Source organism: Lithobates pipiens, unplaced genomic scaffold, assembly GCF_037356315.1.
Source record: "Lithobates pipiens isolate NorthernLeopardFrog02 unplaced genomic scaffold, aLitPip1_a1.2 Scaffold_30, whole genome shotgun sequence".
Taxonomy (NCBI): Eukaryota; Metazoa; Chordata; class Amphibia; order Anura; family Ranidae; genus Lithobates; species Lithobates pipiens.
This window is the reverse complement of record NW_027507791.1, coordinates 176568815-176712993: the sequence shown is the minus strand read 5'-3', so window position 1 is coordinate 176712993 and position 144179 is coordinate 176568815. Positions and strand designations below refer to the sequence as shown.

The 144179-nt window shown below is 44.3% G+C and overlaps 1 protein-coding gene across 1 annotated transcript; it reads left to right on the top strand.

Annotated features, from left to right (window-relative positions):
* The first annotated feature begins 48742 nt into the window (after nt 1-48742).
* LOC143943357 (extracellular calcium-sensing receptor-like) lies at nt 48743-91165 on the top strand. The gene is made up of 5 exons (XM_077465084.1): nt 48743-49031; nt 64503-65345; nt 68405-68629; nt 88126-88249; nt 88419-91165. Exons 1-5 carry the CDS (start codon nt 48774-48776, stop codon nt 89324-89326), a joined length of 2358 nt encoding a protein of 785 aa, XP_077321210.1. The 5' UTR covers nt 48743-48773; the 3' UTR covers nt 89327-91165.
* Nucleotides 91166-144179: the final 53014 nt, after the last annotated feature.

The following is a 144179-nucleotide window of genomic DNA, read 5'->3' as shown; positions in this document are numbered from 1 at the left end:
GCCAGCTCCTATCTATCCACAGTTACTCAGCTGTTGATGATATTCTGCTCATCAGTCCTGCCTACTTAAGCCATCTAGTCCAGAGGATTTCTGCCTTCCCTTGGTCAACATCACAGAAACTATGTTCAAGACTTACTTTGCTGACATCCCTTTTGGCTCCAGATCCTGCTTGCTGTTCCACTACATTGATCCCTGACTTCTGGCTTGGTTGACTATCCGTTCCGGTTACTGAACTTTGGCTATGTTTTGGCTATGTTTGTTCTTTTTACTTTTATTATTAAACAAGTGTGATTTAACTGTACTTCTTTCTTGGCCTGATTTCATGGTTTTGATGATATTCAAAGGAATATTTTATTTTTATTGTTTTACTTTAAGTATTATTAAAATCATTGCTCCCTAAAAAAAGCAGTTTTTTAAAACTTTTTTTTTTGCATTGATACATGTCCCCTGGGGCAGGACCCGGGTCCCCAAACACTTTTTATGGCAATAACTTACATATATGCCTTTAAAATTAGCACTTTTGATTTTTCACGTTTGTGTCCCATAGACTTTAATGGTGTTCGCGTGTTCAAACTAATTTTTAGCATTTTCATCCCTACTGGTGAGTAGGGATGTGCCGAACACCCCCCCCGGTTCGGTTCGCACCAGAACCTGCGAACGGACTGAAAGTTTGCACGAACGTTAGAACCTTATTAATTACAATGGACACGAACGTTTGAAATCTAAAGTGCTAATTATAATGGCCAATATGCATGTTATTGTCCTAAAAAGGGTTTGGGGACCTGGGACCTGCCCCAGAGGACATGTATCAATGCAAAAAAAAGTTTTAAAAACTGACGTTTTTTCTGGAGCAGTCATTTTAATGAGGCATAAAGTGTAAAAAAAAAAAGTGAAATATTCCTTTAAATATCGTACCTGGGGGGGGGGGGTGTCTAAAGTATGCCTGTGAAGTAGCATGTGTTTCCCATGTTTAGAACAGTCCCTGCACAAAATTACATTTGTAAAGGAAAAAAAAAGCTATTTAAAACTGCTTGCGGCTATTAAAGCATTAGTTAAGTAATTATTAAGTAATGTATTGTTCTGGCAATATGGAGGAAAATCTTTGAGAAAAATGGCATGGCTACCCCATCACCCCCTTACCCCAGCCCATTACCAGCCCCTTTCGGTCTTGTATGGATATTAAGGGGAACCCTGCACCCAAAATATGTTACGTTAATGTTAAGCAGATGCCTGTGTTGCACAAATGAACTACACAACACCAGCAACGAGGGGGTAGATTCAGGTGTATGCTGTGCAGGAGGCACACTACACTGACTGAATATTAGGCAGATGCTTGTGTTGCACAAATGAACTACACAACACCAGCAATGAGGGGGGGGGGGGTAGATTCAGGTGTATGCTGTGCAGGAGGCACACTTCACCCACTGTAACAGCGCTAGGTTAGGAAGCAAAGCAAAGCTGACACTGTCCCTGCCTATCCTTCTCTCTATGAATGCCACAACACACTACACAAGGCCGCCGCGCTGGCAGCCTTATATAGTGTGGGGCGTGTACTAAACCCCCTGAGCTATAATTGGCCACAGGCATCCAACATGTGGCCAATTATGGCTCTCCTCGCTGCCGGCGCTGTGTTTGGCCAAGCATGCGGGGTCACAGTGCATGCTTGGCCAATCATCAGCCAGCAATGCACTACGACTGTCGCAGTGCATTGTGGGCCGTTCGTATCACACGAATTTGATGCGAACGGCCCACAAAGTTCTGTTTTTGACGAACGAACGAACAGCCATTGACGATTTGAACATGGGTTCAAATCAAACACCGGGTTCATCCCTACTGGTGAGTGTGGAAAAATCATCCCTGGAACAGGGTCAGGTCCAAACCTACCTAGGCTATCCGGTTAATTCATGTGCCCAAAAGGTGGAGAAACTAGTCACAGCCATCAGAAGGCTGATAGGCACCCCCACGTGTTCCAGGAGAGATATTCTCAGGCTTCTGGGACTCATGTCAGCCAGCATCCCAGCAGTTGTTTGAGTGTAACTGCATTCCAGAGACCTTCAATTTTTCCACTTTTCCTCTTGGGACAAAAGGAACAAATCCCTAGATGAAAGTTTAGTCATAACCCCACAGGTAAGATCTTCCCTGGAGTGGTGGTTAGTCACAGAAATTTTGGAAAAAAGGTAGACCATAGGGTCAGTGGTATCCACTGAAGCTCACCATGGTCGCAAGTGCCTGGGGTTGGGGAGCCCACCTAGAAAAAGCCAAGGCACAGGGCACCTGGGACAAGGGAGTAGCCAGATTCTCCTTCAATCTCAGGTATCTCAGAGCAGTGGGCAAAGCCATAAAGGCCTTCAAAGGCAGAGTCTTAGGCAAAAAAATCCAGATTTTCTCATGCAATGCCCGGCGGTAGCCTACCTAAACCACCAGGAGGGAACCAGGTCCAAAGCCCTTATAGACCTAGCAAGATATTTTAAGCTGAGTACAGGGTACTCTCGGTGTCAGCAGTCTACATAAAGGGGTCGGACAATAAGGAAGAAGACTTCCTCAGCTGCCAACCTGTCAGACAGGGAGACAGGGAACTGAACCCCAAGGTATTCCAGGAATTGGTCCAAAAATTTGGCTGCCCAGGAAGACCTCTTTGCCAGTTTCAAGAGCAGGAAGATAAAGAAGTCCTTCTCCCTCTCTCAGGAAAGAGTAAGTATCTGCCCAAAGTGTCATCAGCCTTCCATAGGATGCAGGTAATAAACCTACCATCCTTTTTGCGACAACCCTAAAAATGAGGGGGGAAAAAGATTCCATTGCTTAGATGTAAGGAGATAACCCTTTCTAGATAAGAGAGGAGGTAAGGCTTTTAGGAGATCCAATCACCTCTTAATCCTCTTCTCTGGACCAAGGAAGGGACTTCAGGCCTCAAAACCCTCAGTCTCTCAGGGGCATGGCCGGAAGCCGAGGAGGACGGACGTGCTGGAGAGGAGCTCTGTCAATTCCCCTCTCCATCCACCTCCATCTGCGCCAAGGGCTGCCACAAAGTGCCCCAAAAAGAGCCATCCTGACCGCTACTTCGGGCCGGTTCATGCCTGACCGCACAGCGGGAGACTTGTCGCCGCAACCTTCGGCCTACCTTCATCCTCCGGCCCTGCAAGCTCGGGGCTCCAGTTAGGCGGCCGTTGCTGCCCCATCCATCCACCGCACGTCCCGGAGGCTACCCCACATGGGGCAGGGAGACCACAGCCTATTTACAGTCGGCAAGGAGGCGCCCAAACCCCTAAGATCACAGGTGAACTCTGGCGGCCATCTTGCTACACCCAAGGCCTACTGTGAGGATCCACCCTGGGTGATCATTAGCCTCTGTAGCCCCACTATCTTTGAGAGGCTCAGAACCCAACTATCATGGGTGGGGCAACATATACCCCTGGGGCAGATATATGACTTTTTCCTGCCACCACTCCTCCTACAGATTAAGGCCTCGGCCTAACTGGCGGCCATCTTGAGACCCCCAGGGCCCTCTTCCATTCATCCACACAAGCCTCTTCTTTCTGCTCCCTCTCCCTGCCGGCTCCTCAGATCCTCCCTATCTGGCAGTGCTCCTGCCCCCGGAGTCCTCCTACATAGCTAATTACTTTACATCAACCCCCCTTGTTGTCCTACGATCCACATGTTGCAGTTTCTACTATTGGGCCCACACATCGGGTCCCCTAGGATGAGAGCCATGTAATTATTCTACGTTGACCCTTGTCACCTTCCTACGCCCCTCTAAAACGCACCTTTACAACGGGGGGCAACGTAACTGACTAATACCTAGTCCCAGCGCCTCGTGGTGAAATACGGGCCAAAGCACCCTACTCAGTCTCTGTCACTGGATCTGCGGCCCTCACAGACACTTGACCACTTCCTGAGCAGACCTGCATCCCCATCCCTATCTTTGGCTACCACCACGTCCACACAGGTGACCTCCCAAGCCACGGTGCAGAACACCTCAAAGACCCTATCAGACACCCCTTCAGAAATAATGGCTGCTCCTGTAACGGTAGAAGTCCTAGACGACAAACTGCGGGCCCTCCTGCAAGACCTGACCAGCAATGTCTCTAAGGAGATGGGAAAACTTGCACACGAACTGCGGGGGGAGCTTGCCCAAATTGGTGAACGTACTGATGTCCTGGAAACTAAATTTGATGATTTGATACATTACGTTCATGTTTTGGAGGAGGACAATGCCGGCCTGAAACAATCTATTTCCCAGCTTAAGTTCCAACAGGAGGACTTGGAAAACAGGGAACGCCGTCAAAATTTAAGTATCATGGGGTGTTCCTGAAACCGTCGGCGAGGGGGAGATCAGACCACACCTACTCAGCCTCTTTAATGTGGTAGCCCCTCAGATTCCAGACATAGACTGGAGATTAGATAGAGCCCACAGGTCCCTGGCCCCAAAACCTCCAATAGGAGCTAATCCCAGAGACATTATAGTACGCTTCCATTATTACGACAGTAAAGAAGCTTTAACTGTGGCCACTGGCAACAAGTCTCGCTTAGAATTTAAGGGGGCAAAGATACAGATCTTCAGTGACTTGTCTCCAATCACCCTTGCTAAATGTCGCAGCTTCCGCCCTGTGACCATGCATCTGCAGAATCAGCAATTTCCATATCGATTGGGGTTCCCCTTCCGCCTGTCGGCCACAAAAGACGGGATCCAATACTCCATGAGGGACCTACAGGAAAGTGAAGCATTCATCCGCAACCTTGGCCTTCCACCGTTACCAGACAAAGATCCCACACCTCTTCCTACGACGCCTAAACCCGGGTCCATCCCAGATCGGATTTGGACCCCTGCTCGTCAAAAGTCACAGAAAACCTTCTCCACCCCTCAGAGCAATCCATTTCCCAGACTCCCACCCTGAGGGGAACCCAACCCCAATACCTGGCTGGATTTGGCTTCGGCCCCTGTATCGCCATGTTTCCCCTGTTTTTGGGGCGTTCACACCCATACTTATGGGTTTTCATCATCCTTCTGGACTAGAGAAAAGTTCAGTTTTTAATACCTTCAGATGCTGACGGAAGGTGGCGAGGGTCGCTCCAGATGAGCTGGAACCCCTTGTGTGCCTCCTTTTGTTCCACGGCCTTGGCTGTGGACTCCTGGGTGGTTTTTACCCCCCAGGCTTTTTTTCTACAGTTTTTTTTTTTTTCCTTTTTATAGGCTCCTTTTTTGGCCTATTTTCCATTTTTGACTTGCCTAACTCAGTTTTATATATCTTAATTTCTTATTGTTTATGTTGTATTTTTACTTTACTTTACTTGCTTTGCTTCCACAGAATACACCATGGTACATATTGCTTAGTTAATCCGTACGGGTATTTCTGGCCAGTATGTGTTTCTTATGGTTACATTAAGCTAATGCCAATCCATAACGATGGCTTTACGGGTCCTTACCTATAATGTTAAAGGCTTGAACTCTATTAACAAGCGCTGGTTAGCTTTGAAGGAGTTCAAATCTTTGGCTGCGGACGTAGTCCTGGTTCAGGAGACTCATTTCCGCCCTGGGGGTTCCCTTATATTTGCTGCTAAACACTTTCCAAATTCCTTCATGGCTTCCGATCCCTCTGGCTGTCACGACCGTCCTGGCATTCCGGTCGCACTCGGGAGATTTACCCGCAGAAGCCTGTTGTCGAGAACCTGTCGTTCCCCTTTGGCGCGTGTTAACGCGAACGGACGCACGCGGGTGCGCGTCGGCACGAACGAGTGCACGCGTGTGCGCGGGGTCACGAACGGGCGCACGGCCACTCGCGGGTGCACGCTGACTCGTCGTGCGACCGTTTTGGCGCCCTAAAGGCTTCTTAAGGACTCTGCTCCGTTCCCCTCTTGCTGTCCAGTCTACAGCGTGTTCGGAGATTCTGCTACCTGCTATCTGTTACCTGTTGCCTTGATTCCTGTGACCCAGCTTGTTCTTGACCACGATTCGTTGCTGCCTGCCACCGACTACCTGCCTGTCTGACCACGTCTCTGCCTCTTCCCTTGTACTGTGTTGACTGCCTGCTGCCGACCCGGCCTGTACCCGACTCTGCTGTTCCTGCCAATCCGTTCGGATCTCCTGTGCCTGCTGTCTCTGCTGACGATTGTCTGCCTTGCCAGTCCATCCACTTGTGCCTGCTGCCACCTGCCGATTGTCATCAGCCGTATCTACCTGCTGCCTGTGTTGCTGCTGACTATCCGGACCTGCCTCTACCTGCCAGGCACTTGTGCCCTCTCAACTTTTGAATCCCTGTTACCACCTCCAGGGGTTCTCGAGCCAGGGGATACGAGAGGCCGCTCCCTGCATTCCGGGCTCGCCTACTAGGTACGTAACAGTACTGGACAGCCATGTCCGAGCCTGCGCAGGGAGCCTCCCCTATGGACGAGCTCTGCCGCCACCTTGCCGGCCTTACCCAGGCGGTTAGGAGTCTACAGGAAGGTTATGGCAGACTAGAAGAACAAGTCCAAGCGCTATCTGCTACCTCGCCAGCTGCCCCTGGGTCCCATGCCCTGCCATCAGTGGTGATGATGCCACCTGAACCCAGGGTCCCTACTCCGGAACGATTTGCGGGCGACTGGAATAAGTTCAGAGCCTTCCGCAATTCCTGTGAGCTCTTTTTTGCCTTGCAACCAAGGACTTTCTCCCTCGAGGCAACCAAAGTGGGGTTCGTCATTTCCCTATTGACGAACGAACCGCAGGCCTGGGCGCACCGTCTACTGGAACGAAAGGATCCATCTTTGGACACTCTAAACACCTTTTTCCTGGCGATGTCTAGACTTTATGAAGACCCCCAACTTGCTGCGACCGCAGAGGCAGCCTTACACGCCCTGCAACAAGGTCGCAGGCCTGTGGAGGATTACGTGTCGGAATTCCGACGCTGGAGCTCTGACATGGACTGTTACAACGCAGCCCTTCGATACCAATTCCGTATGGGTCTGTCTGAGCCTCTGAAGGACGAACTGGCACGTGTAGGCATTCCTGAGACTTTGGAAGCCCTGATAGACATTTCGGTCCAAATTGACAGACGTTTGAGAGAGCGTCGTCAGGAGCGTTCCACCGCAGCTACCCGCCCCGTCTGGATGTTGCCACATGTGCCTAGCTCCACTCATTCAGCTCCTTCTGCTCCTGCCACAGCCACACTGGATCTTCCGGAACCTATGCAGCTTGGGCTACTCCGTCCATCCCTGACTTCTGAGGAACGTCAACGTCGCCGGTCCGGTAACCTTTGTCTTTATTGCGGAGAACCAGGACACTTTGTTCGCACTTGCCCAGCTAAGATGCGTAAGTGCCTCTTCATCCCATCTGTTCCCTCACCTGTGCTGTCTAATAACACCTCTCACCTGGCTGTCCCTGTTCTTTTGCAGCTTCCAGGAAGGACTATCCAAACCCACGCAGTTATTGACTCCGGGGCGTGTAGTGGCTTTGTGTACTCGTCCTTCGCTCTGAAGAACAAGATTCCTCTTCGACCTAGAGAGAAGGGGCTTTCCGTATTTCTGGCGGATGGTTCTACCCTGGAATCCGGACCAGTGACCCAGGAGACTACCCCCTTATCTGCTACCATTGCCGGGACTCACCAGGAATTCTTATGTCTAGATGTCATTAAGTCTCCATTGTTCCCCATCATTCTAGGCATGCCTTGGTTGAGAGCACACAACCCACGCATCGACTGGGCCACTGGAAAAATTGAGTTCCCTTCGGTCTATTGCCTCCAGCATTGTTGCCCAGCTGTTAACAGGGACTCTTCTACCCTCCTCTGTTTGGAAACAGACGCTGAAACCCGGCAAGCTGTACCCAAGGACTATCATTTTTTTTTTTTTTTGCATCAGTATACAGCACGCCATAATCTTTCTTCAACAAATTGTGGCTAACTTTGCACCCTTGTTACTTTAGTTCCCTTCTACTTATCGCCACCATTTTGCCTGTTGGCAGTGCTATTTTCACATCACATGCAAACCTTTTTAACATTTTCCTCTATTTAATTCTTTATTTATTTTGTTAAAGTTTCAAAGAAGAAATATATTACAAAAAGTATGCTTCCCATTCCATTTCCATATCTATCCCCGACCCCCCCCCCCAATCCCTCGCCCCCTCCCTCCCCTCTCTCTCTCTCCATCTCTCTCTCCCGCTCTCTCCCTCATTTCCCCTCGAATCCACTCATTCTGAGATATTCCCTTGTTTTCTTGAACTCCAGCCATTTTCCCCACTTACTAAAGTAAGTTTCCACTTGGTCTCCTCTTCTAGATATTGATTCCTCCATTGATCTTACCCACTCTATTTTACCTAACCATTCCCTCATAGATGGGGGTTCGGGAGTGCCCCATCTCTTTGGGATCAGGCTTTTTGCTGCAATCAATAAGTGAGGAATCAATGAGTTTTTGTATTCCCCCAGTGTTTTGTCAGTGTCGTGAAACAGACATGTCCATGGTTCCTTCTTTACCTCTTCCCCTGTTATTCGGAAAATATTTTCTATTATTTTCTCCCAGTATGGGCCAATCTTTCCACACTCCCACCATATATGTGCAAAGGTTCCCACCTTGTCGCAGCCCCGCCAGCATAGTGCTGATATACCTGCTCTACTCTTATGCGCTCTTTGTGGGACAACATACCATCTTGCCATTAATTTAAATGACATCTCTAATGACATATTGTCCCTAGATATTGTACCTGCTATTCTTAAGATCTTCTTTCTACGTTCCTTATCCCCCACGGTGCCCAGCTCTTCTTCCCATTTTTTCAGGATTAGTGGTTCCCCTGGTTCCTCTTCCTCCTGTAGGATTTTATAAATTTTGGACATACTTTTTTTCTTGCAGCTCGGATCTGAGAGCATTCTCTCCATCGGTCTGAGATCTCCTGCCCCTCGGAGTGGCCGAGGCAGAGTCTGAACAAAATGTTTAATTTGTGCATATCTCCAGCTATCTAAGTTCCTACATCCCCATCTTTGTCTTATTTCTCCTAAAGTGCAAAATCTGTCCCCATTCATCACATCTTTCAGCAAAATATCATCCTTTTTTGCCCATCTGGGGAAATAAACAAATTCCTCCTTCCCTGGTTTAAAAAAACTTGTGTCTAATAAAGAAATTAAAGGTGAATTATACTGCCAGTGATTTGATTCTCCCACTTTATCCCATGTTTTAAACAAATTAATAGTTAGTGGGTTAGTGCTACTCCCCAAGTCGCGAAAATCCCGTGGTATCCAAATCCTTTTTCCTAGATTAACTCCGCTTTGTGTTTTCTCTATATTCACCCACCCTTTATCCCCTTTGTCATACACCCAATCCACCGCTCGTGAAATTACTGCTGCCTGGTAGTATCTTCTAAAGTTTGGGGCTGCTAATCCCCCTCCTACTTTCCCCCTTTCTAGAGTCGCATAAGAAATCCTGGGGTTCCTACATCCCCATATGTATTTTAAAGTTAGAGTTTTAAGTTTCGTGAAGAACTCCTGCGGAACTTTTATTGGGATCATTTGGAACATATATGTCAATTTTGGTAAAATGAACATTTTTAACACATTTACTCGCCCTATTAGTGACAAGGGTTTATATCTCATACTTTTAATACATTCTTTGACCTTATTTAATACATATGTATAATTGGCCGCGTATATGGATGACAATGTGGGCGTAATTCTTACCCCCAAGTAACTCAGCTCCTCCCTACACCAAATAAAGGGAAAAGAGCTCTGGAGTTCCTCTTGTTCTTTTTTAGGTACTGTTATGTTCAGAATTTCAGTTTTTGACATATTGATCTTAAAATTTGTCAACATCCCATATCTATGGATCTCCTTAATTATATTTGGGAGAGTCACCCTGAGTTCTGAAACATAGAATAATATGTCATCTGCATACGCAGACACCTTATACTCTTCTCTACCAATTCTCTCTCCCCTTATATCTTCATTTTTCCTGATCGAGGCCAACAAGGGTTCCAAGGCCAGAACAAACAGCATTGGGGACAGAGGACACCCCTGTCTGGTTCCATTATATAACTTTACTACCGGGGAAAGGTTACCGTTAATTTTTATTTTTGCCGTCGGGTGGGAGTAAAATGCTTTTATCCATCGCAATGTTTTTTCTTTTAATCCCAGATATCCTAAGGTCTCAAACATGAAGCCCCAATCTACCCTGTCAAATGCTTTTTCAGCATCCACAGATAACAGGGCGACCGGGGATCCGCTGCTTTCCACTCCATGAATCAACATGAGGGTTTTAAGGCAGTTATCCCTACCCTCCCTTCCCATGACAAACCCCGTTTGGTCACTATGGACCCATTGGGGTAGTAATGGTTTTAGCTTTCTGCTATCACTTTTGAAAATATCTTCACGTCCGTATTCAGAAGAGAGATCGGTCTATAACTCCCCGGGGTTGTTGGATCCTTCCCCTCCTTTAATATCAAAGTTATGTAAGCCATCAATGCTTCTTCCCTCAGTTCTTCCCCTTCTGCGACTGCGTTCATATACTCGCATAATTTGGGCGCCAGTATTTTTTCAAACTTTTTATAATAAAGGATTGGGAACCCATCCGGGCCTGGACTCTTCCCGATTGCCATCCCCCTTATTGCCCGCACCACCTCGTCTACCGTTACCGGGGCATCTAACCTCTCTAACTCATCCTCTGGGACTGTAGGGAACTCTGTTCCTGTTAGGTACTCGATAGTATCTTTTTTATTCCTACTTTTCTCCTTTCCCTGTCCTACCTTATATAACTGGCTATAATAACCATGAAAGACCGTTGCGATTTCAGGAGTGGAGTGCTTCAATTCCCCCTTTTCATTTTTTATTTTTGATATGAAGGACACATTTCTTCTCTCCTGCACTACTCTCGCTAACCATTTCCCAGATTTATTCCCCTCCTGGTATCTTATACTCTCTACCCAGTGGTTGACTCGCACCCTTTCCTTCTCCATGAGTCCTTCTAATTCTAGCTTCTTATCTTTTAGTTCTACTCTCTCTGGGATCCCCTTTGGTCTTGTTTGTTGCTCCAATTCCCAAATCTCCTTATTTAACTCTTGTAACCTTTTCCCTGTTTCCTTTTTTTTCCCTGTCCCAATGCTTATTAAAATTCCTCTTATAAATGCTTTGTGGGTCTCCCATATCGTACTCCTCGTAACCTCTGGGGAGTCATTTCTTATAAAGAACTCTTCCAGCTCTGTTTCGATCCTACTTCTAGTCTCTGGGTCCTGTATTAGCGCTTCATTTAATCTCCATGTCTCTCTTTTGGCCTGGTCTGTTGCTAGCTCCAGCTGTACCATAACTGGGGCATGGTCAGACAGGGAGATAGGTTTTATTACTGTATCTTTGAGTGCTGGGAGCATTTGATGTTCAATCAGTACATAGTCAATTCGTGTAAATGTCCCATGTACCGATGAGTAGAAAGTATAGTCTCTGCTATTTGGATGTTTAATCCTCCAAGCATCGACTAACTGAAATTCTAAAAGCATAGCCTTTATCTTTTTATATCTGAGCCCCGTCCATCGGGGGGACCCCGCTGAGGAGTCCACCCGAGGGTCGACGCACATATTCAGGTCCCCCGCCACTATCAATTTACCTTTTCTGAACTCTGCCAATAAATCCAGGACCTTCCTTAAGAATTTATCTGGGTCCCTATTTGGGGAATATATGTTCGCAAAAGTGTATACTCCATCCGAGATTCTTCCCCTTATGAACAGAAATCTCCCTTCCGGGTCGGCCATTTGTTTCTCAACTTCGAACCTGACACTTCTCTCGAATCCTATTGCTACCCCCCTAGCGTAGCATGTAGTAGAGTCACCATAGAACCATGTAGGGAACTTCCAAGATGTCAATCTCCCTCTAGCCTCGTGTGACATATGCGTTTCCTGCAGACAGATCACATTCGCCCCACATAATTCTAGCTCCTTATTTACTCTGAACTTTTTTTGGGGAGTACTTATACCCCTCACATTGTATGTTATCAAATTCAACCTTGTCATATCTCACTCATCCTCATCCCCTCCCCTCTCCCCCCGCCCCCCGCCGGGGGTCAACGTGGGGAGCGAGAGGAGGGGGAGACGAGAGAGCGTGAGAGAGAGTATATACCCCCTGTTTGAGAGAGAGATTGCCCCCCATCCCACCCCCCCTTCCTCCCTCCCCCTTCCCGGCCCCCTCCCTCCCCAACCCTCCCCCTCCCCCCCCCCCCTCCTCCCTTCAGAGGAGTGAACAATTTCCGTTTTTGTTCCTCGCATAGGTGTCCCGGTGACCCACAGGTCACCTTTTGCCCGCCTAGCCTTCTTTGGGAGGACCGCCTCATTCACAGCCTATCAAAGCACCCGCGCCCCCCACATCCCGCCCCCCAGTGATGGTGATTATACCCCATCTCCCCCCCCCCTATCCCCGACCCGAGACCACTGCATAGCCCCACTGCTTCCTTTATTCCCCATCCCCTCCTCCCATCCTGGTATTGCTGGTGGGGGGATTTCTAACCTATTACAGAAGTCCGTTAAGTCCTCTGGGAACCTTAATACTGCAGTGCGGCCATCTCTCCTTCCCCTAAGACATGCTGGAAATCCCCATTGATAGGGAACATTTAATGACCTCATCAGATCTGTCAGGGGTTTAAGATGCCTTCTTCTCCTCAATGTTTCCCCCGCCAGATCTGAGAATATCTGTAACTCCGATTCCTGAAACATAATCTTGTCCTTCCTTCGGATATTCTCCAGTACTAGCGCCTTTTCCTCGTAAAAATGAAATCTGATTATTACATCTCTTGGTTTTTCTGTGGCTTGGGGCCGATATCCCAAGACTCGGTGCACTCTATCTATTTTTAGTATTTCATCCTCCGCCCTTCCTAGAATGGGATTAAACAGGTCCTGCATCACCTTAGGGAGATCTTCATTTTTAAATTTTTCTTCCAAACCTTTTATCCTTAAATTTTTCCTTCTTCCGCGATTTTCCTGATCCTCGATTTTATATAGGAACGCTCTATTTATTTTTTGGGCTGATTTCACTTGTTCTCTTAGGTCCCTCAGATTCTGTTCATACCCATTCATTCTTTCCTCCATTTCTTCCACCCTACCTAGTACTAGACCAATATCCGCCCTTATCCCAGCTATATCGGATTTAAGTGAAGTTTCCACTTTAGTCAATGCCTCTGTAAATATCTCTTTCAACATGCCCAGGGTCGCTTGTGGCTCCGCCAACACTGGGTCTCCTTCTAATTCGGATTGAATTTCGGGTTGAGTTTCGGGTTGGGGAGGGGCCTCTCCTTTTCTCCCCGATTCTTCCCTTCTTTTAACCTTGTCATCTTCTCGGGAGCTAACCCCCCCATCCTAGTGCGAGTTGGGCATAAGTCCTTAGGCTTTTCCGCTCCCCGCCCTTCTCCCGTCTCCATAGTTTTACTGATGCCCGCACCTGATTTTCTTAATGTCTTCTGGCTGGGGGTTTCCTGGCTGTTTTCCATCGTGCTTGTCTCCCCCACCAGATATCGTTGTATCCCCCCAGGACTAGTAGGTCCCGCTCCCCCCCTTTTATTCGTTTTCCCCCGCATACTCCTTTTGTAGTGGGTCAGCTCCAAAACTCAAGACCTTTTTCCAAGCTAAAGTCCTTTTTCTTTTCCTATAACTCTTGTGGGGTACAGGTTGCTTCCGTCACTTTCTGGGAGCGGGGCACTTCTATCAATTAGGGAGGGATGCTGAAGAGATTTATTTTGCATGGGAGATTTTCCTTTCTTTCTTTCTTTTTTCTTTTTCCCCTTCCTCCACCTTCTCTCCCCTTCCCCGTTCCTTCTTTCACAGAGTAAAGCAGCGCACAATGGTGTAGTTCTTCCCCCTTATGCCAGTATGCCAACGGGCGACAGCCATGCTGTTGACGAGCAGTGGGCACCAGTCTGACTCTCCACCCAGGTAACGCACTAGGATTCACCCTCTTTTTCCTTTTTCTTTTCCTGTCCCCCTTTTTTTTTCTTTTTTTTTTTTTTTTTTAGTCACAGGTACAAGCCGTAATTCAACTCCCGCATCAACTCCAGCATTTACCACCTGTGTCTACCTGCCGATCCGCTGTCGAATAGGCAAAAGGGCAGATAGTCGCAAGCGAGCGCTAACCGACCCCACTACTTTGTACCTCTGTATGAGAGATGTATGTAAAAGAAAAAGAAAACTCCACACTGCATAGCTGTTTGTCTGCCCTTCATATATCCATCCACCTCACACAACTTCTCGTCCTGCAGGGTTTATATCCGACTGATCAGACAACATTAATAACAATCCGGTGGTCTGGTAGTGAGCGTCACATTGATAGCAGTCATTAGGAGGATTATAACTATACGCCTTATCACTTTAAAAAAAAAAAACATTTCATCGATAATTTTAGTCAGTTTTAGTGAGTAGCGATAAACAGGTGATCAGCTGTCCGTCCCCCCTTCTTTCATCCACATTACTTGGTCACCTCACCGCTCCGCTGCTCCTCTGCTCTGTCACTGTTATCTGATCCGTGACCTTACCTACGCATGAGGGGGTAGAGATGTCCGTGCAGTCAGGTCGGCTCAGTGGAGAGGGGGGGGGGTGCAGGGCTCCGCACATAGCTGCCGTCCTACCGTTGTGTCCCTGCTTCACAAGGGAACGCTCTCTCTGCCCGCTCTCTCTGCGCTGTCTTCACCTGGAGCGTCCGCTCTGTCTCGTGCAGGCGAACAGCTGATGGCGGGCAGGCGGTGCGGTCGACACGGAAGGCGGGAGGCGGGGACGGCGAGGGAAGAGGACGCACGCCGCTCCGGCGGCTGCTACGTGTCAGCGGCTCCTCCCATCCCCCCTACCCAAGGACTATCATGATTTCCTGGATGTATTCAGTAAAAAGGGGGCCGAAACCCTACCACCCCATAGGCCATACGACTGCCCTATTGAACTACTACCCGGGGCAGAGATCCCTTTCGGAAGAATCTTCCCTCTATCTGAGTCTGAGCTGAGTACCCTGAGATCCTACTTGGATGACAACCTTGAGAAGGGATTTATCCGACCTTCCACCTCCCCGGCAGGTGCAGGGATTTTCTTTGTTGAAAAGAAGGACCATTCCCTACGCCCATGTGTGGACTATCGGGCATTGAATAAGATTACCATTAAGAATCGTTACCCCCTGCCATTGGTACCCGAACTTTTTCAGAGACTAGGTTCTGCTAAGATATTCTCCAAGCTGGATCTTCGGGGTGCCTACAACCTCGTCCGCATTCGGAGGGGTGACGAGTGGAAGACTGCCTTCCGTACCCGCTTTGGGCACTTCGAATATCTTGTGATGCCGTTTGGGTTGTGTAATGCCCCAGCCACATTTCAACACTTTGTCAATGATATTTTTAGAGACTACCTTGACCTATTTGTAATTATTTATCTTGATGACATCCTGATTTTTTCCCCCACTTTAGCCGACCACCGAGAACACGTCAAGAAGGTCCTGACTCGTCTCCGTCTTCACGGCCTGTATGCTAAACCCGAAAAATGTGTATTCAAACGGCAGAGCATCCAGTTTCTCGGTCTGGTCATTTCCGTAAGAGGGGTTGAGATGGATCCCCAGAAGGTCTCTGCGATCCAGGACTGGCCTGCCCCTTCCGAAAAAAAGGTGGTTCAGCGGTTTGTGGGGTTCGCTAATTTTTACCGGAAATTTATTAAGGGATTCTCTTCTATCATTTCTCCCATCACCTGATTGACCAAACAGGGTCAAAAGTTCCGATGGACCCCTGAGGCGCAAGAGGCCTTCAAGATCCTGAAGGATTTGTTTGTATCGGCTTCCATCCTAAAGCATCCCGATTCCGCTCTGCCATACATCCTTGAAGTGGATGCTTCAGAAATAGCAGTTGGGGCAATACTTTCCCAGAGGCAGGAGCCCAAGTCTTTGCTACACCCGGTCGCCTTCTTCTCCCGCAAACTGTCTGAGGCGGAAAAGAACTACGACGTCGGTGATCGCGAGTTACTGGCAATAAAGGCAGCACTCGAGGAATGGCGCTATCTTCTTGAGGGTGCCACCCACCCGATCCTGGTTTATACAGACCATAAGAACTTGGAGTATCTTAAGACAGCAAAGAGATTGAAACCACGTCAGGCCAGGTGGGCACTCTTCTTCTCCAGGTTTTCATTCCATATTACCTACCGTCCAGGATCCAAGAATACCAAGCCTGACGCCCTGTCTCGCATGTACAGTCAACCGGAGAGTCTGCCGTCCACGGATACCATCCTCTCCACAGGGAACTTTCTTCTGCTCCAGGGGGATTTAGTGTCTCAAGTTAAGCAGGCTTTCATAGGCACAACACCTCCATCCGGCATCCCATTGTCATCCAGTAATGACCTTCTTTGGCATGAGGACAAGATCTTTGTTCCCCAGGAAGTACGGACTCTGGTTCAGGCGTCCTGTCACGACCATCCGTTGGCCGGCCATTTTGGGGTATTCAAGACCTTGGAGTTACTCCGACGTACATTCTGGTGGCCACGAATGAAAGGCGACTGCAAGAAATATGTGGAGGCTTGTGTCACCTGCATCCGGAGCAAGGGCAGTAAGTCAAGAGCCTGGGGTCTGCTGAAGCCACTGCCTGTTCCTGATAGACCATGGAGGATGATCTCCATGGATTTCATCGTCGAGCTACCCCCTTCAGAGAACTATTCAACGATTTTTGTCATAGTAGATAGGCTCACCAAGATGGCCCACTTCCTGCCTATGAAAGGCACCCCCTCAGCCACAGAGACAGCCAAGACCTTCATTAAGGAGATTGTGAGACTCCATGGCATCCCCGCCAACATCACATCTGATAGGGGGGTGCAGTTCACTTCAAGGTTCTGGAGAGCACTCTGCGTAGCTCTGAAAATTGAACTTTGCCTGTCCTCAGCATACCATCCGCAGACCAACGGCCAGACCGAAAGGATGAACCAGACGCTGGAGCAGTATCTACGCTGCTTCTCGTCCTTCTCTCAAGATGACTGGGTCTCGCTTCTGCCCTTGGCTGAGTTCGCCTACAATAATACAGTCCACTCTGCCACCAAGCAATCCCCATTCTTTGCGAACTTTGGCTTCCACCCACTATTTCTGTCTGGCAATCTCCCCGAGTGTTCGGTACCAGCGGTGCAGGAGAACTTTAACTTCTTTGAAGTAAATAACAAGCTTCTGCAAGAAACCCTGACCAAGTCACAGGAGTACAACAAAGAAGTGTTTGACAGAAAGAGAAGGGGGGAACTGGATCTCAAGGTTGGGGATCAGGTCTGGTTGTCCACCTTGAATCTTAAACTGTCTTGCCCCTCCAAGAAGTTGGGCCCGAAATTTGTGGGTCCCTTTCCGATCATGAGGAAATTTAATAATGTGGCATTCGAGCTAAAGCTTCCAGAATCTTTCCGGATTCACCCAGTTTTCCACGCATCACTACTCAAGCCTGCAGTTCCGGATCCTTTTGCTGACAGAATTACCAGTCCTCCAGAACCCGTGATGGTCGATGGGGAGATTGAATTCGAGATTGAATCCATACTGGACTGCAGGAAGAGACGGAACCAGATTCAATTCTTAGTTAAGTGGAAGGGGTACGGACCTGAGGAGAACTCCTGGGAGCCAGAATCCAACATCCACGCGAAGAGACTAATCCGTGCCTTTAAGAATTCCCACCCAGGTAAGATGGCACAATTGGGCATCCGGAGGCTGCCCCTTGAGGGGGGGCAATGTCACGACCGTCCTGGCGTTCCGGTCGCACACGGGAGATTTACCCGCAGAAGCCTGTTGTCGAGAACCTGTCGTTCCCCTTTGGCGCGTGTTAACGCGAACGGACGCACGCGGGTGCGCGTCGGCATGAACGAGCGCACACGTGTGCGCGGGGTCACGAACTGGCGCAGGCCACTCGCGGGTGCACGCTGACTCGTCGTGCGACCGTTTTGGTGCCCTAAAGGCTTCTTAAGGACTCTGCTACGTTCCCCTCTTGCTGTCCAGTCTACAGCGTGTTCGGAGATTCTGCTACCTGCTATCTGTTACCTGTTGCCTTGATTCCTGTGACCCGGCTTGTTCTTGACCACGATTCGTTGCTGCCTGCCACCGACTACCTGCCTGTCTGACCACGTCTCTGCCTCTTCCCTTGTACTGTGTTGACTGCCTGCTGCCGACCCGGCCTGTACCCGACTCTGCTGTTCCTGCCAATCCGTTCGGATCTCCTGTGCCTGCTGTCTCCGCTGACGATCGTCTGCCTTGCCAGTCCATCCACTTGTGCCTGCTGCCACCTGCCGATTGTCATCAGCCGTATCTACCTGCTGCCTGTGTTGCTGCTGACTATCCGGACCTGCCTCTACCTGCCAGGCACTTGTGCCCTCTCAACTTTTGAATCCCTGTTACCACCTCCAGGGGTTCTCGAGCCAGGGGATACGAGAGGCCGCTCCCTGCATTCCGGGCTCGCCTACTAGGTACGTGACACTGGCAAAGTGGGGGTCACAATCCAGGAAAACATGCCCGTTGAGGGTAAAATCCTCATTCATAGACCCCCATGGTAGGTACACTCTCCTGGACTGCAACTATCTCTCACGCTCTCTTACTGTGATTAATGTTTATGCCCCTAACTTGGGTCAAATTCAATTTCTCTCTGACTTATTGAGCAACTTGGGCAAATACGTTCAACCCTTTATGATTATAGGGGGTGATTTCAATATGACCATGTCTCCCAGAAGGGACAGACAAACGCTCTTCTCCTCCACTCCCTCACCTAAAGTAGAACGCCAATCCACTGCATTCCGCAAACTCATTAGATCTCACAACCTGTTGGATATCTGGAGAATTAAACACTCTACCCACAGGCAATTTTCTTTCTTCCCCCCCCACATAAAATGTACTCCAGACTAGCTTACCTCCTTGTAACAGCACCCTTACTGACATTGGTGGTAGCGTCAGAATTGAACCCCATAACGTGGTCAGATCATGCTTCTGTCCAACTTGATCTTGCACTTTCCTCCTCCATGCCTAGAACCTGCCACTGGAGACTTAATGATTTTCTTCTCCGCAACCCCATTGTTGAGGCACAATTGTCCCAAAATGTATCAGAATTTTTCCAACTAAACGAGGGTTCTGTAGCGGACGTGTCCACCCTATGGGAGGCTCACAATTCATTCTTTAGAGGCCTGTGTATCTCAGCCGGCTCTCGCCTGAAGCGGGACTTGGCAGCTCAGAGACAGGATATCCTCTCGCAACTACGAAAAGCAGAAACTTCACTTATGGCCTCCCCTACGGTGACACGTCTGCACAAGGTTACCTCTTTACGTGAACGTTTAAAGTCCCTTGACATGCAAAAATGCTCCAAGGCCCTAATCTGGGCAAAACAGATATTTTACGAGTTCACCAATAAGCCCCATAGGACGTTGGTGAACAAGCTTAAACCACGTCCATTCCACTCTTATCCTGAGTTCCTCCTTCAGGTTGATGGTACCCCGACCCATTGCCCACTAACAATGTCCAAAGTTTTTGGAATGTTTTCGATAAATTGTACAACTGTTTGGCCTCCGACCCTAAGCACCTATTTTCCCAAGAGGAATTTGACTTTTTTTGTTCCCCTTTAAAGCTGCCCAAATTGTCATCGTCTCAGGTGGCTTCCCTCAACGCGGCGGTTACGCCAGAAGAATTAGCGGCAGTCGTGAAAGAATTGCCCTCACACAAATCCCCTGGACCGACGGCTTACCCTATATATATTATAAAACTTTCCTCCCAATATCTACTAAACCTCTTCTCCTCCTTACAGAAGGGGAATATTCTGCATCCACAGTTTTTACACGCCCATATCACAGTCCTTCCGAAACCCCCATCTGTACACAACAATTACAGACCCATAGCCCTACTCAATTCAGATTATAAAATCTTTACTAAAATCTTAGCCAACAGACTTTCCTCTATGATTCCCACCCTCGTTCATAACGACCAGGTGGGCTTTGTTTTAGGTAGGCGAGCTGATGACAACACCTGACGTACCATTGATTTAATTGACCTGCTCGATAAAACCTCTCGCTCCGCCCTTATCCTCAGCTTAGATGCGCAAAAAGCATTTGACAGGCTCGGTTGGCCCTACATGTTTCCCACACTTACGCGTTATGTTTTTTTTAGGCTCTTTTGTATCGGCCCTTCAGGCCCTGTATTCGCGTCCCACATCACAAGTTCAATTGCCATCCTTTATATCTCCAATGTTTACAACAGCAATGGCACTAGACAGGGCTGCCCCCTTTCCCCCCTGTTATTCATTCTGTGCATTGAACCCCTAGCTGCAGTTATCCGAGAGAGCCCGGATGTAAGCGGGGTCTCTTTGCGAAGGAGGGAATATAAGCTGTCTTTATTCGTGGACGGCATACTTCTCACTCTAACGGAACCACACATTTCACTCCCCAACCTACACGCCATATTAGATACGTTCGGCAAACTCTCGGGTTATAAAGTTAATACAGCTAAGACTGAAGCCCTCCCCATTCATATCCCTCCTACACTTCTTGCTTCCTTACAAAACAACTTCCCTTATCATTGGTGCCCTGTGTCACTCAAATATCTAGGCATACACTTAACGGCATCCTACCGCACATTGTACCAAGCTAACTTCCTCTCCTTAATCTCGGAAACACAAATGGATGGATTGTCCTTTGTCTCTCCTGGGTAGGATAAACGTTCTCAAATTGGCTATACTCTCAAAGTTTCTGTATCTTTTCAAAACCTTGCCAATTGCACTCCCTATGCCTCAGCTTCAGAATATTCAACGGGCCTTCACTAAATTCACATGGGGAAACAAATCACCTAGAATTGCCCACACAGTTGTTTTCGCCCCGTGCTCACATGGAGTTCTAGGAGCACCCGATATTGTAAAGTATTATTATGCCGTCCACCTATCAGCGACTGTCTCCTGGTCACCATGCTTTGCAACAAGTAGATGGGCAGAGTTGGAGATGAGCGTCACCAGTCCCGTTCATCCTTGTTCTATGCTATGGTCTGATTTATCTTCTTCCATGACACAACTTAAACGCATAAGCCTAGAACCAATGCTACTTTATTTACTTTATCCATTTGGAAAAAATGCCACAAGAGGTTCTCTCTCTCTTCCCCATGCCCACCCCTTTTAAATGTTATTTGCAATCCAGACATACCTGACAGCCTTTCTTCTGTGGCTATGGCTCCATGGTCTCAAGCGGGCATTTTTCAACTCCGCCATTTGGTCCATTTAGTGACCCACAAACTGATGTCCTTCTCAGACCTCCAAAACAAATTTGAAATTCCACAACAGTCTTTTTTTACCTATCTCCAATTTAAACATTATTTCTGCTCCATATTTCCTGCCATGGCCTTAGAAAAACCTAATGTCTTTGAGGTTCTGTGTACCCAGGGTCCTTATCAGAGAGGTCTCATATCCTCTATATACAGTATCCTTCATGACTCATCACCACCAACATTGAAATTTCACCTCTATATGCAGAGATGGGCCAAGATTCTACCCACTCCTATATCTCTCCATCAATGGCAGGGGATCTGGACTTCCATTTCCAAAGTCTCTAGATGCGTGGAGCAGAGAGAGACAGCCTACAAGGTTTTGATGTTCTGGTACAAAACCCCTGAAGTTTTGCATAAATATGATCCCACACTATCCCGACTATGCTGGAGATGCCTACAGGATGTGGGCACGCATTACCATATCTTTTGGGATTGCCCATTGATCACACCTTTCTGGTCCATGGTTCAATCCCTGCTCCAATCAGTATTAGGGAGAGATATCCCGCTGAACCCAACACACTACTTACTGGGCCTTCCGATCCCGGTTATCCCTAAATATGCTAAAAAACCGATGGCCTTTATACTTCTAGCTGCCAAAAGAGTAATACCTACCCACTGGCTGTCTCCTGTACCTCCAACACAAGCTCAAGCAGTCTCAACCATTGCACAGATGGATGGAACATATGACGGCAGTAGTTCAGGACTCCCTGCCTCAATTTTCTAAGATATGGGATCCCTGGGATAACTCCCTATTCAATCCAGAATCCACTTCTGGCCCCATTGCCAATCCCCCCTAGGGCGACCTACTGGGGTATCACATTAGTGCCCTCACCTCCTACTCCCATAACATGTTTTTTCATTATACAGTCATTATATACAGATACATGGTGTACCTCCCTCCTTCTCCCGTATGGTACTTGTATATGTTTTTCTTTTTCCACTTTGTAATTTGAAAGATGATTCCAACGCTGTGTTTTGTCGATATTAACTACTATTGTTTTCAAATCTTCTTTTTATTATTATTTTTAAAAAATTAACCATAATACATACTGGTTCATTTACATCATCATACATAAAACCCTCTCAATATATACCACATTTACTAACATCCAACATACCGCCATACACACAGAAAAGAGAAAAAAAAACAAAAAAAAACCCTTTGCTTCTTATTATCTTTCTTACTTTTCCCCCTTCCTCACCTATCTCCCCTCCCCCCTAATATCCCTATTACACCTCTCTAATCTTCTCTCTCTTCTTCACTCTCCCCCTCTTTTAAATTATAAATATTCCTTCAATCCATTAGAGAACCTAAATTCTTCCCATTGTTTCCATACAATTGGTAGTTGATTATTTATATATCCTTCTTCTCTTATTTGTTTTTCCATGAAGCATATTTCGTTAATTTCACATATCCATTCCCATATTGTTGGGCTCGCTATTTCTTTCCATTTACGTGCTATTATTGTTCTAGCTGCTGTTGTCATATGTTGTATTATCCCCTTTTTCATACTATCCACTGTAGCTGACGTAAGAGAGAATAATGCTACCTTCACATCTGGAGCCAGTTTTTTTCCAGTCACTTTTTGATATATCTCAAAAACACTTAACCAAAAGTTTTTTATTTTCTTACAACTGAACCAGATATGCTCCATTGTCCCTTTTTCTATCCCACACCTCCAACATTTATCTGTGTTTCCTTTATTAATTATTTTTAATGCCACTGGACTCCAGTACCACCTCATTGTTACTTTGTAGTTTTGTTCTTGATGTTTTAACGCCGTTGAGGTTTTGTGTATTATTCCTAAAAAAAAATTCCATTCTTCTTCTGCAATTATCTCTCCTAGTTCTTCTTCCCACTTTCTTCAGTCTCTAGGTGGCTAAGGCAAGCCATTTCTGTAGCATACGGAATCTCAAGTATTCCTGCACAAGCAAAGTTGAAAGCATACTCAACTAGAGCCCGGGCAACCTCCTGGCTGAAAAAGCAGGAGCCTTCTGGGAGAAAATTCTTAACTCAGCCACCTGGTCCAGTCAAGACACCTTCTTGAAGCACTACATAGGCCTTCGGTCGAAAAGATGCTACAGGCAGTGGTCCCACCCTAAGGTAGACCTGCGGATTACTTGATTATCCTCTCATGTGTTGCTGTCCTGGAAGGGGAGGTGAGAAAACCAATGGTTACTTACCGATAACGGTGTTTCTACGAGCCTTCCAGGAGGGCGGGCCTACTTCCCACTTTGTTATGGGTGGAGGAAAAAAGTGTGTACAATAGGTAGTAATTGCCTAAGTGTCTAAAGACCCCTTGTGATTCGGTTGGAGAATTACGTTACAACAACTGAGGGACAAGGGGGAAGGTGGGGCCTTTTAACAGCTGTGAACTGATTGTGTTTCCTGGAGGGAGGAGCCTGTCAACTCTCATGTTTTGCTGTCCTTGAAGGCCTGTAGAAACACTGTTATCGGTAAGTAACCGTCCTTTTTTTTCTTGGTCCTGCCCTTTTTTGTTTTCTTGCTAGTTTTAAGCCATTCGTAGGCTGACATGATTAGCCCCAGGAATATGGAAAATTGTTACCGTATTTACTGTAATTTTCCTTTCATGGGAGCTCATCGGGGGTTTCCCGTCCTGGTGTTCTGTCGCAAGGTGGTGTTAAGAACGCTGGGGTATGGGAATCCCTCCTTTTATTTGAGCAGGGGGTTGTCCTGTGTGGTCAGAGGGGTGGAGCTGACCCATTCGTAGGCTGACATGATGAGCTCCCAGGAAAGGTAACAATTTTCCATATTTGTTACATCTATGTATTGCACTTTAAAACACTGAGCAATTGCGTACTTAAAACAATTAATTTATTTATTAGCATATGTATTAGACACAGCATTTAGCTATGTATTTCTTTATTTTTTTGTTCTGCCTTTTTTCTATTTTCTTGATTTGTAAGTGTTTTATATTGACGCTGGTCTAGGCTAGCAGCTGAAGAGGGTTTTTTTACATAAAGATAATGCTAACACATCCACGCTTAACTTTTCTGATTAATCTATGTTAATATTTAACACACATTGTTTCCATGTATAATTTTCAATTATATATGCATTTAGTGGCTTGGCTTATATGTTCATTCAATATGGAAGCTTTGATTCCTAATAAGTAAAATTGTACAGGGATTATACCTTTCTGGTTATCTCTCTTGAGGCCAGTAATAAATGTGTAACTCCCTGCAGGACTTGTCTCAGCAATTATTCAGCAAGGTTTATAATAGACTGCCCAATGCACATAGGTCCTTTTGAGCAAGAAACTGCAAATCTTTGTAATAAATACACAAAACGCCAAACGTGGAAAAAAAAGTCATACGTTAAGAAAAATATTACACTAAAGTTGGTCATCCTGAATGATGTTGATGTATTATTTTTTATAAAGTTCTTGTGAAAAACAGTGCCAGTGTATTTGTTTATTTATTTCACTTTTGGTAAATGAGTCGGGTGATATGTACCTCTTACTTATTTATACAGGCAAGAGTGATATCTGGGAGACCCTCTCATCTTTAAAGATTCTGATTAGGGATGAGCCGAACACCCCCCTGTTCGGTTCGCACCAGAACCTGCGAACAGACCTAAACTTCGTGTGAACTTTAGAACCATATTAAAGTCTATGGGACTCGAACGTTCACAATCTAAAGTGCTCATTTTAAAAGGTAATATGCAGGTTACTGTCCTAAAAAGTGTTTGGGGACCTGGGTCCTGCCCCAGGGGACATGGATCAATGCAAAAAAAAGTTTTAAAAACGGACGTTTTTTCAGGAGCAGTGATTTTAATAATGATTAAAGTGAAACAATAAAAGTGTAATATTCCTTTAAATTTCGTAGCTGGGGGGTATCTATAGTATGCCTGTGAAGGGGCGCATGTTTCTGGTGCTTAGAACTGTCCCTGCACAAAGTGTCATTTGTGCAGGAAAAAGTCTTTTAAAATCACTTGCGGCTAAATTGTCGGATCCCCGTAATACAGAGAACACTCAATGAGTGTTCTCTGTATTAGCCGACAATTCATTCATTCATTGATAAAAAAAAAAAAAAGTGTGGGGGTTCCCCTAAATTCAATAACCAGGCCCTTCAGGTCTGACATGGATATTAAGGGGAACCCCGTGTCAAATTAAAAAAAAAATTGACGTGGGGGTCCCCCTAAATATCCATACCAGACCCTTCAAGTCTGATATGGATATTAAGGGGAAACCCGCATCAAATTTTAAAAAAAATTGACGTGGGGGTCCCCCTAAAAATCCATACCAGACCCTTTATCCGAGCACGCAACCTGGCAGGCCGCAGCAAAAGAGGGGGGGACGAGAGAGCGGCCCCCCTCCCTCCTGAACCGTACCAGGCCACATACCCTTAACATTGGGAGGATGCTTTGGGGGTCTGTGACCCCTCAAAGCACCTTGTCCCCATGTTGATGAGGACAAGGGCCTCATCCTCACAACCCTGACACTTTGTGCAGGGACAGTTCTAAGCACCAGAAACATGCGCCCCTTCATAGGCATACTATAGATACCCCCCAGCTACGAAATTTAAAGGAATATTACACTTTTATTGTTTCACTTTAATCATTATTAAAATCACTGCTCCTGAAAAAACGGCCATTTTTAAAACTTTTTTTGCATCCATGTCCCCTGGGGCAGGACCCGGGTCCCCAAACACTTTTTAGGACAGTAACTTGCATATTACCCTTTAAAATGAGCACTTTAGATTTCTCCCATAGACTTGTATAGGGTGTTCCGGCTTTTTGAATTTGCTGCGAACAGCCCAAATTGTTCACTGTTCGCTGAACAGGCGAACAGGCAATGTTCGAGTAGAACATGAGTTTGACTCGAACTCGAAGCTCATCCCTAATTCTGATAAACCCCTGTCTGCAGACCCTCACAATCACTGGGTTTATCCCCCATGTTGAGGGCATATGGCCTGGTATGTTTCAGGAGGGGGGTGCATGTAGTGGAAGCACACAGAGGGGTCAGTCATATAGTGGGCGTACATCCATGTATCCATGTAGAGTGGGGTGAAATCCTAACAAGAGTTGTCGCAGGAGGGCCCTCCTCACACAGGACACATGGTAGGCAGGGCGGTGAGGTTGGCACACTCAGGGTGATCAGGTTCTTGTTCTTAGGGGAGATGGGGTCCTGGTCCCCAGGGAAGTTGGGGTCCCTGTCTGTAGGCAAGATGGGTTCCCCATCCCTAGGAAAGATAGTGTCCCTGTCCCCAGGAGAGAAGGGTGCCCCTGTCCCCCGGGGAAGAAGGGTATTCCTGTTCTCAGGGAGAGAGGGTATCACCCTCTCCTCCTCCAACCACCCAAGGACCAGCTCTTCCAATTTTGGCCAACCCTAGGACCATCTCCTTTTCCACCAAACAGCCAGGGGCCTCCTCCTTCTCTGACAACCACTCTGGGGACCCTTTCCTTTGCTTCTTCAAACACCCAGGTGCCCTCTCCTTCTCCGCCAGCCACCCAGGTGCCCTCTCCTTCTCTGCCAGTCACCCAGGGGTTCTCTCCTTCTCCACTGGCCACCCAGGGCCTCTCTCCTCCTCCACTGGCCCCCCAAGGTCTCTCTCCTTCTCTATTGGCCACCCAGGGGCCCTCTCCTTCTCTTGCATCCACCCAGGAGCCCCCTTCTTCTCCCACGTTCACCCAGGGGTCCTCTCCTTTTCTCTAAGCCACCAGTGACCCTAAAGCGGGTCACACATGCGCTCTGCCCTCAGGGGACCTGGTATCCACCGTCCTGGGATGCCATGATGATGGTGTACAATCTCCAGTGTGAGGGCTACAGGTAAACTCGCACTCAGCTTCTTTGGCCCCTGATAAAAGCAGTGGAGGTAATCCAGCCCCAAGCACTTGACAGCGATCACAGACCAGTGGTGGCCCGTGCATTGTGGGTGCACGGGCGCCACCCCTGACACCTCTTCCGCCCTCCCTATTCATGTGCCTGGCCCCTATCAGGATGCCGGACACATAAAATATTGTGGCGGGGATATGTGTCTATTTTGAAGCACATGATTAGAGCCAGAGGCTCTAATAGGTTTAAAAATAGGGTGGGCTTGGGGCACAAAGCACTGCGCCCCGATCCCACCCTGTTGTGTGGCATAGCGAACACATTTTTGAAATTTTCACACTAACGCTCCTCCCTGCCAATCAGCAGGCAGGTCAGTGAGACCTGTCTCCCGATTGGCCAAAGCATTAGGCGATCCTATTGGATGCCTAACACTTTGGCAGAAGAGAAGACACGGTGGAAGCCTGAGGAGCCGAGCGGATACAGGAGCCACAGCCACCGCTACAGAAGAGGAGGAGGAAGCCCCGTCACTCAGTAAGTGCTGCCAGACTAGGGGGGTTAATGAAGTGACAGACGAGCCACGTGACACGCTTGGCTGCATATGATGGGCACAAGTGGCTGCATTTGCTTGGCACAAATGGCTGCATATGATGGGCAAAGTGAGGCTGCAATTGATGGGGTGGTGAAGCTCTATGTTTTTCCTCAACCTCCCATAAACACACACACAATGCTTTATGCACGGAGCCCACTCCCTTCTCCAGAGCAGGCCAGGGGCGTGTTAGGGGCAGGGTGGGGTGAGTAATAGACTTGAGCGGGTGGGCAGAGGCGGTGTGAGTTGCTCAATTACATCATCATTACCTCCACCTGCCTGCTCGAGTCTATAATTTTCTTGACCAAAAATAGCGTCTGCGAATGTGCAATATAGTTGCGGTGAGCATTTGCTAAAGATGCAGAAGGTGCCAGCACCCACCTTTTCCTTAACAATCATTGAAGACCAGTAGCAGCTTCAATATATGATGTTTGGAAACATTTTTGCCTGCTCAGCCCCCTGTTCAGGAGGATCCAAACATAAGAACAACTAAAGTTGGGTTCAAACCTAGTCTCAGACCAAATCGTTGGCTAGTCTGTATTGATGAAGATCTATCATGAGATAAATCTGCCTGCTTCTAGAAACGGTAGCTGCCTGGCTTTTTCTGCCAACATTCCTGGATACTCATTCAGAACAATTTTATAGATCAATAATTTTGCAACTAGCAATTTTAGAAGAGGATGGAGATGATCAATGAAAGTCTATTTATATCTCTTGCATGACATCTTTCCTTCAAGCTCTGTCCAGTAATCTGAAAGAGGCAGTGAACCAATTTGCTAAGCTAAGAAGAGAGTATTCTGGGAAATCTCAAAATAAAATAGTGCTGCTGTGATGGTAAGGAATAGATATTTGATTTTATTTAGCATCAATGGAAAATAACTTTACAACCTAGAGTTTACCTTTAATTCCTGCATTGACTGTGGCCTTGAGGAATTAGATAGGACTTCCCTTGAGGATACTTTAAGCTTCCTCCTGCAACGTGTAATTATCTGCAAAAAACACAGAGCTTACGCAGCTCTGTGAATACACCACAACCAAAATCAACAACATCAAAGTCATGCATCCTCTGTAGATCTTCCCAAAATTACAACCTACTGTAGTGATAATTATAATGATTTTGCATAATAACATGGTCATACCTATTATTTTAATGAAACTTATGATTTAGAAAAATCAGGTGCACTGAAATGTACCTTATATAAATAGACTGCCAAGGATTTATTTAATGGCACTGTAAAAGTAGGTACAGTGCACTTCAACATAGATCACAGAACATTGTAATTAATCTTTTATTATTTTGAATCAAATGTTTTTATAAGCTGTATGAAGAAGAAGGTATTACCTGTCGTGTTTATTGTCTTCCAATAACAAATTGTTGACCACACAGTATTAAACCTTTGCAGCATTTTTTTTTATTTTTTATTTTGTTGGACGTACATCATGCATATTTTTCTTGAATGATTCCACTCCGCTATAAGGTAAGAATTGATTGCTAAAGCTTGGTACACAGTATTAGTTGCATGCGAGGTTAGTTCAGCGCCAATCCGATCAGCGCCCTCTGCCATTGGCTGAGAGCGCTGATCGGGAGTCGTTCGGATGCTGGTTTTTGGAGAGACCGTCATATACACATGTTTCCGAACATCAGCCGTTTTATTTTTGAACTGACCGCTGTCTCCTGACATTCGGCCCATGTGTATGTAAACATTCCTAACCTGTTCACCTTATCTTGCTTTCTATATCCCATTCGTTCTGTATCTTTCACCTTGTTCATACATGTACATCGAATCTGTCCATCCTATAACTTTTCTTAGTACTATACCCTCAGTGGGATTGATTTACTAACGACGAGTATGCTATTCAGTATGCAAGGGATTTTTTGTTAGCTTATGAAATCAGGTGAAGCTCTGCTGACTTCCATCATCCAATCAGATGCAAGCAAAAGTTTTGTTTTTTTTACTTACTATTTTTCACCCCATTTACTAAACTAAGAGAAAATACCCTTAAAAAGTGGAAATTCCCTTGCAAAGTCTGTCCTTTAATAAATGCACCCCTAATTTATCTAATCTGTCCGTCTTATCCATCTTCTTATTTCCCATCCTCTTCGTAGATTTTAGCTTGTTTATACATGTACATCTAATATGTCCATCTTAGATCTCATCCTACATACTATACCTTCTGTTGCACTAATTTATTACAGGAAAATAGCCTATTAACCTTGCAAAGAATTGGCTCTTAGCTCAGTGAATGAGACGAACCTCTGTCGACTTTCATCATCCAATCATATGCCAGAAATAATACTGGTATTTTTAGATTTCCTATCATATTGATTATTCTTGCTCAGTGAAGTTTCACCACATTTTCTAAACTAAGGAAAAGTTCCCTTACAAATGAAACAGCCTGTTTACCCTTAAAAAATTAACTCCTGTATCTCCATGCACCCTACCATATCTAATCTGTCCATTTTATCTCTCTCACAACTCTGACTTTTAATATCATAATTGATTTTTAATCACAGAATTGACTTTGAAACTCAGAATTCTGAGTTTCAAAGTTATAATTGTGAGAGGAAAAAAGTTAGAATTGTAACAGTAAAAATAAGGATTCTGACTTAAGCAAAATTCTAAGATTTAAATACATTTTCCTACTTCCCATCCACTCTGTATTTTTTTCTACTCTTCTATGCACAAACCCCCACCACACATAATCTGTTCATTTTATCATAATATACTATTATGGGGATTGTGTATCAAGTATGTGTGTTATTTTTATATATACACACACACACACACACACACACACACACAATGCCTTGAACAAGTATTCATACCCCTTGAAATTGTCCACATTTTGTCATATTACAAAATGTTATATTATATATTACATATTATTGGGAATTTATGTGATAGACTAACATGAACTGGAAGTAAAATGATAAATGGTTTTCCATTTTTGTTTACAAATAAATATGTGGAAAGTGTGGCATGTATTTGTAGTTAGCCCTCTTTACTCTGATACTAACTAAAATCTAGTGGAACCTATTGCCTTCAGAAGTCACCTAATTAGTAAATAGAGTCCACCTGTGTGTAATTTAATCTCAGTATAAAGACAGCTGTTCTATGAAGCCCTCCAAGGTTTGTTAGAGAACTTTAGTGAACAAACTGCATCATGAAGGCCAAGAAACACAGCAGACATGTCAGCGATAAAGTTGTGGAGAAGTTTAAAGCAGGATTAGGTTATTAAAAAAAATTCCACGCTTGGAACATCTTGTGGAACACTGTTAAATCCATCATCCAAAAATGGAAATCGTATGGCACAACTGCAAACCTACCAAGACATGGCTGTCCACCTAAACCGACAGGCCAGACAAGGAGAGCATTAATCAGAGAAGCAGCCAAGAGGGCCATGGTAACTTTGGAGGAGCTGCAGAGATCCACTGCTCAGGTGGGAAAATCTGTCCACAGGACAACTATTAGTCATGCACTCCACAAATCTGTCCTTTATGGAAGAGTGAGAAGAAGAAAGCCATTGTTGAAAGAAAGCCATAAGAAGTCCCATTTGCAGTTTGCAAGAAGCCATGTGGGGGACACAGCAAACATGTGGAAGAAGGTGCTCTGGTCAGATGAGACCAAAATTGAACTTTTGGCCTAAAAGTGTGTGGTGGAAAACTAGAACTGCGCATCACCCTGAACACACCATCACCACTGTGAAACATGGTGGTGGTAGCATCATGTTGTCGGGATGCTTTTCTTCAGCATGGGCAGGAAAGCTGGTCAGAGTTGATGGTAAGATGGAGCCAAATACAGGGCAATCTTAGAAGGAAAAGCTGTTATGCCACGTGCACATGACCGGACTTTCCGGCAGACTAGGTCCAACGATCTTCCCGACTGACTTTTCAGCGGAGTTCCGATGGACTTTCCGAATGAACGGACTTGGCCACACACAATCACACCAAAGTCCAACAGATTAGAACATGATGACGTACGACCAGGCAAAATAAGGAAGTTCATAGCCAGTAGGCAATAGCTGCCCTAGCTTCGGTTTTCGTCCGCCGAACCAACATACAGACAAACTGATTTTTTGTCTACACTCGAGTCCGTTGGAAAGATTTGAAACATGTTCTAAATCTAAAGTCCATCTGATTTTTATACAGCAAAGGTCCGAAGAAGCCCACACACAATCGAATTGTCCAGCGGATTCGTTCCGTCGGACCTTTGCTGTCGAAAAGTACGGTCGTGTATACATGGCATTAGAGTCTGCAAAAGACTTGAGACTAGGGCAGAGGCTCACCTTCCAACAGGACAATGACCCTAAACATAAAGTCAGAGCTACAATGGAATGGTTTAGATCAAAGCATATTCATGTGTTTGAATGGTCCAGTCAAAGTCCAGACCTAAATCCAATTGAGAATATGTGGCAAGACTTGAAACTTGCTGTTCACAGACACTCTTCGTCCAAACTGACAGAGCGCAAACTATTTTGTAAAGAAGAATGGGCAAAAATGTCACTCTCCAGATGTGCAAAGCTGGTAGAAACACCAAGACTTGCAGATGCAATTGTAGCGAAAGGTGGTTCTACAAAGTATTGACTCGGGGGGGCTGAATACAAATGCATGCCAAACTTTTTAGATACTTATTTGTAAAAAAATAAATGTATAACTATTTGTCATTTTCCTTCCACTTCACAATTATGTGCCACTTTGTGTTGGTCTATCACATAAAATCCCAATAAAATACATTTACATTTTTTACACTTTTTAATCAGAGTATAGCATTAAGTTATGCTGCCTGTAATATCGTTCAGCATGACTGGTTTGGTGGTGGATCAGTGGTGGTCTGGGGAGGCATATCCATGGAGGGATGCATAGACCTCTACAGGCTAGACAATGGTATCCTGACTGGAATCGGGATGAAATCCTTGGACCCATTGTCAGACTATGCACTGGTGCAGTGAGTCCTGGGTTCCTCCTGGTGCACCACAATGCCGGCCTCAAGTGGCGAGAGTATTCAGCCAATTCCTGGAGGATGAAGGAATTGATACGACGGAATGGCCCACACGCTCACCTGACCCAAATCCAATAGAACACATCTGGGACATTATGTTTTGGTCCATCTGATGCTGCCAGGTTGCACCTCAGTCTGTTCAGGAGCTTAGTGATGCTCTGGTCCAGATCTGGGAGGAAATACCCCAGGACACCATCCATGGTCTCATTAGGAGCATGACCAATAATTGTCAGGCATGCATACAAGCATGTGGGGGCCATACAAACTACTGGGTACCATTGGACTAGCCTGCTGCATAATTTTTTCTTAGATTTTTGGGGTGTTTTTAAATTCAGCATTCTGTAGGGTGATCATTTTCATTTCCATCAGACGATGTGGCATCCTTTTGTTCCTAACACATTACCCAGTCCATATCAGTATAGCTATCCAGCATGATATTTTTCCCCGTTGAGATACAATGTATTTTTTTTTATATCTTTTTTAACTTATCTAGTACATATCAAGTACACAAGCTTATCTAGTAATACAACCTTATAATAAAGTTTATAGCATAACAGTGTAGCACCAGGTCCAATTCTAGAAGTCATGGTGCAATGAGCACATATGATGTTTTTTTTTTTTTTTTATACAGTATATATGCCTTTAGTCAGCAACCATTTTACAAAGCTGTAATCGCACAAAGCAAACTGAACTGCTGCTTGCAGCATACAGTCTGCTTTATGTGCAAATCTGTGGACTACTTTCTAATCTTTTTAAGGCTTGTTCTCAACATAATGCAGAGTAATGTACTCAAGCTGTGAGATGTCATTGAGTTCAAGGTATAGAAAAATGAATAAAATAAATAGAAGCCGTCCATATCTGGAACTTTATACCCACAATTGATCCAGCAGAAGGCAAAGGCAAATCAGATATTCCTTGGATCAATCTCTGTGCATATTACTTTTAAGACCCCTTTCACACCGCCGAGCCTATAGCGTGTTAGAAACAAGCAGTGAACGATAGTTGCGGTCTTGTGCATTGCTCCATGCAAGCAACAAATCCCATAGACCTAAATCTATCTTGTGAGCGGGCAAAAGAGAGAGTACATTCCTACAAACAGTAGGATCCTGGAGAATAAGCATAGCCACCCTCTTTTACATTTTTGAACAGAATTTCCATTTTTTTAAGAAACGTTTATTACCAATTTAAAGCTGTGGCATTAGCTAGCTTCTAGCTAGACAGAAGAATGCTTCTTATTTATTCAAATAGGAGAACATATTCTAATGCATTAGGAAGTTGGCAAGTATGAATATGAACATTTATGTTGATCATTTATCTCTGTACCCTAGTAGTCCATGTTAACAGACTTTCAAAGTTTCTTTATTTCCCCAATGGTGTATGATTATTCATTAATGGCATGAAGACTACAAATGCAACTTGTAAAAAACCCATGGCATGTTTTATATGTGTATATATGCATAATGTACTCCTATTTTCATTTTTTTTTCAAGACAGGATGAAATTAAGGCTCTATTTGGCCTTTGTTTACTGCATAAACGTCTTTGTTTGCCTATTAGAAATTTATGATACCACATCACCCAACGGTTGCAGTCTGGCTTATGAAGACCTCACTGGTTACTCATCAAATGGAGACCTCATTCTTGGTGGGCTCTTTGCTGTCCATTTAGATGTATATTATCCAAAGGTAACATTCCAGGAAAAGCCACCACCTATTCAATGCACTACGTAAGTTTTAAATTAGAGTTCTTTACATATGAAAGGAATGGACAACACCGGTGCCATTGGAACAGCAATCACTGTAAATACAAATGTAACTTTCCTATAAAGTACACTAAGCAACTTGGTGGAAATTTCTTATTTAAGACAATCATTGTAACTGTAACACGAAAGAGGAGTTGGATTACTGAAGGCCAGAACACAGTATGGGCTAAGAAGGGATGGTATATTAATAATTGGATAGTGTACTCACCCCTGGTAGAGTAATAATTGCTAGCTATACTTATTCCCGTTAGCGGTCCAACGAAGGCAAGTTAACGATTCTCTTCAGTGAAGAGCCTCCTGTTACATATTCTTGCTCCTCTTTTACTGTTTTTCCTACTTTTCTTCCATCCCCTTTCTACTTACCTCCGTCTAGAGAATATTTCCTCCCCCCCCCACCCTCCTACCAACTACCCAACCCACATGTATAATGCCAGCTTCACTTGTATGTTGGTTTCTGTGTTGATCGATTTAGGTTTGTTACGCAATGACCTTGCAGGTCGCCAAAGCCAACAACATAGTGGAAAAAAGCCTAGTTGGGCTAAAGTTAGATGCGTGACTAAATTGTTTCATCTCTGAAATTTGGAGTTTGACAGATGGTGAGGATGGATAATGCCACCTAATCACCAGTGTTGCTTGCACCAACACGTCACAACATCATACTGCTTGCCAAGCACAAGGGAAATCATTTATGCTGTGGGCACATAGCAAAGAAATGCCACCCCGGCATGTGAACGTTCCCGTCCTCTGCCTTCACAGCTTAAGAGGTATGCAGTTAGGGGGTGCCAAAAACACAGCTCAATCAAATTTTTTTAACTCCTCCCAACTGTAATGCCACCCATATAGGGATAAAAATTTGGTCAGTCTCTTCTGAACCGTCCATATTTCTTTCATGTATCTGCACCCTGGATGATTTGGTTGATTGAACCAAGGTGCCCATATATGGCAGAACACAATAGCGCTGTGGGAGGGATTCCCCCATCAACCCTAAAGCCCCACACACGGGCCAAATATCGGGAGACATCGGACAGTTAAATGCAAAAAAAGTCCGACATTCGACCTGTGTGTATGCCAGCCGGTCTGAAAGAATCCAACTGTTCAGCCATGCATGTGGGAAAACCAGCAGCTGACCAGCTGAGAGCACTGATTGGAGTGTTCTGGGAGGGGGCTGTCTGAACACAACAGCTCAGCGGGGAGATCACTGTACTAACATTGGATTGTTAGTGCAGTGGCTTTGACCAGAGCTAACAGGTTTTTTTTTTTTCTTTGTTCTACCCGTTGAGTTAAATGTAAAACAACTCATAGTGTGCACCAGGCTGAACTGTGATAGGGCAATCAAGCAATTATCTTACATTCCACCTATGGTAGAAGGAAATAAAACTGCATAATCTATCTCCTACCTTAAGCCTACCTTACCTTAAGCCTACCATAGATGATGTGATTTTCTTTCTTTCTTTCAATCATGGGTTACAGGAAAGAAAATTGCTCAATTGCCCCCTCAATGCAGTCAGTAGTGATGGGGAATGTTTTCCGAAAAACTACTGTGTTCTCCTGTGTGTTTGGGTTGGGGCCCAGCCGGGAGAACATGGTGATTCAAAAAAAAATTGCATGCAAAAAATTTGACATGCTCATTGTACCCAAGTCAGTTCATCGATAGACTTGGGTACAATCAGCCTGCCTATATATGATTCGAATCAGAGATTCAAGCCATTTATGGCAAGCTTTGGCTTAATCGAGTACTAAAAGAGCCATTATTACACACTATCAAATGATATATTCACTGAAAAATCCTCTATATATTAATAGTGTTAGCCCTTGTACACACGGTCAGAGATTCCGACGGAATGTGTCCGATCAGACCGTTTTGTCGGATATTCCGACTGTGTGTGGTCTCCATCGGACTGTTTCCGTCGGAGTATCCGACGGACCAAGTTTTCCAACTTGTTCGTAAAATTTTACGACAAAATGCTCCGATCGGACATACTCCGATCATGTGTAGAGAATTCCGATCAGACAAAGTGCCACGCATGCTCAGATCAAATTCCTACACCAAAGCTATTGGCTACTAGCCTGAACGTAGTCCCGTCGTAACGAAATAACGTCATCATGTTCTGAACGATCGGATTTTCCGACAACTTTGTCCGACCGTGTGTATGCAACAGTTTTGGACAAAATCCGATGGATTTGGTTGTCGGAATGTCCGACCATGTGTACAAGGGCTTAGTCTTCACATCTCAATTCTCCAGTGGAATATTGCATGTTGAACTGTTCATAGATCTGTTAATGCAATAACTTTATTGACACAATGCTCATTTCTTTGTAGATTGCATGAAGTTATATGAAAATATATGTATATATTACAATTTTGTTTATGCCAAAAATAAAAAAATGGCCACACATCATACAGTCTGTCACTAGCATTGACACAGCAGTCTATTTTTCTGAACTGCCTGTAACATAGTTTTATTATCTGGTGATCCAGCCAGTAAATCTGTTTTTTTTTTTTCTTTTTTTTTTTTTCTTTTTTTCCACAAAATTTTATTAAGATAAGGTAAACATATAAGAAAATACAGGCAACGGATAAGACATCGCATCAAATTGAACATGACGTAATAAGTCATTAGTGCTTAAATAAACAAATAATAGTTCAGTAGCTGATTACAGAGCTTAACCAAATTCCAAACGTGGAAAGAAACACATCAATGATCTTAGTTACTTGCACAGTTGTGTCTTAAAACGGTCTAAAGGGTGCCTTAACTAGGAAGGAGGGAAATCTAAAGCATTCTGAATATACGTTATGAGGGGAAGGAGGGGGGGGGGGTAATGGTAAAATTAGGGGAGAGGGGGGATAATGAGAAAGGTATAATCTAGTGTATGAGAGTCATTTAGCCAGTTTGTGAGGAGTACGCGTCAGTAAGTTTGAAACGACACCAGTCCTGCCATGTTGCTGAAAATTTTGAGACTGTGTCATTGGAGATACTGATTAATTCTTCAAAGGTTTCGGTATTGTTTAATCTACGGAACCATTCCGCTAAAGTTGGTACTGTAGAGGATCGCCAATGACATGGGATGCACTGTTGAGCTGTGTTAATCATGATCATATTGAGGGATTTAAAGTAGCGTGTCTTGGGGATTTTGGTTTAGTGAAGGAAATAGGAAGCTGGGGAAAAATTATTGCTTTGGGATGTTACTGCAAGAATGGTGTCATGGACTGACCTCCAGAAATTCTGAAGGGCAGGACACGACCACCAAATGTGGAGCATGGTCCCTTCCGCCTTGCCACATCGCCAGCATAGGTTGGAGATGGTATCTGAGATTTTGTGAAGCAGGGAGGAGGTTCTGTACCATTTGGAGAGGATTTTGTATCCTCCCTCTTGAACCGCTACATTAAGGGAACCTTTGAGAACATAAGTACAAATGGTTTCCCACTCTGAGTCAGATAGTTTGATAGCTAGATCTTGCTCCCATGAGGAATAGGGTTTGCTGGAGAACGCTGATTTGTCCCCGAAGAGATATGTGTAGAGAATAGAGATGAGATGTCTTTGTGGTTCGTGTTGTGTACATAGACTTTCTAGGGTGTTCAGATCTCTGGTCCAATAGTCCGTATTGTGTCGGCTAGTCAAGAAGTGGTGGATTTGTCTATACGTCCAGTCTGAGATGTGGGTAGGGGAAGCCGTGGAATTCAGATCGACCAGTGTTCTGAAAGTCCTTCTCCTATTGAAAAATTGTCTAGCAGTAAGTTCTGTGTGGGGCCAGGAGTTGGCCAGATAGTTAGAGCTCTCGCCTGGTGGGAAATCAGGGTTTTCCCTCAGTGGAGTAAGTGGACTCAACCACGGGTGCGGATATATTGTTTTCAATGCCTTGTGGATAACCGATAGCGTGGGCCCAATCAGCGGGTGTTGCTTGTGTTGTATCGGTATATGGCGTGGATTTATCCAGGGCATTAATCGAAGAGATTGTGTAGAGATAGAGTGCTCTAATGGTACCCAGTCCTTAACATTTTGGTGGACATTCCAGTCCACAATCCTGGCTAAGTGTGTGGCCCAGTAGTATCGACGTAGGTCAGGAAGAGCAATTCCTCCTTTGGTTTTTGGTAGGGTAAGACGTGTGAATTGTATTCTTGGCCTTTTGTTTTGCCATATAAAGGCAGAGCAGGCTTGTCGGAAAGAATGGAAAAAGGACGAAGGAATGCTGATCGGAATTGATTGCATTAAATAAAGGAAACGTGGTAAAATTGTCATTTTAAGGAGCGCGGCTCTACCGAACCAAGACACATGTAAAGATCTCCAGTTTTTAAGGTCTGATTTGGTGCTTAGCAATGCTGGAAGAAAGTTTTCCTTGAAAAGATTTGAGAGGGACGTCGGTATTTTAATTCCCAAGTAAGTGATTGAATGTTCGGCCCAATTGAAGGGGAAATTCGCTTGACATTGCGCTACCATCTCTGCAGGGAGAGTTACATTCAGGGCAATGGATTTGGAATAGTTTATTTTAAGATTTGAGATGGATTGGAACATTTCCAAGTCGGAAAGAAGATTGGGGATAGAGATATGCGGATTGGTTAAGAAAAGGAGGAGGTCATCCGCAAAAGCTGCTATTTTGTAGATGCGTGTATTGATTGTAATGCCATTAATATCTGGATTAAGTTTTAGTTTATTGAGAAGGGGTTCGAGAGTGAGAACAAAGAGTAGAGGTGAAAGGGGGCATCCCTGTCTGGTGCCATTGTGAAGCCGGAAGGCGCTTGACAGGTGACCATTGACCCGCACTCTGGCGGTCGGTTGGGAGTACAGGGCTCGGATATATGAGAGAAGCAAATCCGGTAACCCTATTGCTTTGAGTACCGTGTCCATGTAGTCCCAGGCCACCCTGTCAAACGCCCTCTCGGCATCCAGGGAAAGAAAAAATCCTTGTTTATTGGTAGAGGTCAGCCAGTGGTGGATGTTTAGTGCTTTAATAGTGTTATCCCTACCTTCCCGTCCCGGGATAAATCCTACCTGATCTAAAGAGATTAAAGACGGGAGAAGCGGCAATAAGCGATTCGCAAGGATTTTAGCATAAATCTTGACATCCACATTAATGAGTGATATGGGGCGGTAATTCGTTACCAGGGAAGGATCCTTGTCCTCCTTCGGTATTACCGTGATGTGTGCTTCAAGCATATGAGGGGGGGCATGAGAGGTAGAAGCAAAGGATCGATAAGCTAAGAGAAAGCGGGGTCTAAGTATGTCTGTAAACGTTTTGTAATATGTCAAAGGGAGGCCATCTGGGCCTGGTGCTTTCCCGACCTTCATTTCCTTGACTGCCTTATCGAATTCTTCTTCGGATAAGGGAATATTTAGCTGTTGGGCTTTTTCTTGAGAAATACGTTTTGGGCCAAATTTGGAGAGGAATTCGTTAATAACATGCTGTCTCATATCCAAACTATTGGGTTTAGTTGGTCTAGAAGGAATGTTGTAAAGTGTTTGGTAATATTCTTCAAATTTTTGGGCTATAGCTTCATTTGATGTGTGAGCCTTACCATGTTTGTCAGTAATATGATGTACAGTTGAGTTAAGTTTCTTGCTTTGCACAGCTCTAGCCAGGAGAGAGCCTACTTTATTACCCTTTTCATAAAAGAGTTTATTTCTTAGGACATATTGTCTCCTGGTTTTCAGGTTGAGTTCTTCTAATAGCTGTTTCCTGGCTTGGGTCAAGGCTTGGTAGGTCTGTAGCGCCAGAGTCTGTTTGTGTGTGGCTTCCAACCCACGAATTTGGGACATAAGTGTTGCTATTTTGGTCTGGCGTTCTTTTTTAAGAAGAGAGGATAATTTTATAAATTCCCCTCGAATTACAGCTTTATGGGCTTCCCATTGTAATAGTGTGGAGGTGTCGGGGATTTCATTAAGTCTGAAATAATCTGTAAGACAAGTGCTTATTCTGGCTACATTAAGTGGGTCTTTGAGCAAAGAGGGATTGAGTCTCCACGTTTTAGACTTGGTTACAGTTTCGGGAAATTCTAGAAGGATGGTGATCGGATGGTGGTCCGAAAAAGTCATCGGTTCTATCGTGGCCCTAGTCAAGAGGGGGAGGTCAGGTTGTGAAATAAAAAAATAGTCAATTCGGGAGTATTTTCGGTGAATAGGGGAGAAGTATGTGTAGTCTTTTCCCTGTGGGTTCAGCGTTCTCCAAGTATCATGTAGCAAGATGTTTTGAAGTTGCAATTTGATTTGTTTCAAGGCTTTATATGGCAAGGCTGAGAAACCAGAGGAGGAATCTAAGATAGGGTTCAGGGGGACGTTAAAGTCTCCTCCGAGAATGAGAATGCCCGATGAGAAAGAAGATAAAAGGTCACAGACAGAGCGGAAAAAGGTAACTTGTTTTGTGTTGGGAGAGTATATATTAGCAATTGTGATTGGTTTGGAGTGAATGGTCCCTTTAAGAAATAAGTATCTCCCTTCAGTATCACTTAGTGAATCTATTAGTTGAAAGGGTGTGTTTTTGGAAATAAGGGTCGACACACCTTTTGTTTTGGAGTGGCGATTCGTCGAATGAAAAACCATGGGGAAATTTTTATCTGACATTTTAGGAGTTTTGTCTGTCAAAAAATGTGTTTCTTGTGCAAATATTATATTCGCTTTCAATTTATGGCACTCCCGCAGAAGCCGGGATCTCTTTTCTGGTAAGTTAAGGCCTTTAGCATTAATGGAGACCAACTTCAGCGAGAGAGCCATGGAGTGTGATTTGCAGGAAGGGGAGGTCATTCTATCTTTGGTTTTGTGAGAGATGCAATAGAGCTCCCTGGGTATGTGACGACTGGGTTCGGCAAGACGAGTATCTATATGGGTTTGTATTACGTAGCGTAGAAGTAACACTAGAGGAGAAAGGGGATAGAGGAAGTAGGGTAGGAATGGGGTAGGTGGGGGAGGAGACCTAGTCTCGAAGGAACTTACACTCATGAATTATAGAGAAGTGCAATCGAAACTAGCATAGTAATCAACTCTTCGAAGGTTTGCCGCGAGAACCAGCTCGCTATGTCCTATGCAGTAAATACAGTGCACAGGACTAAACCTTGACGAATTTGAGATAGTCCAATACCTAATGGTAGTTAAATTGGAGGGGTTGAACGGAATATCTCTGTGTGAGACGTCGTCCGGATTATTGAGGAGTAAAAATAGAAGATCAGTATATGCTAGCAGCTGAACGGAGGGAAGGATATAAAAGCTAATGAAGGAGGAGAGAGAAATGAAAGCTGCCTAAAGACAGTCTAGAATGTTGGCAAACTAGTTAAAAGAATCAAGAAAGAAGGATTGAGCATTGGCAAATGTACCTAACTGATATAAAAGGCACTCCATCTGCAGGTACGAGTAGGAGAGGCATAACAGGATTGAGGACAAGGGGTGCGAAATTGACGGCAATTAATATTTATCTGGAAACTCTAGTTGGTACAATCATGCAGAGAACATTGTTAAGGAGAAGAGACATTGAAGGGTAGAAATAGAGACCAGAAAGTGTAACTTAACATGAAAGATGGGTTATACCCCATCAAAAGTAAACAGATAATGAACTTTAAAAACAAACTAAAGCACGGTTGTCAGACTAAGCAGGTACCATGTGGCAATACAACAAGACTAGCTCTTTCCTGAACTAAATTAATATAGGCTCGAGGACGGGTCAAGGATTCATCACTAGCAACCCCCCCCCAAAAATTGTAGTAGCGGAGTTGTTGTGGAAATGAAAAAGTGGGCTTATAGATGTATCTGACCTGTGTTGGTGCAATAAGGTAATGAAATAAGGGATGAGATCCCCTAGATACCGTATAATACCTAAGTTACATATTGGTGGTCCCCCTATTAAGAAGAAGGGTAGAGCATGAGATTGGCCACATCATAGTGGGGAATTGAGGAGGTGCCTTAGCCCAAGTCCCTTGAGGTAGTGATTATTACCCGGGATGTCAATAATCTAGGATAAATCCCAGATGAAACTGAGTGCGCTCGTTAAGTCTCCCCATTTCCCTGGGATCTGATGAACAACTGGGTGGTTATCAGAAGTTAGGTGACACCTTATTCATGTTAGTAGTAGGGGTCCCAGTAGAGGAAGGGGTCTATGAGATCATCCCATATCTTGTAAACAGGAATCAGAGTTTCCCTCATGTTTGGTAGCAATGAAAAGCTGGGGGGAGGGGCAATCCACATGGACCACATTGCAGAGTTGTGAAGGGAAAGGAATGGAAACGAATGGAAAACTCTCAATTGTACAACCCATGAGTACATAAGACATGTCTGGGGAATCATACGATACCTAAGTGGGAAATTGCATGCATTCTCTATATAAGGAAGTCGCCCGTGGGTCGCTGCATTGGGTCCATGTGGAGTACACCTATGAGAGGAATAACAAACATTACGGAAGAGAAACAATGCTCTAACATATAGGCTTATAATGCCGAAGAAAAAAAAACCTGGATTATTCTCAGAGATCAGTCCCAGTGCAGTCTGAACGTTATAGCAGAAGGGATAAAAAAAAAAAAAAAAAAAAAAAAAAAATTTTGCCAGTGACAAGTCCCTGAGTCATATTGTAACCAGAAAAAATCGAGCCAAAAATAAGATGGGAAAGAGGTGATAAGAAACTAACTGAAGAGTCCCGGTTAGCTGCTTCGTGGAAGGATTAAGACGCCCGTGTCTGCTCAACGATCCCGTCGAGCTCTTCTCGTTTGCGGCGCCTTCGTCGGGCTGGTGTGAAGATTAGGGTCGTTGCGGGAACCGTGAAGTTGATCAGCGGAAGGCGAACGTTGTCTGCGATTACTCTGTTCCTGAGCTTCCATCGGTTCGTGATCGGGTCGGTGACGTCTTCCGGTTTGTGGACGAAATTCCGCGTACCAATCCGGTACGTCCGTGAAGGGGATCTCCAGGGTGGCACAGAAGCGGCGGAGGTCCTCCGGAACTCTAAGCAAAGCCGAACGTCCTTGCGCGGAAGCAGACAATGCAAATGGGTACTTCCAGCGGTATTGTATGTCCCTGGCGCGTAGAACCTCCAAAAGTGGGCGGAGCTCCTTGCGACGTTGAAGCGTAATAGAGGAAAGGTCCTGGAACAAACGAACTTCCGTGTCGTTATACATCAGCGGGTGTTTCTCCCGCGCTTGTCTGAGTATGTCCTCCTTAAGCTGGTAGTCAATCACACAACAGACCACATCCCTGGGGGGGTCCGTCTCCTTGCCTCGTGGGCGTAGGGCGCGATGAATGCGCTCCAATCCTATAGGGGTGAGGGGATCACGATCCAGGATAGAGTTGAACAGGCCCGTTACCTCCAGTTTCAAACGATCGGCTTCGATCGATTCGGGGAGACCACGGAGACGAAGGTTATGTCGTCTGCCGCGGTTGTCAAGGTCCTCCATGTGACGGTTCAGATCTCTGAGTTGCAGGGTATGAGTATCTATGACCTGACAGGACCGACGAAGTACCGTTGAATGTTGTGCCATTTTATGTTCAACCTCTTGTACTCTGCTCGCTATCGTTTGAATGTCGATGCGGAGCTCCGATATAGCCGCTGTTAGTGTTTGCTTTATATCATCCGCCACTGATCGAAGATCGGTAAGGCTGGGGTATTGTTGCGGTTCAAGTACAATCTCGCCGTTAGCAGAGGTTGGTCGTGAGGATCGTGTGGTGATTTGAGATGATGGCGGGCCTCGTGAGGACGCCATATTGCCGGCCTGGGAGCGGAACATCTCGGGGATGTTTTGGCTCGTTCCGTGAGACATATCACGAGGAGACCTGGATCGGGACGTGGAGGACCCACGGGAGGACGTTCCCATGTCGGTTTGTAAGCCGTGCGATCGAGTTTACCTCCGGTATCTGCTGTTTTCCCTCCGTTTCAGCGGGAGCACTCTAGTTAGGCTGCCATTCTCCTCAGCGTCCAAGCCACGCCCCTTCTGTTTTTTGTTTTTTATGCTAAAAAATAAAACAGAGCAAAAGAAAAAAAAAAAAGCTTTATATATTGCAGCTTACCAATCATTGGCTGTGGTGGCTGCATTCATTTTTTTCTTTCTAGGGTGGCTACATTTACTCCTCCACTGTATGTTTGGATAAGCGACATAATCACCCAGACAGTGTTGTCAATCAGTGGAGAGGGTATTGTTAAATGGAATAGTAGATTTAGATGGAATTTACATAAGTGACTAGCAATTTAAAGTCCAACCCTATCTAACACTTCTTGAGCTTCAACAGACCAATCTGTAGCTTAATAACAACTTGGTTGAGTTTCTGCACTTATTGTTTGAGAAAAAAAGGCCTAGCCATAATACTATCTTAACAGACCAAGCTGCCCAGCTAAAGTGGCACTAATAGGTTAGAGGGTTTAGACAAACTATTGAACACTGTCAGAGGTGCTTACAACATTCTACTTTTATTTATTCATGTAACCCCCCCCCCCCCCCCAAAAAAAAAACTATTGCTGTAACTGCTGAATAAGTCCAATGGCTATGTTGCTCCTCAATAAATGCAGTAGAGGAGTGAATGTAGCCACCCTAAGCCCTTGTACACACGGTCGGAGAATCCGTCGGAATGTGTCCTATCGGACCGTGTTGTCGGATAATCCGACTGTGTGTGGTATGCATCGGACTGATTCCGTCGGAATATCTGTTGGACCCAATTTTCCAACTTGTTGGAAATATTTCCTGACAAACTGGTCCGATCGGACATACTCCGATCATGTGTAGAGAATTTTGATCGGACCAAGTGCCCCGCATGCTCAGATCAAATTCCTACATCAAAGCTATTGGCTACTAGCCTGAATATAGTCCCATCGTAACGAAATTACGTCATCACGTTCTGAAAGATCGTATTTTTCGACAACTTTGTCCGACCGTGTGTATGCAACAGTTTCGGACAAGATCCGTCAGACAAAATCTGATGGATTTGGTTGTCGGAATGTCCGACCATGTGTACAAGGGCTAAGATGTGCTTTGTTGAAGATCCACACAGCAGTCATTTTCCTGTATCTCTGCGCGGGAGTGACATCATCGTGGCTTCGCGGAATGACAGCGGCGGAGCAGCGAGACCCACCGAGAAGATGGATGCGCCGGACTACAGGGGACAGCGGTGACTTCGCTGGCTCCTGTGTCAGGTAAGTGACACATAATGGACTACTATGCGATGCATAGTAGTCCATTATGCTTTACCTTTGCAAGGAATGAAAGAGGAAGTACACCCATCAGGGTTTACTTCCTCTTTAAAGGGACCACAATCCAAATAATGGGGATAACTGTTGTTCTGGACCCAACCTTGGCATCCTGTATACTGGATATAAATGTTTGCAGTAGCCTGGCCTGGTTCTGTGTTTATATCTAATTTTGTTGTGAACAGGCTACTCCTGTGTTGAGATTCCTGAGCAATATATCTCCATGCAGCAGATTTTTGAAAGCAAAGCAGGTGTGCTCGGATCCAGAAGGCACGCCCTATTCTTGGTGCCTACCAGTTTTATAAAAAAAAGGATTATACACTTGGTCTTTGAATTACTCATCATGCATTGTGATTTTTTTCTTCTCTATTTTTCTGTATTTGCATGTAATATTATTCCTTTCTTTTAGAGTAACTGATACATTTTCTGCAGTATAGTCTGTAATTTTACAGCAGTCATGTTCCTAAAGTTCTGTTCTTTGATAACTAGCTGCATGTCTGAAATTGTGCAGTGGCCATTTTCTTGTAGTCTTTTCCCTTGTACACATGGTCGGACATTCCGACGGAAAATGTCCGATCGGACCGTGTTGTCGGATAATCCGACCATGTGTGGGCTCCATCGGACTGTTTCCATCGGAATATCCGACAGACCAAGTTTTCCAGCTTGGCTATAAAACTTTCCGACAACATGATCCGATCGGACCTTGTCCGATCGTGTGTAGAGAATTCCGATCGGACAAAGTGCCACGCATGCTCAGATCACATTCCTACACCAAAGCTATTGGCTACTAGCCTGAACGTAGTCCCGTCATAACGAAATAACGTCATCATGTTCTGAACGATCAGATTTTCCGACAACTTTGTCCGATCGTGTTTATGCAACAGTTTCGGACAAAATCAGTCGGACAAAATCCGACGGATTTGGTTGTCGGAATGTCCGACCGTGTGTACAAGGGCTAAGATGTGCTTTGTTGAAGATCCACACAGCAGTCATTTTCCTGTAGCTCTGTAGTAATTGGTGATGGCCCACCCTCCACCTATATAAACAGACAATTTTCATAGATAGACATGTTTCACAAAGGGCCACACCCCAGAATGTTTTATTAAATGCAACACTTAGGTAGTAGTGCTTTTCTTTCTTCCTTTTTGAACTTGCATACATGAGGCCATAAGGCATTATTGCTGGGAAGCAGTTTTTAGTCTATTATGTCTCTGCTAAAATAGATCCAAATAAGTGTAATGCTACCCCCAATAGAGCTGTTGGTTAAGATAGGTCCTCTGTTCATTGTCCCGACCTTCTCAGCGACCGTTGCCCCTTTGACACACCAGATTGAGTGCAAAACTGCAAGCAGATTTGACAGCGAAACACTTGTAGTAATTCCTAATATGGGATATTAGTGCTATATCAAAGACCAGGCACCAAACCTACTAGCAAGGTAATCTTATTGTATTGTCACTCATTAAGATTGATAACAGAACAAATGCACTTAAACTGACAATTGTGGTAAAATAGTTTAGCATACAAGATGGCTACCAATAGAGGCAAAGCATAAAATAGCATGTAGCATCCAAATAAGCATAAGCAGTAGCAACACCACCCAAAAGGCAACAATGAGCAGTAATAAGACTTAATCTACCAAATCCAGGAACTATACTGCCATTGTTCATTAACCACTTAAGCACTGGACCAATTTGCAGCCAAAGGACCAAGCCCCTTTTTGCGATTCAGCACTGACAATTGCTCGGTCGTGCGACGTGGCTCCCAAACAAAATTGGCTTCCTTTTTTTCACACAAATAGAGCTTTCTTTTGGTGGTATTTTATCACCTCTGCGGTTTTTATTTTTTGCGCTATAAACCAAAATAACTTAAAAAGCAACATACAGGTACGTGCTTGTGCCCAGCCGTGCTATTCTGCCGACGTACATCAGCGTGGGGCGTTCCTTAAGTGGTTAATCACGCCTATGCTAGACCTAAACTAATTGGGCAGGTACTGTCAGGGATTAAATGACCTGAAAGGGTAAAGGGGATGGAGGTAATTTGCAAGATGGATTGTGGGAGGCGCAGTCCTTGGGGTTGATCTTCTGCCTGCTATTGTTGGGGCCCTTTACCAAGCATTGGTGCCCTTAAGAAATAACTTTCCTTTTTTGTTGTCTGTGCCCCCGTTAAGGAGATTCACCATCTCTATTTGTCCTGTTTGCTGTTATCATTGAAAGAAAAAGAAAATGAATACTTTTTTGGGAGAAATCCAGATTTTTGTAGCGGGTGATCTTCCAATGGGGACACTAGGTCTGGTGACTTGGGAGTCTTCTGAACCAGCATGCAGTGAGATGTGAAGAGGTGCAATACCGTTTTAACACTGGAGGGCAAGGACCAGAGGTGGTGAAAGTTCAGTGTAACCACAGTTGGTAATGATGCCATATAAATTTTGCAGAAGTATGGTACAGGTTTGTTATAGGAGTGGTGTGGATTTGGTACAGTAAAGTGCCTACTCTCAGAGGCTCAGTTTCTACTAACAGTGTAAAGATGCCACTGATTTCTAGGCAATGGTAGTAGGCTCTAGCAGGGGAAGGGGCCCTTCTGTCTTGCCTGGCGATTTTGAAGTTCAGCTGTCTGAATCAGATGAATGCTCCTGTCTCCCTGTAGCAACCGAGCTAAGGACAACAGGTGAATGATGCTGTTGAATCTTTGGTGACTCCACAACCAACCTCTGGGTCATAACCAATTAGTTTGGCTTCATGCTCACAGCAAAGTGTACTGGAAACTGTGTATGCATGGACTTCCACAGGTTTTTCCTGAGCACACAATAAAAACCCCCTCCTGGCTCCTCCTGTTGCCCAGAGTCTATTGGAGCCTGTAGTTCAGAAAGTCAGTCATTCCATTACATGGCTGCTATCCTGGACTACGACTCCCAGGATTCCAAGCACTCTACAATAATAGTCTATGGGCTTGCCTGACTTTAGCTTTCCCCTGCTGACCGGAGGAGACTGGTGCAGCCCAATAATATCATCACAGTAGAGAGAGAAGGAGGCAGATAGAGGACAATATCGCCTCCAGCATGTTGAGTACAGAAGGGACAATTACCAAGTCTTGAGTTTGTTGCATTTATCATGGTTAGCATTAGCAAGACACAATAAGTTTGCATCTGAGTAACCCACACATTTGTCTTGAAATACTTTAACATTTTAAATAGTTATATTTCTAGAACTTGTTGATTATGTCTTTTAAAACGAAATAAAATATTTAATTTCTAACAGAAATATTTGTCCTTTTTAGATTTCATATAAGGTATTATCGTTATCTCCTAGCTATGGTGTATGCTATCTGGGAAATAAACAATTCGCCAAATATTTTGCCAAATATTACACTGGGTTTTGACCTGTATGATTCCTGCTATAACCAAGTTCTATCATTAAGGGAAACAACAAGGATATTATCAGGAAAAAACACTGCTGCACTAAATTTTAACTGTCACGCAAAGCGCATCCCAAGTGCTATAGTTGGTGACATGCCTTCTAAGGCCTCCATACCAATAGCCAGGATTCTTGGCCTATATAGATATCCTCAGGTAAGTCCATGCATAAACTTTACAAGCAGAAATGAAAAAAATACATGAAAAAATAAATGAATACAAGAAACCAAAAAGGAAAAGAGTGAGGCTAGCAAACAAAGTGTATACGAAATAACTAAAGAGATAAAAAACAATATACCAAAATAAATGGCTCACATTTTAACAGCACTCTACAATATGCACCTAATAGAATGTGACCATACCCCAGATATATAAACTGTGAAAGCTAATTTTGCAAAAATACCACTATACAGTAAAACCTTGGATGTATCCAAGGGGTCCTGGTGAGATACGTTACTCCAAAGTTCTGATGTTATATTTTGTAATCTGAACCAGGCTCCTTTATATATCTGAATACTTGAGAATTGTATGTTCTGTATTGTTTGACAAAATCTTTAATACATTCTTTATGGGGAAAAAAAATTATTTAGTTCCAGAAACAAGCTTGTAATCCAAAGCACTTGTATATCAAAGCGAATATCCTCATAAGAAATAGAAACTCAAATGATTTGTTCCACAACCATTTATTCATAGGTCCTTTAGTTTATAGTCCATATAAAAAGATTATAGCAATAGGTTGTGTAACCATAAAAATGTCCATCCACAAATAGCAGCCTCCACAAGGGTATTAGAAGCAGGAGCTACAAAGCACAAAAGAGAAGAGAGGCGCCTCTAAGTGTAGCTAAATGTTGTACTTTCATTAAATCTAACCATATTACTACACTTAGAGACGCCTCTCTTCTCTTTTATACTAAGTTGTGACATAACGCTACTTGTATATCAAGCCATCGCTTGTATATTAAGAAATGTATTAAAAAATGTTGCTTGTCTTGCAAAACGCTCTCTAACCAAGGTTTTACTGTACAGTAGTGCAAACAATAGTAAAAAATGTAACAAAGAATACAATTGAATGTTGTGTGTGATAAGACCCAATTCAATACATCCACTAAGTAACAAAACAAAGATGAATCAATTCCTTATGCAATGTATTCACAAAGATCAACTCAGCCGAAATGTGCCAGAAGAACTTTTCCTCCAATACTGAGCACACGGTGAGCTTCACCACATCCAAAAAACAGAGTTACAAAAACAGCTTCTTATAAAGCTTAACATGGTTTAATATTGATCATCTACTCTCGCCAATCACATTGACACAAAAGAAGTAGAAGAGTGGTGCCCATAGTATAGATTAAAGTAGATGTAAACCCTCACATATACCCAGATGATACACAGGGATGAAACAAATCTCCCTACATAATTTTTACATGTAAATCTGCTGTCTTCAGCTTTATATATCCTTTAGAAGGTGCACATCGTGTTACAGATTTTCTCTTCCTGTTCAGCACTGAAAGTGGATTATTGGCATACAGCCAAGGCAGCTAATTGGAGGAAAGCCCCCCTTCCCACATAGGCAAAGGAAGGAAGTAATGTGCAGAGCTCTGCTGTGAGGTAGCAAGCTGCCTGCTAATCTTTTTCAAATGTTTTTATTGAGATTTTTAGCAGAGTTAGTTACAACAAGGGTTACAAAAAAAATAATATATAGTAACAAAAGTAACATAACACAGTATAATGTAGTGACAAGGTTTTCTCAGCACAATATAGCATAGTAACAAATAGTCCACAATAAAGAATAAATTAGTATTCCCAAGTATCTAATAATCATAGTCATAAAGGGACTCGAACAAGAGTAAGTCTCTTAGAACTTGTATAAAAAAGTCTGTAATATAATTATTGTAAGATTTATAAATAGCGATATGGATAACGGCCACTTCTGGACCCCAAGACACCCCTCACAGGGATCTATCTGTGTCCTGGAGTACCTAGGCCAACATCCTAAAGGAAATTCAAACACAGTAGTTATCTTTTATGAAGGAAAATAAAGAACTATTCTTACTCCGCAGCTCAATTCAGATAAACAGACATGTAAGAAGGCCAGTATGGTGGCCTGAATTTATGGGAGGAGCCTGGGGGGTATTTAACCAGCCCACTCGCCTGTGGTCTTTGTCGGTTTCCTGTGCGCAATACTACGTCACTAGGCCGACTGCTCGAGTTTCGTTGCCATTTGGATAACTTCTCTCTACTAGAAGTCTCGTGGTTTTCGTTCCCGTTCGTGTTTTGTACAACGTCTCTGGCTCGACTGCCACAGGTAAGGGTCTCGATTGACCTTCCTTTACTAGAAACATTTCTATTTTTTGAGTATCATTAAACCCTGAAAATCTCGAGTCATTTGTTACGAAACCGGGTTGTTATCACTCAAAACGCACCATTTTCGCAGCGCCCTTCATTTCACGGGCCTCATTTCAGTAGAAATTGCTTGAACAAAAAACTGCACTATTTTCGTAACTTGTTATGTTGTCTGCCTCATCACCGTGTTCCACAGACAAATCGTTGCCAGTCGCATCACACGGCACAACGATTCGTACCTCTGCCACAGCTGGCTCACGTAGGTCATTTCATCATTTCACTCATTTCTGTCACACACTGCGCTCCGATTAGAATCCAGTCGCATCCGCTAAATGCGCCGATTCGTTCCGGTGTGCCCCTAGTTGCTCGGCCTCATTTCGGTACATGCTCCAGAGCCCACTCGTTGCTAATTGATCCGGGTCTCTGTCATGGGAATCATTTCACTGTCACCTATTACGTTCCGAATCGAAACCGGTCGCATTCTCAACGCACAGGTTCGATCGACGTGTCCCAGTTGCGTTGGCCTCATTTCAGTACATGCTCTAGAGCCTGCTCATTGATGGTCACAGGCTGCGTCCTCTCCGATTCGTAGCTCTATCATGGGAAACATTTCATTGTCACGTAGTGCGTTCAGTTCGAATCCGGTTGCATCCGTGTGCATCGATTCGTCTGGACGGCCCCAGGTATTTTTTCAGCCTCATTTCAGCGCATGCTCCAGAGACCGGTTCGGTTCCAGTCTCAGTTCGCGGCCGGCCGATCCAGGCCTCTGTCATGACAGAAGTTGTTCATTTCATTTCACTGTCACGCTCCGCGCTCCGGTTCGAATCCAGTCGCACCTTCACATGCACCGATTCATTCCGGTTCGCCCCAGGTTATTTTCCACATTTCAGTACATGCTCCAGAGTCCGCTTTGTTGTCAGTCGCACTTGCGACACGACCATTTCGTGCCTCTGTCATGGCAAATCATACTTCATTTCACTGTCACTTACAGCGCTCCGACTCGAATCCAGTAGCATCCATGATGCAGCGATTCGGTTCGGTGTGCCCCAGAGGGAACGGCCACATTTCACTTTCTCCACAGGTTGCCTTATTGTACGGTCACAATTACAGCACTTATTTACGCTCCCGCATTGGACACAGGTCATCCCACACTTTATCCTTTAAGCAAATGATACGTCGGATTGGGACAGCAAAAAAAAAAAAAAAAAAAAAGAAAATGATGAATAAATGGTGGTGATAATGAAAGGAATTATGACAAAACTGTCTACTCACCGGTGCACCTCGCTCGTATTAGCCAACCGTTTACGTCACTCTTCAGTTTACTTGTTAGGCTCCTCACCAGTTTGTCATCTGTTATTTCTCTCTCCAGGTCAGTCAAGTTCAGTAGGTCCACCCTGCACCAGCTTGGACGTTATCTTCTCAGGTAAAAAAAAAAAAAAAAGAGAGAGAGAGGGGAAGGCGTAAAAAATGCGACAGCAACCATGCTGCCATACATATATATATATATATATGTGAAGGCTCGTGACAATATATATATATATATGTATACACGTTCGCTCCCGCCTTGGCACTCAGCAACAGGTGGATTCGCTTGGTAAAATAGAGAAACAGTCTTGACTTATGTCACCCTCTATAGGTTTCGGTCGTCCATCCTTCGTCCCCAGAGAGATAGGACATCACTCCTAGGGCACGATTCACCTGGAGCCATGTCCCAAGTCGGCAGCGAAGACCTTACCGCCCCCTTGTCTCCTCGCCCGCCTTCAGTGAGCGACAGCATACAGTCCTACAGGGGTTGGACTATATCCAGGCTGACAGCAGAGCTGAGACGCAAGGGCATTCCCTTCCCCGCTACCGCTAGGAAGGCAGAGCTTTTCAGGCTCCTCTCTACGCCGCCAGCTACAGCCGGGCCCAGTACCCCACCTCAGGCTTCTCTCCAGTCAATCTCAGCGGCTATTTCTCAACTGCACTCAATGGTGTCGTCCTTAAACAACACGGTCACGGACGTCCAGACCAGAGTGACGCTTCTAGAGGCTCACCCAGCCACAACCACCCCTGTTCCAGTTTTAGTCCTGCTACCACTGCCGACAGGTAACGCAGGGACATGTCCTGTTGTCCACCCAGCACATCTGGTGCCGGCCGGCATAAGGAAGGACATCTTGGACGGCAAGGATATCAACCTTGCCTCCCTGCTTATCTCAGTCCACGACCTTGCAGAAAACAAGGCCTACACATGGGGGATACGTCTCCGTAGTCCTCAAAGCCAAGGATCCTAGGCTGAACCGCAAACCCTCCATCCCAGAGTTTGCCCTAGCCTTTGGGATGCTTAGAGACGTCATTTGTTCAGCATCCCCCGCCAGAAGGGAAGAGCTGGACTTGTACCTCCACACAGTGGTGGACCTAGGTTACAAATACGGAGGCTTCGCCTTCTACGATTACCATCGTTCCTTCTCCGCCAAAGTAGCCGCTAAACTGGCACAGTTCCAATCACTCACGGACTGGAGCCTTATGGACACCGAATTGTTCTGCCGGCATTTTGCTGGCCTTCGTTCACCTCTGTGTGCCATCTGCCAGTCCTCCACCCATACCGCCTCCTGGTGCGCCAACGTCACGGCTAGCCGCCCAGTAGAATTCCCCTCCACCTCCGGCACAGGCCAAGGCTCATCAGGCCCTACACCAAAGGCTCAAGTTTGGACGTTCGGGCCGAACCATGGGGGGTGCGGCCATTTGCAATAATTACAACTAGGGCTCATGTAATTTTAGCCAGTGCCGCCTATTGCACGTCTGTGTCGTATGTCACAGAGCACACCCCAGGAACCTGTGTGAGGTTAAAGCTCGCAAGGGCTCATGACTGAGCCGCATAGACGTCCTATGCTTGGGCTTCTACCTCACCATGCACCCCACTCCTTCACTAGCCACCGAGTGCGGAAACCTCCGCTCAGCAGCTTCCGACGACCAGGCCATTAACCAGTTGCTGCAAACCAAGGTGGAACAAGGCTTTGTCATAGGCCCCTTCACACAGCCCCCCTTCAATATGTGGAGAGTTAGCCCTATTGGGCTTGTCAAGGGCAAGTTTTCAAATAAAAATCGTTTGGTGTACGACCTGTCTGCGCCTCATTCTTCCCACATTCCCAGCCTAAATTCCCTGATTGCTTCAGAAGAATTTTCATTAGAATACGCCTCTGTGGACATGGCGATTCAGGCCATCCTTGAAGTAGGCACAGGTGCGTGGCTGTCCAAAGCCGACACATCCGATGCCTTTAAACTGTTGCCTATTCACCCATCCCTCTGGTGCTGGCACGGCATTAAATGGAGAGACCAATATTATTTTGCCACTAAATTAGCATTTGGCTCCAAGAGCAGCCCCTGGCTGTTCGACACGTTCGCACAGTCGCTTGGATCCTTCGGCACAAGGCCTGTTGTCAGCAAGTTATCCATTACCTGGATGACTTTCTATTGATTGAACAGCCGGGCATACCTCCAAGGGACCTTGGTAAGTTAAGGACCGTCTTTGGGAATCTCAACGTCCCCATCGCCGAACATAAGGTTGACGGGCCCGCACAATTTATCACCTTCCTCGGAGTCAATCTCGACACCAGCACCATGCAGGCCAGCCTGCCCCTCGACAAACTGACCCGCATCAGGGCAGTCCTCCACGAATTCACCTGCACCAGGGGATGTACAAAGAGGCAGCTACAGGCGCTATTAGGCATGCTCAACTTTGCCATGCGAATAATTCCACAAGGTCGCTCCTTTATCTCACGCCTGTTGGTCTGCCTTTCTCAGGCACAAGACCCGGATCAAGTCCTTAGCCTGGACATCGCAGCCATAGCAGACTTATCAATGTGGGACGAGTTCCTGTCCACCTGGAACGGTATCTCCCTGTTCATCCCGTCCATCTCACCTCTCTCGCCACAGGTAGTAACAGATGCCGCAGCCTCCACAGGATTTACGGCTATTTTTGGCCACCATTGGTTCGCCGGACCCTGGCCTTCTCAAATACTCTTGATCCCTGGGTTTAGTCAGTCTTCATCCCTTTTCGAGCTCTACCCCATTGTAGCAGCCGCCCAGCTCTGGGGTCATACCTGGACAGGACAAACCGTAGGTTTTACCACTGATAACCAGGCCACAGCCGAAATTATCAACAAAGGCAGGTCTAAGTCTCTCTCCGTGATGTCCTTCCTTCGCAGGCTGGTGCACCTGTCTCTGCGACATCAGTTTAATGTATACTGCTCGTTTATCCCAGGAAAGTACAACCTTGCAGCTGATGCACTGTCTCGTTTTAATCTCCTGTCCTTCTTCCGGCAGGTTCCCGGAGCAGATACGGTGTCAGCTCCTATCCCACATTGGTCTCAGTTGACCCTGGACTAGAGCCGCATCTACATGGAGCCACTCGGCTCATCAACCGATCACTCGCAGACAACACTCTGAAAGCCTACCAGGTAGCCTGGAAAGCGTTCAATACATTTCTGGTTGCCTCCTCAGTAGGCACCCCAACAGATGCCAGGCATATACTAGCCTTCACCTCGTACTGCCATAGTCAACTGGCCTTGTCCTTCAACACCATCCAGTTATACTTAGCTGGCATACAGCACTACCTCTCATTACAGGATCCTACCAAACCATCCATCTTCTCGTCTCACGCTATCCGAGCCGTCCTGCGCGGCATTCAGAAACAACAACCACCAGACAAGGTCAAACGGCTCCCCATCACCAGTTCCATCTTCAGAGACATGTCCACCATGCTTATCAGCTACCCCTTCGGTGTTCTCCCCAGTCTGGTCATACAGGCGGCCATTTATCTAGCCTACTATGGCTTTCTACGGCCCAGCGAGTTCACCCATAACAGCACACACAGTCCAGTCCTTCGCAGACGTCATCTGATCCGTCACCAGGACCACTTCATTCTCCACCTCTCGGTAACCAAGACTCAGCAGGCAGGCACCGGCGTAGATATCCACCTCTACAAAACCAACAATGCCTGGTGCCCGGTCGCTGTACTTTCGCAGTTACTCTCTCTACTACCCGAGCTCCCGGACTCTAGTCCTCTGTTGCCCTTCCCGGTCAAACCATTAACGAACCGCCAGTTCATTAAGCATGTAAGGATTCTCCTCCGCAATTTGCTCCTCAATCCCGGTGAGTACTCCGGCCATTCCTTCCGCATCGGAGCAGCTTCATCCGCTTCCCTGCATGGGGTCCCGGACCACGTCATCAAAAGATTGGGCAGGTGGAAATCGGCCTGCTTCGCTCGATGCATCCCTAACCCACAGGTAGAAATGTCTTGGGCATTCACCCAACTGGCTCAATAAAGATAAAGCTGAAAACAATAAAAATCTCTTACCCCTACCTAAGTGTTTTTGCCCCCTTATTTTGGTATACCATCCATTAGACCAGGGCACACTTTCAGGTCCATTTCATATAGGGTATCTTATGATAAACTAGTATTGTTCAGATACGTATCGGCCATAGGGCTTCGGCCATAAGTAAGAAGGTCAGTATGGTGGCCTGAATTTATGGGAGGAGCCCGGGGGGTATTTAACCAGCCCACTCGCCTGTGGTCTTTGTCGGTTTCCTGTGCGCAATACCCACCCTCCCATCCCCTTTTTAGGGCATTTCTCAAAACATTTCTCTTCAAACTCATTCATTTCTAATCATTGGGTATGCCCCCTTATTTTGGTATACCGTCCATTAGACCAAGGCACACTTTCAGGTCCATTTCATATAGGGTATCTTATGATAAACTAGTATTGTTCAGATACGTATCGGCCATAGGGCTTCGGCCATAAGTGATATATTTGTCATTTTGCTACGAAATAATTTTTAAAGCCATCCAAAAAATATTAAAATGCACAGGAGTTCTTTCTTCAATCTGATTAAAGAATCAGCATTATCTAAATTGTGGAAGTATAATTTTTGTACCATGTACTCCAAGGTTCCCATAGTTGTTGTTCCTTAATATATAGGGATTTGTCATTAGGAAATAACAATTCGTAGGAGTGGTGGAGTTGGGTTAATTCTATAACTTCTGTCATAGTAGGAAGAGAGTCAGTTTTCCATTTTCTAGTTATGGATAGTCTCGCAGCTAAAAGTATATGTGTTACTACTTTACGATATTGTTTGGGAATCGTATGTAAATTCATATTCAGAATGGCTAGTTCTGGTGAAAGTTGAAGGACAATACCTGTTACGGAAGTGAGTAAATGGGAGATTGCCTGCCAGTAGTTATGTAAGCTTGGGCAGTCCCACATAATATGAAATAGGGTCCCCAATTGGGTACAATTTCTCCAGCAATTAGGTGACGAGTTCCCCTTGAATTTTGCTAGGATTTCCCCTAGGATTTTTGCTTTGGAGTCAGGTATTGTCTTTGAACATTTTTTTGTGCCAATTTCCATAGTGTAAAACATGCAGTGGCCCTATATACCTATGCTTCGTAGGGAAGCCATCCATTGTTTAATTGAAAAGTCTTGCCCCAAATCTTGTTCCCATTTAAGGAAGGAAGGTAGTTTGCTGGGTATGTTTTTTCCCCTAGAATTGGGTATATTGTAGCTACTCCTTTCTGTGAGGTGGCATGGTTATTGAGGAAAGACCATATTTTAACCAGGATTGAAGCTCTGAGTTGTGGATTGTGTAGCAGACACTTTTCTATTTAAATATATGTAGATCGCTCAGATTTTGGAAGCTGTAATTCATTACTTAACTGAGAAAAATAATTTAATTAGCCCTGTTGGAAGAAGGAACCAAGTTTGATATCCCGACCCAAATTCCAGTCGTGTATTTGTACGCCAGGAATTAATGTTGGTATGATTGTTAGAGGAGGGTTTAACACCGTGATTGGAGTTTTTTCCCATTTGTATGTGATGATTCTCTGCCAAGAGTGTAGCGTCGCTTTCACCGTTGGTGGGTATTGAGCTGTAATTGTGGACTTAATTTTCCTACTAAGTAACCAGAATTGCATATTAGGCTGTCGCGTGATGTCTTTCTCAATTTGTCCCCATAAAGTTTTAGGAGTAGGCAAGAACCATTCTTGCAATTGGGTCAAAAGAGTTGCGTCATAATAATCCTGTAGATCAGGTACGGCCGCACCACCTATATTTCTATGTTTAATTAGTATATGGTATGCGCAGCAGGATTTTTTGCCATTCCATAGATATTTTCCCAAACTGCTTTGTAAGGATTTAAAGTAATATTTAGGGATACATATTAGAAGGGACCTGAGTTGATATAATAATTTTGGTAAGGTCATCATTTTGAAAGCTGCCAGGCGACCAGCCCATGTAAATTCGAATTTACTAAGTGTTGTCAGATCTGTTTCAAAATGTTTCTTAAATGGTAAAAAGTTTGTTTTAAATAACTGTTTTGTTTTGTTAGTGAGAGTGATTCCTAAGTAAGAAATCCCCTCGTCTTTCCAGTGGTAGGGGTATTTATTAGACAATAACTGCCTGGTTGTGTTATCTAATCCTAGGTCTAAAATATGGGACTTGGTTTCATTGATTTTATAATATGATGCTGCTCCAAATGTCGTTAGTATATTTTGGAGATTTGGGAGAGATGAAATAGGATCAGACACTATAAGCACTATGTCATCTGCGAACAGACTTATTTTATTATCTATTTGCCCAATTTTTATACCAGATAGTTTTGTGTCAGATCGTATACGTTCTGCTAGAGGTTCGATGGCTAAATTAAATATTAAAGGAGATAAGGGGCAACCTTGTCGTGTTCCATTTGAGATGCCAAAGGGCCTAGACATCATATCATTTGTGTATACTCTCGCTGAGGGGTTTTTATACAGTGCAAAAATTGCCGATAAAATATTTCTATGAAAGCCGAATTTTAAAAGCACTGACTGTAAATAGCCCCAATGGACCCTATCAAACGCCTTCTCTGCATCCAAATAAAGGAGCAGAGAAGGCGTTTGATGTCTCTCAGTGAAGTGTATAATATCAATCAGACGTCTTGTTGCATCTGAAGATTGTCGACCTTTAGTAAAGCCAGATTGATCTTTGTGAATGAGGTATGGTATGTAGTTCATCAGTCGATTCGCTATTGCTTTGGTGTATATTTTGATGTCAATGTTCAATAATGAAATCGGTCTGAAATTTTGGGGAGCGTTGGGATCTTTGCCTGGTTTTGGCAGTGTTATGATCAAGGCCTGAAGCATCTCAGCCGGAAATTCTGATTTGGATGCCGCTTCGTTAAAAAGTGAGCATAAGTGGGGAGTCAGTATATCTCAAAGTAATTTATAGTATTCTCCTATCATTCCATCTGGGCCCGGAGATTTATTGTTGGGCAGGGAGTCTATAGTTCTAGCAATTTCTTCCACTGAAAATGGGACATTAAGATCAGAGATTTGATCAGTAGTTAATGATGGGAGACTAATAGTATCTAAGAAATCACTTATTATCTTTGGGGTAGGTGTGGGAGTTTGAGAATCATCTTTAAGATTGTAAAGGGAGCTATAATAACAGCTAAATGCATTCGCTATGTCTTGGGGGTCTTGCAATTTTTCTCTAGTAATAGGGTGGTATAGATATGGAATCTTTGATTTGGAATATCTGCCTTTGATCCGAAGTGCCATGTTTTTTTCCTGCTTTGTTGCTAGTATGGTAATATTTAGCTTTAAGTTTTCTAGTATGTTTTTCAAATGTATCCAATAAAGTCGTTCTGAGTTCCTGTCGTAATATTTGTAGTTTAGTTTTCAGTTGTTGTGATGGGTGAGATTGGTTTTGGGAATCTAATGTTTTAATGTCAGCAGTAAGTTTCTCAATAAGTTTCGTTTTATTTTTCCTGAATTGAGCATTCAGTTGCATTAGGATTCCCCTACTAAATGCTTTATGAGCACCCCATAGGGTGGCGGAGTCTGACACCGATCCCACATTATATTTAAAGAATTCAGTTATCTGGTTTTGTATAGCTGTAGCATATGTAGAAAATGGGTTGTTTGAGAGTGTTTAGGTAGAATAGTCATACTAATTGGGGCATGATCAGTCCAAGTGATGGGTGCAATGTCAGACTCCCTCACCCGCTGTAATAACCACTTATCCGTAAAAATATAATCGATACGAGTATAGGTATTATGTACCAGGGAATGATATGTGTATTCACAATCTCCAGGATGATGGCATCTCCATACATCACAGAGATCGCTTTTATTCAAAAAAAATTTAAGTGCACAGTTGGTTCTGGTTTTGGGATTAGAAGTGTCTAGTTCTTGTTCATGTATTGTGTTGAAGTCTCCACAAATTAAGGCACCTTTTCGGCATTTACCTATTTTTCTCATCAGGCCATTCAGAAAATGGGATTGCCTTTTATTAGGCGCATACACATTTACCAATGTAGTAAGTGTATTATCAATGGTACATATTAATATGAGGTATCGTCCATTGGTATCTACAATGGATTCATGTAATTGAAAATTAACTGAATGATGTATGGCAATAAGTACTCCTCTTTTTTTCTGTTGGCCTGAGGCTGTAAATATGTGAGGAAAGTTCTTATGGGTGCAAGTGGGAATAGCGCCTGTTTTGAAATGGGTTTCTTGTATACACAATATTTGACATCGCTGGGTGTTAGCCATTTGCCACATCGACGATCTTTTTGCTGGATGGTTAAGACCATTAGTATTTAAAGATATTAACTTTATACTCATAAAAGGATATTAATAAGATAGAAAAAGTAAGTACATACTAGCCTGATAATAGCTTTTAACTCTACTTCCATGTGAACAATCTGTAGTCTGAAATGACTATGAATGTCCAAAAATTTAGTGACTGAAAAGTTTTGATTCAAATTTTGTAGGTTCACAACATACCTGTCTCTTTGAACGCTATGAGTTGTGTATAGGATACTGTGAGGAAAAAAATAAAAGTAAAAACACAAACAAAAATATAACCAAACATTAAACTTAACTTGCAGTGGTAAACATTTCAATGCATACTGCAACATTAGAATGGGGAATTAGTTCAAAGGTCAGCTGTTCCAAAGATTTAGTATCGCACGGCACGGCGGGCAAGCTGATAGATCGGTTTCCTATAGATAGGATTGTATTTTAACCGGATCTAGTCAATCAAAGCTAATTCCATTGTTGCGTAAGTTTCTCCAGATTCTTCTTAGCTCCGATAGGTGGAGTTGGTTCGGGGATAATACCCCATGTGTGAAGTAACTTAATGCCTTGTTCCACAGAAGTGATTGTATGGTAGGTGTCGTTCTTCTGTATCAGTAGTTTAGATGGTTGTTTCCAACGGTATTCAATTTTATGATTACGCAGAGCTTTTGTAATCGTGGAAAGTTGTCTTCTCATATCTAGAGTATGTTTAGACAAGTCAGCATAAATCTGGATTGTATTATATGGTTGTGGAAGTTGTCCTAGATGTCACACTTTATATAGGATTTGTTCTTTAACATGGTAGAAGTGTACTCTAAGTAGTACATCACGTGGTATCTGTGGAGGGAGAAATGACGGTTTCGGAATCCGATGGATACGATCAATTGTGAGCTCTAAGGCTGGTATAGCTGGCAGCAAGTTGGAAAATAAGTCAGTGGCATATTTTTTAAGATCAGACTGCTGTATATTTTCAGGGATACCCCTGATTTTGAGATTGTTCTTCCTTGAGCGGTCTTCTAAATCTGCGATTTTAAATTTAAGCCACTCTTTTTCAGCTTTATTTTCTTCATGAGCATCTATTAATTCATTAATAGTATTGGTCATGTCTCCCATAGAGTTCTCAATAGTGTGTACTCTTTCACCTAAGGAGTTAGCTGCCTGCTAATATATTTGTAGCAACCTCCCACGACACAAACTTCAGACTGCTTTTATCTCCCGTCTCTGAGAACTTGTCCAAATTTACCAGGCTGATAACAGAACTACGGGACAAAAGAAACACACGGGACTCAGTGCTTCGGAAGGAAATCAGAAAACACTACAGATATATGTGCCCAGTTCAAATTTCATGAATCGGGTTTACATCCACTTTAAGTTATTTAAAATCAACATTTAAAAACAAAATGTGTACTTACTTTACACATGTGCTTTAACCACTTGAGGTCATAGCCATAGCCGAATGACAGCTACAGCGCGAACCTCAATTTCCAGGAGGCCATCATAGGATGTCCTCCTATGTACACACTCCCTGATCACCGAGTCACTGAGACTTGGCTGATCACCGATCCGGTCCCGGCCCCTTACCATGTGATCAGCTGTCAGCCAATGACAGCTGATCACATGATGTAAACAAAAGTTTGGTGATCGTGATCGTTTTTTTTCTCCTCACGCTGTCAGACAATCAACGGCCTATGTTAAAGGGACATCTGCCTCCTCTGTGCCATTCAGTACCCCCTGCCAGTGCCACCTGTCATTGTCTCCTGCCAGTGCCCACCAGTGCCACCTATAAATGCCCACAAGTGCCACCTATCAATGCCAACCAGTGGTGCTAATCAGTGCAACCTAGCAGTGCTGCCTATCAGTGTAAGTAATCAGTGCCCATCACTGACACCCATCGGTGCCCATCACTGCCGTCTCATTAGTGTACATCAATGAAGGAGAAAAATTACCTGTTTGCAAAATGTTATAACAAAAAAAATAAAAAAAATATAAAACATTTTTTTTTTAATTTGGTTCTTTTTAAAAAAAAATGTAACAAAAAAATAAAAATACCACCAAAAGAAAGCTCTATTTGTGGGAAAAAAATGATAAAAATTTAATTTGGGTACAGTGTAGCATGACCGCGCAATTGTCATTCAAAGTATGACAGCGCTGAAAGCTGAAAATTGGTCTGGACAGGAGAGGGGTTCAAGTGCCCAGTAAGCAAGTGGTTAAGCATTATGTGTGACCGCATGTGAAACTGACCCCCTGCCAACTCCCTTGCTCGTGCCCCAACTAGCATCACAAAAAGTGTAACTTTTTCGGTCGCAGGATCTGCTTCACAAGCTGTCAGGCACGCCATGGTTATGCATCTGTGTTGAGGGAGGGCTGAATATCTGATGAAACAGCACTTCCCAGAACCAGGCTTCAACCATATAAAAAGGTACCAGAGTGCCCCACTTCTACGTCTTACACAAGATGGGTGAACAAATGTGCTTTGCTTAGAGAAAGACAAAATACTTTACTTTCAATCTATTCTGATGCCTTATGCAGCAATTTAGCCCCTTAGGTACAGTATATACAGGAGACAGGATAATGTAATTCAAAAAGATCAACACATATTACTCACAATTGTAGCTCTTTTTATTCCAAAGCTTGCAATAATTACAATTACAAGCAACAGAACATTTCCCAGCATTTACCAGCTAGCCTGCAAAAAAAGAAAAACCCTGTCTAACAATTCACGTTAAAAACAGACAACGCATTTCTGCATATTGCAATTCAAACTCTATATTTGAGAGTATATATGGCATATATAGCAGAGGATAAATTAAGGGCAAGTTTTCCTGGAGGGAAACCATTCCTCCTTAAAGGCACAGGGACACTTTGATTACCCAGCTAAAGACATCTACTGTGTCCCCACACCAAATCCAGCAAACAAGCTGTACAGATAAATTGCAACCACCCCCATCTATAACTAGTCATTGCAGTAAGGTGCACATGGAAGGGCTTTGCACATCACAAACAATAGAAATGTTCCCAGCACCCTTACCAGCAAGCGTGCAAAAAAACAAACAAATGGACCTGTCTAAGCCCCGTACACATGGTCGGACATTCTGACAACAAAATCCGTCGGATGTTTTCTGACGGATTTTGTCCAAAACTGGTGTTGCATACACACGGTAGGACAAAGTTGTCGGAAAATCCGATGACGTGATGACGTCATTCGTTAGGACGGGACTACGTTCGGCTAGTAGCCAATAGCTTTGGTCTCGTAATTTGATCTGAGCATGCGTGGCACTTTGTCCGATCGGAATTCTCTAGAGACGATCAGACAAGGTCCGATCAGATCATGTTGTCGGAAAATATTATAGCCAAGCTCTCAAACTTTGTCCATCGGATATTCCTACAGAAACACTCCGATGGAGCCCATACACTGTTGGATTATCCGACAACACGGTCCGATCGGACATTTTCCATCGGAATATCTGACCGTGTGTACAAGGGCTTATAATTCTGTTAAATAATATTAACAACACATATCCGTGCAATAGCAACTTTGCTCTTTAAATCATTGCAACGTTTCAGGTCTGACCCTTTATCAAGCCAAAGCATGAGTCAGCTATTACACAAAAACTTTGCGAAGCTTTATTTTATTGTATATACATTTATATGCATCATATTTTAACGTCTTCCTCTCTAATTAGATAAGCTATGCATCAGCACACCCAAGCCTGAGTGACAAGGTACAGTTCCCATCTTTCCTAAGAACAATTCCCAATGATAATTATGAAGTTCTTGAAATTGCTAATTTGGTGAATTACTTTAACTGGACATGGGTTGGAATCATAACTACAGATAATGAATTAGGTAGATCAGGCTCTCAACTCCTCACTAAAGAGATAGAACATAATGGAGGCTGCGTTGCATTCCTTGAAATTCTACCTATCTACAACTCTATGGAATCAGTGAACCGAATCATTGATGTTATCAAGAAGTCAAAAGCCACGGTCATTGTTGTATACTCGACCATGGAGAATCTTATTCCTTTAATGGAGGAAGCTTCCTTTCAAAATGTTACAGATAAAGTGTGGCTTGGCTGCGGAAGTTGGTCAATAACTTCAGACTTTCCTCGCCCAGACATCTTAACAACTTTAAATGGCAGTCTAGGCGTGGCACCATCAAGTGGAAAAATTCCGGGTTTTAAAGAATTTCTTTACAGTATACATCCAACCAAATATCCAGATGACATCTTTATTAAAACATTCTGGGAGAACGCTTTTGGTTGTGCTTGGGCTCCATACTATCCTAATAATAATACATATTCAAACACATCTTCAGATGGAAGGCATTGGTGCACAGGTGAAGAAAGATTAGACAGCATTGATCCCAATATATATGATGTTTTCAACTTTAGATACACTTACAAAACTCATAATGCAGTGTTTGCCATTGCTCATGCTCTACATGAAATGCAATCCTGTGTACCAGAACGAGGACCCTTTGTGAATGGATCCTGTGCAAGTATTTTCTCACATAAACCCTGGCAGGTATGTTATACCTTGTTTAAAATTAACAGGAAATGGATTCTGTTAGTCTTGTTTCTAGTATGTTAAATGTGTCATGGTGACTTTATGAATTGGACTTTTATAGTAAAGTAAGCCCATTCAATCAAAGAAGAAAACATTACTTTCTTACCTTGCTTTTTTATCATAGGCTTACTTTAATCCATCCAAAGGCATGACTAAATATCAAATAGTAGTCAGGACAGTATGCCAGACTGTTTATACCTTGTTATCAAATCAATCAGTGCCGGTAGATCCTCCTATCGCCCAAGCTTAATAGCATTCACTGCCCAAATGTCCCATTACCCGTGCAGTACATGTGAAGAGTTTTATGGATTTTAAGCCGAAAACTTCCTAAATTCAACATTTCTTTAGGAATTTCTATTTAGGCTAGCAGCGTTGAAAAGAAGACAATTCTGGCACCTTTTATGCTCCATCTGGAAAAACACATAAAAATCTAGCAATTGGAAATAAATAATATACTATACAGCCTTTATACCTTTCTAGATAGCGTGAAGGTGTTGTAAATGAAATATAAAATAAGTCTTACTTGTTGCTAGCTATGATTTCAATATATTTAAAGGTTGACATTCGCCCACTCCTTCAAATCATCAGATGCTCAGATCTCTGCTTCCACTCTTACGCTGACGACACGCAACTTTATTTCCGGATCAATGGAAAAAAAGATCACCAACAACAACTTGAAAACTGCCTCAAATCAATAGAGGACTGGATGACCACCAACTCCCTTCAGCTGAACCAATCAAAGACAGAGCTTCTTATCTTACACCCAAATCATAAGCCCGCAACCAAAACCTCCTGGTCTCCACCAACCGTCTTTGGGCAGACTATTTCCCCAAAGACCAAAGCGAAGAGTCTCGGGGTTATTTTAGACGCACAAATGTCAATGGATGCGCAAATAGGATCTGTAGTCAGTGGATCTCACCATCTGCTGCGCATGCTTCGCAGACTCATCCCTTTTATCCCAAAGAATGACAAAGCAGTGGTAGTTGGAACAATCATTAATTCACGACTGGACTACGCAAACTCGCTTTACATAGGATTACCACAATATCAACTTGCGCGATTACAACTGATCCAAAACACGGCGGCAAGGCTGATAACAGGAAAAAAACCCTGGGAATCCATCTCTCCTTCGCTGAGGAGCTTACATTGGCTAACCGTAAAAAATCGGATCACGTTCAAGACCCTTTGCCTCACCCACAAATGCGTGCATAGAGAAGCTCCGCCATACCTAATGGAGAAAATAAATCATTACACACCAAACCGCAGTCTTCGATCAGCCAACAAAAACCTCCTCCTCATGCCCAAAGCCCGGTATAAATCCAAGGGTGATCGGAGATTCGCTGTCCAAGGGCCTCGGCTATGGAATGCTCTACCAATCAACATCCGCCTGGAAGAAAATCACCTGGCTTTTAGGAAAAAAACTCAAGACCTTCCTCTTTTAGCAGATGATCAAAGCTCGCCCCAGCTCCTAGAGGCGATTCAGTTTGCATTGTGCGCTATACAAGTATTTCATTCATTCATTCATTCAATAGAAAAAAAGAGGGATAATGGCGCAAGGTATGACCAGACATTTAAAACAGCAATCAATTATACAAAATCACATAGTAAATTTCTGGGAACAACAATTAAAATGAAAAGTGGTATTATAAACACATATAAATGTGATATATATATAGTATGGAAAAATATATATACACATATACTTTAAGATGAGTCCCAACAATGAGTTAATAAGAACTGGATAATGATGATGGTAATACTGATAATAAAAATGATAGGCACCAGCGGCAGCTCCCTTTGGAGTAGAAGCAGTACTCTAGAAGACAATGAAAAAGGAAACAAGGTGCGCCAATCTAAGTGCAGTATCAAAAACTTTAAATGGAATATAAATGAAAAGGAGGTGACCAAATGGCTACTCACAAATTCTCAATGAGAGTAAGGCATATAGACACATAAGTGATGTCCATTTTAAAACCAGATTTCAGTGGCGCGTCCTAGCAGTGTTTGACAAGGGCTATCCAGATGATGATGGAAGGACCACCGGCCGCCTTCCTTGTTCCATCATCATCCGGACAGCCCTTGTCAAACACCGCTAATCCGCCCCACTGAGACCAGCCGCTGGTTTCAAAATGGACATCACTTATGTGTCTACATGCCTTACTTTCATTGAGAATTTGTGAGTAGCCATTTTGCCACCTACTTTTCATGGACTGCCCCCCGCCCCAAAGCACCTTGTCCCCATGTTGATGGGGACAAGGGCCTCTTCCCCACAACCCTGGCCAGTGGTAGTGGGAGTCTGCGGGCGTAGGGCTTATCAAGATCTGGAAGCTCTCTTTAGCAAGGGGCCCCCAGATACCACCCCTATGTGAATGAGTATGAGATACATTGTACCCCTACCCATTCACCCCAGTATAAAAAGTTAATAAAGAAACTACACAAGTTTTTGACTTCTCCTCTCTGTTTATTTCCTGGGTGAGTCCTTCTTTGAATGTCCCCATCACTGTATGCATAATACAGACACTTCCTATTAGATGTTATTGGTTCTTATTTTATTCTGAAGATTACTAAAGGTAGCAGAAAGGAGTGGAGTGGTTTGGCGGTCTCGGGTGCCATTGCAGCGCTGGATCAGTGGTTCCCTCCACCTGGCCCCACACCTGACCTTGGCTTTCCTCATTCAGAAGCTAATTTTCATTTTCACTCACTCTCATCAACTGGCACATTTATTTAGATGGCAGCACTGAGGGACCTAGAGGGGGCTCCTAGGTGAGTATATCTGGCTTCAAAAGGTAAGAATAGTACAAACACTAGCAGGATAGGTTAGGAGATGGAGGGAAGGATCATATTTGGCCCAAAATTTGGCTATAATCAAAGCTGCAGATTTGACAAGTTTGAAAAAATCTTTTGGATTTATATTGCCATGCTTTTTTGGGATTTTATGAATTAGCATTAGATGTATTTTAGCTTCTACTTCAACTTTTTGTAAATTAAAATAATATATCACGTTTAATTTCTTACAGCTACTTCATTATGTTAAAAAAGTACATTTCAAAAATACTGCAGGAGAACAAGTATTTTTTGATAAGAATGGAGATATTCCAATTTCCATAGATATTCTTAATTGGTGGCTTTATCCCAATGGTAGCAATCAGTATGTCTATGTTGGCAGATATGATGGACGTGCTCCAGAAGGCAGTAAACTGCAGATTGATGAAAACAAGATTATGTGGAATGGACACAAACAGGTACGCTTTGCTTTTCTGAACTGGGAAGAACATTTATACATGAGGATTACATTATTAAACATGCAAAATAAAACTTTGACTTAGCATGAGCACAACACAATCTACACAATATAGATTATTTACAGTTGTGCTCATAAGTTTACATACCCTGGCAGAATTTATGATTTCTTGACCATTTTTCAGAGAATATGAATGATAACGCAAAAATATTTCTTTCTCTCATGGTTAGTGTTTGCCTGAAGCCATTTTATTATCAATCAACTGTGTTTACTCCTTTTAAATCATAATTATAACTAAAACTACCCAAATGACCATGATCAAAAGTTTACACACCCCAGTTCTTAATATTGTGTATTGCCCCTGTTGACTAGTATTTATGATTATGTGCATACACCTCAATCATTGTGGTAGTATGGACATATACATATCTAGATCTGAGAGATCTTGTACAAAAGAGGTAGTTCTATCAGCAATACACATTTATTTATAGGGTTACATAATATATACAAATTACACACCAGACAGTATTTACATCACAATATACAGTGTAGGTCCCCTGGCTTACATGATATTTACAAATTACTCACAGAACCATATTTACAATACAATATAAGGTGCAAGTTCAGAGTTAGATTACCTGTTAACTTCAGGTCAGCCCATGGTGACTGCCGTGTGCTCCCACACCAGAGTGACTTGGCTTGCTCACAACGCATTATATCCCCCCCCCCTACTTTCTGTAGTTGGCTAATATAATTCTCCCTAATTGGTCACTGTACCTAGTCAATGTATATTGGGAACAGCCTGATTGGATGAGTCAACGAAAGCTGTTGTTTACTTCCCAGGTGAGATGTTATCAGGGAAAACAAAAGGCCAGGCTTTGAAGTTGAACCAATTACAGTAACACCAACACAACACTCAATACTTTACATATATATTTAAATCTAATGGAAATATATTTCTAATTACAATATTGTACAGGTATTAATGGAGATTTCACATAAACTCATAAGGCTACACCCCCTTCAACATCAATGATAGCTTGAAGTCTTTTGTGGTATTTGTGGATGAGGCCCTTTATTTTTATTTTATTTTTATTTTTTTCCATGAAAATTTTTCTTTTATTAAAGATAATGGTAAACAAAACATGTGTAATTCCTTACAAGAACGCAACAGACAAGCATAGATTGTTATCATTACAGAAGAGAATATGGTACATCATCTTCGGTCTGCGTACAAGCAACATGTACAAGTAATTTCAAAAGAACTACTTTTAGGCTTTATGTGTATGCCCTATATTCATACAAGAAAAATCTATGGTATGTAGGGCAAGCATGGTGAAGTAAAGATAATTGTGTGGGCTCTTAGAAAAACCCCATCTTCAGTTGTACATTTCTCGTTTGGGGGGATGCCGACCGCAGGCCCATCTCACATTGGGACCTACAATCCTCATCCCTCCTTTGGTCATTGCCCAACGTAAATGATAGAAGATGGGGAGCTCAGAAATTTAAATTGGGAAGGGGGGACAGGGAAGGTGGAAGGGAAAGATCAGGAAAGTGTAGGGGAGGGTTGAGGGGATGCAGCCCCCTGCCCTCTCCGTCTACCAAGTACCAAGCTCACGACATCTTGTTAAAGACAGTTCAGTGAGTAAATAGTGAGGTCATTAGGTATCAGCGTCTGCTATCGTCTCCCGTTACGAGCCAGTAGCTGTTGGAATTCCTGTGATTTACGGAATTTGTGCCAGCTTTCCCAAATTGCTGTGTATCTGGTGATTTTATCCTGAGAAGAAAATATCAGCTCTTCTATCCCTGCAATATGGTCAATGCGCGAAGTCCATTCAGTCAATGTTGGGACCGACGTGGACCTCCAATGAACAGGCAGGCAAAGCCTGGCCGCATTAATCATATGCATTGCACTTGATTTGAAATATTTTTTTTTAGTTATTTTTGAGTGATGAAGGAGATATTGTGCTGGAGTAAATTCCAAGGGGAGCAGAGATACTGAAGACGTTACTTCATGAACTTTTTGCCAATATAATTGAATCTGAGGGCAGCTCCACCATATGTGTAAGAAAGTGCCTTGACCTTGGCCACATCTCCAACATCGGTCAGTAACCGAGGGTAAGAATTTGTGGAGAATCTCTGGCGTTTTGTACCACCGAGTCTTAATTTTGTATCCATTCTCTTGAGTGTGGACATTTAGCGAGCCTTTATGGATATATAAGTGGATTCGTTCCCAGTTTGTGTGTGAAATTTCAGTATTTAATTGCTTCTCCCAAAAGTCATGCTCAGTTTTTAGGATGCTCTGTGCTTCATGGAACATGGAAGCATAAAGCACTGAAATAACGTGTCTCTGGGGGGAGAGCTCCATACACATCGTTTCAAACGTCGTCTGATTTTTTGTGAAATTTCCCTTGGCACTTGAGCTGGTTAAGTAATGTTTGAGTTGTAGATAAGGCCATAGGGGAAAAGACTTAGTGGGCGACTGGGCTGCCAATTCTCTTTGGGTAAGGAGTCTACCCCTCGAGAAGAAATGCCTGGTTTGCATCTCCTCTTGTGGCCATTCCCGAGAGAGAAACCCCCCATCCATCCCTGGGGCAAAGGCTGGGTTTCCTCTGAGTGTGGTGAGGGCGCAGTTTATATCTGAGACTGCATGTATTTTGCACACCCGATCAAACACCTCTAGGGTCGCATTGATTAGAGGGTGAGTACGTACACCTATCGGTCTATGTTTTTTAGCTAACCATGGAACTATTTTAAGGTCAGAGTCCACCATTAGGTTCTCCAGGCGCACCCAGCCCTTACATTTAATGTGAACTCTCCAGTCCACAATTCGGGCTAACTGCGTAGCCCAGTGATACCTCTGCAAGTCCGGTAGCCCGATGCCGCCCTCGGACTTGGGTAGTACCAATTTAGCCCACTTAATTCTAGTCCCTCTAGTTCCCCACAGAAAGGTTCTACAGAGTTTTTTATATGTCGCAAAAAAGGAAGGTGGCAAGCCGATTGGTATTGTCTGCATTTTATATAAGATACGCGGGAGCACCGTCATCTTTAAGATCGCCGCACGCCCAAACCAGGGCACATCCCATTTATTTAAGTCCATGCTCAACTTTCTCAGCTCAGTCAGGAAGTTTAGGATGTAAAGGTCTTCCAACTTACTTGGCAGTTGAATACCCAAATAAGTAATAGCGTCAGTTTTCCAAGTAAAGGGGAAGTTCCTCTGGCAATGTGTAACTACGTCAGGTGGAAGGGTAACATTTAGAGCAAACGATTTTGAAAAGTTGATTTTTAAATTCGAAATAAATCGAAATTGTGTCAGTATTTTCATCAGATTCGGTAGGGTCGTTAAGGGAGAAGAGAGGAAGAGAAGGACGTCATCTGCAAACGCTGCCACTTTAAATTCCCGGTTATTGACCTCAATGCCTTTTATGTCAGGGTTTGCGCGAATGCATCTCAAAAAGGGTTCAAGTGTAAGTATGTAAAGTATGGGGGATAGTGGGCAGCCCTGTCTGGTGCCATTCTGGATGGGGAAGGCCTCTGACAGGTGGCCGTTGACGCGAACCCTGGCACTTGGATTCATGTACAGGGACATAATATATGCTCGCATACGCGAGCCCAAGCCCAATCTCGCCAGGACCGCGTCCATATAATTCCAGGCCACCCGGTCAAAGGCCTTCTCCGCATCCATAGAAAGGAAAAAACCTGCGCTGCGTGTGGAAGTCAACCAGTGGTGTAGGTTTAGAGCCTTAATGGTGTTGTCCCTGGCCTCTCTGCCAGGGACAAAGCCCACCTGATCCAATCCCACCCACGCCGGCACGTGATAGGAAAGCCTGTTTGCTAACATTTTGGAGAAAATTTTTACATCTACATTTAAGAGCGAGATCGGTCGGTAATTAGCTACGTTGGTAAGGTCTTTGCCGTCTTTCAGAATTACCGCTATGTGTGCAGCCAACAGGCTATGCGGGGGGTCTACAGTGTTTGTCAGAGTATTAAAGGCCTTCAAAAAGTGCGGTCCAAGAAGGTCTGGAAAGCATTTATAATATTGCGAGGAGTAGCCATCTGGCCCCGGACTCTTATCCGGTTTCGTGGATTTTAGGGCCGCCACCCATTCCTCTGAGGAAAAAGGGGCTTCCAAAGCTTGCTGGTCCTCATATGATAGGGTTGTTGGACTGTGCTGTTGAAGAAAATCTTCAATCAAGCTCGCCCTCTCCCCTCTCGGGCCTAGAGTAACTTCCGTCTGCTGTATGTTATAGAGACTCTTGTAATACTCGTGAAACTGACGTGCTATCTCTTCGTTTTTCGTATGAGCCTTCCCTTTCTTGTCTACAATATGATGAACGGTATGGGAAAGGGTACGTTTCTGTATGCATCGTGCAAGGAGCCTACCTGGTTTGTTGCTATTTTCATAAAAGAACTGCTGTGATCTCAATTGTTGTTTCTACGCTCTTTTATACAGTTCCTCTCGTAGGAGCATCCGAGTTGCGTCCAGTTCAGTCGCAACTCTAGCCGCCCCGAGCGTTTATGTTGCGCTTCCAACTGTGAGATTTTGGCTGTCAGCTCCAAAATTCGGGATTGTTGATCCCATTTTTTCTTTGCAGCGAGAGCCAATAAGTGCCCACGTACCACGCATTTGTGTGCCTCCCACTGTACCATAGGGGTAACGTCTGGTGTATCATTATGTCGGAAAAAGTCGCTTATGGCTTGTTTAATTGTTGCCACATCCCCAACGTCTGTAAGAAGGGATGAATTCAGTCTCCAAATTTTGGAATATGTATCCCTTTGGGGGAACCGGAGGGTCAAGGTGACCGGATGGTGGTCTGAGATCACCATGGGCTCTATCGTTGCTTTGTGTAGGTAACTCAAATCTCTCTGGGCCACGAACAGATAATCTAATCGCAAGTAGCAGTTATGAGGGGCCGAATAGAATGTAAAGTCTTTCCACGTTGGATTTAGGGTACGCCAAGTGTCATGGAGCGCAAGGGAAGCTAGTTGTAACTTCGCCTGTCGCAAAGTTGAAAATGGTATAGACGAGGTGCCTGTGGAGGTGTCTAAAAGTGGATTTAGCGCCATGTTAAAGTCTCCCCCCAGAATCACAAGGCCTGACATGAACGAGGTCAATTTCAGTAAGGTTTCCTTTAGGAAGCGTAATTGTTTCGAGTTCGGACAATAGATGTTTGCCAAGGTCAGCGGTTTACCTTTCCAGGTACCTTTCAAAAAAAGGAATCTGCCCTCCGAGTCTACCAATTTATCAGTGACAGTAAATACAAGCGTCTTTGCCAATAAGATAGCTACCCCTTTGGTCTTTGATTCAGCACAAGTTGCATGGTACACCGTTGGAAAACGATGATTAGAAAGCCGGGGAATGGACCCTGTTTTGAAGTGGGATTCCTGAATAAATACGATGAGGGCTTTCTGCCTCTGGACCTCGGATAATAAACTACTACGCTTTTCTGGAACATTAAGACCTTTTGTATTTAGAGAGTAAACCTTGAGGGACAGGGGAGCTGAGGACTGCATCTCAAAGGGTATTCTAATACCACACTATAAGATAGAAGGCGTTCCAGCTAATGGCAGACGGAGAGGGCCTGAGGCCGAAGGAGAGGGGGGTAAGGGTAGGAAGAGGGAAGAAGGGGGAGGAGGGACAGGTGGGTAGGGAAGAAAATGCGAGCTTAGGCAGAGATTCGGGCAAGGGTCCACGGACCCCAATCCGAAGCCCTGGGTGACACCGTATTCCAATAGGATGAAAGACGGGACACACTTCTCGCACCAAAAGTACACCTACTCAGTCTAGAGAGGTGATAACCGGAGACAGCCTCAGCCTGCTAGGCTATCTAGGCAGGGTATCCCTGCGGGACAGTGTTGTTACAAGTCCCGACCGGATCTTTCCAGAGGGGGAACCAGCCTACTCTGGCTTGGGGAAGGAGTCTAACACCAAAACCAGTATAATCGTCCGTCCCCCAATCCCTCCATATATCATGGCGAGCTTACGTAGGGGAGTCCTCTGTATCGGCCCGCCAAGAACGTGTGGAGCCTGCCATCACAACCCACCCCCGATTAGGGGAGTGGGTCCCAACAGTGAGCCCCCACATAATTTCAGAGTCGCCCAGTGGAAGCCACGAGCACAAGACTCCTGACTGTCCACTACACACCCCGAAGAGGATCTCTCTGTGACCGGTATCTTAGTATTCCGGTATCCTGAAGCCCCATCCGTGGGGGGGAGCTCCAGGAGACCGAAATGCGCAAATCTAGACCATCCATAATCGGGTGTTCATGAGAAATATAAACATAAGGCATAAGAAGAAACAGTGTCAAAAACAATACAAATAAAAGCAGTAAACCCAAACATATAATCCAGTAACTTATTTAACCTGTATCCAGAGTTTCATAGCTCCTCCGTGATGATTTCCAGCTTCAAACCCAGCTTCATCGGCACCCTAATCCTTAACTTAAAATCAATTAGTTAACGAGGGTTTATGCTGTAGTCTCCCCCACCTAGGGGCCTAGGACCTGCTCTAAGAAAGGAATGGGATACCACTCCCTGATGTAATCCAGCGTTTGCCTCGACCCCCACACCATTCAGGATAGTAAGGCACCACTGATGCTGATAGCTAAAACACAAAAGAAAATTCTACAGCTAACTTTCCTCCTGACCTGTCAGAATACCACTATATCTACCCCTCACCTAGTCGTCATGGACCCTAGTTCCCCGGTGCCTCGGCTATTTATTGGGTGGGCGCCTACCCCCTTGACCAATGCTCCCATTGTGATGGTTAAGTCCCTGATGATCACAAGGGACAAAGATAGTGGGGGGCAAAGCAGCATAATAAAAACAAAACAAGCAAAAAAAATATACATATATATATAAAAAAAAAAAAAGGGGGAGAGGGGGTAAACGGCTATATAACCGGGAATAGCTACTGTACGAATTCCAAGTCCAGCACTTCGGGGGGTGGGGGGGGGGCTCCAAGTTAAGTAGAAAGGGCTATGAATGAATAAGGCACAGTCCGTAGCCGGGTCAGTTCTTTAGGGGGGGATTGCATTCCTCCCATACTCCAGATAGGGCTCTGCATCGGACCAAATGAAGGATGACCGCTCCTAAGGCAAAGGGACGACAAAAACGCCTGGGAGCCTGTGAAGTGAACGCACACTCCATATCCGTAGCGATGCAGCGGCCGCACATAGAAGTCTCCTTCTTTGAAGCTGACTAACCCCGGTAGCATCGAGGCCCTTTATTTTCTCAGATGCCATTCCTCTTGGCAAAAAGCCTCCAGTTCCTGTAAATTCTTGGGCTGTCTTGCATGAACTGCACGTTTGAGATTTCCCCGGAGTGGTTCAATGATATTTAGGTCAGGAGACTGAGATGGCCACTCCAGAACCTTCACTTTATTCTACTGTAACCAATGACAGGTCAACTTGGCCTTGTGTTTTGGATCATTGTCATGTTGGATTGTCCACGTACGTCCCATGCTCAACTTCCTGGCTGATGAATGCAAATGTTCCTTCAGTATTTTTTGATAACATACTGAATTCATCTTGTGGTAAATTTTGACCACATTTCCTGTGCCTTTGTAGCCCACACATCCCCAAAACATCAGCAATCCATCTCCGTGTTTCACAGTAGGATTTGGAGAAGCGTCAACAAGGCCTATGATGAAAGGTACACCATACCTTTTGACTCTTCTCCAAATGTGGTCTCATCACTCCAAATGACTGATACTTTGTGCCATTTGTGAAGTTATGGCTTTCCTCTGGCGATGTGACCATGCACTGTATTGTATACTCTGTACACCACCAGAAGTGTAGTAGAAACTGTACACTGTGTTAGATACTATGTAGACCACCTGAAGTGTATTAGAAACTGTACACACACCATCAGAAAAGTAGTAGAAACTTTACACACTGTATTAGATACTGTGTACACTGCCTGCACTGTATTAGAAACTCTACAATGGCTGCACTGTATTGTATACTGTCTACACCACCAGAAGTGTAGTAAAAACTGTAGAAACTGTATTAGAGACTGTGTACACCGCCTGAAGTGAATTAAAAACGGTATACTACAGAATGCACTGTAGATATAGGCTACATTGGATGTAGAGTGTATATATATATATATATATATATATATTAATAACTGCTTGCGCTGTCTGAATATTGAGTAAACACTGAATATATAGTCTATGCGAAATGCAGAGTGTATATGTATATATATACGTATATATGTATAGCACGCACCCTGATTTTTAGATTTTTAGAGGGAAATTTCAGTAAAAAAACGTTTCATTATAAAGCCTCCTGGGACAGCGCTGCCAGCATAACTTTAGAGGTTGAGAAGGTGTTGCTGATAGCCCTTTCTCGTGCGCTGCTCCCCTGTGTCACTTTCATTGTGGATGGGCGCTTCTGAGTGCCTCAATTGGTGCTGCTGTCTTGTGGACCTGGTCATGTGACTCTCCTCTGCTGTTTCATTGATGGTCACATGACCGCTCTCCTCCAATCAAAAGCTACAATTGAGGAGGAGTTGGAGGAGGTGAGAGGTCATGTGACCATCAATGAAACAGCAGAGGAGAGTCACATGACTGGGTCTGCGAGAGAGCGGCATCAATTGAGGCACACAGAAGCCTCCTCTGCCAATCTAAAGCTACAATCAAGGAGAAGGCAGAGCGGGAGGAGGAGAGCGGCCATTGTGGGTGACGTAGGGGGGCGGTGCATGGGAGGGGACTGGCAGTGAGTGGTATTTTCTTAACTTTTTTAAGTATGGCAGCACTGTCCAAGGAGTATAACATGCAGGCACGGTTTACCCTCTGTTTTTAGGGGGAAAAGTGCGTGTTATACGCTGATTAGGGATGAGCCGAACACCCCCCGGTTCGGTTCGCACCAGAACTTTCGAACAGACCCCAAATTCGTACGAACTTTAGAACCCCATTGAAGTCTATGGGACTCGAACGTTCGAAATTAAAAGTGCTAATTTTAAAGGCTAATATGCAAGATACTGTCCTAAAACGGGTTTGGGGACCTGGCTCCTGCCCCAGGGGACATGGATCAATGCCTAAAATGTTTTTAAAAATGGCCGTTTTGGCGGGAACACTGATTTTAATGACGTTTAAAGTGAAAAACAAAGTGAAATATTCCTTTAAATATGGTGCCTGGGGGGTGTCTGTAGTATGCCTGTGAAGTGTCACGTGTTTCCCGTGTTTAGAACAGTCCCTGCACAAAATGACATTAAACGGAAATAACATCATTTAAACTGCTTGCGGTTTTAATGTTATATCTGGTTCCTGCAATATGGTTGAAAATCATTGAGAAAAATGGCATGAGTAGCCCTTCCTGAACATTACCAGCCTCTTTGGGTCTTGTACGCATATTAAGGGGAACCCCGTACCCATATTAAAAAAAGGAAATGCGTGTGGCCCCCAGGCCCTATATACTCAGAACAGCAGTATACAGGCGGTGCAAACAAGACAGGGACTGTGTAGGTTTGTTGTGTTAAGTTAAATCTGTTTGTAATTTTCAACTGGTACATTTTTAAAGTGTAGCTCCAGTCCAAAAAACTATTTTTAAGCTTTTTGGAAAACATAGGGAAGGGTATCACCCCTGTATAATTTGTTTTGTCGTACATTTTTTTTCATCTCACTTGCTGTTGTCTCCTTCCGTTTGCAAGTAGGAGATGTTTGTAAGTTGGATGTTTGAAAGTAGGGGCCTGCCCTATATGCTCTGCAGAAATGGCGGAACAAGGTGTTGGTTTTGCCACAACATTGTAAGCCTTCAAAGTGACTCTTGGTGGGAGCTGGAGCACCCTGCTGTGAACGATTATATCAAGAATTGTAATTACATGCCATTGTTGAACAGTGGTAGAAAAATTGACCTTTGGTGGTTGTGGTGCTGGTGCCACAACACTATAAGTCCTCACAGTTACTCTGGGTGGGCACAGGAAGGGGCCCTCCTGTGAAATATTATATCAAGAATTGTAATTACATGTCCCTGTTAAACAGGGGCAGAAAAATTGGGCCTTAGGCACTGGTGCTGGTGCCACCACACTGCAACCTCTCCCATATACTCTAGTTTTATTGCAGGAATTAGCCCTGCTGCAAAGCATTGCATCAAAAATTGTAATTAAACGCCCCTGTTAAACGGGCAGAAAAATTTGGCTGATGGCATCACACAGAACCAGAAATGTTCTTCCAACATATCAGCGGAGGAGGAAGAGGATAGACAATCAACATAACTGGACAGTCACTCAGCATCAGCATAGGCAGTCTTGAAGGGATGTGATATTTCAAAAAAAATTATTCGGTTACATCAGCTTCAGGTGCTTGGTAGCTGTGGGTGATCCAAGACTGATTCATCTTGATGAAGGTCAGTCGATCAACTGATTCGGTGGACAGGCGCACCCTGTGATCGGTAACAAAGCCACCAGCAGCACTGAAGGTGCGTTCCGAAAGAACGCTGGATGCAGGACAGGCCAGTAGCTCAATTGCATACTGTGCAAGCTCTGGCCAGTGATCCACCCTCAAGACCCAGTAAGCCAGAGGATTTTCGGTGGGAAAGGTGTCCAAGTCTGACCTTGCCCCTAGGTATTCCTGCACCATGTAAATCAGACGCTGGCGATGGTTGCTGGAACCGATCATACCTTGGGGCTGCGGACTAAAAAATTGTCTGAAAGCATCAGTCAGACGGCCACCTTCTCCACCGCTCTTTCTGACCGATGCCTCAGCAACACGTTGTCCAGGACCAGGAGTTTGTAACCTCCCAGTCTCTGGGAACGCGTTGCACAGACCTTTCTGCAAGGCCTCCTGGAGATGTCTCATCCTCTGCTCCCCTCTGCGATGGCAAGATAAGGTCGGCAACCTTACCCTTGTACCGTGGATCAAGGAGAGTGGCCAGCCAGTAATGGTCCCTCTCCTTGATCTGAAGAATACGAGGATCCTTCCACAGGCTTTGCAGGATCAGGGAGGCCATGCAGCGTAGGTTAGCTAAGGCATTCGGTCCGGAGTCCTCTGGGTCAACATGATCCGCAGCTACCTCCTCCCAGCCACGTACAAGTCCACGTGTTTCTTGGGACTGTAAATCATCCCTACAAGACTGCTGCTGCTGATGCTGAGTGCCAGCCTCCACCTCCATGCTGACACAATCATCCTCCTCCTCCTCTTCCTCCTCCTCATCCTCTTCCTGTGTGATGGGTGGCACTGCGTGTGCAGCCGCTGCAGCATGGCCAACGTTGAGTTCCACCTGGTGGGCATGTCACATATAAGGCGGTTCTTGGGCAGGTTCAACTCCTTTTGGAGCTCAGCCAGCTGAGCACAGGCATTAAATGATCGGTGGAAATGCACACAGACTTTCCTGGCCTGCTTCAGGACATCCTGTAAGCCGGGGTACCTGCCAAGAACCGCTGCACCACCAGGTTAAGGACGTGAGCTACACAGGGCACATGGGTCAGTTGTCCCTGTCGGAGGGCGGAGAGGAGGTTGGTGCCATTGTCGCAAACCACCATTCCTGGCTTAAGCTGGCATGGCGTCAACCACCTCTCGGCCTGCCCCTGCAGAGCTGACAAAACATCCGCCCCAGTGTGGCTCCTGTCCCCCAAACAAACCAGCGCAAGCACGGCATGGCATCGTTTTGCCTGCGTACTTGCATAGCCCCTGGAACGCCTACGGAGCACCGCTGATTCTGAGGACAGAGCACTGGAAGAGGCCATGGAGGAAGAAGAAGAGGAGGGGGTGGAGGAGAGAGGTGTGTCACAACCAATAGTAGCATTTTGGAGGCATGGTGGCGGAACAACCTCCAACACTACTGCACCTTGTCCTGCATCCTTCCCAGCTGCCAGAAGAGTGACCCAATTTGCCGTGAAAGACAAGTAACGTCCCTGTCCATGCCTCCTGGACCATGAGTCAGCGGTAATATGCACCTTACCGCTGACCGCCCTGTCCAGCGAGGCAAGGATATTGCCTTCCACATGCCGGTAGAGAGCCGGAATCGCCTTCCGTGAGAAAAAGTGGCGTTTGAGGACCTGCCACTGAGGAACCGCACATTGTACAAACTCACGGAAGGGGGCCGAGTCTACCAACTGAAAAGGCAGCAGTTGAAGTGCTAGCAATTTAGCCAAGCTAGCATTCAACCGCTGGGCATGTGGATGGCTGGGAGTGAACTTCTTTCGCCGGTCCAGCAGCTGGGGCAGGGACATTTGCCTGCTATAATCGGACATGGGTGTACTGCTAGCAGAGTGCCCGGAAGCACTTGGCTGTGACACACCTAATTCTACACCTTCATTCCTCTCAGAGAAGGTTTCAGAGAGGACTGAAGGTCTAGTGGGGTTGGAGATGCCAGCTGATGAGGAGCAAGGAGAGGTCCGCTTTGTTCTTTGGTGTGGGTCTTTGAGGTACGCTTGCCAACGAGCTGCATGGCAGGTCAACATATGTCTGGTCAAGCATGTGATGCCCAAGCGGCTGATGTTTTGGCCACGCGAGATACGCTTGAGACATATGTTGCAAATAGCAGCGGTGCGATCTGATGCACTTGTCTCAAAAAAGGCCCACACCAAAGAACTTTTAGAATAACGCACAGAGGCAGCGCCCTGCACAGGTGGAGCTCTGCGGTGTGATTCAGTCAGTGTGCTGCCCCTAAGCTGGCCCCCGGGGGTCATCCTGCCTCGTTGGACATGTGCCTCCTCCTCTCTCCTACCAGGCACCCACGTGGAGTCAGTGCCTTCATCATCCCCTCCTTCATCGCTGTAGCAAACCTGGCAATATGCTGCAGCTTGTGGAACATGACTACCAGATTGCTGTCCTTCTTGAGCATCCCCTCTCTCTGCATTCACGCTAATGCCTTCCTCTAGCTGAGTGTCATCATCAGAGCCTACAAAACACTGGGCATCCTCCTGGAGCATGTACCCAACACTGTGCTCAAAGAGTTCAGGAGACTCCTCAGGAGGACGTGGTGGGTCTAGGGAAGGAGTCACTGATGATGACATTGAGACGAGGGAAGACGATGCGTTGGCAGCTGCTTTGCTAGTACCCTGAGACTGGGTGAGAGAGGATGAGGAGGATAAAGAGGGCTTGGTCATCCACTCTACCAAGTCGTTGGCATGTTGCGGTTCAACATGTCCAGCTGCCGAAAAGAAGGACAAGCGTGTCCCATGGCCACGTGCTGATGACAATGCACCGCGTCCACGACCAGCACTGTTGTCTTTAGACACAGAGCCTGCTTGCCCTCTTATCGGCTCGCGCCTGTCTGCCTCTCCTTGCTGGCCTTCCAGACATGGTAATGGCCTGAAGGGAGTTGGGTAAAACAGCAGTTGGGTAGTGTATATTGTGCTGGAGGCACACAACACCCACTAACTCCTGCAGATGCCTTTAGTATAGAACACCAGAGATAAAGGGGTATATACAGATATATAAGATAGATCACTAGCTATATAGGTGAGGTGAATATAGCGGTGTATACTGCGGTCAGGGCACGCAGACAACAACCACTACACAACAGCAAGATCGAAAATTGGCCGAAAACGATCGGTGTGTACTGTGTTGAAGGTACACAGAACACCCACTGCTTCAGACGCCAACACACTACACAAGGCCGCCGCGCTGGCGGCCTTATATAGTGTGGGGCGTGCACTACACAGCCTGAGCTATGATTGGCCACAGGCATCCTGCCTGTGGCCAATCATGGCTCTCCTCGCTGCTGGCGCTGTGATTGGCCAAGCATGCGGGGTCACAGTGCATGCTTGGCCAATCATGAGCCAGCAATGCACTGCGATGACGCAGTGCATTGTGGGCCGTGAGCGCCACACGAATTTGGCGCGAACGGCCCATAATGTTCAGAATTCGCCGAACGGGCGAACAGCCGATGTTCGAGTCGAACTTATGTTCAACTCGAACACGAAGCTCATCCCTAACGCTGATAAATAGGGTGTATATATTATATATAATATATATATAATCAAATATACTGCCACTAACTGAGTAACCTGCCTGTTTAATCTAACTCAAGTTATCTCTCTGTTCATGCCGACAACACTACACACAGCCTCCATGTAAGCAGCCTTATATGGTGTGGGGCGTGGACCTAGTTCCCCTGAGCCAGGATTGGCCAAAGGCACCCCTGCCTTTGGCCATTTATGGCTCTCTCAGCAGAGCGTGCTGTGATTGGCCAAAGCATGCAGGTCAGGTGCATGCTTTGACCATTCAACATACAGCAATGCACTGCAAGATTGCAGTGCTTTATAGGGCATTCCGCAGCACTCACATTTCCTGCAAACGCCCCATAATGTTCGCTGTTCTGTAAACGGGCAAACACCCAATGTCCGAGTCAAACTTAAATTCGACCTGAACATTGAGTTCATCCCTAATAAGATATACATTGTACTCACAGGTCAGCTCAGGTAGGAGGCAGTTGTTCCTTCAGTGGAGGTCAGTAGGTAATGGTGGAGCTCAGGATGGTTGCTGGGTGTAGTGGTAGTTGGTTTTTCAAGGTAGTCTCTTAGGTAGTTTTCTGAGGTCTCATGCGTGGAGGGTGAAACAAAAAAGGTGTCAACAGGGTACAAGAACAAAACTTTCATAGCTGTACTGGCTTTTATAGAACCAAAGGGCTGCTATATCCAGAGTGGGAGGAAACAGTTCAAATGAAACTAGCATGGCGGCCAAGGGGCCACTAATGCAACGTACACACGACCGGACTCTTCAACTGACTAGGTCCGTTGGTCTTCCCGACTGACTTTCGGCGGCGTTCCCGACGGACTTTCCGAATGAACGGACTTGGCCACACACAATCACACCAAAGTCCAACGGATTCAAACGTGATGACGTTTGACCGGACTAGAATAAGGAAGTTCATAGCCAATAGCTGCCCTAGTGTCGGTTTTTGTCCATCGGTCTAGCATACACACAAACGGATTTCTCGATAGGAACTGGGTCTGGCGGAGTTCCTGTCGAAAAATTTTAAACATGTTCTATTTCTAAAGTCCGTCAGATCTTTGGACAGCAAAGGTCCGATGGAGCCCACACACGATCTAATTGTCCGACAGATTCGTTCCGTCGGACCTTTGCTGTCGAAAAGTCCGGTCATATGTACGTGGCATAAGAGAGACAATAAGTGGTTGAGTGTGGTAGCACCTTCTTTAGCTAGGTGTCAGTGGTTTCTGGTGCATGGACCAGACTGAGATTTGAACCAGGGTGGTGGAATTTTGTCAGGCAGGTTGTGAGCTCCAGATTGGGGGGCTTGAGTGGATATGATGCCCAATTCAGTAAGAGACCCTTCTCTAAAGATGTACTGGTGAATGATGCTCCATTGCATTCCACAATTAGTTTGGTGGGGTGTTTCCTTTTATATGTTATGTTGTTGTTATAGAGTCTTTTGCTAACCGTATGTAGCTGCCTGCATAGTTCCAGGGTGTATTTGGAGAAGTCAGCATAAATTTGAATGTTTGCATAGGGATCAGGGAGTTTCCCTAATGAGCGTGACTTTCGCAGTATTTGCTCTTTGGTAGAGAAGAAGTGCCCACTCATGAGCACATCTCTGGGAACTTCATTAGGCAGGAAAGAGGGATTAGGTATACAGTGTATACACTCTAATGTGACCTCCAAAGGAGTTATTTCTGTCACCAGTGAACGAAAGAGCTCTTTGGCATATTGTGTGAGGTCTTGGTCAGGCACATTTTTAGGCACCCCCCTTAATTTTAGGTTGTTTCACCTTAAGTGATCTTCTAGGTTGGAGACTTTTGCGCATCCAGTGCCTTTCTTCTTCGCCTTCCTCATTTGTGTCAATTATAAAATTAACTGTAGTGGTAATGTCTGTAATTGCATGTTCTACCTGGTTAACTCTGTCGACCATCAAGGCCAGCTCTTTTGAGAATTTATAGGTGATGTTAGTAAACTCAGCATGAAGGAGCCGTGTAAGGAGAGAAGCATCTTTCAATTGTGTGTCCAGTACAGGCTGATTGGAGGTGGGGATGCTGGCTATGGGGGATTGGAGCTCTGTGTGCTCTATGACTGGGGATATCTCATGACTCACCCCTGTGTCTGCAGCTGCTGTGTCCAGTCTCATCCTGGCTTTGGCTGGGCTTGAGCAGGGAGGGCTGTGGTGAGGAGAAGAGCTTCTGGGATTGGATCTCCTAGCACTTCCATCAGCATCTGGCAGCATCTGGCAGGTGATGGAAGCAGGTGATGTCGAGAAGCTGTGCGGAGCTCGGGTATGTGCGAGCAGTGCTCTGCGTCTCTGTCAGATGCTGGTGTCTCTGTCAGGGCTCCAGAGCCCGGATCTCCGGCAGCCAACCGCCATATGTGCTAGCCATGCCCCCTCAAAAGCCAAAATTTTAAGGTTGGATGAAAGGTTTAGTGCAGTAGGAAACTTTTTTTAGTTTAATAATATATATAGGCAAACAGAGAGATTTGGCTCTAAAAAGAGGGACAGTTCCTCTGAATGCGGGAGTCGTGTCTTAAAAAAAAAAATATATATATATATAGTACATACATGCATACATACATACACACACATACACATTTATGGGACTATCTGCACATGGATGCATGGACCACAAGTGCATCCTGTGTGGGCAAAGATGACCTCTTGCATAGTTGTAAGGATAGGCTCTCCTATGTGAATGAGGCCTAAATAAACTCCTGTCACAGGGGTTATACTTTTTCCCGCTATTGTCAGTCAAACTTAGTGATGGAGAGCAGGGGCGGGGCCAGCCTCACTGTTTTTGTCAATAGACATAGGCAGCAGGGCTCAGGTTCAAGCTCCCGGGTGTGCCATAATAGCAAGTGGCTTTCTATGGTGGCACTATGAGAAGTGGAGGAGCAAGGAGTGCTGGTGGGGGACCCGAGAAGATGAGAGGCTTAGGGTTGCTTTGTGCAATTCCATTATACAGGGCAGTTAAGTACAAACCATATTGTTATTTAAAATAAAATTTAAACGTAAGACTTTACAATCACTTTAAAGTATGTATTCATATTTTATTGGCTGAAAATAATTGTCACATTTTTGTAAATGAAGATCTATGATATGTCTTTGCAGGTTAGCCTTGGGAATTGTGCCTACTGACTTACACAAAATATTACCCTTTAAGAATAACTACATATCCTTTATAACAGGCATCACTAATTGGCGGACAGTGGTGCAGACCCGGGCTGAATTCCGGTCCTATTTGGGCCGCGGCTCCCCCACCCAGCAGCCTGAGTGTCCTCTCCCAATGATAACTCCTCCCCCTGCCATCGCCGCCGGCAGGCAGAAGGCACAGCATGCCAGGACCACTGGCGAGGATGAGCGCACGACCGCCTAACCTCCAAGCCGGTTACTTACTGCCAAGAAACAGTGTGGTCCCAGCAACCAATAACCCACCCGGAAACAGTTAAATCTAGGCAGCCTAACCTCTGTTCAGACACATCCCCCCCCCCCCCGCCCTGCCCACTGACCACGGTGCAAAGTAGAATTAGAAAAATTTTAGATGGGCTATGTGAAAGTAACTGGGAAACAAGAAAGAGGGGCTGTCAAGGGGACTGGAATACAAGAAAGGGAGGGGCTGTGAAGGGCACTGATATAAATGAAAGGGGGAGCTGTGAAGGGAACTGGTAAACAAGAAAGGAGAGGGCTGTGAAGGGAACTGGTATACAAGAAAGGAGGGGGGTGTAAAGGGCACTGGTATTAAAGAAAGGGGAACTGTGAAGAGAAATTAGGAGGAAACACATACACAATATTGGTATAATGTTCAACGCTAAACCATTGATGAAAAAGATTAAAGTTTAAAACTGAAATGAAAAGGCATGCATCTACATGCTGATACATGAAGGAGCAACCATGTGAATGATGAGAGGATTGAAAGTTCTGGGGGATGAACCCCTAAAAATTAGTCTCTAAAAAAGTCTAAAAAAATAGAGGCTATAAAGGGAGCAAGGCTGCTCCAGACGAGTGCTAGGGAACCCGATCACTGTGAACAAAAGGAAAGCAAAAGGAGGAGAGCCAAGCCAATCCTTTAAACAGCTTACTAATTTATATTTATTATTATAAATATAAAACAACACGAAAATCTTGTGTGAACAATGTTGGAGCACTTGCAGAGTGCTAGAGCGAGTAGGAGATTCCACGTGCAGTGTCACAGGAGCACAGGAAGTCCGCCAAAAAGTCTCCATTGAGCAATTCACGAGCGCCGTGTGTTAGCCACAGCTGGAGCCTCGATAAGCCACGTCTGTGTGTCTCTGGGTGGGAGTGGTCCAGGGCTGTCAAACTGGGGAGTCACCCACACGGTGTCTGGTTAATCAGAATGTGCTTCAAAGGCATGGCCTCGCCTTCTTCCGCCGCTCTCTCCCTCAATAGAGACTTTCCAGCGGTCTTCCACCCTCTCCAGCACTCTGCAAGTGCTCCAACATTTTCCATGCAAGTTTTTAGTGCTGTTTTAAACTTATATACTAAATAAATTCCTAAGCTGTTTAAAGAATTGGCTTGGAACTGTGAAGGGAACTGGTATACAAGAAAGGAGGGGGCTGTGAAGGGCACTGGTATACAAGAAAACTGGGCTGAGGGGGTAGCTGTGAAGGGGGTGCTGTAATGTAAAGGGGGTTTGCATTATAAACGTGGGTTCTGTGATGTAAAGGGGGGTATATTGTAAAGGGCAGTGATGTGATGTAAAGAGGGCGCTGTGTTGTAAAGAGGGCACTGTAATGTAAAGGGAGGGGCTGTGATGTAAAGGGGGGCTGTAATGTAAAGTGGAGGCTGTATTGTAAAGGGGCACCATGGTATAAAGGAAAGACTGTGATGAGAAAAGGGCTGTGGTATAAAGGGGGGGGGGGCTGTGATGTAAAGGGCAATGTGCAGGTGGGGAAGGGTTGTGATATGAAAGATCTGGGTGCCACCACAAATAGGAGACTCAGACCCATGATGGAACAAAACGTTACTGACCGGACCTCTGTGAATTTTAATTCCATACCCTTGATTTATAATGTCCTTATAGAAATGACTACAAATCAGTTATCAGTAAAGCCCCGTACACACGAGAGGACTTATGTACGACAGACTTCCAAAGGAGTTCCGCCGGAGTTCCGCCGGAGTTCTGACAGACTTTTCGGCCGAACGGACTTGGCCACACACGATCACACTAAACTCCGACGGATTCGAACGTGATGACGTACGACCCGACTCGAATAAGGAAGTTCATAGCCAGTAGCCAATAGCTGCCCTAGCGTCGGTTTTAGTCCGTCGGAGTAGCATACACACGAGCGGATTTTTCGAAGGGGACCGGGTCCGGCGGAGTTCCGTCGGGAAAATTTGAAGCATGCTTCATTTCTAAAGTCCGTCAGACTTTTGCGAAGCTAAAGTCCGTTGCAGCCCACACACGATCGGATAGTCTGACGGACTCGGTCTGACGGACTTTGGATGTTGAAAAGTCCGCTCGTGTGTACGGGGCTTAACATACCTTTTTTTCCTATAATTCTTGAATTGTACTTTCTTGCTACTTACTTATTATTATTTGCTACTTTGTCTAACTTATTCTTTTTCTCATTACCCCACTATTAGCCCCCAATTTCTGTCTGCAGTTATCCTTGTCCAAAAGGATTCAGAAGAGCCAATCGTCAAGGACAAAAAATCTGTTGTTTTGACTGCGTTCCATGTTCTGAAGGAGAAATCCTCAATCCTAATGGTACTATACAAATCCAACTAGATTCATCTGATAACGATGATGGTTACAGTTTTTTAAGAAGTTATATATTATATGTATTTTTTAGTTACTTACTCTGCCTTGAATTGCATCTCCTGATTAGCCTACTATATGGTAAAATATCAACAGTTTTCTTATGTTTATTCCATAGATGCTACTGAATGTCTTAAGTGTCCAGAAGATCAATGGCCAAATCCATCCAAAGAGAAATGTGTTCCAAAATCCATCCAGTTTCTGGCTTATGATGAGATACTGGGATCTTCTCTGGCCTCTATCTCAATTATATTTTGCCTTCTCACCTTTTCTGTACTTTGCCTATTTCTTGTTAAGCACAAAACACCCATTGTTAAGGCCAACAATCGGGAGCTCAGCTATCTCCTTCTTGTTTCCCTTATGTTTTGCTTCTTATGCTCATTGGTATTCATTGGGCGTCCCAGCATGGTGACCTGCATGCTACGTCAAGTAGTCTTTGGCATTATTTTCTCAATTTGTCTTTCCATAATACTAGCAAAGACTGTCACTGTCATCATGGCGTTCAGAGCAACAAATCCAGCAGATGCTAAAATAAGAAAGCTTGTGAGACGAAGGATTCCAATATACATTATTCCTTTTTGTTCTTTGATCCAGATTCTAATTTGCTTAATATGGCTAACTAGTTCTGCTCCCTTCGAAGAATTCAATAAGATGGTAGAGATTGGAACAATTGTTATTGAATGCAACGAAGGATCTAAAGTATTGTTTTCATGCGTTTTGGGATATATGGGACTCTTAGCTTCCATTAGTCTCATTGTTGCATTTTTGGCCAGGAATCTCCCTGACACTTTTAATGAAACCAAATTCATCACATTTAGTATGTTAGTGTTCGCTAGTGTTTGGATTACATTTATCCCCGCTTATCTTAGCACTAAAGGAAAATACATGGTGACAGTGGAAATATTTGCTATAATTTCTTCCTCTGCAGGGATGCTTGTCTGTATCTTCTTTCCTAAATGTTACATTATTTTATTGCAACCAGAAATGAATGATAAAAGATATATAACCGGGAGTAGAAAAAGATGATGACTTTTCTTGAGATTACCAGCCTCAAGAGCGAACAAAGGGACCAGAATTTAAAAACTGAAGGTTTACTATGATATAGGGTACAGCTAGAGTGGTTAATAGTGTCCAAGCAGTGCTCTGAATTTTGTATTTTTGTCTTAAGTTTCTCCTGAAAAACAACAGTGATCTTCCTCTGCCTTACATCTCCTAGCTGTACAGCTGCAGTGTGAGATTATCTAAGAAACCACCTCTCTCACTAATAGTCTCATGAGATTTGCAGTCTAGATTGGTTGATATCAGTACTGCAGTGCTTACTTTTGCTGCAGATAAGCTGTATCAGGGTGCCTTCAGTGCAAGAACTTCCATGCTTCTGCTTCTTCCATTCTGTGGATCTTTGCTTTCCATACCTCTTCTGCTTCTTGGATAATGCCCTACTAGTCATTAGAGGGGCATCTCTGACATGAGGAAGCAAAGTTCTGCCTCTATTAAAAAGGTCACATCCAGAAAGATAGTAAATAGAAAATGAATGGCTGCATATAGAAAAACTTGCCGCTTGCTGTTTTTTGTAGGCACAATTTCCACTGTTAAAGTCCTCTTTAAGTGCTGCTAGATATGCCTCTAATGTGAACTGTAGTAGCCATTTTGGGGAATACAATGTTTTCATTGGATGCTAATTTTCCATGGAATTATGTATATATGATATAGAAATTGGCAGGCCAACCCAAAGGAACAGGGATGAAAAAACATTGAACAGTCAACAATGAACATTTGTATTACATGTATTATTTAGACATGGCCCAGTTTATGTTGGTGGTGAATAATCTTTTCAAGTTCTGAACACAGGGACCTGATTTATTACAACAGGAGCAATTGCATTTTTACTGTACTTACTATACTATACTATACTTACCTTAGAGCAGTGTTTTTCAACCCCAGTCCTCAAAGGTGCCCCAACAGGTCATGTTTTCAGGATTTCCCTCAGATGAAATGGCCGTGGTAATTACTTAGGCAGCGAAACTGATCAAATCGCAAAATAATGGAAATCCTGAAAACATGACCTGTTGGGGTGTCTTGAGGACTGGAGTTGAGAAACACTCTCTTAGAGTACAGTTATCTTCCCAAGCCCTATCTGTCCCCACTTCTGAAAGATCTCCATTGGAACCATGTCTTGTGGTCTGATGAGACCGACATATATTTATTTGGTTCAGATGGTGTCAAGCGTGTGTGGCAGAAACCAGGTGAGGAGTAAAAAGACAAGTGTGTCATGCCTACAGTCAAGCATGGTGGTGGGAGTGTCATGGTCTGGGGCTGCATGAGTTCTGCCAACACTGGGGAGCTACAATTCATTGAGGGAACATGGTCCCCACAGAGCATGATCCCCTCCCTTCAGAGATTGGCCACAGAGCAGTATTCCAACATGATAAAGACCACAAACACAACTCCAAGATGACCACTGCCTTGCTAAAGAAGCTGAGGGTAAAGGTGTTGGATTGACCAAGCATGTCTCCAGACCTAAACCCTATTGAGCATCTGTGGGGCATCCTCAAACGCAAAGTGTAGGAGCGCAAGGTCTCTAACATCAACCAGCTCCGTGATGTCATCATGGAGGAGTGGAAGAGGACAACAGTGGCAACCTGTGAAGCTCTGGTGAACTCCATGACCAAGAGATTTAAGGTAGTACTGGAAAATAATGGTGGCCACACAAAATATTGACACTTTGAGCGCAATTTGGACATTTTCACTTAGGGGTGTACACACTTTTGTTGTCAGCGGTTTAGACATTAATGGCTGTGTGTTGCGTTATTTTGAGGGGATATCAAATGTACACTGTTATACAAGCTGTACACTCACTACTTTACACTGTAGCATAATTTCTTTAGTGTTGTCACATGAAAAGATATAATAAAATATTTACAAAAATAATTATTTCTATATTTGTGCACTGACAAGGCTTTCGCAGATAGAAAGAACTTAAAGTGGAGTTCCACCCAAAAGTGGAACGTCTGCTCATTTGTTTCCTCTCCCCCTCCGGTGGCACCTTTCGGGGGGGGGGGGGGGGGGATACTTCCGGGACTCCAGGCCGAAGGCAGTGACATCACCTAGTAGGCTAGTAGGAGAGAGGAGGCCTCGCATATGCGCAGATATGCAATTTTTTACATAGTTACATGGGTCCAGCTTGAACCAGTATAATTATGTATATACCATACTTATGGGATCCCTATAGATGCTAGTAAACTCTGCTACTCCAATGGTCTCCACTATATGTGAGTCCTGTACCAGCAGCTGTCCTGCTGCATTCTGAACACAGGAGATCAGACGCACGGCTGCCATTCATAGAATGCTTTGTATTTTCACAGTGAATGCAAAGTGTTCTCTGATTGAATGTGGGGCAGTCACGTCACCTTAACGTAATTTAATTTAATCACTTACGGACCGCCCGATAACCCTGATAGCGGTCCGCTTTCAGATTAAAGTGGTCTCTGCGGTGAAATCGATGCAAGATCACCTTTATCGGTGACAGGAGAGGGGTCACCCTCCCGCCATGCTCTGATGCCCTCCGCCGCTTACCGCAGCCATCAGTAGTGGCGGATGCATTTGTGTCTGCTCCCTGGCTTGGTATGGAGAAGAGTGAGGGGAAGATGGCCCATCTCCACCCATCTCCATGTCATTACAGGATATCTTCAACTCAAAACGTGTAACCTGTAGAATTTTTTAAGTCGCCTATGGAGACTTTTAAGGATAAAAGTTTGTCGCAATTCCACGAGTGGGCGCAATTTTGAAGCATGACATGACATGGAGACATGTTTGGTATCAATTTACTAGGCATAACATTATCTTTCACAATATAACAAAATTGGGCTAACTTTACTGTTGTCTTATTTTTTAATTAAAAAAAGTGTATTTTTTCTAAAAAAAAAGTGCGCTTGTAAGACCGCTGTACAAATACGGTTTGACAGAAAGTATTGCAGCAGCCGCCAGTTTATTCTCCAGGGTGTTAGAAAACAAAAAGTTATAATGTTTGGGGGTAATTTTTCTAGCAAAAACATAAAATTTTACTTGTAAACACCAAATCTCAGAAAGAGGCTTGGTCCTTAAGTCGTTAATTTAACCACTTGACCACTGGGCACTTAAACACCCTTAATAATCAGACCAATTTTCAGCTTTCGGTGCTCTCACATTTTGAATGACAATTACTCAGTCATGAAACACTGTACCCATATAAAATTTTTGTCCTTTTTTTCACACAAATAGAGCTTTCTTTTGGTGGTATTTAATGACCTCTCAGTTTTTTATTTTTTGTGCTATAAAAGAAAAAAGACCGAAAATTCTGTAAAAAAATGATTTTTTATTTGTTTCTGTTATAAAATTTAGCAGATTAGTAATTTTTTCTTCATAAATTTTGGCCAAAATTTATACTACTACATATCTTTGGTAAAAATAAGTACAAATTGGTGGATATTATTTGGTCTTTGTGAAAGTTATAGAGTCCACAAGCTATGGTGCCAATATCTGAAAATTGATCACACCCGAAGGACTGATGGCCTATTTCAATTCTTGAGACCCTAACATGAGACCCTAACATGCCAGAAAAGTACAAATACCCCCAAATGACCTCTTTTTGGAAAGAAGACATTCCAAGGTATTTAATAAGAGGCATGATTAGTTTTTTGAAGTTGTCATTTTTTTCCCACAATTCTTTGCAAAATCAAGATTTTTTTTCCTTTTTTTTCCACAAAATTGTCATATTATCAGGTTATTTCTCACACACAGCATATGCATACCACAAATTACACCCCAAAACACATTCTGCTATTACTCCCGAGTACGGCGATACCACATGTGTGAGACTTTTACACAGCGTGGCCACATACAGAGGCCCAAAATGCAGGGATTCAAGTGTTCTGGAGCACCCAGGACAATTCTGACATTTCTCTCGTCGTTGCAAATTTTTATCTCACACGGTATTTGCGCAGCAATTTTTTGAACGTGTTTTTTTGGGGGAAAAAACTGTTTTGTGCTTAAAAAAAAACAAAAAAAAAACAATAAAGTTAGCCCAATTTTTGCATAATGTGAAAGATGAAGTTATGCTGAGTAAATAGATATCGAACATGTCACTATTCAAAATTGCACATGCCCGTGCAATGGCGCCAAACGTCGCTACTTAAAAATCCCCATAGGCGACGCTTTAAAAATTTTTTTACTGGTTACATGTTTTGAGTTACAGAGGAGGTCTAGGGCTAGAATTATTGCTCTCGCTCTAACGTTCGCAGCGATACCTCACATGTGTGGTTTGAACACCGTTTTCGTATGTGGGCGGGGCTTACGTATGCGTTTGCTTCTGCATGTGAGCACATGGGGACAGGGGTGCTTTAAAAAAAAAAAATTTTTTTATTGTTCATTTTACTTTATTTATTTTAGTTTGACTTTTTTTTCCCCAAAAATAAATGTTTGATCACTTTTATTCCTATTACAAGGAATGTAAACATCCCTTGTAATAGGAATATGGGATGACATGTCCTCTTTACAGTGAAATCTGGGGGTCAATATGACCCCACATCTCACCTCTAGGCTGGGAAGCCTGAAATAAAAAATAAAAAAAAGATTCTGGCTTTGATCGTATTGGCGAGTTGGTAGAAGCACCGGAGGGCGGTGAGGGGTGGGGGGGCGTCTATGGCTGGGTATTGCAGGGTATCACCGAGTATGGCTGGGTATCTCCGAGTATGGCTGGGTATTGCAGGGTATCTCCAAGTATGGCGGGTATGGGGGGTATTGCAGAGTACTGGGGGGTATTGCAGAGTATTTGGGGGTACTGCAGAGTAATGGCAGGGTACTGCAGAGTAATGGCAGGGTATTGCAGAGTAATGGGGGGTACTGCAGAGTAATGGCAGGGTATTGGAGAGTAATGTCAGGTACTGCAGAGTAATGGCTGGTATTGCAGAGTATTTGCAGGGTATTGCAGAGTATTTGCAGGGAAATGAGGGGTTAAATTCGGTGAGCAGCGATGTGGGCACTGCAGATGCAGCCCACAGCGCTGCTAACACCGATCTCTTTCCCCTCCGCTGTACCAATCGGTACAGAGAGGGGGAGGGAGGAACCAGCGTCATAACACAACGCCGGTTTGTTTACAAGTGATCACGCCGTCATTTGACGGAGCGATCACGTGGTAAACGGCCGCGACGAGCGGCTGTTTACCATGATCCGTGATGCGATGGGTCCACTGGACCCGGCGGTCAAGGATGATCTCGTGTGCGCGCCCCAGGGGGCGTGCAAGAGCAGAATTCTGGGAGGCCGTTAATTAACGGCCTCTCAGAGTTAAACAACCGCCCTGAAGCCGTTAATCGGCAATGGGCGGTTGTTAAGTGGTTAATGTCGTTTTCATTTAATATAATGTCATTTCCATTCAATGCAATTATTCATTTTCAGTATTTTTTAATCTGCAGTTTCATTAAAGTAATTCCTGGAGATCCTGTCATAGTTATTCAGGAACTTCCTGTTATAAGGTCTCCTAGGCCTGCAAGAAATCAACAGCAGTTAGATGCAACAAAAAATGAAAAAAATATGAAATAAGTATTTTATTTTAAAAGATTGCAGTCATTAACACAGCCCTTTACCAAACAAAATGTTATTCAGATAAGATTTACATCTACCTTAACCTGGAAGCAAGGCTGTACAGTGAATATTGACACTGGAAAAGAACACACTGCCACAAAGGGCTTGGAGAGTGCTGCTCAACCCACACGAATGAAAAAAATGGAATAAGTTCCCCCACAATCGGGGTTTTTAGGCAGCAAAAAACAATAATAAATGCATATTAGGGTAACATGAAAAATATTTTAATATTTATTACCATGAGAAAATAGCAACATGGCACAGGGGTAAAAACATGAGCTCCACCTGAACAGTTAAAAAAGACTCCTGTATAAAGAGTACAATAATAACAATGGATGTGTAAAAGCAGACACAACTATAATTGACACTGTACAATATAACAACAGTAGAAGTATAGTCCTAACGCGTTTCAACCCACTTAAGGGGTCTTCTTCAGAGAAATGGTCTGTTATAAAACAAAGATGCAGTAAATAAATACATCAAATGTTAATTATACTGGGAATACCTAATATTTTAGTATAATTTACCCAATAATGCACGTCCAAGGAAAAAATAAATTAAAGTGCTTTTAGTGGAGTTCCCCCTCTGGGTGGTGCCTCGATATCCCTTCACATATCAAGAATGTTACCAAGTCCATGGATGTCACCAAATGCCAAGAGGGAAAGGTCAAAGGTCCAGAGGCGGGGCTCACGAGAGGTCACACAGATACCTCACCACCCATGGGCATAGGGAGTGGGTGTGGACAATATGGTGAGTCACACCTATGATAGAATACCAATATATAGATAAAATTAGGGACATATACTTAACATATGAACACAGGGTGTATATACGGCATGAAACTATTGTCATACCAATAATCTATGTATATAGAGGATAACCACACCTAGATGTTTAAGTATATCTGTATGATGATTTGAGAAGGAAGAAAAGGAAAAAGGAAAACGACGCTCACAGACTCCGGTTTTTGATAAAAAAAAAAAAAAGGGGGTGGGGGCCCACAAACTGTGCACTTAAAAAGAAAAAGGAAAAGGTGAAAAACCAATTAAAAAATAGATGAATAAATAAATAAATCAGTGAGAGAAAAAAACAGCAAAAATGGGTGAGAAAAGGAACACTGAGTAGGAAAAGTGCCAGTGAGGAGGTGACTAATATGTATGAAGTAACAAAACTGTATATATGCTAAAGTGAATGAATGTGAGAGCTGTACAAGTAATGTGAAAGACAAATGGTGACGGGGTGCCTAAGAAGAACCAGGTGTGTGTTAGTAAACGTGATGCTGACTTATGCGTAAAAAATTATATAAGAAGAAAGAAAGTACTGGAAAGGTGAAAGGCTGAAACAAACAACAACAAAAACCAAAGTGGACATGCTAACCTAATTAGGTGAACAAACTCCATAATAAAAATCAAGGCTATTACCTGAATGAATAAGATTGGTAAAAGGGTTCCCAAATGGGGAAGGGGGGACTGTGACCAAGAACCTAGCCCGGGAAAGGTAACAGACGCAGTCGCTGACTCAATTATATGGAGTCACCCAATCTATAATGTGATAAATAAATCAAAATATTATTCTACAGGATTTTCGAAATACATAAATATAGTGAATGAATAAATGCAGATAAAGAAGGAAAATAGCCAAGCATACCGTCCGAGAGCTAGGGGTTCCTGAGTCCTTCCTCATGTGATAATAGACAATGAGTGTTCACTTCCTATAAGGAGGGATATTTATATTGAACCCTGGGATTCCTCACAGGTGTCATCCACCTGTCTAATGGCCGGTACTTGCCTCATTCCGCATGGCCGCCTTATCAGGCAAGCCGCGCGTGGCCGCCTTATCAGGCAAGCCGCGCGTGGCCGCCCCGGCAGCCCCGAAATGACGTCACTTCCGTCGCAACTGCGTGACATCAGTACGTCACGCGCATCCGCTAAGGTGCGGGTGCGCGTGAGGTCCGCGTCTGGAAGTGTCCAAGGATGCTGCTGGCAAGGGAATAGGTGTGCCCCATGACTGGTCGGTACGAGACCGCCCATATAACAAAGGGAGACACATGGAGGGGCTCATGTAAATAATCAAAGCCCCTCCTACCCTTGCCGGGGAGTCACGACAAAGCACCTACCTCCCCCAAAGCAACCGGCGACCGGACTATGATAGTGGGGAGTGGCATTCCCCCAAGGGGGAAAGAACATGTGGTGCCAATGCTGCGGCACACCGCATCAGTCCACACCCCCACCGCGCCTGAAAAAGGTTGAATAGGACGGGGAGTGTGGGAGTGAGAGGGATGGGGGGGAAAAAAAGAGGGGCATAGGGGGAGGACATAGACGGTAAGTCAAAGCATAACACCACATTAATGCACATTTGTTTCACCGGTCATATTATGTAATTTCAAATTGATTCACATATATGTCATGCATTTATTGGCATGCAGATGCATGCATTACCTAGAGCGCAACCACAATGAATATGCAACCACAATGAATCTGTAACAGCAAAGTAAATGATATTTATAGAAAATTAGCCATATAAGGTGCAATGTCTAAAAATTGGCCATATAGGGTGCAATATCTAGGACCCAAATATGATAACAATGGCTGAAGTGTTTCTAATAATTTAAAGAGACATGGCCAGGAAGTATCACTAAGGAAATACTTAAAAAGTAGGAGGAAAAAAGGAACCAAATGGGAAAGGGCTCAACAGGTGGTCTCTACTGTGTCCTTCCAGAGTTAAACCCCTTTAAAAAAGGAGCGAAGGAGACCGACTCGTTGAGTCCTGGGAAAGAGGTGGCATTCAATTCATGTATCCACCTCTGTTCGTGTTGAAGTAGAGTCTTATTCCAGTCACCCCCCCAAACTGGTATATGTTTTCGATCCAGGGCGGTGAATGTAATCTTGGGCATTCTGTAGTTGTGTACTGTTACAGCATGTCGTCCTATTGGCAAATAATTGCCAATTTCCATGCTGTAGACATGTTTGGACATTCGACGATGGAATTCTTGTTTGGTTTTACCAACGTAGTATGCCCCACATTCACACTCCATGAGATATACCACACCCCGTGTTTGGCAATTTACAAAATGGATAGGTCGAAAAGTAACCCCGTTCGGTAAACAAAACATCTTATCACGTCTGATGTATTTGCAGCAAGAGCAGTGATTGCAAGGAAAAGAAAAGACGACCGAACAGTGTTTAGATCTTTTAGTTTCATTTTTATATTCACTCTGAACCAACCTACCATATAATGAAGAGGCCCTTTTATAAGAAATGGGAGGGCATGCAGGAACAAGGCATCTAATTTTAGGGTCATCCTTTAAGATAGGCCAGTGTTTCTGAATAATGTTACGAATAATATTATGTTGTTTAGAGAAACGCATAGTGATCCTGGGTGGATCCAAGCTAGGGTCGCCATGCTCCTTTTTAGCAAACAGGATATCCCGGCGAGGCAATACCACCACTTTGTTATAAGCCCTACGCAGACATCAACGGCTATAACCTCGTGCAAGGAATCTAGTCTGTAACTTATAAGCCTCTTCTCTGAAAAGGCTATCATTTGAACAATTCCTATGGAGACGCAAGTATTGACCATAAGGTATGGACCGCTTTAAGGGAATGGGGTGAAAACTATCCGCGTGCAATACCGTGTTGCCCGCAGTGCTCTTATGGTACAACGAGGTAAAAATTAGGTTCTCTGGGGTACGGCCTATCACAACGTCCAAAAACGTAATGCTCTGAATATCATATGTCATAGTAAACTTCAAATTGTACTTGTTTATATTAATACGGGATTTGAATTCCAATAAAGATGCCTCTGATCCCTCCCAGATGATGAGGACATCGTCGATGTACCGCCGCCACATAGAGATGTGACGCGTGTACCCGACGAGATCCCCACCACCCAGGAGGGACTTCTCCCACTCCCCCAGGTACAGATTGGCGTAGGCCGGAGCACAACAAGTGCCCATGGCCACGCCCTGCACCTGGAGGTAGTGGGAGTTATTGAATAGAAAAAAATTATGATGTAAAATATAATTCAATCCATCCACTATGAATTCGTTCACTTCATGTTTGTATCTCTCACTTTGTTGGAGGGATCGAGCTATAGAGCGCCTCCACATCGATAGCCACCAAGATTGAGTTTTCTGTCAAGGTACAATTTTCAATTATCTGTAATAAATGTGTAGTATCCTTCACATAGGAAGGCATACATGTAACAAATGGTTGTAGTAGTGAGTCAATGACTTTGCTGAGATTCTCAGCTATTCCTCCTTTCCCTGAAACAATCGGTTCGGCCTGGGGGTCGGGATCGGCACTTATGGATCTTCGGTAAACTATAAAAAGGTGGCTGCCCTTGGGTATTTAGTTCTAATAAAGGCGTACTGGTCCTTTGTGATACCGCCATTAACAAAGGCTGTATCTATTAGAGCATAGAATTTATTATAAAAAGTCTGTATTAGTTTACTCGGGATGGTCTTGTACCACTCCTTGTTGTCTAGTATGTCTTGACACATACGTACGTAGTCCATATTATCCATAAGGACCACGTTGCCCCCCTTATCGGAGGGTTTTATTGTGATGTTAACATTTTTCATTAACATGTCAAGAGCTTTGGTTTCATCGACACTCAAATTGTCAGGATGGAACTTCCTACATGACAACTTACGAATGTCCCTCGAGATTTGTTTTACAAATATTTCAATATTTGAATTAAGACTCAAGGGTGGAAATTTACCAGAGGGTTTTTTAAAAGCAGATGGAGGAGTGCATGTGGATTTATTTGCATTGTCCAGTAGCATCTCCAAATCTATCTGATCTATCAGATCCAAAGTGTTGTTTTCTTCGTATAAGAGTGTCAAATCCCGCAAGGCCTTGAATTCTCTCATACTAAACTTAGACCAGTCGGTGGCATCGATATCAGTGGTATTATTTGCATGCAGGCTCTTTAATAAGAGCCTGCGTGCAAAAAGTTGTATGTCTGTGATAGCCCCAAAGGCATCAAAATTTTCCTGTGGGCAGAATGTTAGGCCGCGCGCCAGAACCTTAGTTTCGGCCGGGGACAAAGCGTGGGACGAAAGGTTAATTACACTGAGGGATTCACTTGAATCCGTGTAACAAATGCGTCCATATTTCCTACTCCCCTGTTCGATCGGGGTGAGGAAAGTCCCCGCCTCGAGTTTAAAGAATTCTGACATGTTTCCAAACGAGGTGCTGCAGTTTCCCTTTCTGTCTCAGTACGTATCCCATTCCCAGGGGTGGCACAAGCCATCCCATCAGAGTGCATGTTTGAAAGGTGATCCGGTATGGTCACACCATGTGGATCTACTTGCAAATCCTTATGGTTGTCGGGTCTCTCTGCTATGTCGCTATCAGTGATACGTTTCTTAGTATTACCCTCTGGGGAGTCCATGCTAGTGCGATTTCTTTTGAACTTCCCCCACAATTTCTGCGCTTGGGTGGATTTTACATTAGAATTAGGCGTGGCCTTAGATTTGGTTATATTTTTAGTAGTGGAATACTGTTTCCCATTGATGTTCTTCTGGGATTGTGTATTAGTATTCCATTTATATGCACGCCCTTCTGAGAAGGCAAATTTGTCCCTCCAATATTTCGACTCCTTTTTGCGCAAAATGTTCTTATTGTGGATTGATAGATCGTCACGGAGTTTAGTCTGGGATTCCACAAATAGAGTATGCAGCGCAAAAGGTTGTAGAGCCGTTTCTAAAGTGTGAATTTCTTTATCTAAGAGTACAATTTGCCTATTATATTCCTTGGTAAGGATAACCATCATTTGCTGGGAGCAAACATTCAAGTTTTCCTCCCATTCCATTTTACATTCATTACTAATCGATTCTATATTGGGAAAAATTTGAACCCGAAGGCCTAAAGGATTTCATTACTGTACCTATCAAATGATTTTATATGCCAGAATAATGCTGATTTCTTCTCGAGTACTCTCATTAATTTAGAAGTCAGAGTAGTAATTTCTGTGTCTATTCGATCACTCCGTTTCCTAACCTAGCATCAAAGCATCCCAGTCATTGCCCTGAAACATATTCATTGTGAGCATATTACATAAAAGTATACAAGAAAAACACAGTTCCTCAGTAAGACTTATACTAGGCCGAGCTCATGTTTAAACCCTCCTGTGTTCAGAGACGGGGGAAAAAAGGGAAGGAGAAAAAAGGGGGGGGGGGGGGAAGAAGGAAGAAGGGTGTTTACCCACCCAATATTAATGACACTGGGAAAGAACACACTGCCACAAAGGGCTTGGAGGGTGCTCCTCACCCCACACGAATAAAAAAATGGAACAAGTTCCCCCACAATCAGGGTTTTTAGGCAGCAAAAAACAATAATAATTGCATATCAGGGTAACATGAAAAATATTTTAATATTTATTACCATGAGAAAATAGCAACATGGCACAGGGGTAAAAACATGAGCTCCACCTGAACAGTTAAAAAAGACTCCTGTATAAAGAGTACAATAATAACAATGGATGTGTAAAAGCAGACACAACTATAATTGACAATGTACAATATAACAGTAGAAGTATAGTCCTAACGCGTTTCAACCCACTCAGGGGGTCTTCTTCAGAGAAATGGTCTGTTATAAAACAAAGATGCAGTAAATAAATACATCAAATGTTAATTATACTGGGAATACCTAATATTTTAGTATAATTTACCCAATAATGCACGTCCAAGGAAAAAATAAATTAAAGTGCTTTTAGTGGAGTTCCCCCTCGGGGTGGTGCCTCGATATCCCTTAACATATCAAGAATGTTACCAAGTCCAAGGATGTCACCAAATGCCAAGAGGGAAAGGTCAAAGGTCCAGAGGCGTGGCTCACAAGAGGTCACACAGATACCTCACCACCCATGGGCATAGGGAGTGGGTGCGGACATTGGCAGCCGGACAATATGGTGAGTCACACCTATGATAGAATCCCAATATATAGATAAAATTAGGGACATATACTTAACATATGAACACAGGGTGTATATACGGCATGAAACTATTGTCATACCTATAATCTATGTATATAGAGGATAACCACACCTAGATGTTTAAGTATATCTGTATGATGATTTGAGAAGGAAGAAAAGGAAAAAGGAAAACGACGCTCACAGACTCCGGTTTTTCATAAAAAATAAAGGGGGGGGGGGGCCCACAATCTGTGCACTTAAAAAAGAAAAAAGAAAAAGGAAAAGGTGAAAAACCAATTAAAAAATAGATGAATAAATAAATAAATCAGTGAGAGAAAAAAACTGCAAAAATGGGTGAGAAAAGGAACACTGAGTAGGAAAAGTGCCAGTGAGGAGCTGACTAATATGTATGAAGCAACAAAACTGTATATATGCTAAAGTGAATGAATGTGAGAGCTGTACAAGTAATGTGAAAGACAAATGGTGACGGGGTGCCTAAGAAGAACCAGGTGTGTGTTAGTAAACGTGATGCTGACTTAGGCGTAAAAAATTATATAAGAAGAAAGAAAGTACTGGAAAGGTGAAAGGCTGAAACAAACAACAACAAAAACCAAAGTGGACATGCTAACCTAATTAGGTGAACAAACTCCATAATAAAAATCAAGGCTATTACCTGAATGAATAAGATTGGTGAAAGGGTTCCCAAATGGGGAAGGGGGGACTGTGACCAAGAACCTAGCCCGGGAAAGGTAACAGACGCAGTCGCTGACTCAATTATATGGAGTCACCCAATCTATAATGTGATAAATAAATCAAAATATTATTCTACAGGATTTTCGAAATAATACATAAATATAGTGAATGAATAAATGCAGATAAAGAAGGAAAATAGCCAAGTATACCGTCCGAGAGCTAGGGGTTCCTGAGTCCTTCCTCATGTGATAATAGACAATGAGTGTTCACTTCCTATAGGGAGGGATATTTATATTGAACCCTGGGATTCCTCAAAGGTGTCATCCACCTGTCTAATGGCCGGTATCACTAAGGAAATACTTAAAAAGTAGTGATACTTCCTGGCCATGTCTCTTTAAATTATTAGAAACACTTCAGCCATTGTTATCATATTTGGGCCCTAGATATTGCACCCTATATGGCCAATTTTTAGACATTGCACCTTATATGGCTAATTTTCTATAAATATCATTTACTTAGCTGTTACAGGTTCATTGTGGTCGCGCTCTAGGTAATGCATGCATCTGCATGCCAATAAATGCATGACATATATGTGAATCAATTTGAAATGACATAATATGACCGGTGAAACAAATGTGCGTTAATGTGGTGTTATGTTTTGACTTACCGTCTATGTCCTCCCCCTATGGCCCCCCTTTTTTTTTCCCCCATCCCTCTCACTCCCACACTCCCCGTCCTATTCAACCTTTTTCAGGCGCGGTGGGGGTGTGGACTGATGCGGTGTGCCGCAGCATTGGCACCACATGTTCTTTCCCCCTCGGGGAATGCCACTCCCCACTATCATAATCCGGTTGCCGGTTGCTTTGGGGGCGGTAGGTGCTCTGTCGTGACTCCCCGGCAAGGGTAGGAGGGGCTTTGGTTATTTACATGAGCCCCTCCATGTGTCTCCCTTTGTCATATGGGTGGTCTCGTACCGCCCAGTTATGGGGGACACCTATTCCCTTGCCGGCGGCATCCTTGGACACTTCCGGATGCGTACCTCACGCACACCCACACCTTAGCGGATGCGCGTGACGTACTGACGTCACGCAGTTGCGACGGAAGTGACGTCATTTTGGGCCGCTCACGGCCTTCCGGGATGCCGGGGCGGCCACACGCGGCTTGCCTGATTAGGCGGCCATGCGGAATGAGGCAAGTACCGGCCATTAGACAGGTGGATGACACCTGTGAGGAATCCCAGGGTTCAATATAAATATCCTTCCCTATAGGAAGTGAACACTCATTGTCTATTATCACATGAGGAAGGACTCAGGAACCCCTAGCTCTTGGATGGTATGCTTGGCTATTTTCCTTCTTTATCTGCATTTATTCATTCACTATATTTATGTATTATTTCGAAAATCCTGTAGAATAATATTTTGATTTATTTATCACATTATAGATTGGGTGACTCCATATAATTGAGTCAGCGACTGCGTCTGTTACCTTTCCCGGGCTAAGTTCTTGGTCACAGTCCCCCCTTCCCCATTTGGGAACCCTTTTACCAATCTTATTCATTCAGGTAATAGCCTTGATTTTTATTATGGAGTTTGTTCACCTAATTAGGTTAGCATGTCCACTTTGGTTTTTGTTGTTGTTTGTTTCAGCCTTTCACCTTTCCAGTATTTCTTTCTTCTTATATAATTTTTTACGCCTAAGTCAGCATCACGTTTACTAACACACACCTGGTTCTTCTTAGGCACCCCGTCACCATTTGTCTTTCACATTACTTGTACAGCTCTCACATTCATTCACTTTAGCATATATACAGTTTTGTTGCTTCATACATATTAGTCACCTCCTCACTGGCACTTTTCCTACTCAGTGTTCCTTTTCTCACCCATTTTTGCTGTTTTTTTCTCTCACTGATTTATTTATTTATTCATCTATTTTTTAATTGGTTTTTCACCTTTTCCTTTTTCTTTTTAAGTGCACAGTTTGTGCCCCCCCCCCCTTTTTTTAATCACAAACTGGAGTCTGTGAGCGTCGTTTTCCTTTTTCCTTTTCTTCCTTCTCAAATCATCATACAGATATACTTAAACATCTAGGTGTGGTTATCCTCTATATACATAGATTATAGGTATGACAATAGTTTCATGCCGTATATACACCCTGTGTTCATATGTTAAGTATGTCCCTAATTTTATCTATATATTGGGATTCTATCATAGGTGTGACTCACCATATTGTCCGGCTGCCAATGTCCGCACCCACTGTCTATGCCCATGGGTGGTGAGGTATCTGTGTGACCTCTCGTGAGCCACGCCTCTGGACCTTTGACCTTTCCCTCTTGGCATTTGGTGACATCCTTGGACTTGGTAACATTCTTGATATGTGAAGGGATATTGAGGCACCACCCCGAGGGGGAACTCCACTAAAAGCACTTTAATTTATTTTTTCCTTGGACGTGCATTATTGGGTAAATTATACTAAAATATTAGGTATTCCCAGTATAATTAACATTTGATGTATTTATTTACTGCATCTTTGTTTTATAACAGACCATTTCTCTGAAGAAGAACCCCTGAGTGGGTTGAAACGCGTTAGGACTATACTTCTACTGTTGTTATATTGTGCAGTGTCAATTTGTCAGGCTAGGTGCAGATAACAAGTAACAGTTCAGGTGTGCTGATTATACAAAGAGTTCAAAGCACATACCATGAGCAGGTCTAAGCAGAGCAGGTCAGCTGGGACTTGTAGTACACCGCTGTAGACGAAGGTAGGTGATTGCTGGACCTTGTAGTTCACTGCTGTAGATGAGGATAGATGAGTGCTGGACCTTGTAGTTCACTGTTGTAGATGAGGATAGATGATTGCTGGACCTTGTGGTTCACTGCTGCAGATGTGGGTACTAGTAGAATCAGGCAAAGCGTAGTCTAGGCAAGCTGGGTCATACACAGGTAGATCAGAATCCAAACGGTACAGAATCAGAAGCAAGCAAGGAAGGTCAAACAAGCCGGGTCAAACACGAAAGTCACAGAGCAAATATCAGCTGGATCAAACACAAGTGAACTCTAACATGAGCACTGACTGAATGCTGATACAGGTGATTTAAACGTGAGCTGGCCAATCACTGTTGTTTCCCAGACACAGGCTGTGTCAGGTGAGTTGTGCTGGGTCCTAAAGGGATTCTAGCACTGACACAATTATAGTTGTGTCTGCTTTTACACATCCATTGTTATTATTGTACTCTTTATACAGGAGTCTTTTTTAACTGTTCAGGTGGAGCTCATGTTTTTACCCCTGTGCCATGTTGCTATTTTCTCATGGTAATAAATATTAAAATATTTTTCATGTTACCCTGATATGCATTTATTATTGTTTTTTGCTGCCTAAAAACCCCGATTGTGGGGGAACTTGTTCAATTTTTACAGTGAATATTTGACTTAAAAATCAAATACCCTCACCCTGATAGAGTAAGAATAGCAATTGACCTAGCACACTTGAGCCATTTAAACCACATCATTTATATCATTTACATGATTTTCTTTTGGGGGGCATTTGAGCTGGGGTGATTTAGGGGGTGGACCCAAGCTTTTTGCTAAAAGGGAGGATTTCAGTGGGGGGGGGGGCATATTTTTACTGGGAGGAGGGTTAAAGTGTTTTTGTGGGGGGAATTTTGCTGATACGTAATTGTTCATACATCTTGGAGGGGGGGGGGGGGGGGGGCACAGTTTGCCATGTCCGCCATGGGCTCTGGATGACCTTGTCCGGCAATGTTGGTATATACTTTAATTTGATGTCTTAATTTTAGGTCAAATACTCTCAATAATAAAGCCAGGTATCATTGTTCCTTTTCCCCAAACATCTGCCACTAAACCAGACTTTTCATTGTATGTTGTATAGAAAACTCCTCAGTCATTATTAGCGATTCACCATCTGTTCTAGTTAACAATGTGTTTATCTAAATCATATACTTCTTGTTCCATGATAGTTGGAACTTGATATGTGTGTCAGATGACAACCTTTTCCTAGAACATTCCAAGATAAAACTGCCTAATATAAATTGTATTTCTGGATGGATGTTTTATGTTTTTCTTTCTTTCCAGTATCCATATATGAAACCTATCCAGACTAATGCCCCATACACACGATCGTTTTTTCCGACAACAAATGTTGGTGTGAGCTTGTTGGCTGAAAGTCCGAGCGTGTGCATGCTCCATCGAACATTTGTTGTTGGACTTTCCATCAACAAATGTTGGCTAGCAGGTTCTCAAATTTTCCGCCAACAAAACTTGGTTGGAATTTCCGATCGTGTGTACACAAGTCTGACGCACAAAAGTTCAGGCATGCTCAGAATCAAGCAGAAGGAGCCGTATTGGCTATTGAACTTCCTTTGTTTCGGCTCGTCGTACGTCACCACTTTCGTAATTGTTTGCCAATATTTGTGTGACTGTGTGTATGCAAGAGAAGTTTGACCCAACATCCTTCAAACAAAAATCCACGGTTTTGTTGGCGGAAAGTCTGATCATGTGTACAGGGCATTAGAGTTAAGGAAAGTGGAAAAAAGGCCCAGACCAGTAGGGTTATCTAATGCTGGTTCCCAGCAAGCAGTTTCTACACCCCAGAGTAGAGATGGGCCAAATGACCTCTCTGTACGATTTGCACCAGAACTTTCGAACATCAAACCTCATTAAAATCTTTGGGAGCACAGTTCAACACAAATATGGAACTCGTGACCCCCTGACATGCCACATTTGGCATGTCAATTTTTGGAGGTGGGTGGGTACCTAGTTTTCACAGGTACCCAACTCCCACTTCTTCTCCTGGGGCTGCAGCGCCGGAAGGACATTCACCTTTCCCTCTACCTTCCAGCCATTCATAACGCGCAGTGCGCACTGGGCTGTGAAGCCACAGCCAGGTGTTAACACTTGCAATGCTGGTGCCGCAGAGAGGAGGGGGAGAGAAGCGAGGCTTCAGGCAGCCACACTGCTGGACCGTGGGTAAATGGGTGGAACTCTACTTTAATGATGCCTTAAGTAAACCAATAAAAATGAAAAATTCCTTTAAATATAGTGCCTGGAGGGTTCCCTTAGCCTGCCTGTAAAGTGGCACATCTGTACCATGTGTAGAACCTGCTACAGCAAAAATTACATTTATAAAAGGAAAAAAAAAATCCATTTTACTTTACTTTATTTTGTAAACACTGGCTTAGGGAGGCAGTCTGTATGATGAGGCCACAGTTTAGTGCACTCAGATTAGAGATTTTTGGGATAAATTCTGGTGTCTGTTTCACAGGCTTTGGATAGCAGTAACAGGTGTGGAAAAAATTGGCTTTGGGTGTTGGTGGTGCCTTCACACCATAACCCTATAGAGGTAAAGAGATAAAAGAGGACGAAATGGGATTATTACGGTGCTAAACACTTATTGTTGAGAAAAAAAAAACAATTTAGGGGTAAAAAAAAGGAAGAAGAATAGTGTAGTAAAGTAGAACATTTGTTTTATTATTTAATTAAGCACAATTCTTTAAAATACAGAAAAAATGTTGGATTACAAATAAACCACATTAGCAATCCGACATTCAATTTGATTGAGGTTGTATTTGGCTGATAGGATGGAGTCCCAACATGTTTCGCCTCAACAAAGGCTTCTTCAGGGGAGCCAATATTCAACATCAAGTGGTTATAACAAAAGTCACTGTAGACAAAGCAAAACAATACTGGAAGGTGAATCTCGAAATGCGGTGCAGCCCATACTTCCTATATTGACAACAGATTGAAAAATTGAGAAAATAGTGAAAAAGTCTTATTGTTCAAGAGTAGAATGAATTTATAGAAGTACCTACCCCTGGCCAAAAACCTGGTGCGGCAATCGATTAGGGAAACCTTCTTGATATGGAGAGCGGACCGATCATAAAAATCACCAACTAGTGGCTGCAGGGGATAAATGGAATGGACAGTTGCCCACTAGTAATAAAGTATTAAAGGTCCAAAGGGCCCCATGCAGGGCTGAGTTGCTAAAAAATTAACAATATTTAAAAAATGTTGCATAAATTTTAAAATACCTACCTAGGCATGAGGCTCTTTAATAAGTCTCAAAAATAGAGCTGAATGCCCATATTAAGGGTGGGAGATTCCCTATAGACGATGAAAATTGTAGTGCACCAACCTAAATATGTTAATCAAGACAAGGTCCCATTAGTAGAGTAAAATTATGTATAAATATAAATTTTAATTTAAAACTATAGGCAGCGACTAAATTGATGCCTCTATCTTGATACAAATATAGCGCTAAGCTCTGCTTTTACATTGGACATCAGGGGGGCTTACCTAGTCCCAATAGAAATTGGGAATGCAGACACTCCACACTGATTCAGTTTAATATACTGTGCAGCTGGAGGGCTTGTCAGTGGATAGGGTAAGCAACGAAGTCCTCTAACAGATTAGACAAATCCTATTAGATGTAAATGGAAGTGGATTAAGGTAAGGACTCAATTAATTGGAATATAAGGAAGAAGATACGGAAGGTGTGGAACAAACCATATCAAGAAGCCCTCCACTAACCTTAATTCGTCCGATCCAAGCCACAACGTCCTTGCAGAGCCAGCACAGGCTCGCAATGTGGGCGTTCCATTTATCCCCCATTCACTCGGCGTCATATCACATACGCCGAGTGAGAGCAGACTGTGAAGTAGTACTGCACATGTGCACTGAGCGGAGAAGCCTACAAAACCCAGGATGCTTGGCGGCGGGGCTCCGTTTCAACGGCAACCCCCGACGCCGTTGCAGGCATCCATTTATATTATTTATTTATGAAACGGGGGGTAAAAAAAAAAAACAGATAGCAGTTGGTGGAGAGAACTGGTTGTGGACATGACAGGATTCAGGTTTATTCAAGATAGCTTATAGAAAATGTTTAAATGTTATATACTCATTTAATCCTGGATTCTTTGTTGCCTCCAAGGTGTATATCCATTTGGTTTCAAGTTGTAAAAGGTGAGTGTCAATTTCACCCCCCCCCCCGAATATGAGGGGGTACATGTTCAAGGGCAGAAAAGCGCACAACGTTGGGATCAAAGTTGTGAAAGTGACCTATGTGTCTGTTCAAAGCTGTAGTGCATAAACGTTTGAAAAGTGGCAGCATGTGATCCCTAATACGTTTGGAAAATGGGCGTTTGGTTTTTCCAATGTAAAAACAGCCGCAGGAGCAGCCTGCAAAGTAGACTACTCCTACCGTTTTGCATGTTACATTGTGTTTAATAGTACGACAAGAACCATTCGGTAATGTGGTGTTTGAAGAATTAGAAACAAAGCGACATACGTCACAGTAGCCACAGGAGTACGTACCATTAAGTTTAGATTTGGTAAGTTGCTTCGTGTCAAAATGGCTGGTTACAGCCTGTCTTTCATAGATTGTGATCTTCGATAGGTAAGTTGAGGGTATGGTTTTATATATTTTTGAATCGTTTGGTCAGCCAGAAGTAAAGGCCAATATTTAGTAAGAATTTCCTTCATCTGATTGTGCTGCCGAGAATATTAAGTGATTATGCGTATTGGTGAATTGGTAGTAAGTTTTGGTTTAGGATAGATTCAATAATTTCTGTTTAGTTTAGTCACTCTATTGAAAGTGCTTTTGAGCAACAATTTGCTGTAGCCCCGCTGATTTAGTCTGGTAAACAGATCTCTTGCAGCCAGTTGAAAGTCCTGATCTTGGGTGCAATTTTGACGAAGGCGTAAGTATTGACTGTATGGGATGCTTTTCAATAATGGTCGGGGATGTGCACTTGTGGCGTGTAAAATGGTGTTGCCGGATGAGGGTTTATGATATAGAGATGAACTGATCGTTCCCATATCGTCCACCTTAATGCACAAATCGAGAAAATTGACTTTGGAATGACTATACTCCATTGTAAACTTTAAATTAAAGTTATTAATGGCTAATCTGTCAAAGAACTCTTAATTCATCACAGGTGCCTGTCCAAAGGATCAGGACATCATCAATGTAGCCATGCCAACCCAGGATGTGTCTAATCAAATCCTGGGATTGATCGTTTGCAAAAATTTCCCTTTCCCACCCCCCAGGTACAGATTGGCGTAGGAAGGGGCGCACTTTGTGCCCGTAGCTACGCCCTGTACCTGGAGGTAGTGGGAACGATCAAGCATGAAAACATTGTGAGCGAGAATGAATTCCAAAAGCTGGAGAACAAACTCGCCATATGTTTCAGAGGACGAACTTCTTTCACTCAGAAAGGACTGAATAACTTGAATTCCTTTTTTGTGTGGGATTGAGTTATATAGGCATTCCACATCTAAGGCTACTAGCCAGGTGTTTAAGGGGAGCTGTTTACCGTCCAATATACGTAGCAAGTCGATGGTGTCCTTGACGTACGAGGGTAAGGACAGTACATGCGGAAAGAGGTGTTTATCCGCTAGTGCACTGGCATTTTCAGTTAATCCTTGGCATCCCGACACTATGGGTCGGCTCGGGGTGGTTAACAAGTGATTTATGCAGTTTGGGCAATGAGTAGAAAGTAGGAATTTTTGGATTTTTTTACATTGAGATATTTCCAAGTGTTTAAATCAATGATACCCTGCTGATAAGCTTTAAAAATAAGTTGATAATATTTGGTACAAAAGTTGTCAATTAATAGTTTAGAAATGGGGCGGTACCAATTTCTGTTAGTTATGATGTTGAGGCACATATTTTTATATGCCAGGGCATCCATAACACAGACGTTGCCCCCCTTATCGGCCGGTTTTATTATCAAATCCAAATTGTTTTGGAGAGTTTGAAAAGCAAGACGATGTTTACGAGAAAGATTGTAAGGCTCCTGTTCATCAGGTTCAAGGTTCCTGATTTCAGAGGCAATTTGATTCACAAAGGCCCAAATGTTGGGGTTGCTTTGTAGCAAAGGAAAGGATTTTGATTTCAATTTGAATGATACTGGGGGGGGGGGGGGGGGGGGGAGACACTCCCAGTACCGAAAACCTGAGGTGTGTCAAATTCAAATGGTTGTTCATCTCCAGTGTATCCCTCATCCCACAATGACATCAGGTCATCCATAGCCTGAAGTTCACTGGATGAGAATTCCATTGGTGGGAAGTCAGTGTTGTTATTTTCCACTATAGAGGTACTGTTGATGAAAGCAAGAATTGGCCTTTCTGTAAAAAAAATTAATTATATGCAGCTGTCAAACAGATGCGAAAAAATTGGTCCTTGGGCTTGATAGCTGCTGCTAATCCAGGAATGATTAATGTCAGCCGGTCAACTGTATCCGTGGACAGAGGTACATATATACAGACTATATAATACAAAGTCTCTATTAGGATGGTATTTTTTGAGCTATTGCTGAAGAAGCCTAATGGTGAAACGCGTCAATACACAAGGGCAAATTGTATATTATGTATTAGTATACATGATTTTTAATCCCTTTTTGAATGTCTCATTCATGTTCTGTACTTTTCTAATAAAATATTGTTATTTTTTCATACTTCTTTGTTGTTTCCTATACCTTCAAAGTCCGACTACGGTTTACTATTTAGTACTCCTTCCCTTTTTGTGCATGCTTTCTTTATCAGCAGACTTTGGCATGGGTAAAAAAGCTGAGCCGCCCTAAGCCTATCATTGTGCCATTCTCACACAGGTACTCGTTGACGACTCACCACTGAAGCATTGCCAAAGTTGAGTTACACCTTGTGGGCATGTCACAATCAGGTGATTTATGGACAGGTGGAATTCCCGCTTAATTTCAGCCAAACATACACTGGCTGTGTATGACTGCATGAAATGGCTACTGACTCTTCTGTCCTGCTTTAGAAGATCTTGCAGGAATGACACGTGTCAACTTTCCCTTTTCAAAGGACAGACAGGAGGTTATTTCCATTATCACACATCACCGTTCTTGGCTCAAGCTGGCATGGGGTGAACCACCTCTGAGCCTACCCCTGCAGAGCATAAAAGAATCTCTGCACCATTGTGGCTCCTGTCCCCTACACAGAGCAACTGAAACACTGCATGCCATCTTTTAGCCTGACTCATTTAACTTTTTACCGTAAAAATCTCCATAGGCAACATTAAAAAAATTCTACAGGTTGCATGTTTTGAGTTACAGAGGAGTCTAGAGAGCAATAATTCTAGAGCTAGAATTATTGCTTTCACTTTTATTCCTATTACAAGGAATGTAAACATCCCTTGTAATAGAAAAAAAGCATGATAGGACCTCTTAAATATGATATCTGAGGTCAAAGGACCTCAGATCTCATATTTACACTAAAATGCAATAACAAATAAAAATGTTTTCATGTAAAAAAATAAAAAAAATATGGCCCTTTAAGAGCTATAGTTGGAAGTGACGTTTTGACATCGCTTCCTCCCTGCAATGCTATGGAGACGGGTGGGGGCCATCTTCCACTCACTCGTCTCCATGTCAGGCTAGGGAATGGATCTGATCGCCTCCGCCGCTGCCAATGGATCTCGTAAGTGGCGGACGGTATCAGAGCGCGGCAGTAGGGGGGGGGCCTCTCCCACGGCCGATAAAAGTGATCTCATGGCAAATCCCCCACAGAGACCACTTTTATCTTGAAGCGGACCACCTGCTGAAGAAGAGGATACCGGGTTAGGGCAGTTGCCATAACAACAATACTCCTCTTCAAAGTACCAACCTATAATGGCGGTGGGCGGTCCGGAAGTGGTTAAGCACTGAGCCCTGTCCTGCATCCTTCCTAGTTCCAAGCAGAGTTATCCAGTGTGCTGTGAACAAAATATAACGTCCCTGACCATGCTTGCTAGACCATGATTGCTCAACGATTCCACAACATTGCCTTCCATGTGATGGTACAGAGCTAGAATGGCTTTATGTGCCAAGAAATAGCGAAAGGGAACCTGACATTGTGGTACAGCACATTCTGAAAATTCACAGAAGGGACAGAATCCACCAGTCGGAAAGGCAGGAACTGTAAAGCTAGCAGCTTGGACAAGCTGGAATTTAGACACGGGGCATGTGGGTGGCAGGGACTGTATTATTTTTTTTCACTACAGCAGCTGGGGCAGAGAAATTTTCCTGCTATACAGATGGTGATGTGCTGCTGGCAGACGTGCTGCAGACATGCTGCAAAGACCCGTGACACCCTTCACTATACCATCATCCCTGTTAGTGGAGGCTGCTGAGAGGTTATGGGATACAGTGGGATAGACCTGAAAGGTGAAGTGAGGAGGAGCAGAATTGCATTCCTTTTGTGTGGCTTTCAGGTGCTCTTGTCAATGAATAATGCGCGAGATCACTTTATACCTTTATTTGTTTATTTTGTGTACTGTGAACACTTTTAGGTTTTGCTGCTGGTTTTATACATTAGTATCACTTGTTTCTGCTATTAGGTACATTTTATTTGTATCGCAACTTTTACGCAAAGTTTGCAAATTGCAACTGTGTGATCGGCTGCACTAAAAAAAAAAAAAAAAAAAAAAAAAAAAAAAAGACCTAGACAGCTGAGCTGTGGGAAATGGGTCGGGAGATAACAGCTCCATAACCTGATGGAATAGGATGGATGCTCTCTACTATTCCATGATGGCTGTCTCTGAAGGACATCCTGCCTCTTTTTTTTTTTTTTTTATAAAATTTTATTGAAAAAGGATATATAACAAATAATACAAAAGTACAAAGACAAGAAATTTTTTCATTATAGCATACAGATCGAGTGAAAGCAGTCGTATGACCTAGCTGTTAGTAGGAACAAAGCATTCTGTACATTGCTCAAGGGAGACCTACCATTCTCCCCAAAGGGGGGAGAAGGGGAGGCCTCAACTGGATGGATCTGGTAATCGTAGGGTACCATGGTATGTTTCATAAAAGAGAGCTCCAAGATAACACTAAGCATATAAGGAATAGAAAATAAAATAACTATGGGGGGGAAGGAAGAAGGGGGGGGATAATCAGAAGCAGGTGCTACTTCTTGTGTATCGGGGGGGGGGGAGGGGTGCTGCATAAATCCTAGCTGTCGGTGATAGGTGGTGTGGCCCCGTGCGAGGGTGAGAGGGTCAGAAGTACGTAGACCCGTTTGGTAAGGTTTTAGGTTGTAACGACTATCGCCGTTGGCGAGTGACCCTTATGAATGAAGGTGTGGTCCTCAAGGTGGGCTCGTTCCTGAGGGGTGAGCTTAGAGGCTATAAACATGTCCCATCTGTTGCGGAAGCGTTGCTTGGCTTTTGCGTGAAGGAGATTTGTATTTAATTTGTCCCGAAAGAGGAGATGCATGAGTTCCCTGTTAACTTGAGAGACAGAGCGTTTGGTTGTGGTTGTCCAGTTGGCTAGGATGGTTCTCCTAGCAATTAATAGGCAAAGCAGGGCCCATTCCTTGCCCAGAGATGTGGGGGTAGTCGACCAAGGGAGTAGTTTGGGGTCCCAGTACCCAAAGATGAGGAGTAGCGGGTCCTTGGGGAGCTTCAGGAGCGTTATCTCGAAGATAAAAGTTAATATTCGATCCCAGAACGAGGAGATGACCAAGCATGACCAGTAGCGGTGAGTGAGGGAGGGTTTAGGATGTTGGCATAGAGGGCATAAAGAAGCAGTAGATTGAGGCGATGGTGAGGAGGGCAGGAAAGGTATGTGCGCTCGATGTGCAATTTTTAGTTGGGTTTCCCTCCAAGTTTCATTTGGAACCAAATTATAGACTGAATTGAGTCCGTGTAAGATCTTATCCACAATATCGTTGCTTGGAAAATCTTTAGCCCAGTTGGAGACCGAGGTTGTTTCCAGAGAAGGTGTTGTTTTTAGTAGTAGGGGTTTGTAAATATCAGAGATGCCATAAGAGTCTTTGTGAAGAAGTGCTTCAAGGAAAGAGGGTTGGAATCTTACATGTTCCACCCTGCAGGTTTTCTGCAAGAAGCTGAGGCATTGGCCATGATGGAAGGTAGACGAATCCGGTAAGGAGAACTTGGCGGCCAGCCGGCGGAATGGGAGCGCACGACCAGAATCCGGGTCGCATAGGGAGTAGAAGGTGTCGAGGCCCTTTTGACGCCAAGTTTCATAGGGTTGACGGTCCAATCCCGGAGTAAAGTTCGGGTTACCCTGTATCGGGAGATGTCTGGAAATGAAGGGAGATAGTTTGAGGCTTTTCCGTGTTTCTCTCCAGGCAATAGCTGTATCTCTCAGTAAAAGGTTATGTTGTAGTGACGGTTCCAATTGCTTCCATTTGCAGTGGAGAAGAGCTGCTAGGGAGCAGGGATGGGTCATTGCGGCTTCCAGTGGATAGTTTGAGCAGCGGGACTTTTGGGTTATCCAGTCTAGGCCTACCCTTAAAAGACAAGCTAAGTTATACATCCTAAGATTGGGGAGGCTAATACCCCCTTCGCTCCTGGGAAGGTGAAGTTTAGAGAAGGCTATGCGTGGTCTCTTGCCTCGCCACAAGAATTTGGAAATTGCAGAGTTTAAAAGTTTTGTATCCTTATGTCTAAGGAGTAAAGGAATCGTCTGCAGGGGATACAGGAGGCGTGCGAAACTGACCATTTTTACCAGGTGGCACCTTCCCAAGAGCGAAAGAGGCAGATCCATCCAGTTATCCAATTCCTGTATAAGTTTGGCAAAAAGGGGGGGGGGGGGTAGTTCAGGTGATAGAGAGAAGAAGGGAGCCTCCCTATTTTAATGCCTAAGTATGTGATATGGGTTCTAGCTAATTTGAAAATGGAGTGGTTTATCCATGTTGGAGGTGGAAGGGATCCTAAGGGGAGTATTTCACTCTTGGAATAGTTAATGCGCAGTCCCGAGCACTGTCTGAAACGGTCAAATATAGATTTAATCGTGGGCATGTCTGCTGATGGGTTGGCGGAGAATATCAAAACGTCATCCGCAAAGAGGGAGGTTCGTAATTCGTGTGACCCGATTTAGATCCCGTGTAGCGGTGCATTATTTGTCAGGTATCTGGAAAGCGGCTCTAAGGCCATGTTGAAAAGGAGTGGGGACAGGGGGCAGCCTTGTCTGGTTCCCTTATGTAGGCGGAACTCGTCTGAGAGGAGGCCGGCGGCCACCAGTCTAGCTGCAGGGAAGGTGTACATGGAGCTGATCAGGTGTAGAAAGGGTCCGGAGAAACCCATGTCCCCCAACACCATGGAAAGCCATTCAAAATTAACATTATCAAAAGCCTTTTCGGCATCAAGGGTGATGATAGCTAGATCACTGGTAGGGTTACATCTAGCATGTTCTAGTGCCATCATCACCTTCCTGATATTGATAGTTGCCGTTCTGCCCTTGACAAACCCGGACTGGGCGGGGTGTATCAGGGAGGGGATGATGTCAGCCAGCCTATTAGCTATTATTTTGGAGAGAATTTTGACATCAAGATTCAGGAGCGAAATGGGTCTATAGGACCCAGGCTCTTGTGGGTCTTTCCCTTTTTTTTCCAACAATTTAATAATTGCTCGATTGCCTGATGGGAGATAGGGGCCGCCGGACCATATATGTTGGTAGACGTCGGTAAGGGTCGGGGTCAGAAGTGAGTTTAGAGATTTGTAGAACTCGCCTGATAGGCCATCAGGGCCAGGGGCTTTGGAGGAGGTTAGCTTACGAATTGTGTCGGATATCTCCGAAGAGGAAATGGGAGCGTTTAGCGAATCGAGTTGAGAGGGAGATATTTGGGTCAATTGTACTTTGTCGAGGAAGTCGCGTGCTGTGGGTCGGTCAATAGGGTCCGCCGCGTAGAGGGAAGAATAAAAGCGAAGCATAGCTGCATTAATGCCCTTCTGAGTAGTCGTGACTGTGCCATGGGGTCGCGGATCGATGATATAACCGTGGGGCGGTGGGGTCCCTTGCATAGTCTAGCAAGAAGCTTGCCAGCCTTATTGCCAAATTTGTGTAGAGTGGCATCAAAATGAGCTCGTTTAGTGGTTTCCAAGGTTTCGACCCAGGTGTCGAAAGACTGCTTGGCTGCATGCCAGGCCGCACGGTTTTCGGGGGAATCTAAGGCATAAAGTGCTCACTGGGCCTGGTGTAATCTGGAACTGGAGGCTTTGTAGTGAAACAGGGCGTGCTTCTTGAACGAGGATGCATAAGAGATAATGCGTCCCCTGAGGAACGCCTTCCCTGCATCCCAGAACAAGTTTGGACTGTCAGTATGTATCGCATTCGTCTGTGCATAGAGTGCCCATTCTTTCGCCATGTAAGATTGAAAGTCCGTGTTGTGTTGCAAGTAGGATGGAAAACGCCATATTTTGGGGTTCGGGTGTATGTCGGGGGTCTCCAGAGTTACTGAGATTGGAGCGTGGTCTGATATAGCTATGTCATGGATTTCCGCTTTTGGAAGGATGGAGATTAGGTCATTAGAGCTAAAAAAATAGTCAATCCTAGAAAAGACATTGTGGGGATAAGAGTAAAAGGAAAATTCTCGGTCGGTCGGGTGGTGAAGTCGCCAAATGTCATGTAGGTGAAGGGATTCCATAGTCGTTGCCAGGTTCGTGGGATTAGTAGCGGTTGAGGAAGGGACGGGGCGCAATGTTGAGGATCTGTCATCTACCGGGTGGGCAATAGAATTGAAATCGCCCCCTACAATTTGTGGGAGGTGGGGGAAGCGCAGAAGCCAGCTAGTCAGCGTACTGAAAAAAGGTTTCGTGGGGCTATTGGGGGCATAGACGTTAGAGATTGCAATTTCCTTGGTCCCTATAAGGGCCCTGATCGTGAGGAGTCTGCCCTGTTGATCTGCGTCCGTAGATAAGATCTTACAGGGAAGATTCTTGTTGATGAGAATAAGAACTCCCGCTTTGCGGCCTACAGCCTCAGAGCCTACCACATCACCCACCCAGAGCTTCCTCATCCGAACAAAGTCAGATGAGGAGAGATGGGTTTCTTGTAACAGCGCTATGTCTGTTTTAAGCCTCTTAAGGTGTCGTAATATCTTCAGACGTTTGTTGGGAGAACTAAGCCCTTTAATGTTCCACGAGACTATTTGTAGCATGGTGGAGCGTTACATGATGCAACAGTGGAGAGTATTATTACCATGAGGTTGGGAGGACCCGGGTCGTGTAACAACGGGAGCGGTGCTCCAGACAGGGCCAACGCGACCCCTGATAAGGTAGCAGCAAGGGAGGGTGAACTGAGGATAGGTGCAACAGGGGGAAGAGGCAAATGGAGGGGGTGGGGAAGGAAATGGCAAATGTGCCAGGTATAAAAACAGAGAAAGTAAACACAACTCACTATCAACTTCACTTTTTTCCGCATGGGGGTCACTGTGTAGACCAGCTCCCAGAACCAGGCCTCCAGACTGACACAGATATGGCCGCCCTAGAGAGAAGGAACAATGCACGCCGTCAGCCCAGGCAAGGATTAAAAAAAGAGTGAGATGGTCTGCACAGGAGAGTCCACAGGGGGAACAAGTGTGTGTAACCTGTAAAACACAAACATTGAGGGAAAACAGTAGCAATCAGAAGCCGGAAGCTTATGGGATATTTAGGAGAACATGGGTTCAGTCAATGCAGCTTATGGGGCCTTTCATGGCCCTTTGATAGATATTACCTGGAAAGCGCATGTGTAGCGCAAGTGGCCCGGGAGGAAAGTGTTCATTCACAAGCCACTTCTACCATGAGAGAACGGGTGGTAGGCAAGGCTCCGTCCCTAGGAGAGAGACAAAACAAGAGAGGTCGTATGGCCCTGGAGTCTATCAGCGTGAGTTCAGCACGTGTTGAGCTGGACCTGAGGCTCTGAAGCACTTGGGGGAGTCCTTCCGTGGGCTCCTCTGGTCTAGAGCCCTATTAACTGGAGCCGCTTTGGGTGCCGGGCTGAGCGGAGGGCCCGAGCGTAGCGATTTCAGAAAACGAGTTGCATAGTCCAGATCTTGGAAAGAGAGCTGTTCCCCGTTGGGTGCTTTGATCCGTAAGACTGCCGGAAATGCCAAAGTGAATTTCATCTGCCGTTGAAATAGCTCCGTGCAGATATGTTGAAAGGCCTTCCGCTTCTTGGAGACATCTACTGAATAGTCAGCAAAAATTAGAATTTTGACCCCGTCAATCTGGAGTGATCTGGACTGTCGGTATTGCTGCAGAATGGAGGCTTTGTCCGAATAATTCAGGTATTTGGCAATTATCGGGCGCGGGGATTTGCCATCTGAGTTGGGCGCCCCCACACGATGTGCTCGTTCCACGGTGAAGGGTCCCCCAAGACCCAGGGCCTCCGGGATGCGGCTTGCACACAGTTCTGACAGAGCGGATTGGTGAAGCGATTCGGGGATACCCACAAAACGCAGGTTGCTCCTCCTGGACCTATTCTCGAGGTCATCGAGTTTTTCCAGAATATATTTGTTGGTTCTGTCTTAGGCTTGTTCCAGGGACTGCGTTTGATATAGTTCTTCCTCCAAATTAGAGATGCGATTTTCAGCCTCATTGAGTCTGGAAGCATGTTCCCCGAGCTGGGCTTGAAATTTATGCATGCCTAGGGTGACAGCTTTTTCAACAGAGGCAGCTATCATAGGGGAGAGGAGAGCAGCAACAGCCTGTGCCAGAAGTTCTGTCTGGTGGTCCTGCAGAGGTGGGGATGGCAGAGGTTGCAGCATGGTAACAGGTGCCACAGGACCAGGTATGTGTGGGGAGGCTGGAGATTGCAGGGATGAGGGTGCCTTGGAGGCTGTCTGGCCTGGTGTGGGGTCTCCTACCTCCATGTCTGGCGCTGTCTCCTCCGGATGGGCCGCGCAGGCCGGAGCTGTGTAGGCCGAAGCCGGGGCCTCAATTTGCGGTGAGGCCTGCCGCTCGGTGGCGGCCGCGTACGAACGCGGCCCGGTTTTTTCCACGAACCGGTCCATCCTGGAGCCGGTGGTGTGGGGGAGTCAGCTGGCCGGTGGAGCGGGCGAAAACGCCGTATTTGTAGCCGATTTAGAGGCCGGTTTGCGGGAGCTGTGGGAGAGGACAGCTACTCCATGCGGCGCCGGAACCGGAAGTTGACATCCTGCCTCTTTGGGGCTGTGCCTCATCCTCACTTTCATCCTCTGCTCTGGTGCCCTTATCATCATCTTCTCCTCCATCATCATCATCGCTGGAGCCAACTTGGCAATATGCTGTGGCTGGGGGAACATGACTGCCATTTTGTTGTTTATATGTGTTCTCCCCTCTCTGTAGGACTCATGTTCCTACATTCCTCAACCTCAGAACCAACATCAGAATCAAGTAATGCCTGTGCATCATCAGGGAGCAAGTGGCTGAGACTGTGTTTAAATAACTCAGCTGACTCCTGCATGTATGATTCTGGGACTATGACAGGAGTAGCTGTGGACAAGGAGACAAAGTAAGCCGCTACGGAAGCTGTACAGAGAGCACACTAGTCTCTGCTTCAGTGATAGAGGATTAGGAGAATAAGGATGGTTTAGAAAGCCAGTCCACCATCTCCTCTGCATGCTGTGGCTGGATAGCATGGACAACATCACTAAACAGAGAAAACGGTGCCCTGCTTGAGGATGGACCTCGTCCCCTTTTTCCCATGGACACATACGCTGCTGGCCCCATCATCATTATGGGCAGCACAGTGGTGTAGTGGTTAACACTCTCACCTAGCAGTAAGAAGGGTCGCTGGTTCAAATCCCAACCACGACACTACCTGCCTGGAGTTTGCATGTTCTCCCTGTGCCTGCATGGGTTTCCTCCGGGTACTCTGGTTTCCTCCTACAATCCAAAGACATGCAGGTAGGTTAATTGGCTTCTGTCCAAAATTGGCCCTAGTATATGAATGGGGACCTAGGATTGTGGGCTCCTTGAGGGTAGCGACTGGTGTGAGTGTGCAGTGTACAGGGATGGGGACAGTTGTAGACACTCACTCAGGTTGAACTGGATGGACTGGTGTCTTTATTCAACCTTACTAACTATGAAACTATACGAAACTATGAAACAGTGTCATGGGAATGTCTGCCTCTCCTTGTTGGCCTCCCAGAATATACTGAAATGTATTAGAGATGGGTAAAGGTGTAATTGAATGCACTTTAATCAATGGAAAGTGGTGTTTGGTGCACTTTAAATTAAGGACTGACAGAAATGTTAAAACTATAAAAGGGGGAGCAACAGTGTCACCGACAGAAAAACTGTGGCTCGCAATTTCAAAAATAGGGGCAGTCATGGGACAAAAAAATAACATGCAGCGACCAAAACCCACAGGTATTGAAGTTAAAATGTATGATCTCCATAATCAGATTGATCCCAAAGTACCCAAATTTTATTGAACTGAGAAACTGTGTCGTGTACTGTGACTGTAAGGTATTCCATGCTTCTAATTTCCGCTATGAGTTGTAATAACTGCAACTGGGAAGGAGGAGCAGTTGACAACCAGCACAATGGTATAGCCCTCTTAGTGCCTAAAACGATATATGAGATCAATCATAAATCATTTCATTTATCATTTTAGCAATGCCTGGAAAGGGGAGCCCCAGTAAATAATGGATGGGATCTAAAAGAATAGGCCCACCACATCTTGAAGTACCACATTCTGACCAAAATTACTTAACAAGAGGACAAAATATATGGAAATAACCTGTATCCAGTCCACACTGCCAACACATAGCTGAAAGGGTAGGATCTAGATAGTGTATAATCTCCAGAGTCCTATACCAGAACATCAGGATCTGCACAGCAGTGTGTCTCTGCATCACATATTTAGTGTATTTTAAGGTCGGTAATCAAATTTTTTCCCACATCTGGAGAGGGATAGGTTGCCCCAAGAGTGCGTTCCACTTACACGTATATAAGTCTGAGTCCTCCAGTATAGTGGTAGAATCATGCACTATATGATATATGGAGGATACCAAATGTAATTAGTGCGGTCCCTCAGCACACGTAAGTTCAAAGAGTGTAGAGATATCTAAGGTGAGAGACGGGGACATTGGCTGGAAAAAAATACTTGACTTACAGATAAAAATAAAACACATTTTGAGGGATAATAAACTGTAATAATATCATATTCAGTTATATTCATTGGTTGTGCTGATATACTATTGTAGTTGTGTTTGAACAGCTATTATTTATACTGTTTTATTTTAACATTGTTCTATAATAATAAGCTGATCTGGCGCTTGGCTCTCAGGTGCTGCTGTCCCCATCTTTGATAAGAGAATCAGGAAATGAAGCCTTGCGGCTTCACTTCCCAGTTCCCTACTGCGGAAGTGGGTGCAAATACCTGTATTATACAGGTCTCTGCACCACCCGCCCCCCTGAAAGGTGCCAAATGTAACACCGGAGGGAGGGTTCCGAAAAGCGGAGATTCCATTTTTGTGTGAACCTCCGCTTTAAGAACCAATTCCCTTTACAGATCCTCTACTCTCCCTGCAGTGTAACCCCCAGAGCAAATAAGTATAGATCCATGCACAACCTTTTAGAAAACTCTTAGGATAAATGGTGAGATTCATGAAATGCAGCAGTATTACAGATTGTTAAATATATTTAAATATATAATATATATATATATATATATATATATATATATATATATATATATATATATATAATATATTTAAATATATGTTAAATATATTGTTAAATATAGGTTGTTAAATATAGTGGGTAATGTAGTTAGAGGCTAAAGGGCTATATACTAAATACCTATTTTGCATAAATATTTTGAAAGTGGCAGACGTTTTTAGGAAGCAATGTTGTGTAAGGCCCCTTTCACACTGACGTCCCGTTCAGGCCCGCCTGTCAGTTTTTCAGGCGGACCTGAACGGGTGCTCCATAGAGCTCTATGGAGCGTCGGATGTCAGCGGTGACATGTCCGCTGACATCCGACCCGCTCCGATCCGAAAAAGTGTAACGGAGGAAAAAGCTATTTTTCCATCCGTCTGCAGATCGGATCGGGTGATGACGGGCACTGCGGTCCGTCGTCATCCGATCTCTCATAGGGGAGAGCGGCGCTGTGACAGGTCCGTCCCTGCGCAGTGTGCAGAGACGGACCTGTCATCTCCCTGCCTACTTTTACTCCTGGTTGAACACCATCTGGAGGTGCATTTTAACTAGACCCACCGCAGGAGCTTTTCATCATCTCTTCCCCACTGTGTAACTGGCTGATCTGTTGGATAATACAAATCATCTCAGCAGTGTAATTGGACCATTTCATGATGTACATAGGCTCCTACCGACATGTTCCATTCACAGTACCTTTGGGGATAGTGATAGGCTGGTGGGAACCCTGACTTTAATATTGAGATGAGTGGTACATTAGAAAACGTGCATTATTGGCCCTTCTATGCCACCTGACCATAGTTCAAAGGCAAGGAATTGCATGATTGGTAATTGGTTACTATGGTGGCAAACAATCCCATTAATTTATCCTTTTTATGAGTTACAACTGTTGACCTGAACATGAAGCTCATTCTTAATTACTATTACTAATCTTTCACTGTTTTCTCACAGTAAGTATTTCAAAACTGATTTGATTTGTGAGAGAAGTAATAGGTTTCCCCAAACCTATTTATTTAAAAGGTTGTTTATTGACTTGCATGGATAGGAGAATCAGACGTTTGAAAAAAAGGAACTTTCAGCCACAAATTCACAGTTAAAGCTCAGGTTTGGATAAACAGGTATTTCCAAATTAAAATCCAATCAAGATGTCAAGCACATCAGTGAAATACATAAACCCCTGTATTGTATGTAAAGTATGTTTACTGTTTTACCCACCAAATCGTTTTTTAGTCCTGCTCAGCCAGTCATGTTACTTGTACATCTACACCACACTGATCATAAAGTAAGATCGTTCTACTATTTGTTGGTATCGTTTTACAGTACCTTGGGTCATCTCTCAAATCTTTGTACAGAGATGATGCTAATCCATTGTCCAATGGTGTTGGAAAGCAGACAGAGGAATTCATAAAGCTGAACCCCAGGTAAAAAAAATAAAAAATTCTTGCGGTGGGGTTGTGCCCACACTGCAGGGTTTAATTGCTCACCAGGGGAGAGGAAAAGAAGATATACTTAGATAATATTCCAATCCTCCCTTTAAAAGACTGGTCCCGGTCCCTGCAGCTCTTGCTACCTCCTTTGGGGTCTAGCTGGCTTGAGCGGTGGCCTGTTCCTTATGTTATAGCACCACTATTAACATTAGGACACCAGGAACAAAACAAAATATTACAGCGCACACATGCAAAAAATACATTTACCTCCTGCAAGGCTTATTTAAAACACCTAGATATTTTCAAAAAAATGTATAAAAAAATATGGGGATTTGGTCACACCATATTGCAATATGGTGCAAAAGCCCACTTACTGCGACGAAGTATCCCATGATTAGTGGGCCCTACACGATCCATAGACTGGGAGATCCTGCTTCTCTAAACCATGGGAGCTATACTCCTCTATATGGGAGAACATGAGGTCTCCACCATGACACAGGTGGATGCTAATGAGAGGCACTGGTGAGGGAGTGGGGTGCTCCGCACACAAAAGGATTTGGTCAGAATCTTGTTTGACACCAGGAACAAGCCACAGCTGGGTTGTGGGGGAGCACTATTTGCTGGTGGAGCAGAGGATCAGGTGAGAATAAGGCTCACTCCCCTAGAAAAAACAAGCACTTAACCGTTGAAGTGCAGGCACAGCCCCACTGCAAGGTTTTTTTTTTTGCCTGGAGTTGGGCTCCAGAAACCATACTGACCCCATCAAAAGTTTCTACTCTTTCTCTTAAGGTCCTGACTTACATTAGGTAAATTTGGTTATTGTTACCAAAGTAGATTTGTTTCAAAGCGTGTTAATCCCTATTTACTTATCTGAAGAAATAGAATTAGTCTGAAATGTAAATCCTAAATATTTTACATTTCCGGAACTCACTTATTACCTGTCAGGCATAGGCAGACAGACAGAAACACAGATGCACACTTAAAAAGGCAGCAGGAAGCAATTCTATCTTACTTAATAAAGGGTAAGTAACTTAACTGAGTAACTGATGTTGAAAAAAAAAAAGACACCAAGTCCATCAAGTACAACCTGTGTATGTGCTTTTATGTTAAAACATTGTATACCCCTGTATGTTGTGGTCGTCTCCCATCTAATAGTTATTTTAATTATCGATGCTCCCCGCTGAAACCACTGCTTGTGCAAGAGAATTGCACATCCTTACTGCTCTTACAGTAAAGAACCCTCTATGCAGTTTAAGGTTAAACCGCTTCTCTTCTACGTGAATGGCCACGTATTAAATTCCCTTGCTCTGTTTTATCCCCATTTTTATTGGGTCCCCAGTATGGTATTTGTACATCGAAATCATATCCCCTCTCAAGCTTCTCTTCTCCAGAAAAAATGAATCCAATGCTTGTAGTCTTTCCCCATAGCTGAGATCCTACAGTCCCTTTATTTGCTTTGTTGCCCTTCTCTGGACTCTCTCTAGTTCCAGCACATCCATCCTGAGGACTGGTGCCCAGAATTGGACAGTATACTCCAGGTGCGGCCAGACCAGAGTCTTGTAGAGCGGGAGAATTATAATTTTATCTCTGGTGTTAATCTCCTTTTTAATGCCAATATTCTGTTGGCTTTGCTTGCAGCAGCTTGCATGCCATTGCTGAGCCTATCATCTACTAGGACGACCAGGTCCTTTTCCGTCCTAGATTCCCCCAGAGGTTCTCCCCCTAGTGAATAAATTGCATTCATATTTTTGGCACCCAAATGCATTATTTTACATTTTTCTACATTAAACCTAATTTTCCATGTAGTTGCCCAACCCATTCATTTGTTTAGGTCTTCTTTCCACATCCGGCATAGAAGTTATTACTCTGCTAGAATCGTCTGCAAATACTGAGATTGAGCTGTTTATCCCATCCTCCAGATCGTTTATGAATAAATTAAATAGGATTGGTCCCAGGACAGAACCCTGAGAGACCCCACTTTCCACATCAGACCATCCAAGTACTCCCCATTTATCACCACCCTCTGGACACCCCTGTAGCCAGTTTTTAATCCATGTACTCACCCTATGGTCCATGCCGACAGACCTTAGTTTGTACAGTAAACGTTTACGGGGGACTGTATCGAATGCCTTTGCAAAATCCAGATACATCCACATCTACAGACCTTCCTTTATCTAGATGGCAGCTCACAATCTCATAGAAGGTTAATAGATTGGTCTGGCAAGAAAGATTCTACATGAATCCATGCTGATTACTGCTAATGATACCGCTTTTATTACTAAAATATTGTATATAGTCCTTTATCCCCTCCAAGAGCTTGCAAATTATTGATGTTAGGCTAACTGGCCTGTAGTTCCCAAGGATGAATCTTGGCTCTTTTTTAAATATTGGCGCTACATTGGCTTTTCTCCAAGTTCCTTAAAGCGGGAGTAAAAACGCTGCCATTTTTTTTTTTTTAGACCTGCAAGGGAAAAGGCATAATGAGCTAATATGCACCACATACTAGCTCATTATGAAATACTTACCATAGAATGAGCCCCCGACATCTCACCCGATCCATGCCAAGGGAGCTGACATGTTCCCTCGGCGTGTCTTCTGGGTATTGCGGTTCTGGCGCTGGGAGTGGTCGGAGCCGCGATATCAGTTTAGGAGATATTCCCCTCGCAATGAACTGCTGACTGCAGCGGTGCATGTGCGTGGGATATTTCATTCCGACTAAGTCCTGCGTCTGCCAGGCTTTCAGCCGAAAATCTCCTGTGCGCATGCGCCTCGGCAGTCAGCGGTTCATTGCGAGGGGAATATCTCCTAAACCGTATAGGTTTAGGATATTTTTTTTTACCTACAGGTAAGCCTTATTATAGGCTTACCTGTAGGTCAAAGTAAAAAAAAAAAGCCTATACAACCGCTTTAAGGACCCTCGGGTGCAAGCCACCTAGTCCCGGTGGCTTATTAATTTTAAGTTTTTCAAGTTCTTTCCTCTGTTAGCCATGAGGGTGCTTCCTGTGACGTGTTATGAGGATAAACATTGCAGTCTTTATTAATGACAGACTTGTGAAAACTGAGGAGAAGAATAAATTCAAAACCTTTGCCATCTCTCCATTATCCTTTATGGGGCCAATATGTTCTGACCTCCCTTTCTTACTATTAATATACTTAAAGAATTCTTGTTTTATTTTTGTACTCTCCTCTGTTATGTGCCTTTCGTGTTCTATCTTAGCCGCCCTGATTTCACCCTTACATTTCCTATTGCATTGCTTGTAAAGTTGGAATGCTGATGATGACCCCTCAGCTTTGTGTTTTTTGAAGGCCTTCTCCTTTGCTTTTATATGCATGTTTACATTGAAGTTAAGCCACCTAGGACTTTTATTACCTCTTTTAATTTTATTTCCCACTGGGATGCGCTGGCCAATACCATTATTTAACTGCTTCCCAACCAGTTGCCACAGTTATACTGCAGCAGGTTTGTTTCCCTGGGTGAGCTGTTGTAGCTGTACATCGGGCACTTTAAGACAATTAGGGGGCATGCATGCTCCCGTGGACCCGATGCGCATGCCCAGCGGTCACGATATCTGCCGGGCACCTGCAATCGCTTCACACAGAGACAGAATGGAGATCTGCCTGTTTACATTGCCAGACCTCTGTTCTATCAGGGGAGAGGAGCCATATATGTTGCTCATACTAAGTATGAACAATGATCGGGCTTCTCCCTCAGGCAGTCCCATCCCCCACAGTTAGAATCACTCCCTAAGACAAACATTTAACCCCTTGATGGCTAAAAATAGCCACTGATTACTGTGTAAATGTCAATGGTCCCAGAAAAGTCTCAAAAGTGTCCGGTCTGCCACAATGTCACAGTCCCAATAAGAATCGCAGGTTACAGCTATTACTAGTAAAAAAAATAATAATAAAAATGCCATAAATATATCCCCTATTTTGTAGACGCTATAACTTTTGCGCAAACCAATCAAAGTACACTTATTGCGTTTTTTTTTTTTTTACCAAACATATGTAGAATACATATCGGCCTAAACTGAGGAAAAAAATCTTTTTTTTTTTTTTTTTAAATGGGGATATTTATTATAGCAAAAAGTAAAAAAGTATTTTTTTTTCAAAATTGTCGCTATTTTTTTAATTATAGTGCAAAAAATTAAAATCGCAGAGGTCATTAAATACCACCAAAAGAAAGCTCTATTTGTGGGAAAAAAGGAACTCAATTTTGTTTTTGTACAACGTTGCACGACCGTGCAATTGTCAGTTAAAATGACACAGTGCCGTATAGCAAAAAATGGCCTGGTCATTAAGGGGCCAAATTATCCGGGGCTGAAGTGATTAATTTGCTCTTAAAGCACTGCCATTTTTTTCTCCATGTTCTTTGTTCCTAAGATTTCATCCCATTTAATATCTTCTAGCAAGGAGCACAGTTTAGCGAAGTTGGCTCTTTTGAAATTCAGTGTCTTTGCATTACCCTGTGTTTCCTATTTGTGTGATTTATGCTGAAAGGAATTGACCTGTGGTCGCTGTTTCCTAAATTGCCCCGTATTTCCACATCTGTGATTAGGTCTGTGATCCGGGATCCCTTTGCTGACTGTGACTCTAAACATTTTTGATTATGCGAAAACACTTCTGTGATATTCTGGTTCTGGTCCCTATTGCCCTGAAGCCTGTCACTGTCCCCTTTCCTGAGGAATAGACTATTATGAATTAGGATGCCAACACTAACCTGCTATGTGACCAGTTATAATCATCTTTTATGCTGAGCACTATAACGTGTTGTGATATGGAGGATGTTTAGCTCTTGTAGTAGAGTACAGTGAGTCCACATCAGACAGGAACTATAGTTAAGTGCTTAGTAGGGGATCCCCCGCGGAAGTCACGTGACTGTGACAATACACGTTGGGAGGAGCCTATGACCTCAAGCTGCTGCACAAGTGTATTGGCTGCCATCTTGCATGAGCCATTTCTAATGTACTTGTATGTGCACTTTTTAAGTTAAGTTCTTAATCTTTGGCTTTATTTTTAACAAAAAAACAATCTTAAATATATGAAGAGCACTATATACATCCTCCTTTTATGAGCTTCCGATATACAACCACTGAAGGATTTCTGTGGATGAAGGTGGACTGAATGATAGCCATACACAGCAGAGGGGAATAACACTTCTGGCATATCATATCCTGTTTAACCCCTTGCCGCCTGCCAGTCAAATGACAGATGTGCGGTGCAACTCTTGTTCTGGGACGTCGTCCCAGAACAGCCGCACCGTGTTGCTAGGACATGGCACGACCCCGATCTCTGTAAAGAGCCGTGGACACAGCTCTTTAACCATGTGATCGGCTATATGAACAAGGAGATGCCAGTAATCAGCTCTCATCGCCTCACACTGTGAGTGTGTGGCAAGGAGACAATCAGCAGTACCTCCTTCCAGGGGACATCAAGACATGTAATCAGGGCACTGATCATCCACGCCCTGATTCAAATAACACGCCACCAGTGCCAGCAATCAGTGCCCACAAGTGCCACCAGTGCCCATTAGTGGTGCCAGTCAGCGCTGCCCACCCATCAATACCCATCAGTGGCGCCTATCAGCACCCACCAGTGCAGCTTATCAGTCCTCATCAGTGCCCATAAGTGCAGCATATTAGTGCCACCTAATCAGCGCCTGTAAGTGCCACCTCATCAATGCAGCCTATCAGTGCCCATCAGTGAAGGAGTAAAATTACTTATTTAGAAAATTTACTGACAGAAACTAAGAAACTTTTTTTAAACATTTTTTTTTTAGTAAAAAAAAAATAAAAAAATAAAAAAAAAAACAGCAGTGATTAAATACCACCAAAAGAAATCTTTAATTTGTGTGAAGAAAATTTTAAAAAATTCACATGGTTACAGTGTGGCATTACCATGCAATTGTCAAAATGCGACAGCGCTGAAAGCTCAAAATTGGGGGTGAAAGTGCAGAAGTGGTTAACCACTTCAGCCCCGGACCAATTAACAGCCTAAGGACCAGAGGTCTTTTTACAATTTCGCACTGCACTGCTTTAACTGGTAATTGCGCGGTCATGCAATGTTGTACCCAAACGAAATTTGCGTCCTTTTCTTCCCTCAAATAGAGATTTCTTTTGGTGGTATTTGATTGCCTCTGCGATTTTTATTTTTTGCGATATAAATGGAAAAAGACCGAAAATTTTGAGAAAAAAAGATATTTTCTACTTTTTGTTATAAGAAAAATCGAATAAACTCAATTTTAGTCATACATTTAGGGCAAAATGTATTCAGCCACATGTCTTTAGTAAAAAAAAATGTCAATAAGCGTATATTTTTTGGTTTGCGCTAAAGTTATAGCATCTACAAACTAGAGTACATTTTCTGGAATTTACACAGCTTTTAATTTATGACTGCCTATCTCATTTCTTGAGGTGCTAAAATGGCAGGGCAGTACAACCCCCCCCCCCAAATGACCCCATTTTGGAAAGTAGACACCCCAAGGAAATTTCTGAGAGGCATGTTGAGCCCATTGAATATTTTTTTTTGTCCCAAGTGATTGAATAATGACACACAAAAAAAAAAGTTTACAAAAAGTTGTCACTAAATGATATATTGCTCACACATGCCATAGTTATATGTGGAATTGCACCCCAAAATATATTCTGCTGCTTCTCCTAAGTACGGGGATACCACATATGTGGGACTTTTTGGGAGTCTAGCCGCGTACGGCACCCCGAAAACCAATCACTGCCTTCAGGGTTTCTAAGGCCGCGTACACACGGGCGGACTGTTCGCCCAACTTTGTCCGCTGAACAGTGTTTCAGCGGACAGTCCGCTCGTGTGTGGGCTTCAGCGGACTGTTTCAGCGGACAGTCTGACGAACAAAGTTTTTCGGAATTTCCGTAAGACTGTCTGCCCAAACTTGGTTTCAGCGGACAGTCCGCTCGTGTGTAGGCTCGTTCGACAGACTAAGTTTCGCGCATGCTCAGAAAGGATTTAAACGGCGAAGGTTGCATTGCAGTGTATTGGACGTCGAATTTCTCGTCCCGTCGTACGTGCCGTTTACGTCATCGCGCACGCTTTCAGCGGACTGTCTGCTCATCGTGTGTGGTCAAGTCCGTTCATGCAAATTTTGAGCGGACTGTTTGTCGGATTGTCTGACGAACTAAGTTGGGCGAACAGTCCGCCCGTGTGTACGCGGCCTAAGGGTGCAAATTTTTTATTTCACTCTTCACTACCTATCACAGTTTCGAAGGCCATAAAATGCCAAAATAACACAAACCCCCCCCAAATGACCCCATTTTGGAAAGTAGACACCCCAAGCTATTTACTGAGAGGCATGTTGAGTCCATGAAATATTTTATATTTTGCCACAAGTTGCAGGAATATTACAAATTTATTTTTTTGCACAAAGTTGTCACTAAATGATATATTGCTCACACATGCTATGGGCATAAGTCAAATTACACCCCAAAATAAATTCTGCTGCTTCTCCCGAGTACGGGGATACCACATGTGGGGGCTTTTTGGGAGCCTAGCCACGTACGGGACCCCGAAAACCAAGCACTGCCTTCTGGATTTAAATATAAAATGCTACCAAAAAACTGTTAGCGATCGCAGGGATCAGGCCTGACTCTGCGATCGCTGCAGTTATGTGTTTAGTATTTTGTAAGTGACAGTGATCGATCGATACTGCACTTGGGTGGGCTGGGCAGAGGGGCAAAACTCAGGTGCCAGCAGGTATCTGGGCTGATCCCGCTAACAATGTGTTTTTTTGGAACCCTAAACTGCTGGGGATGCTAGTATAGATCTGATCAGATCAGATATTGATCTGTTCAGATTCTATACCACTACGGGAGGTGTATGCTTTGCGCGTGGGTGTTAGCGGTACTGGCACTAGCCTAGCGCTGCCTGGGGCGACGCAGACCCTGACCCTAAAACCTAATTGATATCACCGCCGGGTGATCAGGGGGTTAAACCTTTATTGGGTAATAAATGGTGGGTGCCCTGATGCTATAAAAAGCAAACTAACCAGAGTCACCCGTAACACTTATACGGTGATCACTGGTGAAAGGGTTAACTAGGGGCAATCATGGGGTTGACATTTTTATTAGGTAGTATATGGGGTCCCTGGCGCTATATAAAAACCTGACAGGGAACCTAAATAACTAACTGGCTAACCAGCGTCACCAGTGACACTTATACGGTGATCGCTGGTGAAAGGGTTAACTAGGGGCAATCAGGGGGTTAAAACCATTATTGGGTAGTATATCGGGGTATCTAGCGCTATAAAAACCTGGAGGTGAACCTAAAAAAATAACTAGCTACCTAGCGACACTAGTGACACTAATGCAGCGATCAGAAAAATGATCGCTTAGTGACACTGGCAAAAGGGGGTGAAAGGGTTAACTAGGGGCAATCAGGGGGTTAAAACCATTATTAGGTAGTATATCGGGGTACCTAGTGCTATAAAAACCTGGCGGTGAACCTAAAAAAAACTAGCTACCTAGCGACACTAGCGACACTAATGCAGCGATCAGAAAAATGATCGCTTAGTGACACTGGCAAAAGGGGGTGAAAGGGTTAACTAGGGGTAATCAGGGGGTTAAAACCGTTACTGGGTAGTATATCGGGGTACCTAGCGCTATAAAAACCTGGCGGTGAACCTAAAAAAATAACTAGCTACCTAGCGACACTAGTGACACTAATGCAGCGATCATAAAAATGATTGCTTAGTGACACTGGCAAAAGGGGGTGAAAGGGTTAATTAGGGGCAATCAGGGGGTTAAAACCATTATTAGGTAGTATATCGGGGTACCTAGCGCTATAGAAACCTGGCGGTGAACCTAAAAAAAAAATAGCTACCTAGCGACACTAGTGACACTAATGCAGCGATCAGAAAAATGATCGCTTAGTGACACTGGCAAAAGGGGGTGAAAGGGTTAATTAGGGGCAATCAGGGGGTTAAAACCATTATTGGGTAGTATATCGGGGTACCTAGCGCTATAAAAACCTGGCGGTGAACCTAAAAAAATTACTAGCTACCTAGCGACACTAATGCAGCGATCAGAAAAATGATCGCTTAGTGACACTGGCAAAAGGGGGTGAAAGGCAGGGGTCAATTCCTGGGGAAAAAAGTGTGGGAACTCCAACCCAAGATCCACTCCCCCAACAAAAAATAAATAAAAATGATACGCTCTTATGCACGAATGCTTCAAAAGTGGTATTTTTCATCCAATTTTCGTATTGTGTGTATGAACTGTTAGTACATAAAAAACAATCCTCAATAAACATAAATACGGTAATTCTCTGAATAATCAGCATTCATTCAGTTGTGCTTCCATGCGAATGTGAACATCATGTTCTGATCTTTATTGGGGAATTTTATTTTGTATATAGAGTGTTTATGTGGTGAGTTTACACTTTTCATTATCTGGACAGAATGCTTGGGGAGATAGTGATGTGTTCCTGCTTAAGAGATGTATATTAGCTTGGGGGGCTGCCAACTCTACAGGGCTCCAACACACACTCGCTGCTATTCCAACCCTTCACATATTTCCACATAAACTTCCCTCCTGGCATTAAACTTTGCCAGGTATTGTGCTCAGCTTACCACCCCAAACTGATGTTCCTCCTTCAGCTCACCTCTCTCCCTGCATGTCCTGTGAGCAGAATAGCTGTGCTCCTCCTCTGGGTTCTCTCATCATATGGCACTAAGGAGCGCATCATGAGAGGTCTGACTAAATACAATCTCTTAGCAGCAGGGACCTGATCTACCTGATCTACCCATCAGCTAGCTGTGATTGACAGGTAGATCGAAGTGGAAGGTGTCATGGTGCCCCCTACTGGCAATGCCTGAATGGTCAGGTGTGCGGCACTTACTATTGCGAGCTGTGTCGGCGGCTGCTGGTGTAGCACCTGCCACACAGCTCGCATACTTCAAAGTCTTGCAGGACACGGCTGCTAATGGGAACTGAGTTCCTGTTGTGGAAAAAGTACAGGAACTCCGTTCCCATGCTTTCCCGCAGGACTTGAGCCCTGGTGAAAGGTTAACTCTAAGGGCAATCAGGTCCAGGGTAGCCCCCTACCACCCCCTAATAAAGATTTAACCCCCTAACACTAACTGCCCTGACAGTTTTTACTTTTACAACTGACATTGAATGCAGTGATCAGTAAATAAATGATCACTGCAATCAGTGACACTGTGACTGGGGGGGGGGGGGGTTTGTGTGCCTATGTGTTAGTTAGTGTCAGTGTAGTGTTTGGTGCAGACTTACTGTGTCCTCTCCTCTTAGTCCGGTCAATAAGACCGCCCCGAGGAGAATGACATCACTTCCTCCCTGCCTGTGTATACAATACACAGTGGGAGGAAGCTTCTCATTCGCCAGGAGCGATCGAGAGGAGATGGCAAGAAACCAACGGCCATCCCCTCATCCCGGATCGCTCCTGAAGCGAACTGGACCGCCGCATCCAGCGGGAGGGGGTCCGATCGGACCCCCCACCCGCTGGAAGGCAAGCACATACATGTACGTGCTTGTGCCTGTACATGCCATTGTGATGACGTACAATGGCATGCGGCGGTCGTTAAGTGGTTAAAGTAAAAGCGCATGAGACCTGATTTTTATTGGGTAAAGCTGGCCATACACCATCCAACTTTCTTATTCAATTTCGTTTAGATTTAACTTGCCTGCCTGATTGCACACAAACTGAAAGTGTTCAGATTTAACCTCATATTATATGGTTTCAGTAAATCTAAAGGAAATCTATAGAAGAAAATTGTATGATGTATGGCCAGCCTAAAAGCACAAGGTGAGATTATTGGAATGTTGGTGATATGCTATGCACAATGCAAGTTTTTACAAAAACGTTGCAGAAAGAGAACAGTATTCACAACACAAGTGGAAGAATAATAGAAATACTTTTTTTCATAATTATTGTGGACTTGTACAGCTGATTTTTATCTTATACTGCATGGAACTCTTTTAATATATTGTTTGCTCGTCATGTGTGGGAACAAGTGTATGCAGCAGTGTCAGGCTGTATAATCAGATACACTGCTCTTTTGTTTGAGGCATTGTACATTCATACTCATATTTTTTGTATTAGGCTACTTTCACACTGAGGCATCAGCACCCCTATTTTTACTGTGCTTTACCGCTGTTTTAGCTGTGCTATTCGGACACTAGGGGGGTGCTTATAACCCCCGCTAGCAACCGAAAAAGGGTTAAAACCACCCGCAAAGCGTGCTGCTGATTTCTATGGTCAGGGGCGCTTTAGAAGAGGTGTATACATCGCTCCTACAGCCAGGGCCGTCTTTAATATTGATTGGACCCTGGGCAAAAACTTTCTTGGGCGCCCTCCCCCCCATTGCAATTTCACTCTCCACCTGCTCTGAGACATACAATAAATAGCAGCTAGACTTAAAATCAGTTTACTGAATCGGATCAGGCAGCAATTGCAATTGGTTGCCAGCGGTTACAGCATATCATTGCTTCTTAATGACTGGTTGCTAGAGGTTACAGCACACCTTACAGCGCACTGATTAGTTGCTAGAGGTTACAGCCAATGATTTCTGCTCATTAATTGGTTGCTAGAGATTACTGTACAATAATACTGCTCACTGATTGGTTGCTAGAGGTTACAGCACATCATCTCCTCACTGCAGGGGAGCATGATATACATATAAATGCCACCTTTATTTACATATGAATGCTGCTGGTCGCAGCTATTTACATATGAATGCTGGTTATTTACATGTAAACACAGGGTCTGCAGGTGAGTCATCTGTACACAACAATAGGGCAGAGCTGGGCAGCATTAGTACCAGCACTTCACACTGAGATATCAGGACACAGCACAGGACTAAAACTTCAAGGTACAAGGGAATTTAAACTGGGATAGTTGGCAAGTATGAGGCAGCTGCTTTGGGCCCCACAACAATGACAGGGCCCAGGGCACCTGCCCCTTTTGCCCTGCCTTAAAGACGGCACTGCAAAGATGCTGCTTGCAGGACTTTTTTTACCGTCCTGCAAGCGCGCAGCTCCAGTGTGAAAGCACTCTGGCTTTCACACTGGAGAGGCTATTTTTTAGCGCTATATCACCCATAAAGCGCCTCAGTGTGAAAGTAGCCTTACATTTATTTTTGTGTCTGCTAATATATAAAGAACCTAACTTGCAGTAAGCTTATCCCAATCACCTGACAACAAAATGGTTTCTACAAACTTTATCCACAGGCTTTTACATAGAGAGCCCATTGCAGCTTTCCTACATTAGAAAAGAGCTCAATTTCCACCCCAGACCTTCACTTTTATCTCATCTAACCTAATCAGAAGTGAGTGGAAGTGAAACCCTGGACTGGATCAGAACAAACACTAGGTGGAACCCCTGGACTGGATTATCCCTAGTTTCTCACATATGGTGACATAACCACATGGATATTTACCAGTGTTTCTCAACTCCAGTCCTCAAGGCGCCCCAACAGGTCATGTTTTCAGGATTTCCCTCAGATGAAACAGCTGTGGTAATTACTAAGGCAATGAAACTGATCAAATCACCTGTGCAAAGTAATGGAAAGCCTGAAAACATGACCTGTTGGGGTGCCTTGAGGACTGGAGTTGAGAAACACTGATATATACCCTCCCTTAACCACTTCAGCCCCAGAAGGATTTGTTCCATTCTTGAACACGCCATTTTTTGCGATACAGCACTTTGTCGCTTTAACTGACAATTGCGCAGTTGTGCAATGTTTTACCCATACAAAATGTGTGTCCTTTTTTCTCCACAAATAGAGCTTTCTTTTGGTGGTATTTCATCACTACTGCGGTTTTTATTTTTTGCGCTATAAACAAAAAAAGAGCGTCAATTTGGAAAACAAAACACAATATTTTGAACTTTTTGCTATAATAAATACCCCCCAAAAAGATAACAAATTTCTTCATCCTTTTTAGGCCAATATATATTCTTCTACATATTTTTGGTAAAAAAATAGATAAAAATTGCAGTAAGAGCATATTGATTGGTTTGCACAAAAGTTATAGCGTCTATAAAATAGGGGATAGATTTATGGCATTTTTATAATTTTTTTTACTAGTAATGTCAGTGATCTGTGATTTTTAGCGGGACTGAGACACACTTTTCGGACACTTTTGACACTTTTTTGGGACCATTGATATTTATACAGTGATCAGTGTTATAAATAGCCACTAGCCACTAGTTACCGTATAAATGTCACTGGCAGGCAAGGGGTTAACATTAGGGAGCGATCAAAGGGTTAATTGTGTTCCCTAGGTGTGGTCTAACTGTGGGGGGAAAGAGAGGCACCGAATTAAGCCAGAGGCTGGGTGGAGGGCCGGACATGACAAATGCTGAGGGAGGAGCGTAGGGGGTTAACATAACGAGGAGAAGAAGGAGGTGGAGTGTAGAAAAAGAGACGGGGGGGCGGAGCATAATAAAAGGATGGGGAGGAGCGTGAGGGCAGCGTGGTTCAGTCTGGGAAGAGAATTGCCCACCCACCCGTCCCGTAATTTAAAAAAAAAAAAAAAAAAGGACAAAAGGGTGAATACATAACTAAAGCAATACCTCAATGTTTATGTGCTTACATGATATAAAAAAAAAAAAAAAAAAATGAATTACATGAGGTGGTCTTTGGTGTTTTTGGTCGTTCTTGTTGTCTGTGTTTTTGTTTTCTTGCAGGTTCGATGAGGAGGGTCGTCATGGCAGCTGTAGCGGCGGTGTCTTTTGGTCTTTGATGGGGCAAAAGGAAACAGATGATGGAATGGTGGGGGGGGCTCATAGGGATATGGGCCCTCCCTTTTGGTGTATCCCAGCGGAAGGGTAGGCTGGAATACGGGATTTGGTGGCATTGCGGGAAGGTGGTTGTCTCCAGGCTTATAAACGGCCGGAGGCCTGGTATGGTAAAAGGTGGTCCCGCAGTGTAATAGTAAAAAAGGTTATGTTTAAAAAGGTGGAACGTGGTACCGTCAAAGACCAACTGACTGGGAGTTCTTTTAAAATTGCCGTTACCAAAAAGTTGTTATTTATATATATATATATATATATATATATATATATATATATATATATATATATATATATATTTAATAAAGTTATTTAAGTTATTGGTTGGAAGAGTGTTAATAAAAGGCTGCTATGGCCATTTTATACTCCAAACTCCTGTGTGGCCTGATTATTGGGTTGGAGGGTTAAATGTAGAGAGTAACGTTAATAGGATTATAGAAAGGGAAAGAAGGGGTAATTACCAAAGGGGTAAAAAGTACGGAGAGGTATGTCCCTAATGCATTGGTCATGTGGCTGACTAGAGGGAGAGAGATCGTTGTTCCTGTGGTGGCTGGTCAGGAAGGTGTTAAAGCAGTGGTTCTCAACCCTGTCCTCAGATACCCCCAAAAGGCAATGTTTTAGGAATTTCTCTAAGGCCCCTTTCACACTGGGGCGGTTTTCAGGTGCTACAGCGCTAAAAATAGCACCTGTGTGGCGCCTCAAAAAACCGGCCCCTTTCACTCCGTGTGAAAGCCTGAGGACTTTCACACTGGAGCGGTGCGCTAGCAGGACGGTAAAAAAAGTCCTGCTAGCTGCATCTTTGGAGCGGTGTATTCACTGCTCCTAAACCGCTCCTACCCATTGAAATCAAAGGGACAGCGTGGCTATACTGCCGGCAAAGCGCCGCTGCAGCGGTGCTTTGTGGGTAGTTTTAACCCTTTTCCGCCCACTAGCGGGGGTTAAAAGCAGACCGCCGCTAAAACGACGGTAAAGCGCCGCTAAAAATAGCGGCGCTTTACCGCCGACGGCCGCACCGCCCCAGTGTGAAAGGGGCCTTAGATTAAATGGCTGTCCAAAATACCAAGCCATTGACTCTGATTTAAAGCACCTGTGCAAGATAAAGGAAAATATTCAAACATGGCCTGTTAGGGGTACTTGAGGACAGGGTTGAGAACCACTGATTTAAATGATAAGTTTGCCTTTTATAAAAAAAAAAAATATTAAAAAAATGCCTTTTGCCAGTAAAAAAAATGTGCATTTTGAATTTCTTTTACACTGGAACCTGTAAAGTATTGTATTTGCGGTCAACAGACCACAGGACCAACACCAGGATCTTACACTGTCTGCCCATACCTCCGATATGGGCAAGCATTTACTGTATTGCAGAAAGAATTAATGAACTATGAGAGTTCTCACCAGCACCCTTGCAATCGCTAATGGTAGTTATAGGTATTCATTCAATGGAAACTATGAATGAGGTGATTGTGTGGACGGACCTTTGCATGACCACACTATTTTAAAATATTGGCAGTGGGTGCGGCGACAGAATCCCATGCCCGCTGTCACAGAGAGGGGAGTACATGGGCCCGAATGTTGCACAGTTTTTATTGAACCAGGCGACATTCCACTCATGTGTATGGCAGCTGGTCCAAGAGAAGCCAGCCGTTTGGCCGCATTCTGGAAAACCACAGCCAATCGGCTCCCGATCAGCGCTGCCTGCCAATGTCTGAGAGTGCTGACCAGAGTGTTCTGGCCAGGGGCATCCCCCTGTCAGAAAACAACAGCACAGCAGGGGAGATCGCTGTACTAACATCTGATTGTTAGTACAGCGGCTCTAACTAGAGCTGTCAGTTTGTTTACTTTCAATCCAACTGTTAGTGTGTACCAGGCTTTAGACTGAGTCTGATCAGTGAGCTATTGGTGTGCTTGCAGTGATGGGAAGGAGGATAGCCACTATTTAGTCTAAGCCCTTGTACACACGGTCGGACATTCCGACAACAAAATCCGTCAAATGTTTTCAGATGGATTTTCTCCCAAACTGGTGTTGCATACACACGGTCAGACAAAGTTGTCGGAAAATCCAATCGTTCAGAACATGATGATGTTATTTCGTTACGACGGGACTACGTTCAGGCTAGTAGCCAATAGCTTTGGTCTAGGAATTTGATCTGAACATGCGTGGCACTTTGTCCGATCGGAATTCTCTAAAAACGATCGGACTAAGTCCGATCGGATCATGTTGTCCGAAAATTTTTATATCCAGCTCTCAAACTTTGTTGGTCGGACATTCTGACAGAAAAAGTCCAATGAAGCCCACACACGGTCAGATGATCCGACAACACGGTCCGATTTTGACTGAATTCGGGCCTGAAATGGACCAGAAAACACACGGTACTCCTGTGCAATTGGATCTGCACCCGTCCCAGAGCTGTGTGAACCAACTCCACTGAGAGCCGGTCACAGTCTCCTGACATGCGAATTGGATGCGGGGAAACCCACACCAAATTTGCAATAGTGTGAACCACACACTAAAAAAAACACATGGACATGATGGGAAGCGAGTCTCTCAGTTCTCCACCTAGTCACAAGTCATTTCCGAAATGCACATTGCCATATTTAGATGATCTATATTTAGATAATGACATTATCATTTTTTCTGGCCCCTTTTTCTATACTTTTTAATTTTCAGACAGAAAATCCCCCAGCTGACAGCTGAATGGGGCCGGATATACAGTACATTTATGACAGCTTCCCAGCACAGACAAGGCCCACTGAGTATTGGTGTGCATCTGTATGTCAGCTGAGAGTTGGTCTTAATTACCACCAAGTATTTTTTTAAAGCGGTAGCAAACCACTGCAAAATAAGAAAAAAATGCCATCATGTGCTAGTATGCATCGTATACTACGTTAGCACATTATGAAATACCTTAGAATAAAGTCCTTCCAGCGGTCTTTCTTTAGGGTTTCTTGGGCTCCGATGCTGTGAGTGTCTGGAGCCACGATGACGTCACTCATGTGCGGGAGCCCTCGGTTCTGGCAAGAAGCTCTGAAGGTCCAGCATGGAGAGAAGGCATTCAGACCACATGTGTGGGTGAATATCTCCTAAACTGTGCACAATTAGGAGATATTCATTTTACCTACAGGTAGGCCTTATTATAGATTTAACTGTAGGTAAAAATAACAAAGCGGGCTTTACTACCCCATTAACCAGTTGCCGACCGCCGCACGACGATGTACGTCGATAGCATGGCACGGGCAGGCATATTGGCGTACATGTACGTCCCTTGCCTCCCGCGGGTCGGGGGCCCGATCGGGCCCCCGCCCGGTGCCTGCGGCGGTCGGTATTCGTGCGGGAGCGATCCCGGACGAGGGGACGGCCATTCGTTCATGGCCACCCCCTCGCGATCGCTCCCGACGAATAGGAATCCCCCGTGACATCACTTCCTCTCCTGTAATGTAAACACAGGAGAGGAAGTGATGTATTCTCTCCTCCGTGTCGGTATTTTTCGTTCCGACACGGAGGAGAGCGGATCGGTGAGTTGCACCAACACTCACACACACAGTAGAACATGCCAGGCACACTCACACCCCCCCTTTACCCCCCGATCACCCCCCCAATTACCCCTGCCCCCCAGTCACAGTGACACCAATGTCATTTTTTTTTTTTTTTTTTTTTTTTGCATTGGTGTCATTTGTGACTGTAATAACTGTTAGGGCAGTTAGAGTTAGCCCCCTTTAGTTCTAATGTACCCCCCTAACCCCCCCAATAAAGGTTTAACCCCGTGATCACCCCCCGTCGCCAGTGTCACTAAGGCTGGGTTCACATTGCAGCGGTTTATGAGAACGAATGTGATTCGCACCGCACTGCAGTGCAAATCACATCCGATCTCTGTGCGATTCGAGTTCAGCCATTCGCCGCACCCGCCGCACCCGCCACACCCGCCGCACCCACCGCAAATTCGCACGGGACCCTTTTTTTGGCCCGCAGCAGAATCGGATCGCATGGGTGTTCACACCATGCGATCCGAGTTTGCAGATCGCACTGCGATATGCGAACTGATCTGGGGGTGTCAGTAACATTTCACTGACACTCCCAGCAGTTCGCATAGGGCAGTGTGAACTGCCGCCGGGAGGCATGCGATGCGGGAACCCGCCGCGCATTCGTGGCGTTCCCGCATCGCTCCAGTGTGAACCCAGCCTAATAAGCGATCATTTTTCTGATCGCCGTATTAGTGTCACAGGTGACGCTAGTTAGGCAGGTAGGTATTTAGGTTCGCCGCAGCTTTTTATAGCGCCAGGGACCCCCATATACTACCGCATAAAGCCCCCTGATTGCCCCCTAGTTAACCCTTTCACCAGTGATCACCATATAACTGTTACAGGTGACGCTGGTTGGTTAGTTATTTTTTATAGTTTCAGGGCACCCGCCATTTATTACCTAATAAAGGTTTAACCCCCTGATCACCCGGCGGGTGTCATTTGTGACTAATAACTGTTAGGGCAGTTAGGGTTAGCCCCCTTTAGTTCTAAGGTACCCCCCTAACCCCCCCAATAAAGGTTTAACCCCGTGATCACCCCCCGTCGCCAGTGTCACTAAGGCTGGGTTCACATTGCAGCGGTTTATGAGAACGGATGTGATTCGCACCGCACTGCAGTGCAAATCACATCCGATCTCTGTGCGATTCGAGTTCAGCCATTCGCCGCACCCGCCGCACCCGCCACACCCGCCGCACCCGCCGCAAATTCGCACGGGACCCTTTTTTTGGCCCGCAGCAGAATCGGATCGCATGGGTGTTCACACCATGCGATCCGAGTTTGCAGATCGCACTGCGATATGCGAACTGATCTGGGGGTGTCAGTAACATTTCACTGACACTCCCAGCAGTTCGCATAGGGCAGTGTGAACTGCCGCCGGGAGGCATGCGATGCGGGAACCCGCCGCGCATTCGTGGCGTTCCCGCATCGCTCCAGTGTGAACCCAGCCTAATAAGCGATCGTTTTTCTGATCGCTGTATTAGTGTCACAGGTGACGCTAGTTAGGCAGGTAGGTATTTAGGTTCGCCGCAGCTTTTTATAGCGCCAGGGACCCCCATATACTACCGCATAAAGCCCCCTGATTGCCCCCTAGTTAACCCTTTCACCAGTGATCACCATATAACTGTTACAGGTGACGCTGGTTGGTTAGTTATTTTTTTATAGTTTCAGGGCACCCGCCATTTATTACCTAGTCTCACTAGTGTACCCCTAAATTTAGGGGTGTCTACTTTCCAAAATGGGGTCATTTGGGGGGGTTTGTGCCATCTTGGCATTTTATGGCCTTCAAAACTGTAACGCCCTTAGAAAGCCTGAAGGCGGTGCTTGGTTTTCGGGGCCCCGTACGCGGCTAGGCTCCCAAAAAGTCCCACATATGTGGTATCCCCGTACTCAGGAGAAGCAGCAGAATTTATTTTGGGGTGTCATTTCACATATGCCCATGGCATGCGTGAGCAATATATCATTTAGTGACAACTTTGTGAAAAAAAAAAAAAAAAAAAAAGTTTGTAATTTTCCCGCAACTTGTGGCAAAATATAAAATATTCCATGGACTCAACATGCCTCTCAGCAAATAGCTTGGGGTGTCTACTTTCTAAAATGGGGTCATTTGTGGGGGTTTTGTGCCATCTTGGCATTTTATGGCCTTCAAAACTGTAATAGGTAGTGAGAAGTGAACTCAAAAATTTACGCCCTTAGAAAGCCTGAAGGCGGTGCTTGGTTTTCGGGGCCCCGTACGCGGCTAGGCTCCCAAAAAGTCCCACATATGTGGTATCCCCGTACTCAGGAGAAGCAGCAGAATTTATTTTGGGGTGTCATTTCACATATGCCCATGGCATGTGTGAGCAATATATCATTTAGTGACAACTTTGTGAAAAAAAAAAAAAAAAAAAAAAGTTTGTAATTTTCCCGCAACTTGTGGCAAAATATAAAATATTCCATGAACTCAACATGCCTCTCAGCAAATAGCTTGGGGTGTCTACTTTCTAAAATGGGGTCATTTGTGGGGGTTTTGTGCCATCTTGGCATTTTATGGCCTTCAAAACTGTAATAGG

What these genes read in the sequence shown, in the direction of transcription:
- LOC143943357 (XM_077465084.1), top strand. Translation starts at nt 48,774, where the DNA reads ATGGTGTATGCTATCTGGGAAATAAACAATTCGCCAAATATTTTGCCA. An exon ending in GCCTATATAGATATCCTCAG is followed by an intron (nt 49,032 to 64,502) that starts GTAAGTCCATGC and finishes CTCTCTAATTAG; the next exon opens with ATAAGCTATGCATCAGCACA. An exon ending in TCTCACATAAACCCTGGCAG is followed by an intron (nt 65,346 to 68,404) that starts GTATGTTATACC and finishes AATTTCTTACAG; the next exon opens with CTACTTCATTATGTTAAAAA.